This window comes from Jatropha curcas, chromosome 10, assembly GCF_041381405.1.
Source record: "Jatropha curcas cultivar XTBG-Jc1 chromosome 10, XTBG_Jcur_1.0, whole genome shotgun sequence".
NCBI classification, from domain to species: Eukaryota; Viridiplantae; Streptophyta; class Magnoliopsida; order Malpighiales; family Euphorbiaceae; genus Jatropha; species Jatropha curcas.
In genome coordinates, this window is record NC_143160.1 from 11475977 (window position 1) to 11620155 (window position 144179).

At 32.5% G+C, this 144179-nt stretch overlaps 9 protein-coding genes, 3 long non-coding RNA genes, 1 other non-coding gene and 2 pseudogenes across 14 annotated transcripts; 12 read left to right on the top strand and 3 right to left on the bottom strand.

The window, feature by feature from the left end:
- Positions 1 to 5662: 5662 nt before the first annotated feature.
- LOC149493089 (uncharacterized) lies at positions 5663 to 7237 on the top strand. Its single transcript, XR_016322902.1, has 3 exons — positions 5663 to 5772; positions 5856 to 5921; positions 7161 to 7237. It is a non-coding gene; the product is annotated as an uncharacterized LOC149493089 (long non-coding RNA).
- Positions 7238 to 12453: 5216 nt separating this feature from the next.
- Positions 12454 to 25172, top strand: LOC149493090 (uncharacterized). The gene is made up of 3 exons (XR_016322901.1): positions 12454 to 12563; positions 12647 to 12712; positions 25067 to 25172. It is a non-coding gene; the product is annotated as an uncharacterized LOC149493090 (long non-coding RNA).
- LOC149493091 (small nucleolar RNA R71) lies at positions 22547 to 22652 on the top strand. Its single transcript, XR_016318618.1, has one exon. It is a non-coding gene; the product is annotated as a small nucleolar RNA R71 (small nucleolar RNA).
- A 2233-nt stretch (positions 25173 to 27405) lies between the features above and the next one.
- LOC149493092 (berberine bridge enzyme-like 18) lies at positions 27406 to 29242 on the bottom strand. Its single transcript, XM_089715395.1, has one exon. It carries the CDS (start codon positions 29225 to 29227, stop codon positions 27617 to 27619), a length of 1611 nt encoding a protein of 536 aa, XP_089571521.1. The 5' UTR covers positions 29228 to 29242; the 3' UTR covers positions 27406 to 27616.
- Positions 29243 to 43055: 13813 nt separating this feature from the next.
- On the top strand, positions 43056 to 44505 carry LOC105635675 (precondylocarpine acetate synthase 2-like). The gene has a single exon (XM_089715397.1). The coding sequence runs from the start codon at positions 43074 to 43076 to the stop codon at positions 43866 to 43868; it is 795 nt and encodes a 264-aa protein (XP_089571523.1). The 5' UTR covers positions 43056 to 43073; the 3' UTR covers positions 43869 to 44505.
- On the top strand, positions 43890 to 44568 carry LOC149493093 (cannabidiolic acid synthase pseudogene; annotated as a pseudogene).
- A 1997-nt stretch (positions 44569 to 46565) lies between these two features.
- On the bottom strand, positions 46566 to 48403 carry LOC105636937 (berberine bridge enzyme-like 18). The gene has a single exon (XM_089715392.1). The coding sequence runs from the start codon at positions 48374 to 48376 to the stop codon at positions 46772 to 46774; it is 1605 nt and encodes a 534-aa protein (XP_089571518.1). The 5' UTR covers positions 48377 to 48403; the 3' UTR covers positions 46566 to 46771.
- A 10034-nt stretch (positions 48404 to 58437) lies between these two features.
- On the top strand, positions 58438 to 60496 carry LOC110009635 (uncharacterized). Of its 2 annotated transcripts, XR_002284517.3 has the most exons (4): positions 58438 to 58687; positions 58899 to 59021; positions 59569 to 59651; positions 60345 to 60496. It is a non-coding gene; the product is annotated as an uncharacterized LOC110009635 (long non-coding RNA). The 2 variants fall into 2 exon arrangements; XR_002284516.3 differs by lacking the exons at positions 59569 to 59651; positions 60345 to 60496 and having other exon boundaries at positions 58899 to 59109.
- A 5014-nt stretch (positions 60497 to 65510) lies between these two features.
- LOC105635673 (berberine bridge enzyme-like 8) lies at positions 65511 to 67297 on the top strand. Its single transcript, XM_020679928.3, has one exon. It carries the CDS (start codon positions 65537 to 65539, stop codon positions 67136 to 67138), a length of 1602 nt encoding a protein of 533 aa, XP_020535587.2. The 5' UTR covers positions 65511 to 65536; the 3' UTR covers positions 67139 to 67297.
- A 9989-nt stretch (positions 67298 to 77286) lies between these two features.
- Positions 77287 to 78581, bottom strand: LOC105635672 (two-component response regulator 24). The gene is made up of 3 exons (XM_089726873.1): positions 78449 to 78581; positions 78253 to 78350; positions 77287 to 77967 (listed from the first exon to the last, which is right to left on the bottom strand). The coding sequence occupies exons 1-3, from the start codon at positions 78579 to 78581 to the stop codon at positions 77731 to 77733; spliced, it is 468 nt and encodes a 155-aa protein (XP_089582999.1). The 3' UTR covers positions 77287 to 77730.
- A 3213-nt stretch (positions 78582 to 81794) lies between these two features.
- Positions 81795 to 83520, top strand: LOC105635671 (berberine bridge enzyme-like 9). Its single transcript, XM_012218745.4, has one exon. It carries the CDS (start codon positions 81824 to 81826, stop codon positions 83432 to 83434), a length of 1611 nt encoding a protein of 536 aa, XP_012074135.1. The 5' UTR covers positions 81795 to 81823; the 3' UTR covers positions 83435 to 83520.
- A 5130-nt stretch (positions 83521 to 88650) lies between these two features.
- On the top strand, positions 88651 to 90468 carry LOC149493094 (uncharacterized; annotated as a pseudogene).
- Positions 90469 to 92615: 2147 nt separating this feature from the next.
- Positions 92616 to 94462, top strand: LOC105635667 (berberine bridge enzyme-like 8). Its single transcript, XM_012218743.4, has one exon. It carries the CDS (start codon positions 92697 to 92699, stop codon positions 94332 to 94334), a length of 1638 nt encoding a protein of 545 aa, XP_012074133.1. The 5' UTR covers positions 92616 to 92696; the 3' UTR covers positions 94335 to 94462.
- A 4459-nt stretch (positions 94463 to 98921) lies between these two features.
- Positions 98922 to 100776, top strand: LOC105635666 (berberine bridge enzyme-like 21). The gene has a single exon (XM_089726582.1). The coding sequence runs from the start codon at positions 98977 to 98979 to the stop codon at positions 100597 to 100599; it is 1623 nt and encodes a 540-aa protein (XP_089582708.1). The 5' UTR covers positions 98922 to 98976; the 3' UTR covers positions 100600 to 100776.
- Positions 100777 to 127880: 27104 nt separating this feature from the next.
- LOC149493095 (berberine bridge enzyme-like 21) lies at positions 127881 to 129698 on the top strand. The gene has a single exon (XM_089715778.1). The coding sequence runs from the start codon at positions 127942 to 127944 to the stop codon at positions 129565 to 129567; it is 1626 nt and encodes a 541-aa protein (XP_089571904.1). The 5' UTR covers positions 127881 to 127941; the 3' UTR covers positions 129568 to 129698.
- Positions 129699 to 144179: the final 14481 nt, after the last annotated feature.

The window sequence follows — 144179 nt, forward strand, 5'->3', positions numbered from 1 at the left end:
TCGCCACCACGGTCAGACCGTAACGACTTGATATATTTTCCATGTCGTTTCTCCGTTTCTGCCTTGAACTCTTTGAATTTCTCAAAGCATTCAGACTTACGGCGCAACAGGTAAATGTGTCCATATCTTGAGTAATCATCTGTGAAAGTCACAAAATACTCAAAACCACCCCTAGCTTGGACACTCATTGGACCACACAAATCAGAATGAATTAATTCAAGTACATCATTAGTTCTATTACCCTTTATAGGAAAAGGCCTCTTAGTCATTTTACCTTCTAAACAAGATTCACAGGTTGGTAGTGCCTCCACTTTCAATGAACTCAATGGTCCATCCTTGACCAACCTAGAAATCCTATCTAAATTAATATGACCAAGCCTTAAATGCCACAAATAGGTATGACTAAATTCAATAGGACGTTTTCTTTTCAATGGAACAATGACATCAAAGTTATTAACTTCAGAATTAGGAATTTGCAGTTCAGGTGAAACTTTGAGAATAAAAAGATCATCAATCATTGAGCCAGAACATATCATTTGTTTTCTAAATTTAATAACGACAGAATCATCATAAAATTCATTAAAACAAACCGAATATCCATTCTTGCTCAAACTAGAAACTGAAATTAAATTCCTTCTAATTGAAGGTACATATAAAACATCCTTCAAAAACAAAGTTCTATTATTCTCAAAATTCAAAGAAACATTTCCTATAGCTAGAACTGCAACTTCTGTGCCATCTCCCAAAAAAATGCTTACATCTCCTTTATTTAGCTGACGAGTTACCTGAAACCCCTGCAATGAATTGCAGACATGATTAGTGGCTCCAGAATCTACACACCATTGGAGTGTAGTCAACATCGCTAAACAAGTTTCAACTATCAGCATATAAAACAGAGACATACCTTGCTTTTTCTTGGCTAACCAGGTTGGACATTGTGACTTCCAGTGCCCAGGTTGCTTGCAGTGAAAACACTTACCCTTAGGCTTTTTCACAGCAACACTTGCACTAGTAGATGCACCACTTGTTTTAGGCTTAGTCTTGTGAGCATTTTTCTTCTTCTTACCCTTGTTCTGGGCAGAAGAAGAACCTCGCTCAACATTAAGCACAACAGGTGCAGCTCCTTGCTTAATGATAGTCTCAGCAGCCACCAGCTCATTCAGCAACTTAGACAGAGTGAAATCCATCTTATTCATGTTATAGTTCAAACGAAACTGCTGAAAACTGGCTGGCAAAGTGTTCAAGATCATTTCTATCTGTGTAGCATTGTCAACCTCAGCACCAAGAACCTCCATGTCATTCAAAAGACTCATCATCTTCAAGACATGAGTTCTAACTGGAGTTCCCTCCTCCATTTTGGAAGTAAGAATCTCCCTCAGTGCATTTTGCCTTGCTGCACTAATTTGATCTCCAAACATCTCCTTGAGATTTTCGAGCATGTCCAAAGCTGTGTCCATCTTCTGATGCTGATGTTGCAAAACATTTGACACAGAAGCCAAAATGTAACATCGCGCCATCTCATCAGCTTTAACCCATTTCTGGTAAGCTCTGGTGACCTCCTCAGAGGCACCCTCACCGGGTTTTTCAGGACAAACTTCAGTAAGCACAAACTTATACTCCTCAGCAGTAAGCAAAATGTCCAAATTCCTCTTCCAGTCAACATAGTTTGGACCCTCAAGTTTGTTTTGGGTTAAGATGTTTGCAAGGGGACTGAATGATGCCATTTCTATTTCATGCATTAAACAAAAATAGCATATCAATAATAAACATTGAATAAATCAAATTGCAAATATACAACTTTGATATCACAATTCAAAAAAAAAAAAAAAAAAAAAAACACATTCACAACATTCATGAATAGCAACCTCGATGGGAGAATTCAACCAATCACATGTTTTGCATATTATAATTAGATAAGACCGGCACATACTACTCGATGGGAGATAACATGCCTCTTAAATTAACATTAATGTGTGAGAAAATATTACATCTGATTCATGTCACTAATTAATTTACTCAGATGGAGAGTTAAATCAATACAGACAAATTAGACTAGCTCAGTAATTATATTAAAACATGACATCTTCCGATGGGGAAGAAATGCAAATAATTACAACTAGAAAGTAATAAAAAACCACTCACAAATTAATTCATATAATTAAAATAAATTAATTATAATCAAAATTGCAAAATAATATATTTTTAAGACAATTTTGCAAATAAAATTAACATTTTTGGTTGAAAATGTTAAAAATTTAGTGTTCTGGTCTATTTATGCAAAAAAAAAAACATTCTGGGTTTATCTTGCAAAAACAAAAAAATTCTGGGCCATTTCGCAAGTTTCAGAACTTGTTTGGACTATTTTGCATAAAACAGAAACTATTGGGCCAAAATTGCAAAAACCGAAAATAGTCTAGGCAATTTTAATAAAATCAGAAACAATCAGGGTCACTTTATAATTTAAATAACTCCAGGGGCCAAAACGGAATAACTGATACTTTCTGGGTCAAAATATAAAAAATTAAAGTTCAAAGGTTAAAATATAATAAACAGAAGATCCGGGGTCAAAAAAATAAAAACTTAAAGATCAGGGGTCAAAATATAAAATTTAAAAAATTGAGGGACCAGATGGAAATTTTGGCAAGCAGCAGCTTCTTCTTCACGAAGAAGCCCTAGCCGCCGCCCCTTTTCCTTTCAACCTCCATTAACGCCGCTGCCCTTTTTTTTTTTTTTTTTTTCGTTGCCCCTCTACTGATCTTCAAAACAAAAACCAAATTTTGTTTTTTCTTGCCCCTCTCCTGTTCATCGAAACAAAACCCTATATATATATATATATATATATATATATATATATATATATATATATATATATTAATGCCCATTAAAAACCACAGTTTCAAAAAAAAGTTTGTATCAGTTACTGCACTTTTGTGCTACTATCCTTCAAAAACTCTTGAAGCTCTCTTAACCATGTACCAATCAAACAATCAAAACAGATTATAGATACACGATTGAAACATGACAAAATAGCCACCATCATACAGTTTCGTATGGCTCTGATACCAATTGATGGGAGCGGGTATAAAGCGGAAACAACCCTTAACGAAACCATATGAGGCAAACTAAAAACATTATCGAACAAATCAATAAACTGACCTCTTGAAGCGCAGAATCGCTCACCGGTCTTCTTTCTAGAGATCTTGGAGTCACCCACGATCTTCTGCAGTAATCCCTAACTATCTCTCTTTTGGAACTCTCTGAGTGGTAGAGAATAGAATAACGTCCGTCTCTTTATTCTTAGGGTTTTCTAATTTTATATTAAAAAAAAAACTCTCTTCGATAGGAAGATATTTTTTAATATAAAATAAATTAAATAAAAAATTATTTAATTAAAATAATATCAATTATTTTAAAACTAAATAATTTATCTATTATTTAATACACCCTTAACTTTTCAAATAATTAGGGCACTATAGGGACCGCAGGAATAAAATAAATCAGGCTACTAATTATAATAAGAACCTATGTAGACCAACATATTCTTATTATAATTAATCATGAATTATTCCACTAAAAACTCATGACTGAACTCCTTATTTATTTTACAATTCCACAACATAATAAAATAATGTTCCCCACGTTAAGATTACAGATGCTGTCATTTAAATAACTTACTGACAATTTATTTAAATCACAATATAACTTTAAGATTGTCGCTCAACTTATTTCATGTGTCGGATTCAATATCCACCTGCAGGGTTTACACTATGAAACCTTATAAGCTTACTTAAAGTGCATCATCAATCTCTAAACCGAGACATGGATTCTATCATTAATTAATATTTCACAAACACAAAATATCTTTGCCCAATTCACCGAGAATATTATTCCAATAATGAAACTCACCCTTTAATGAATCAAAGCACAAGACAATCAATGTTTGCTCATATTAAAATAAATCAAGATTAAGAACAATAAACATTATTTCTAATGTCCTAGAGAATATGTTTAACAGTCAGTACTAAACATCCATTCTCTACTTGGTCCAATTAAATACATACAAAATGTACTAATCACAATTATTGTTCATATGCTAATAACATTTATTTAATGCAAATTTCCAATTAAATACAAAGAAATAATTGTCAATAGAAAATCATTCATAGCTATACTATTACATATGCATGGTTAATAGTATATCTATATCACTAAGTTCCATGTGATCTTGGGGTTCCGTATCATTTGGTATCAGAGCATTGGTTTGCCAAGTAATAAATATAGTTTTTTTTTGCTGTTCTTTGTGTTCTTGAGCTATTCAAAACTAATTTGAATCCAAAAAACTCATATTTGGTTTAATTAGCTCATCTTACATAAATTTGCTTATCTCTTTGTTTTAGTTTGTATAATTTAGGGAAATTCATTCCTAAATTGTACAAACACATCTGCATTAGTATAATTATAAAAAAAGAAATTAAAATATATATATATATAATTCTGCTCATTTTACAGATTTGTGGTTCTAGGCAGATTGTGCATGTATAAAATTGAGTTGAGGTTGTTTTTTTTCACTTGATTATCATAAGATATCATCAAAAAGATAAAAGAACAACTGAAACAATAAGGAAAACCCGAGTTTTGGGGTTGTTGCTTCTTTAATTTCAATCTGATTGCTAGTGTTATTTGTGATTTTTGGGACTGTTTGGGTTCAATGCACTTCAATTGAGTTGGAATTCATTCAAAACCATATCTTTTCTGTTAATTGAGTGTTTTGTTTGATAATTTGAGATTCCATTTGAGAATTTCAAGTTTCTTTCATCAATTTTCAAATTTGTCATTTACTTGCATCCATTAATTTCCTTTTCTTGTATCTGCCATATTGCATCTAATTACATCATTAGGCATCAAATTTGATTCTTTGCAGCCTGTTTTGAACAAAAATCAAACATATGCTTCTTTTCCTTCAAGTACGTGTTGTTCGTTTGTTTGGTAGAGTTTCATTTGCTTCTAGTTTGAGTGCCTACCTTTGTTGTTAGGATTTTCTTGTAGATTCTAAATTGAAATTGAATGCATTTGGATATATTGATTGCTATTTGAACTAACCCTTTTGTATAAAGCCAAAAAGAGAGCTTGAGTGGCAAAGGGCAACAGTCTGTCTGCTTAAAAGAGGGTAAAAGCCAAGATTTTGAGTGAAACACGAGTGTCCATATTACAAGAGTAAATACGTAAGGGAGTGTTTTGTGAGGACTGAAAATCTGTTTTGTCCTTAAATTTCAAAAAAAAATAAATAAAAAAAAAATAAAAAAAAGAGAGATGAAAGAGAAAAGGAAGTCAAAAGAAGCAATATGGATTTCATGACAATCATGCTACAAGGATTTGAAAGCCTAAATGAGCAACTTGATGGTATCTGTGACATCCTACTGAGTCGAGTCAGTTCATAGAGTCGAGTTGAGTCAGGCCGAACCAAACCCGGTTGGGGTAGAATGGGTTTATAAGTGGATTTACTTGCACTAGAATATTAAGTTGAGGTATTAAAAGGTAACATGTAGAAAATGTAGGTCTTATTCGGTAATTGCACCATACAATTAAAGAGATGGTTGGGAAGTATACGAGCCTTCCATTTGACCTTGCGTTCTTCATTTTCTTCACCTTCATCTTCAACGTTTTCTTCATCTTCATCTTCCTCTTTATCTCCTTCATCTTTCTCTTCATCTCTTTCCCTTCTCCATCCATTTTCATGGTAGTTAAGCATTAAGGCAACCTCTAGTTCTCCAAGTAAGTAGAATTTCTTGAAGCTTATGCTATTCAACCTCTAATTGAGTTATATCGTAGATAAGTGATAAGAATTCTTATTATAGGTGAAGGAAGTTCAAAGGTAGTAGAAAAAGGAAACTAAAGAAGAGCTCAAGCTTTTTGGAGTAAAGGTTTGATATCTCTTTTCATTTACCATTTTTCTTGCATGAGAAATTGTGTGGTGTGTTGATAATGAGACCATATATTGCTTAGTGTTGAGTGAGAGGACTGGAAATGGTGAGAAAACAGGGGAATGTTGAAACAGGTTTTCTGGAAAAAGAACCAGTGACTTCATCTTGATTTTTACCCTAGTAAATGATGGAATTAGGAGGAGTCATAGAAGAGTTATTTGTTCCTCTATGTGTTAGCTTTACATGGGTTTTTGAATCACCCAAATCGGAGTTGTATATTGAGAGATATGACCAAAAGAGTGCAGCTCGCGCAGGCTGGAAGCACGTCGCGCAACCGCGTAGACTGGAAACACATCGCGCGCTCGCGACTTGCACTTGCGCGCTCGCGACTTTAGCCTGAAGCTCTCTGCCTCTCATTTTGCACATTACGCGCTCGCGACTTTCAAGTGCGCGCTCGCGACGTGTGCTCGATAACTCACTGACTCTCATTTTGCCCTTTACGCGCTCGCGACTTGCAAGTGCGCGCTCGCGACTTGCATTTCTGCAGCTCGCGCTCGCGACTTTGCAAGGCGCGCTCGGGACTTTGGTTTTCATGCATTTTTGGACTTCTTTTTCAATGCAATTGGATTCCTTTGCTCACCTTGTATGCCTCCAACCATTCTAAAACAAAAATATAACATTAGAACATGGATCAAACAACATGAAAGCATACAATGATGTGAAATTAAGTGAACATTATGATTTATGAAGTTATGAACATGAGTTATGAACTATTAACGTGATGTTATGTTATACTATTGCCATACCAACATTATGCTCCATTGAGGTTCGGTAGAAACCATGTAGATAAGACCATGTCGCGACATAGGATAGCAGATCTGCACCTCATACAGTTTGGTACTCCGGCTAAAGGCCGTTGAGTGGATATGATTATAAAGGCCATAGCAGCCAAGCATACAGTATTCATACAGTTTCATACAGTTTTTCTTATCACTTCGGTTTCGCTATAACCTTATGGAGCTATACAGATATCTTGACTTCACATTGCATGAATCATACAGTATATTAAACAAAAAGAAAGACCATCAAGGTAAAAGAATAGTATCATGATATGTATGCTTATATGTGCCATATGTGTTTACATGCTTATTTCTATACATGTATGTGTTTCATTGTTCTTTTTATGATGAGATATCCACTGAGCTCTTTTGCTCAGCGAGTTACCTGTTTAACTCGCAGGTTTTGAGACTGGTCAGTAGAGAGTCAGCTTACAACTGCTGCAGTTCATCTGTAGAAGACTCAGTCTTCAGGGTAGCTAATCATTTTCTTGTATATCTTTAGTCTACCCTTTTTATGGCATGTACAGGGCACACAGTTGGGCCCATTTCATTTTGTAAACAAACATCATGTCTTGTAAATATTCAGTACATTATTAATGTAAATAACATCAGCATGATATTATATTCAATATCCATTATGATTTCAGCATGTCAGGTCAGTTTGTCAACCAGTTTGTAACGTTTCGGCTCGGTTCATTTGGGTTTACGGGTGGACCGGGAAGGGATGTTACAAATTTTGTTATCAGAGCCCTAGGTTCAGTTTCCCCGGGCTTGCATTCATAAGTCAGTATAGTGTACATGCCATGACTACCCTGATGAACTAAGCAGTTGTTGTTCTTTTAGGAGGATGTCACAAGAAGGTACGAGTGAGTCACACGCCTCCAGAGCAGTGGAGGGTGAGGCTCCAGTAGCACCAGGTCAAGAGACGCTGTTAAAGCAACTTGCAGATACTTTCAGACAGATTGCAGGAGTGATACCTCAAGCACCAATAGTAGTAGAAAGGGAAAGAAAGCCCCCACTAGAGAAGCTCAGAAAGTATGGTGCAAAGGAATTCAGCGCTAACAAGGATGATAGTCCGGAAATAGCTGAGTATTGGCTAGATGGGACATCGAGAGTCCTGGAACAATTACAGTGTTCACCAGAGGATAAGTTGATTTGTGCTACATCATTGCTCATAGATGAAGCCTACACATGGTGGACTACTGTTCAGCAGCGAGTATCACCAGAGCAGCATACTTGGCAATTTTTCTTGGATGAATTCAAGAAAAAGTTCATCACAGAGGCTTATCTTGATGCGAGAAGGAAAGAATTTTTATACCTGAGACAGAACAGAATGTCCGTTTCAGAATATGAAAGAGAATTTACCCGGCTTAGCAGGTATGGTAAGGGGATAGTGGCTACAGAAGCCGAGAGGTGTAAGAAGTTTTAGGAAGGCCTTAATGATGAGATTCAGATGGGAGTGGTAGCTTCCAGATTCAGAGAGTTCTCAGCTTTGGTAGAGGCAGCTCAGGAGATAGAGCGCATTCAAGCCAGCCAGCGTACTAGACGCCAGCGGTCTCAGCAGAGGAGAGACCAGACTCAGAGTGCACCCAGTATATATCAGTCAGAGAGCAAGAGATTCAGAGGTGCTAGTAGTTCAGCTGGTCCTAGGCCATCCTTTAGCCAAGGCTCAGCTAGGGTTGCTAACGCCCCAGCGGTATCAGTGGCTAGTTCTGCCGGTGGTAGTCGAGGTTCAGGCAGAGGAATTGGTAGAGGCACCGGTAGAGGTGCAGAGTCAGCCGGTTATACTTTTCCACCTTGTGCGCATTATGGCAGACGACATGGTGGAGATTGTTGGTTAGTGACTGGCAAATGTTGGTTATGCGGAGCATCAGACCATCAGAAGAAAGACTGTCCTAAGAGGGCTACACAGTTCATAGCAGGCAGAGGGAGAGGTGAGAGCTCCGGAGGGCAGAGACAGCAATCAGAGACTGTGGACAGACCTGATACAAGAGGTCCAGCCAGGGTCTATGCTATGCGAACCAGGGAAGATGAGGAAGCTCCAGATGTAATAGTTGGTGAGTTTTCTTTATGTGATCATACAGTTTATGCTTTAATTGATCCTGGATCATCTCATTCATACATTAGCATACAGAAACCTTGGGTTAAAGGGTTAGAAGTTGCACATGTGAATCAGGGTATGTTGGTTACTAATCCATTAGGAGATGTAGTAGAAACCCATACAGTGGTTAAAAGCTGTTCAATTAATATACATGGAAAGGAGTTTCTAAGAGATCTCATGGAGTTGCCATTTAGAGAATTTGATGTGATTCTGGGTATGGATTGGTTATCTAGACACCAGGCTGTAGTTGATTGTGCAAAGAAAAGGGTGACATTATATACTACAGCAGGGGAAGAGATTATAGTAGTCGGGAAGCGGCGAGATTTTCTGGGTAATGTGATATCAGCCATGGCAGCAAAGAGATTAATTCAGAAGGGTTGTGAAGCATACTTGGTATATGCATTACAAGCAGAGAAAGAACAGTTAAAAGTACAAGATATACCAACGGTGTGTGATTATCCAGATGTATTTCCAGAAGAGTTACCAGGGTTACCACCAAGGAGGGAAGTAGAATTTACCATAGATGTCTATCCTGGAGCAGCACCAGTATCCATTGCACCTTACAGAATGGCACCAGCAGAGTTAAAAGAGTTAAAGATTCAGTTGCAGGAGTTATTGGACAAAGGCTTTATCAGACCCAGTGTATCACTTTGGGGAGCATCGGTATTATTTGTAAAGAAGAAAGATGGATCATTCAGATTGTGCATTGACTACAGACAACTGAACAAACTGACAATCAAGAATAAGTATCCATTGCCTTGAATCGATGATTTGTTTGATCAGCTAAAGGGTGCAGGTATGTTTTCTAAGATCGACCTTAGGTCGGGATACCATCAGTTGCAGATAAAGGAAGAAGATATCGCTAAGACTGCATTCAGGACCCGATATGGTCACTATGAATTTTTAGTCATGCCATTCGGTCTCACAAATGCACCAGCGGTTTTCATGGATCTCATGAACCGCGTGTTTCATTCATATCTGGATCAGTTTGTGGTGGTGTTTATAGATGACATTTTGGTCTACTCCAAAGATAAGGTTGACCATGATAAACATTTGCGGATTGTACTTCAGACACTGAGGGATAAACAGTTGTATGCCAAGCTCAGTAAGTGTGAGTTTTGGCTAGAAGAAGTTTCTTTCTTAGGACATGTGGTGTCATCGGAGGGTATCAGAGTGGATCTGCAGAAGATTGAAGCCATTGTTGATTGGAGACCACCCAGAAATGTCACAAAAGTTCGAAGTTTTCTGGGTTTAGCCGGTTATTACAGAAGGTTCGTAAAGGGATTCTCTATTATTGCATCACCTTTAACAAGATTATTGAAGAAAGCAGTTGTATTCCAATGGGATGATAGGTGTCAGCAGAGTTTTGACACTTTGAAGAAAAAGTTGACTGAAGCACCAGTGTTGACCCAGCCAGTGTCAGGTAAAGACTTTGAGATTTACAGTGATGCCTCTCATATTGGGTTAGGATGTGTACTCATGCAAGACAGGAAAGTGGTAGCTTATGTCTCCAGACAATTGAAGCCACATGAATTGAATTATCCAACCCATGATTTAGAATTGGCAGCCATTGTTTTAGCGTTCAAAGTATGGCGGCATTATCTGTACGGTGAAAAGTGTCACATCTATACAGATCATCAGAGTTTAAAGTATTTACCGACACAGAAAGATTTGAATTCAAGACAACGGAAGTGGATGCAGCTTCTGGCTAATTATGATTATGTCATTAATTACCATCCGGGCAAAGCTAATGTGGTAGCTGATGCCCTTAGCCGGAAATCATTGTTTGCTTTGAGAGCAATGAGGATTAGCATGGAGTTGCAACAACAGGGAGTTATTCTAGCACAGATGCAAGTACAGCCATCTTGGGTTCAGGAAGTTGCAGAAGCACAGAAGAAAGATGCACAAACAGCACTATGGGTGAAACAAGTACAGGAAGATCATGGTGGGAAATTCAGATTGGATGACAGTGGAGTCTTATTCTATGAAGACCGGGTTGTTGTACCACAAATAGGGGAGATCAGACAGAAGATTCTGCATGAAGCTCATAACAGTCCCTACACAATGCATCCAGGTAGTACCAAGATGTATCAGGATTTGAAGAAATGCTATTGGTGGCCGGGCATGAAGAACGATATTGTAAATGTTGTAACAAGATGTTTAACATGTCAACAAGTAAAAGCAGAACATCAACTGCCATCTGGGTTGCTTCATCCAATAACCGTGCCGACATGGAAATGGGATCAGATCACGATGGATTTTGTGACAGGCTTACCTCAGACGCAGCGGAAGCATGATGCAGTATGGGTGATTGTGGACAGATTAACTAAGTCCGCACACTTTCTACCAGTTAGGATGGACTATTCTCTAGACAAGTTGGCAGAAATTTATGTTAAAGAGATAGTTCGACTACATGGAGTTCCATCATCCATTATATCTGATCGTGATCCAAGGTTTACATCGAAGTTTTGGGGTAAACTGCAGGAAGCATTAGGGACGAAATTGTATTTCAGCACTGCATTTCATCCTCAAACAGATGGACAATCAGAGAGAGTCATTCAAATCCTGGAAGACATGATGAGGTCATGTGTTATAGAATTTGAAGGCAGTTGGGACAAATATGTACCTCTCATGGAATTTGCCTACAACAACAGCTACCAATCGAGCATTAAGATGGCACCATATGAAGCATTGTATGGCAGACAATGCAGGACACCTGTGTGTTGGACAGAACTTAGTGAGAAGAAGATTTTGGGCCCAGATTTGGTTAGAGAAACAGAAGAGAAAGTGGACATTATCAAGAAACGGCTGAAAGAAGCAAGTGATCGACAGAAGTCCTATGCTGATTTAAAGAGAAAGGATATTGAGTACTCGGTGGGTGATAAAGTATTTCTGAAAGTTTCACCATGGAAAAAGATCCTAAGGTTTGGACGAAAGGGTAAGCTTAGCCCTAGGTTTATTGGTCCATACGAGATTGTGGAACGTGTAGGACCATTAGCCTATCGCCTAGCATTACCTTCAACCTTAGATTGAATCCATAATGTTTTTCATGTATCCATGCTAAGGAGATACAGATCAGACCCATCACATGTGTTATCAGCAGAGGAGATTGAAATTCAGCTAGATCTCACTTATGAAGAAGAACCTGTTCAGATCCTAGCCAGAGAAATTAAAGAATTATGGAACAAGAGAATAGCATTCGTAAAAGTTCTTTGGAGGAATCATAAGACAGAAGAAGCAACTTGGGAATCTGAAGACATCATGCGACAACAGTATCCGCAATTGTTCACAACAGGTAAACTTCGGGACGAAGTTTTTATTTAGGAGGAGAGAATTGTGACATCCTACCGAGTCGAGTCAGTTCATAGAGTCGAGTTGAGTCAGGCCGAACCAAACCCGGTTGGGGTAGAATGGGTTTATAAGTGGATTTACTTGCACTAGAATATTAATTTGAGGTATTAAAAGGTAACATGTAGAAAATGTAGGTCTTATTCGGTAATTGCACCATACAATTAAAGAGATGGTTGGGAAGTATACGAGCCTTCCATTTGACCTTGCGTTCTTCATTTTCTTCACCTTCATCTTCAACGTTTTCTTCATCTTCATCTTCCTCTTTATCTCCTTCATCTTTCTCTTCATCTCTTTCCCTTCTCCATCCATTTTCATGGTAGTTAAGCATTAAGGCAACCTCTAGTTCTCCAAGTAAGTAGAATTTCTTGAAGCTTATGCTATTCAACCTCTAATTGAGTTATATCGTAGATAAGTGATAAGAATTCTTATTATAGGTGAAGGAAGTTCAAAGGTAGTAGAAAAAGGAAACTAAAGAAGAGCTCAAGCTTTTTGGAGTAAAGGTTTGATATCTCTTTTCATTTACCATTTTTCTTGCATGAGAAATTGTGTGGTGTGTTGATAATGAGACCATATATTGCTTAGTGTTGAGTGAGAGGACTGGAAATGGTGAGAAAACAGGGGAATGTTGAAACAGGTTTTCTGGAAAAAGAACCAGTGACTTCATCTTGATTTTTACCCTAGTAAATGATGGAATTAGGAGGAGTCATAGAAGAGTTATTTGTTCCTCTATGTGTTAGCTTTACATGGGTTTTTGAATCACCCAAATCGGAGTTGTATATTGAGAGATATGATCAAAAGAGTGCAGCTCGCGCAGGCTGGAAGCACGTCGCGCGACCGCGTAGACTGGAAACACGTCGCGCGCTCGCGACTTGCACTTGCGCGCTCGCGACTTTGGCCTGAAGCTCTCTGCCTCTCATTTTGCACATTACGCGCTCGCGACTTTCAAGTGCGCGCTCGCGACTTGTGCTCGATAACTCACTGACTCTCATTTTGCCCTTTACGCGCTCGCGACTTGCAAGTGCGCGCTCGCGACTTGCATTTCTGCAGCTCGCGCTCGCGACTTTGCAAGGCGCGCTCGGGACTTTGGTTTTCATGCATTTTTGGACTTCTTTTTCAATGCAATTGGATTCCTTTGCTCACCTTGTATGCCTCCAACCATTCTAAAACAAAAATATAACATTAGAACATGGATCAAACAACATGAAAGCATACAATGATGTGAAATTAAGTGAACATTATGATTTATGAAGTTATGAACATGAGTTATGAACTATTAACGTGATGTTATGTTATACTATTGCCATACCAACATTATGCTCCATTGAGGTTCGGTAGAAACCATGTAGATAGGACCATGTCGCGACATAGGATAGCAGATCTGCACCTCATACAGTTTGGTACTCCGGCTAAAGGCCGTTGAGTGGATATGATTATAAAGGCCATAGCAGCCAAGCATACAGTATTCATACAGTTTCATACAGTTTTTCTTATCACTTCGGTTTCGCTATAACCTTATGGAGCTATACAGATATCTTGACTTCACATTGCATGAATCATACAGTATATTAAACAAAAAGAAAGACCATCAAGGTAAAAGAATAGTATCATGATATGTATGCTTATATGTGCCATATGTGTTTACATGCTTATTTCTATACATGTATGTGTTTCATTGTTCTTTTTATGATGAGATATCCACTGAGCTCTTTTGCTCAGCGAGTTACCTATTTAATGACAGCGTTTTTCGCAAGTGTACGAAATCGCAACAAGTAGTATGGAGTAAGAAAGTATCGTATCCACAGGGATTGTTTATCAATTACCAAAATTATGTTAACCTATTATTATTTAGACGACGATAAAGGAGATTCGCTGTAAGGTAAATAAAATTTAAAGTAAAAATAGAAGAGATCAAACACAAAATTCAAGTGAAAAGAAATCAGAGGATTAAGCTACTAGGGAATTTGATTTCACTTAATTCTATCCAGCTTATTCTATTAGTTCATTAATCAATTTTAATTGTTCAAGTAGGAGAACAACCCTAAAGTCACTAACAAGCTCTCCCGATTTATTGTTAGTTATTCTAATCCAGTTCAATTACCTATCTTTAATAGTGAAATTAAACATAAATCAGATTATTAGGTTTTATGGTTGTTTTGTGAGTTCACAACTTAAAAATTTATTAACTTATGAAAACCTCCCTTGAGTCAAACCATATAGCTTCCGCATCAAGTTATTATTCTCAAGTAAATTATTATCTTTTTCATATCAATAACCCTTCTCCCGAATGTAATTATTGAAATAGTACAATCCAGGGGAAAACTTCTGCCTGGAAGCCTTAAGCACAATAATAAGTTATAACAAGAACAAAGAAGAATAAATCTAATATTATAAACTGGAATCAAATTAAGTTACATCAAATCCCTAGTATAAGAGTTTAGCTAGACATAGTAATTAAATTAAACTCAATCATACTTGAATCATTCATCATAATTAAAGACAGAAAATAAAGAAAGAAACAAGATGAAGAGTTTAGAATAAAAACTGTATCACAACTATGTTGATGGCTTCCTTGAATCTTAGCACAATTATTTGAAGCTTGAAATCTTTGAGAGAGAGAGAATTATGTAGAGAAATTGCATAAAAAACGAGCCCTCTGCTATGAATAGTTCTTCTCTTTATATAGAGCTCCTGAAGACAAGTTTGACTCCTTTTAGGAAATCGAATCCTTATTTAGTACAAAATCTTTTATAGGAGATCATGACTGTTTAGGTTCTTGATTTCTTCTTGATTAGGACTCCTTTTTCCCTAAGAATAGGTCCAGGTCTTGTTTAGTGTGTTTAGGAAACTCCCTGAAGTCGGCCCATGTGAGAAAGAGCTTGATTTGCGTATTAAATTCACGCTGGTTCCGCCTGGGCAGCACGGGCGTGCTTCATGGCACGAGCTGGGCGTGCTGTAGTCTGGAGGTCTGGCTAGTGAAGCACGGGGCGTGCTAGGTAGCACGGGCTAGTGAAGTCCTGAGGCACGGGCGTGCTACAGAGCACAGGCAGGGCGTGCTTCCTTCAGCCTCTCAAAGGTGCTTTCTCGCGCCCGCGTATATGAATGTCGCGCTCGCGACTTCAGCTCGCGCCCGCGTATACGAATGTCGCGCTCGCGACTTTTCTTTGCAAATCTTCTGACTCTCTTTTCTAATTGTCGCGCTCGCGCTTGTGAATGTCGCGCTCGCGACTTTGGGCGTGCTAGAAGTCAAGTGCCTTGTGATATAAAGCTCTTTTCTGCGCCAAATTCCTGTAATTTTCTCTTAGATCAAGCGGATTAAAAGTCAAGGAAGCTTTTGAACACAATTATACTAAAAGTGATTTAAAAATCAAATTAAAGCAATAAAAATTTGCTAAAATTCTAATAAAAACTATATTAAAACACTATAAAATTAACACCTATCAAAATTTCCCAAACTTAAACCATTGCTTGTCCTCAAGCAACAAAACTAAAAGAAAAAGATTTGACGACACTAGCTTACCATGTTTGGAGATGATCTCAATAACTTTTCAAGATATCATGATTAGTAAATAAGTGAATAGACTTAATTGTTCCCTATGCTATTCACATTTAAGCTTGACTCTTTATTTTGAAGAAAACACGTTCATTGAATAAAATACAAGTTTAAAGAGATTATCAACACTAATACTTATTCGAATTATGATAAACAGGACATGAATCATCTAAAGCATTTAAAAATAAGACAATTGATAGAGCAAAGGTGGCATTCCCATATGCAGAATTAGTCATCCTTTCTCCACGATTTAAATGCATACGATTAAAAGATCAGAAGGTCTTTATTTTGGGTTGTAACGGGGCTTTCTTGGTGTAAACTTTGCTTAATCAAAGAAAGGGATAAAATGTAGACAAAAAGTACAAAAGAATGTATAACTTTCAAGCTTCTATTTTAATTAAACTTTTTCCAGTTCTAGGGAGTGTCTTGTTTTGAAACTTTCTTACTAGCTAGAGGCATCTTGGACAAGGTCTTTTCTTAATATTTTGGCACTTTTCTTCCTTGCCTTTTTCTATTTTTTTCTTGAATTCTTTTGATTGCTTTTCATGTGCCTCTTTCTTGAATCTTTCTTCTTTTCTTTATTTGCTAGTATTATTTGATGAATTCTCCCTCTTTTGTTGCTACATTCTAATTAAAAATCGAATCTTTCAATCATACAATCCTTTGTACTTAGGGTAGGAAAATTGAATTTTGGTTTTAATGGCTTGGTTTATTGAGGGTGAAGAAGAAAAATTTACGGTTTTTAGGCTTCAAAGTTGGTTTCAAGAGTCATATTTTTAATTTAGGTGGTCTAGGCTAAATATAGGTTTCAACAAAAAATTGCCTAAATCATCTCTTTCAAAACGTAAACATTTAAATTTTTCGCCTCGAAGGGATTTCTAAGTTTTGTTCTAGGAATGCCGAGGTTTAAAATACTTTAGAGTGAAACACACCTATATATCATAACTCTCATAAAAATCAGTGTTTAAAACTCTAGAAACAAATAATTTAGATCAATGAACATATTTAAATCAAAATTTCAAATTCAAAACTTAAATATGCTAGAATTGAGAATCAATTATGTTTAACACTTATTACTAGATATGAGAATCTTCAAGCTTACTTGTAATCATTCTAACGATGTTAAGCAAAAACAACAAAAATTTTTAGCTAAAATTCCCTTTTCCCCCAATTCAATCAATCACATTGTCCCCAATGTGTATAAATTCCCCAAACTTATTGCGTTACTTGAAGGAAAGCAGTAAGAGAGAAGAAGAAAAACTTACCAACATTGTATTGAACAATACAATATAAAGGTGGTGGAAAGTGTCTTAGCTAAAGGAGCAACTAAACATTAAGAACAAAAACTACTAAGAGGTTATAAAGATCCACATAACAAATAAACAAGTTAAAAGGGAAAACAACCACGACAATGTATTAGAACAAAAGAAACAAAAACAAAAACAGAAAAGAAAAGAGAAATCCATCAATTTTCTGGTGGTGGAAAGTGTTTGATTTGAGAGAAAAGGGAGAAGAAAAGAGAAAGTTTGGGAGAAAAGAAGTGACGGCTAGGGCGTGCGGGATGGAAAAGAGACAGTTTGAAAGCGTGCTCTTTAAATAGGGGCGCCAATTAATAAGTTGGTCTGATCGTGGCACGGCCGTGCTGATGAGCACGGCCTGGGCGTGCTCTCCTCTGACCTGCAAAACAACAAAAGTGGCGTACCTGGCACGGGCGTGCTACATAGCACGGCTTGGGCGTGCTCTTCTCTGCCTCTCGAGTTCTTTTCCCGCGCCCGCGCATATGAATATCGCGCTCGCGTCTTCTCGCGTCTTCTGGTCCAATTGCTTCTGACACTCAGATCTGCTTGTCGCGCCCGCGTGTATGAATGTCGCGCTCGCGACTTCAGCTCGCGCCCGTGCTTGTGAATGTCGCGCTCGCGACTTGGGCGTGCCACTTAGCACGGCTAGGGCGTGCTCTCCTCTGACCTTCAAGTGTGTTAATCTCTTTTCTATGGCACGGGCGTGCTGATGGGCACGCCTGAGGCGTGCTGGCTTTACCTCTCATGGCACGGGCGTGCCACCCAGCACGGCTAGGGCGTGCTTGGTTCTGGATTTCCACTTTTTCCTACAAAAATTCTTAACTAAACAAAAGAACACTTATGGAGAAAATTTGGGATTTTGACAAATAAAATAGGGAATAAAAATAAATAAATGGACGAAAATTTAATAAAAATAGATGGGTTGTCTCCCATGAGCACTTTTGTTTAACGTCGTTAAGTTCGACGCACTTAGCTCTGGTTAGGCTAAGCAAGACCAATTGTACTCTTGATGGGTTCAAAGTTTTCATTATGATAGCTTCTCAAACGTTGAGCATTTACCTTGAAACTTCGATTTGACTTACCATCCACTATTTCAATTGCGCCATGAGGAAAGATTTCCTTGATTGTGAATGGTCCAGACCATCTAGAGCGCAACTTACCAGGAAATAACCGAAGTCTAGAGTTATAGAGCAACACCTGCTGGCCTACCTTTAGATCCCTCATGATAATGCGCTTATCGTGCCATTGTTTAGTGCGATCTTTATATATTTTAGCACTTTCATAAGCATGGAGGCGCAATTCATCCATCATGTTTAGCTGTAACAAGCGTTTTTGTCCCACTTCCTTGGCATTAAAGTTGAGAAATTGAATGGCCCAAAATGCCTTATGTTCTAATTCTACAGGAAGATGACAAGCCTTACCATACACCATGCGATATGGAGACATACCTATAGGTGTTTTGAATGCCGTTCTGTAGGCCCATAGAGCGTCGTCTAGCTTTTTGGACCAATCCTTTCTTGATTGTCCAACAGTGGTTTCGAGGATCTTTTTGATTTCTCTGTTAGTGACCTCTACTTGTCCACTTGTTTGAGGATGATATGGAGTACCTACACAATGAGTGACACCATATTTTGCAAGAAGGGAATCTAAATATTTATTGCAAAAATGCTTACCTCCGTCCGTGATTATCGCCCTGGGAGTACCATGCCTTGTAAAAATGTTTTTCTTGATGAAGCTCATCACACTTTTGGCATCGTTATTTGGAAGAGCAACAGCTTCTGCCCACTTTGACACGTAATCCACTGCCACTAGAATGTATTGATTAGAGTATGATGATGGAAAAGGTCCCATAAAGTCCAGACCCCAGACATCGAAGATTTCGACTTCAAGGATGCTGTTTAAGGGCATCTCATGTCTCTTCGAAATGTTACCTAACCTTTGACAACGATCACAAAGACGAACATAGTTATAAGCATCTTTAAAGAGATTAGGCCAATACAAACCACTTTCTAGTATACGCGCAGCTATTTTGCTTGCTCCAAAGTGACATCCACATTCCATTGAATGGCAGAATTTAAGGACACTTTCTATTTCAGTTTCCGGTATACATCTTCTGAAAAGCTGATCACTGCAATACTTGAACAAAAATGGCTCCTCCCAATAGTAAAATTTGATATCATGAAAAAAATTTTTTCTTTGTTGGTAAGAAAAATTGGGAGGAGGAATTTTGCAAACAAGATAATTAACTATGTCAGCGTACCAGGGGGTTTGAGCATTTGCTACTAGAAGAAGTTGCTCATGAGGAAAGCTTTCATTGATCTGTAGCTCGCTTGTATCTTCCTCCCCCAATTCAAGCCTGGAAAGATGGTCAGCAACAAGGTTCTCGGTCCCCTTTTTGTCGCGAATTTCTAGGTCAAACTCTTGCAATAGAAGTACCCAACGAATGAGTCTCGGCTTTGCATCTTTCTTCTCCAGCAAGTATTTGATAGCTGAGTGATCTGTGTAAACTATTGTTTTAGCTCCAATTAGATATGCCCGGAATTTGTCAAAAGCAAAAACAATAGCCAATAATTCCTTTTCCGTAGTTGCATAGTTTAGTTGCGCATCATTCAAGGTGCGATTGGCATAATAAATAACATGCAACTTCTTGTCTTTTCTTTGTCCAAGAACAGCTCCTATAGCATGATCACTAGCATCACACATAAGCTCAAAAGGTAAAGTCCAATCTGGTGTAGTGATGATCGGGGCTGAGATTAACTCCTTCTTCAATCTGTTAAAAGCATCTAAACATTCCTTGTCAAAATCAAATGGAACATCTTTAACTAACAAATTGCAAAGAGGTTTAGTGATTTTTGAGAAATCCTTTATGAATCTCCTGTAAAACCCTGCATGCCCAAGAAAACTTCTTATACCTTTCACTGTGTTAGGGGGAGGTAGTTTTTCAATTACCTCAATTTTTGCCTTGTCTACTTCAATCCCCTTTTGAAAGATTTTATGCCCTAGGACAATACCTTCACTAACCATGAAGTGACATTTTTCCCAATTTAACACAAGGTTAGTATCTTCACATCGTTGCATTACTAAAGATAAATTATGAAGGCATGCATCGAAGGAAGAACCAAATACAGAAAAATCATCCATGAATATTTCAATAAATTTTTCCACCATATCAGAAACGATGGACATCATGCACCTTTGAAAGGTTGCAGGGGCATTGCATAGCCCAAAAGGCATTCTCCTATAGGCAAAAGTGCCATAATGACAAGTGAAAGTAGTTTTCTCTTGGTCTTCAGGGGCTATAGGTATTTGGAAGTATCCTGAATAGCCATCTAAGAAACAATAAAAAGGATATCCTGCAAGTCTTTCAAGCATTTGATCAATAAAGGGAAGGGGAAAGTGATCTTTGCGTGTTGCCTTATTTAGTTTTCTATAATCTATACACACACGCCAACCTGTGACTGTTCTTGTGGGGATTAATTCATTGTTTTCATTAGAAATAACAGTCATACCTCCCTTCTTTGGAACAACTTGGACAGGACTCACCCAATTACTGTCTGAAATTGGATAAATGATTCCGGCATCTAAGAGTTTAATAATTTCAGCCTTGACTACCTCTTTCATGTTCGGGTTCAATCGCCTTTGATGTTCGATTGAAGGTTTGTAGTCTTCTTCCATCAAGATTTTATGCATACACACACTTGGGCTTATTCCTTGTAAATCCGAAATAGACCACCCTAAAGCTTTCTTGTGCCTACGTAAAACCTGCAACAACCTTTCCTCTTGATCAAGCGTTAAGTGAGAAGAAATAATAACAGGAAAAGAGTGGTCCTCACCTAAGAATGCATGTTTTAAATGAGGTGGAAGTTGTTTCAGTTCATGCTTAGGTGATTCCTTTTCTTTTTCATTCAAGACGCTTGATTTATTAATGTTATTTTCAACATGCAAAGTGGTTTCCACACATTCATCAACAACATCAATTCTGAAACAGTCACCATGATCCATAGGAAGTTTACAAGATTTAAGTACATCAAATACAATCTCTTCCTGTCCAACTCTTAGAGTCAACTTACCCTCATAAACATCAATTAATGCTCTTGCAGTTGCAAGAAAGGGCCTTCCCAGAATTAGAGATCCTTCCCTGTCCTCATCAATGTCAAGAATAACAAAATCAACAGGAAAGATGAATGTACCTACCTTTACAAGCACGTCTTCTACAATTCCTCTAGGATATTTAATTGAACGATCCGCTAATTGCAAAGACATCCTTGTTGGTTTGAGCTCTCCCATACCTAGCATCTTAAAAACTTCATAAGACATAAGATTAATACTAGCACCTAAATCTGCCAAAGCCTTTTCAAAGTCAAGATTACCAATGTTACAAGGGATAGAAAAACTTCCTGGATCTTTTAATTTTGGAGGCAGTTTGTTTTGGATAATTGCACTGCACTCCTCGGTTAACATTACCGTTCCTTGATCATCAATTTTTCGTTTCTTGCTCAGGATATCTTTTAGGAATTTAGCATAGCTAGGCATTTGAGCAAGAGCTTCAGCAAAAGGAATATTGATTTGGAGCTTCTTAAACACATCCAGGAACTTGAGGAAGCTCTTATCATCTTGTGCTTTCTTTAATCTTTGTGGAAAGGGTACAGGGGGAACATATGGTTTTACCTTTTCTTTTTCCTCTAAGTCAATGATAGGCACCTTTGGCTGTTCTTTTTCTTCCTTTTCTTTCCTTGGTGGTTCATCTAATTGTTTGCCGCTCCTCAAGGTAATAGCCTGCACTTGTTCTTTTGGATTCTTTTCAGTATTGCTAGGTAACGTACCTTGAGGTCGAGATGCCATCATGTTTGCGAACTGCCCTAACTGAATCTCCAAATTCCTGATTGCAGCTTGCTGGATTTTATGGTTTTCTCTAGTTTCATTCATGAACTCCATGTGTGATTTGGAAAGAGCAGTGAGGAGGTCGTCATGAGATTTCTTTTCCGGAGGATGGAAACCAGGTGGTACATTCAAGGCATTGTTAGGATTACCATAGGATAGGTTAGGATGGTTCCTTAACCTGTTGTCATATGAATTTGAATAAGGGTAATTCTTTCTTCCTTGATTCATCACATAGTTCACTTGTTCCAAAGTTTGTGGATTTAAAGAGTCCATGATACATTCTCCAATTCCATGTTGTCCATTGTTCCTATCACAAATTTGCATGACAGAATTTACAGGATTAGTAGTTAACATGTCCAATGTCCTTACCATGTTATCTACCTTGGCATTAAGTGCTGTAATGGCGTCTATTTCATAGACTCCTGCAGTTCTTCTCCTTTCGGTACTGTTTTGGTAATGGCTGTTGCTTGCCATTTCCTCTATCAACTCATATGCTTCATCAATACCTTTCTTTTCAAAGGACCCACCTGCAGCTGCATCTAAGGTAATTTTGATGTTAGGAGATAATGCATTATAGAAAGTTTGTACCTGTAACCACTTGGGCAAACTGTGATGGGGGCACTTTCTTAACAAGTCCTTGAATCTTTCCCAAGCTTCATACAAGCTCTCTTGATCATGATGAGCAAATGTCATTATCTCATTGCGCAACTTGGTGGTTTTGAAGGATGGAAAGAATTTAGCTAAGAATTTTTGAGCTAATTCATCCCATGTAGTAAAACTCCCAGCGGGACACGATTGTAACCATGATCTAGCTTTATCCCTAAGAGTAAAAGGAAAAAGCCTCAACTTGATTGCATCTTCAGAAACACCATTTTGTTTGAATGTGTCACAAATTTCCAAAAAATTGGTGATGTGAGCATTAGGATCTTCACTAGGCAAACCCCCATACTGGATCGAGGTAGAGAGCATTTGGATGATTGCTGGTTTAATTTCAAAGTTATTGGCTTCTACCCTAGGTCTAGTAATACTTGAGGTTGTCCCATTCAAATTAGGTGTGGTATAATCCCTTAAGGTACGGATCGGATGTTGAAGTGGTGGTCCAACTACGTTTTCGTTTCTGTTTTCGTTTTCGTTGGCCATGTCTGTTTGTTGTTCGAGTTTTATTTCTCTTGCTTTTCTTGCAGCGTTGTGCCTACGAAAGGTTCTTTCAATTTCTGGGTCAAAGACTAGAGGTTCAGTCGTCCTTGATCTTCTTTGCATAAAACACCTGGAATAATTCTTAGGAGAAAATTAAGTAAAAATAAAAAGAGTGTCTAAATTAACAACAGGGTAATTCGTATTGATATTGATATGTCAATCCCCGGCAACGGCGCCAAAAACTTGACAGCGTTTTTCGCAAGTGTACGAAATCGCAACAAGTAGTATAGAGTAAGAAAGTATCGTATCCACAGGGATTGTTTATCAATTACCAAAATTATGTTAACCTATTATTATTTAGACGACGATAAAGGAGATTCGCTGTAAGGTAAATAAAATTTAAAGTAAAAATAGAAGAGATCAAACACAAAATTCAAGTGAAAAGAAATCAGAGGATTAAGCTACTAGGGAATTTGATTTCACTTAATTCTATCCAGCTTATTCTATTAGTTCATTAATCAATTTTAATTGTTCAAGTAGGAGAACAACCCTAAAGTCACTAACAAGCTCTCCCGATTTATTGTTAGTTATTCTAATCCAGTTCAATTACCTATCTTTAATAGTGAAATTAAACATAAATCAGATTATTAGGTTTTATGGTTGTTTTGTGAGTTCACAACTTAAAAATTTATTAACTTATGAAAACCTCCCTTGAGTCAAACCATATAGCTTCCGCATCAAGTTATTATTCTCAAGTAAATTATTATCTTTTTCATATCAATAACCCTTCTCCCGAATGTAATTATTGAAATAGTACAATCCAGGGGAAAACTTCTGCCTGGAAGCCTTAAGCACAATAATAAGTTATAACAAGAACAAAGAAGAATAAATCTAATATTATAAACTGGAATCAAATTAAGTTACATCAAATCCCTAGTATAAGAGTTTAGCTAGACATAGTAATTAAATTAAACTCAATCATACTTGAATCATTCATCATAATTAAAGACAGAAAATAAAGAAAGAAACAAGATGAAGAGTTTAGAATAAAAACTGTATCACAACTATGTTGATGGCTTCCTTGAATCTTAGCACAATTATTTGAAGCTTGAAATCTTTGAGAGAGAGAGAATTATGTAGAGAAATTGCATAAAAAACGAGCCCTCTGCTATGAATAGTTCTTCTCTTTATATAGAGCTCCTGAAGGCAAGTTTGACTCCTTTTAGGAAATAGAATCCTTATTTAGTGCAAAATCTTTTATAGGAGATCATGACTGTTTAGGTTCTTGATTTCTTCTTGATTAGGACTCCTTTTTCCCTAAGAATAGGTCCAGGTCTTGTTTAGTGTGTTTAGGAAACTCCCTGAAGTCGGCCCATGTGAGAAAGAGCTTGATTTGCGTATTAAATTCACGCTGGTTCCGCCTGGGCAGCACGGGCGTGCTTCATGGCACGGGCTGGGCGTGCTGTAGTCTGGAGGTCTGGCTAGTGAAGCACGGGGCGTGCTAGGAGCACGGGCTAGTGAAGTCCTGAGGCACGGGCGTGCTACAGAGCACAGGCAGGGCGTGCTTCTTTCTGCCTCTCAAAGGTGCTTTCTCGCGCCCGCGTATATGAATGTCGCGCTCGCGTATTCAGCTCGCGCCCGCGTATACGAATGTCGCGCTCGCGACTTTTCTTTGCAAATCTTCTGACTCTCTCTTTTCTAATTATCGCGCTCGCGCTTGTGAATGTCGCGCTCGCGACTTTGGGCGTGCCACTTAGCACGGCTAGGGCGTGCTAGAAGTCAAGTGCCTTGTGATATAAAGCTCTTTTCTGCGCCAAATTCCTGTAATTTTCTCTTAGATCAAGCGGATTAAAATTCAAGGAAGCTTTTGAACACAATTATACTAAAAGTGATTTAAAAATCAAATTAAAGCAATAAAAATTTGCTAAAATTCTAATAAAAACTATATTAAAACACTATAAAATTAACACCTATCATTTAACTCGCAGGTTTTGAGACTGGTCAGTAGAGAGTCAGCTTACAACTGCTGCAGTTCATCTGTAGAAGACTCAGTCTTCAGGGTAGCTAATCATTTTCTTGTATATCTTTGGTCTACCCTTTTTATGGCATGTACAGGGCACACAGTTGGGCCCATTTCATTTTGTAAACAAACATCATGTCTTGTAAATATTCAGTACATTATTAATGTAAATAACATCAGCATGATATTATATTCAATATCCATTATGATTTCAGCATGTCAGGTCAGTTTGTCAACTAGTTTGTAACGTTTCGGCTCGGTTCATTCGAGTTTACGGGTGGACCGGGAAGGGATGTTACAGTATCAACAGCAAACTAGACAATCAGATTTTGCAAATCAGGAAGTTAAAAGGACAAGCTACTCACTAGGATACATTTGAAGATAATATCAAAGAAATCAAGAAATTTAATTCTAAATTTTCCATTTATTGTAATATGTATCTTGAAAATTCGCAAATAGTGGAATGTGAGTCGGGAGAGGGTGAGGAAATTGAAATCGCTACCGATAATGATGATTGTGCTACCACGGATAAATCATTTACCAAACCTCATGATTCGTGGATGAATCATATTGAAGGGGGAGAGAATGATACAATACAAGTTATGGAGGCAAAGCGAGTCAAAGCAGGAAAATTTTCGGATAAGGAAATTTATAGATTGTTTGGGCTTTTAATTAAAATATGGCCTAAAATACTTTCTAAATTATTTAAAATGCATTTGAGCTGATTTAGAGTTCATTTTGGGCATATATTTATACATTAGAGGTTTTATGCAGTGATGACATCATTAGGCCCGTTTTGACAATTTTGAAATTTTTGGGCTTTTAGCTCAAAACTCATTTTGGGCCCATATATTTAGGTTGGACAGCCCATTTGGGCTTATTTTAGATCACTAAAACTTGAAGAGACAAGAAGGTAGAAGATGAAGGGTCAAGGTAGTTATGGAAGTTGAAGAGCTATCCACTTTATGGTTTTAATTATTAAGTTTTTATTTATTCACTTTGTACACCCCACTCTATATAAAAGGATTAGCTTTCTTTGTTTTGGGAGATTGAATTTTGGATGATTTCAAATTAATGAAAGTGAGGTTTATGCCTGTTTTTTTTATTTATTTTTTATCTTTATGCCTTCTTTTATCTTTATGCATAAGATGTTGTTTGGATTATAATTGATTTGTTTAATTGCTATTCAAATTCAATCCCTATTTCTTATATTTTTAAACATCTAATTCAAATTGGGTTTAAAGGGAATATACTGAAATTTTCTCTTTTAAGTTCTTTTAAGTTCAGTTCTTAGGTATAAGAATAAATCAAAATCATGATTGCTTGGTGGTTAATTTTACTGCTTCAAATTGACGGAGAGTTCTAAGTTCCATGCTGATCTTCGGGTTCCATATCAATATAACACAATTCAATTAATATACTTACACTAATGAATATGTTATATATTTTCCTGCAAAAATTAATTCTAAAATAAAAGTTAATCCTGGATTTTACATGTTTTTTAGAAATTAATTAACTATAGTAAAGTGGATTAACTATATTATGAAGTTTCTAGTATCTTATAGCAGTAGTTAACTTGTAATCAAGAACATAGTTAATCAAGAACAAGTTGGTAGTTATATATTTAACTTGAAATCAAGAACATAGTTAACTTGTACGCTGGATCAGCTGCATTCAAACACTCAAATAGTGCATAGAATGATATGGATTTCTATGAATATGGATTTCTAAATGAATTTCACAAAGTCCGTGGAATTCATTTGTTCCAAACAATGGGATTAATATATAAAATAATGTGTATTTTACCGAGAAGAATAAAAGTTTGGGACATTTGCAGGTTTGCATTCACCAAAAATGGCTGAAGCTTTTAGCTTACATAACTATGTACAAGGTTCTTTTCAAGTTGAAGTTGATGCTCTGATGCTTTATAATGCTCTAGATGAAAATTATGATGATAATTCAGATTATGGTAATATTACTGCAAACTGTAATTTTTTTTTTTTTTTTGAACGAATAGACTGTAAATATTTTCTTAGTTCAGACAGTATTATTAGTGTGTCTTGTGTATGGAAACAAGCTAACATGGCAGCTTATGCCCTTACAAGAATTTTATATTCATATAATATCTTCTTTTCCAAAAAAAAACAAAAAAAGTTAATTAGCTCAATCAAATGGTTAATTTCTCTACAAGTAATTGAAGATGGAGATTAATTAGATACGAGTTCAACACTCAAAGTTTCTTTTAAAATATTAAACCAATAAAATATTATTATAAAATTAGAAATGAAAATATTACATAAATTGATGCTCACAAAGGAAACTTTTATTGTAAAAACTATTGAACTACATCTTGTAGAAGCACTTATTTATATTTATTTTTATTTTGACCATCAAATTTTATACACTATGCATGAAACTGAAACCTAACCATATCCCACACAATTAAAGAATTGTGACATGAACATAAATGTATGGATATTTCCAATCAAAGACAAACATCCTTAGCTTATCATAGTACTTAACTAATCTCTAACATCACTAAGAGGAGAGGAGGGATGCTTTGTTCATTTCTGAAGAAATTAGCAGGATCAACTTGAGTCTTGACATGAACCAATCTATCAAAATTAATCTTGAAATACTTAATTCCCCAAATACTTGCTTGCTCATAACTTGTATTTCCAATATTGTTAATTCCAATATCAAGATCCCTATAATTAATATAAGCTGATCTTGGATTTTTAGAAACATATGGAGCTAAGAAACTATAAAGCCTTCTTATCCAACTTATATGCCTTATTGATTCTTCAATTCCTTCATCATCCCAATACACTAAATGTTGAATGTTATATAAATTTCCTGCTCTGTGTGGAAATGGAATGCTAGATTCTGATATTTCACTCATTCTACCTCCATAAGGACTGAAAATCAATTGGCCTGAACCCACTTCCACTTCAAAAAGCCTTTCCCATATTCCTTTTAAAGCAACTTCCGGCATTGGTTGTTGAACATAATCAGATTTTGCTTTGAAATATCTTACGTTCTGTTGAGTTCTTTCAAGCAAAATCTCTAAAGATGAGTTTGAGAATCCGGCAAAATAAAGAACAGATTCGATCCAACTCATTTCAGTACAGTCTTCTTTAGTTAACCCTAGTTCAGGAAAACTTTCTTGCATTAATGGAAGTAGCCTGTCAACTCCGCCAAGAAAGAAAGAATTAAATGCGGCTCTTATCGTTGTGGTATTTCCGCTTGAATTAACTCTTTCGATAATAACCCTAATGAATAAATCTTCACTGAACTTATCAGCAACATATTGCCATTGATGAACAATCTCAGTCGCGTTTTGTTCAAGAGTTTTTTCTACTGTAAATACAGTTACAGTAGAAGGAACTTCAACTAAATTTATTTTCCAAGCAACAACCACTCCGTAAGTATTTCCACCGCCACCGCGAATAGCCCAAAAAAGATCCTCACCCATTGAAGCTCTATCAAGAATTCTTCCATCAACATCAATAAGTTGTGCATCAATAATATTATCTGCCGCGAGCCCATATTTTCTTAGTAACGTGCCGTATCCTCCTCCACTGAAGTGGCCGCCGATCCCTACAGTAGGGCAGACACTGGCCGGAAAAGCAAGATTTTGACTTTTCTCTGCAATACTATAATAAAGTTTGCCTATTGTTGCACCGACTTGAACCCATGCAGTTTTGTTGGTTGCATCAATGGTGATTGATTGAAGGTTAATTAGATCAAGAATGACAAATGGGATTGGAGAAACGTAGGAAAGACCTTCATAATCATGGCCACCGCTTCTGATTCTAATTTGCAGGTCATGTTTTTTAGAACACGTAATGGTAGCTTGAATATGGGAAAGGTTCAATGGGGTGACAATCACTTGAGGTTTCGGTGTGGTGCTTGTGTTGAATCTTTTGTTCCTTATGGTCAGCTGTAAGACTGCTAAATAAGAAGAGTTTATTGGAGTATAAATTACTTTGGAGATAGAGCTGGAGTCTTCAGATTGTAGCTCTAGGCATTCAAGAAAATCTTCATGGGTATGAGCTGAAGTTGTTACCCAAGAAAATGAGAAGAGAAACACAGCAAAAAGAAATGGCAACAATTTTGAAGAAATCATATTTTATGGTAAAGGTTATAGCTTTTGTGATTTGGATGTGATTTTGTTTAAGAATGTCTGTACCTTATTTATAGGGGAGAGAATAGGTTTCTTGAAATGAAATTAAATGGGCAAGTACAAAGTTCAGGTTGTTTGGTGAAAATCGATGTTTGACCATTTATATTTCTTCTACTGCTATATTTAATTTGAAAAAGATAGTTTTTGTTGTTGATAACACGTCAAGAGTTAATCTAGTGATAACTTTATGTTTTACTGTCTAGTTAAATTTAGTTAATTCAATTTCTTAATATTTTAAAAATTTTCTAAAATAAAATTTACATAAGGAATAGCATATAATTTTATAATAACAAGTTTATTGCATTCATTACTTCATATATTAATACGTTGAAGCCATTAAATTATATTTAAGGATAAATGATAAATTTTGAACTTTCAATTTTGTACAATAAAATAGGTGCATGTAGAATATGTACTTTGTACAATAAAAGTTTGCTGTGACCATCGATGTATATTAAATTTTTATTTTCATAATAAAAAATTATCTCATATGCATAGCCAATTGTTGATTCTCATTTTAAACAATTATTACTGTGTATTATTATTTTGTCTAATTCTTTTAGTAAAACAATTTCAACTTGTTCCTTTGTCTTCAAAATAAAAAGAACAAAGAAAAGCCAATTGAAACAGATCTTCAAATCTTTCCCCTTTTTACATGAAAAAAAAAAAAAAAAAGATCTTGATTTTGTTAATATAATTTTTTTTTCTTAATCCGAACATAGGTTATTTGTTTTTTTTTTTTTTTCTTTTTCATTATATAATCCAATTTTTTCAACGATTGATCTCAACCAGAGCTAATAGTTTTTGTACAAATAATTTCTACACTAATATCATTTCTCTCTCTTAGTTAACCCAAGGGTCTGACACGGGTCCCATTATATTAATTTTTATTCACAACCTTAACTCTATTATTGATTTGGGGTGCTAATATATCTAAATTTTAAAATGAAGGTATCCATGGTATTAATTCAAAGTGATTCTAAAACAAGCCCGATAATTTAGGGTATTTTTATAGTTTAGGCCCACAAATAATATGGTGATTTGTATTTAACACCTTTTTGTATTAATAATATGGATCAAAGATTATTTTTGCATAGAGTCTGTATACGATTAGAAGATTTCATTCCTAATTCACCATTAATTTGCGATAGATTGCCAATCATTCTAAAATAGTATTCAAATAGGTATCTAATAAGGATTCCAATTACGAGTCTCTATATAAAGAGAGGTATACAATATCAATTCATATTATTTAGTTATAATTGTTTATTATTTTCTTATTGACTTAACCATGTAAAACATAAGAACACTAAAAACTATTATTGTTAATATGGAATTTCTTATGCATTTTGTCAATCTCTTTTCCTCTCTCATGAAAAGTAGATTGAGGTTGAATCTTTAACCTAGGCCATATGCTTTTGGCTTTTCTGCTTTTTGTCATGTTTTCTTATGGCTCTTGTAAGATGGAGGTTTTTTTTTTTTTCTACACTCCAGATTTAGGTTCAATGGCTGTTAGGGGGAAAACCCGATGGTTTGGGTGTAATTGCTGGCGTTGTGGATTTTTTTCCTATCTTTTCTCTTAAATTTCACTAATAAAATCTTATTTTTCTTTGTTGTTCAAAAAATCATTATTTTTAACATGGAAAAGTATGTAATATCACCAAAATTGTAAATTCAAGTACATAATAAATCATTCACAAAAATTAGATTACCACATAAATAATATGAGCATTTATTACATCATAGTGATTGACTGTATATTAAATTATGAACTTAGAAAGGAAAAGAAGAAAGAGGATGTAAGAGGATCTGAAAGTAGTGCATTGAATAGAGATTTTTAAAATTCAATGTCTATAAATATATTTTCAGGTAGGGGTATCAAAACGGATTATATTTATAATAAATAAATATGTATATGATACAATACAGGTTATGGAGGCAAAACGAGTCAAAACAGGAAAATGCCTAGGTATGGAAATTTATAGACTGTTTGGGCTTTTAATTAAAATATGGACTAAAATACTTCTTAAATTATTTAAAATGCATTTGGGCTGATTTAGAGTTCATTTTGGGCCTATATTTACACATGGGAAGTTTTATGGAGTAATGACATCATTAGTTGCATTTTGGCAATTTTGAAGTTTTTGGGGTTTTAGCTCAAAACTCATTTTGGGTCCATATGTTTGGGTTGGACGGCCCATTTGGGCTTATTTTGGATCATTATAATTTGAAGAGACAAGAAGGTAGAAGATGAAGAGTCAAGGGAGTTATGGAAGTTGAAGAGCTATCTACTTTATGGCTTTAATTATTGTTTTAATTTTTATTTACTTACTTTGTACACCCCTACTCTATATAAAGGAATTAGCTTTCTTTGTTTTGGGAGATTGAATTTTGGACGATTTCAGATTAATGAAAGTGAGGTTTATGCCTTCTTTTATCTTTATGCATAAAGTGTTGTTTAGATTGTAATTGAATTATTCAATTGTTATTCAGATTCAATTCCTATTTCTTATATTTTTGAACATTTAATTTAAATTGGGTTTAAAGGGGATATACTGGGATTTTCTCTTTAAGTTCTTTTGAGTTAGTTCTTAGGTATAAGAACAAATCAAAAGCATGATTGCTTGGTGGTTAATTTTGCTGGTTCAAATTGATGGAGAGTTCTAAGTTCCATGTGATTTTGGGGTTCCGTATCGTTTGGTATCAAAGCATTGGTTTGTGAAACACCTCGAATTTTTTATTTTCAAAACTTTTGAATTTTTATTAAATCACAAATCAGAAATTTTGATCGTGTGGGCTGCAAATATGATACAGTTTTGATTCGAGCCCAAATTTGTGAGTTGGGCTCAAGCTCAAATATATTATCGGAATTTTCGATTTGAGAACATTTAAAAATTTTTTTAAGAATAATATAGAACTCCAGCTACTAATCTACTATAAATATATGTATATGTGTGTGACTACAATATAAATAAAATATCTTAAAATCAAATATCGTGATTATTATGATTATTACTGAACAAATCAAGGACATGTTCTAGAATCTAACAAAATAATTAAAAAAAATATAAATCAAACGGAACCCAGAAACCAACTTGATTCTTCAAAAACCAGTAAAGAATCCATAAACCAAGTGAAAATTGAGTCAAATCATTGAATCAGACCAAATTGGTTCAAATTAAACCGGAATGATCTATAAACCAACCTACCTCTTTCTTCTCTTTTTCTTCCTCTTCCTTGCGTCGGCGCCATTCGCCTCCTCGCATCCCACTTTCTAGCCATCTCGTGACGGAAACGAGATGGCGACAGGCCCCCTTTGCAATGGTGCTCTGGTTTCCGCCTCCCTTCTTGATGATTGGACCTTCAGAAGCACGAACGGGAGATTTTCTTTCCTTTCTTCTTCGACAGTATCAATCTACAGCGATATCAGGAGACTCCGATGATGTGGAGCTGCAAGGTAAGTCTCGATCGACTCAGCTTCTCCACGCGAATGTTTTCCATCAAAGAATCGACAGAAATGGTGGAGGGAATGGAAGCCACCACGAGCGGCGGCGTGGAGAGGGCTATGGCGGTCGATCCAGCCAAACAAGCCACTACCTCCTGAAAACGACACTATATTCGGCTTCCACAAATGATTTCGAGCATTTTGTTGTGAGAACTGCAAAATTCTGGATTGCTTGGGATTTTTCGGCCACCGTGCACGACGGCGGTGGCTATAAACCGGCGAGGCACCAAAAGACAGAATCTTCCTCTCCTCCCGTTGATCCTGGAATCGTCACCCGAATTTCGATTGGTATGCCCTAAGACCTATCTCCCGATTTGTGTTATAAACTCTGAATTTAAAACTATTAATTGATTAAATTGAATTCGAATAAATAATGGATCAAATATAATCTTTGCTAGGAATTAGTTAACTGGTATAATGTAGTTACAAATTAATTTTAAACATCGTCAAATAAACTACATGAATTATTATTATAATTAGGTGATTTGAGGAGGAAGCTAAATTAGAATTAGTTAATTAGTTGAATAGATGATCATTAGTCTAAAATTAGTTGGTTGTGCATAAGAAAAGTAAGACGAGTTTTAGTCGGTTAACAGTTAGATGCGAAATTTTGATAAATTAAGGTTTGGGAGGCCTAACCACTTTCAATATTGACTTAAAAATCAAATTTAAATAGGTAGTAATTATAATTAGTTATTCTTAAAGTAAGTTTTAACAGCTTAACAAATTAGTTACCCTAAAGCTATTAATTTAGTTAACTTATGATTTATTAAATAATTTTATATTGGAACTGGTGAAGATTAAGGAAGATGGATACTTAAATTTGATTGATTACCCAACGGATGGACTGTGTGAGTTGAGTACATAAGTAGGTGAATGAATAATTAGATTAATTCTTTATCTCTACTTATATTATTGTTATCATTATTATTCATTTATTTATTTAATTATTTTTCTATTTTCATCATTATTGTTTATTATTGTTATTATTTATTTTATTATTGTTGTTTATTGTTAATACTGTTTATTTATTTATTTGCATTTGAATATGGATGTCTAATTGTGCATTGCATTATGATGTTTAATTGATTAATATGTCTGCATTTAATTGCAATGCTTGATTAGTTGTGATGTGACAATGTTTTGCCATGTTTGAGTGGAGTTGGAATGAATTGGGTCACCATGGGTTTATGAGGGTGGTCTACAAGACCGTTGGCTAAAGATGGCCAAATTACGGTTTCGGGAACCGGAACCGTCGGTTCGAACCGGTTTCGAACTGTAACCGTAACTGGTGAGAACCGGAACCAGGCCGAACCGGAATCAGAACCGGGCCGAATCGGTTCGGTTCCAGTTCCAGATTTTCTGGAACCAAAACCGGCGGTTCCAGAAAATCGGCCAGAACCGGATTGGAACCGCCAGTTCGAATCAGCGGTTCTAGCCGTTATAACTGTCAGACCACTTTTTTTTTTTTTAATTTTGTTGTGAAATCTCTTAATTACCCCTCCCAACAGCCATAAACGGCTACATAATAGCTAGTTTCAAGGGTATTTTTAGAAAAATGATTTTTTTGGATTTATTATAAATACCTCATTTCATTTACAAATTCATTATAAAAAAATCTCAACTCTCTCTACTTACTCTCTCTACAATATACTACACTCTACTTACTCTCTCTACAATATACTACACTCTACTCTATATTATTCATTTATTCTTCTCTACTCTACAATCTCTCTTATTAAGTTATTATTCTCTCTAATTTTTTTTATTCAATTTTTCAAATTATATCTTATTATCATATAATGGCAAGTGGAGGAAACTCAAATTCGGGTAAAGGCAAGAGAAAGATTGGAGAAACACAATATTCATCTATCCCTACAAACGACATCTATGATCTCACTCCCAACCAATTTAATTTTGAGGGATATCCAAATGAAAATTTGGAAATTCCAACTCAAGAATCTGAATTTAATGAGCAATTACAAGAAGAGCAAGAGCAACGAGCACAAATTGTTGGAAGAGCAAGACAAAGTTCCGACATATTCGCCATTCATTTCACGAAAAAATTCAAAGGTGAGAAAATGTACGATGTAATTTGTAATTATTGTGGAAAATCTTATAAATTTAAACAAGCGGGCGGCTATGAATCATTTTGGAAGCATTTGGAGACAAAACATCCAACAAAAATAGGAGTTGATCGGTCTCAAACACAAATTTCCGGGTACGCATCTTCTAACCTTTCTTTATTTCAATATTCTGAAAAAATACAAAAAGAAGAATTAGCAAAAATGATTTCTATGGAACATTTAGCTTTTAGTTTTGGTGAAAAAGTAGGTTTTAATAATTATTGTCAAAAACCTTTAAATCCTTCTGCTAAAAGAGTGCCAAGAAATACTGTAAAACGAACTATTATTTCTTTATATAATAAAGGAAAAAAAGAGCTAGAGCTTTTATTTTCTCAAATGAAAATTCGTGTTTCAATTTGTTGTGATATTTGGAGTGATCATTGGCAAATGCATTCTTATATGGGTATTACATGTAATTGGATTCATGATGATTGGAAAATTCAAAAAAGAATTATTGCTTTTCATGTTTTTGATGATAAACATACTGCAAATAATATTTATAGAATAATTGTTTCAATTTTAGATGAATATAAGTTGACAAAAAAAAAATTTTTCAATTTCATTTGATAATGCTTCTGCTAATACTAAATCAATTATTGAACTTAAAAAAATTTGTGAACCAAAGTAAGAACTACGTGGGCTTTGATTCCTCTAAACCCCAAGGATATGTAGGCAACTTAATTTTTTTTAAAAAAAAAATTAAGTTCAAGCCCTTTTTTTTAAAAATTATGTTCAAACTTTTTTAAACAAAAAATAAATTCAGTTGAAAAATTTTTTTTAAAGAAAATAATCATGTTCAAGTCTTTAAAAAAATAAATTTAATTGAAGTATTTTTTTTATTTTTTAGGTGTATTTTTTAATTTTTTATGTTCAAGTTTTTTTTTTTTTTAAACCGGTTCTCATTTCATTTAAAATTTAAAATTATGCGATTCGCCGGAAAACCGATCGGAACCATCAGTTTGGTCACCGTACCGAAACCGGAACCGTTCGGTTCTAAACCAGAACCGGAACTTTTCAGTTTGGTTCCAGTTTCGATTCCAGTTTTTTTGGAACCGTGGCCAAGCCTACCGTTGGCCGTATGGGAGATTCGGTGCCCCCGTGTGCACCTGATATGATATGGATAATATGGATAAACCACAGGGTGGCCTCCTGTTGGTATGGAAAAGAAAAGAGAGAATGGAAAAATAATGAGAGGGCTGATCAAGTGAGGATTAGACCGGTTGGCCGGATATAGGGGATCGGCTCCCTGGTGCACACGTTATGAGAGGGTGAGCCATGTGTGAGGACGGCTCATTGGGGGTTTAGGTGCGCCACAGACCAATTTCCACGTGAGGTGATTATGTGGAGATGTTAATAATTGTGAGTGCTGGTGATATGACATTTGTGTGACTAGCTGCGAGATCATATAACTAGTCGGATGACTAGATTGATATGTTTACATATTTGTGTGAATGCGTGTGTTGTGTAATAATTATTACTCCTTAGAGAACTCACATGTCTTGTTTGACCTCTCAGGAAGTAATTTTCTCTTCAATTCGATTTAAGCTCAGTTTCTTCGCCGCAAGGCTAGAATGAAATTTTCCTAGTTCAATAATTATTTTACTATGTAACCATGTGTGTAAGAATCCATGTATATCTAACAGTTAGTGACTCCGCAGTTGTAAAATTTATATACTTTTAGTCGTGTATTAATATAGATGAAATAATTACGAGAGCCCATATTATAAATATGATGTATTGTAAATTGGATTCGATCTGTAAAATGTTTAAGATGTTAAATTTGGGCCGAGGTATAAAATAATTATGAGATTTATTTTGCATAGTAATATGGGCTGAATGTTTGAAACTTATATTGGAAAAGTGAAATTTTAGTGATTCAGGCTTACTACGGGCCTCGGGGGCCTTAAGTTTACCTGGGCCCTAGTGCCGGTCCGGCCATGGAAATGGATCGTGACAGTTTGCCAAGTAATTTTTCTATCCTTTGTCTACTATTAATATAGTTTTTTTGCTGTTCTTTGTGTTCTTGAGCTGTTCAAAACTAATTTGAATCCAAAAAACTCAGATGTGGTTTAATTAGCTTATCTTACATAAATTTGCTTATCTCTTCATTTTAGTTTGTATAATTTAGGGAAATCCATTTCAAATTTGTCATTTACATGCATCCATTAGTTTTCTTTTCTTGTATCTGCCATATTGCATCTAATTACATCATTAGGCATCAAATTTGATTCTTTGCAGCCTGTTTTAAACAAAAATCAAACATATGCTTCTTTTCCTTCAAGTACGTGTTGTTCGTTTGTTTGGTAGAGTTTTATTTGTGGTCCCGAATATGTATGGCACAACCCAAGAGGGGGGTGAATTGGGTTTTCTAAAAATAAAAATTTAACTTTAAAAACAAAATGTAGAATTCTATAGCAGCGGAAAAGTAATACACTTGTGAGAATAAGTTATTGATTAGAACTTCCTCACAATGCGTTATGCAGAAATAGAAAGACTTTGAAAAGTACAGTTATTGATTAGAACTTCTTCACAATATCTTATATAATATCAAAAACTGCTTTATGAAGGAACGCTATTAAGTTTAGAACTTCCTCATAAAGTTTAGAAAAATATAAAAAATAATGTGAAAGACAGTTATTGAAATTTGAACTGCTTCACAGAGCTTTAACCAAGATTAGAAACCCAAATAATGAAATATACTGAAAATAGAAGAACAGCTTAGAACTGGGTATATTCACTAAGCAGAAGTCCAGAGCTCTAATGTTTAGAAAAGATAAAATTTATTTCAGTTTTAGAACATCAAAACCATTAACAACTTCAGCATTTCTAAAATATAAACAAAAGTGTGAGTAAAATAGTATCAAGCAAAACTTCAGAAAATAAAAAGATCAACACAGTGATTTATAGTGGTTCGGCACTAACTCGCCTACATCCACTCCCCAGACTCATTTTGAGATCCTCAACTATGTTATCTCTTTTCAAGGGTAAGAGACAAACCAACAGTACAAGGCAATAGATCAACTCCTAGATCTACCCTTTGTCCCACTAGATTTTCCAAAGATTCTAGTTAACCTCAACCCTTTCTGTTTTTGACAGAGTACAGAAACTCAGTTCAAGACATTAGAATCTCTCTCACAGAGAAGGTTACTTGATAACCTATTTCACAATAGCTTTTCACCTAAGTTATTACACAAATGTTTATTAAATAAAACCTGTCTACTAAAGATTATAGAATCTAAATAGACAGACAGAAATGCAAGTATAAGCATAGGAAAAACAATATTTAAAATTAGAAAATCGTTTTATAATATAGAACTGTTTTTCAAAAGAAGTTGTTATAAAATTTCTTTTTACTTTAAAGATAAAACGTAAAGTATTAAGATGAAAAGAAATAAAGGGAGTTGAGAATAAGTTTTGAGAAATAAAAAATATGATCAATGGACGAACACTCTTAAAAACTTTTTTCTCTCACATCTTTTAAAGACGAAATATCTTTTTATAGAGAGAGATGAGAATCCAGTTTTTAGAGAGTAAAATCTCCTTTTCAAATCAGAATATTGACTTTTCATTTTTAGAAGATACGGAAATCTTTGTTACCAAATCTTTTGAGTCAATATTCTTTCTTTTTTTGGTAAGCGAATAAAAGAAAACCTAACTTTCCTTTAAAAACAAGATTTTTGAAAATAAAATGAATCTTTTTTGAAATAAATATTTACCAAAAACGATTTGAGATAGAATATATTTCGTTTAGGTAAGAAGATAAAATTAAGATTTTGGATCTCTTTAAAAATTTGTTTCCGAAAGTGAAGAGCATAAAAATCTTATTTGATTTATTCTTATTACCAAAATCGTTTGAGACAACGTCTCTTTAATTTAGGTAAGTGAATAAATTTCGAACCTTTATGAAGATAATTTTCGAAAAACTAAAACAAGCTTTTTCTAAGATATTTATTACCAAAAATGATTGAGACAAGATCTTTTCCATTTTAGGTAAGATAATCAAGGAACGAAAAAAGCTTTTGATTTTTGAAGAGTTATTTTCGAAAAGTCCTTTTGAGAAAGAGAGAAGAAATTAATTTTATTCTTATAAATGGATGTTCTCTCTATCCTACAAAGAATCCTAAAAATCAAACCACTAAGGTCTTCAATAGTCTTCATGATCCTTGAAATTGTAGGACTTGCCTTGTTTATTTATTACCTTCCATATATAATCTGCATAAAATTATTAGCATAAAAAAAATATAATTTAAATTTATTTGTTTTGTTTCAATCATCAAAATCTCAAGATAAATATTTGACCCTTGAGCCAATATTATTTGCTTCTGGTGTTTGAGTGCCTACCTTTGCTCTTAGGATTTTCTTATAGATTCTAAATTGAAATTGAATGCATTTGGATATATTGATTGCTATTTGAACTAACCCTTTTTGTATAAAGCCAAAAAGAGAGCTTGAGTGGCAAAAGGCAAGAGCGTGTCTGCTTAAAAAAGGATAAAAGCCAGGATTTCGAGTGAAACACGAGTATCCATATTACAAGAGCAAATACATAAGGGAGTATTTTGTGAGGACTGAAATCTGTTTTGTTGTTAAATTTCAAAAAAAAAAAAAAAAAAAAAAAAAAAAGACGAAAGAGAAAAGGAAGTCAAAAGAAACAATATGGATTTCATGACAATAATGCTACAAGGATTTGAAAGCCTAAACGAGCAACTTGATGGTATCAACAGCAAACTAGACAATCAGATTTTGCAAATCAGGAAGTTAAAAGGACAAGCTACTCACCAGGATACATTTGAAGATAATATCAAAGAAATCAAGAAATATAATTCTGAATTTTCCATTTATTGTAATATGTATCTTGAAAATTCGCAAATAGCGGAATGTGAGTCGGGAGAGGGTGAGGAAATTGAAATCACTACCGATAATGATGATTGTGCTACCACAGATAAATCATTTACCAAACCTCATGATTCGTGGACAAATCATATTGAAGGGGGAGGGAATGATACAATACAGGTTATGGAGGCAAAGCGAGTCAAAGCAGGAAAATTTTCGGATAAGGAAATTTATAGATTGTTTGGACTTTTAATTAAAATATGGCCTAAAATACTTTCTAAATTATTTAAAATGCGTTTGAGCTGATTTAGAGTTCATTTTAAGCCTATATTTATACGTTGGAGGTTTTATGCAGTAATGACATCATTAGAGCCATTTTGACAATTTTGAAGTTTTTGGGCTTTTAGCTCAAAACTCATTTTGAGCCCATATATTTAGGTTGGACAGCCCATTTGGGCTTATTTTGGATCACTAAAACTAAGAGACATGAAAGTAGAAGATGAAGAGTCAAGGTAGTTATGGAAGTTGAAGAGCTATCCACTTTATGGTTTTAATTATTGTTTTAGTTTTTATTTAGTCACTTTGTACACCCCTACTCTATATAAAGGGATTAGCTTTCTTTGTTTTGGGAGATTGAATTTTGGATGATTTCAGATTAGTAAAAGTGAGGTTTATGCCTTTTTTTTTTCTTATCTTTATGCCTTCTTTTATCTTTACGCATAAGATGTTGTTTGGATTGTAATTGATTTGTTCAATTGCTATTCAAATTCAATTCCTATTTCTTATATTTTTAAATATCTAATTCAAATTGGGTTTAAAGGGGATATACTGAAATTTTCTCTTTAAGTTCTTTTGAGTTGAGTTCTTAGGTATAAGAATAAATCAAAATCATGATTGCTTGGTGGTTAATTTTTCTGGTTCAAATTGATGGGGAGTTCTAAGTTCCATATTGATCTTGGGGTTCTATATCAATATAACACCATTCAATTAATATACTTACACCGATGAATATGTTATATTTTTTCTGAAAAAATTAATTCTAAAATAAAAGTTAATCCTGGATTTTACATGTTTTTTAGAATTAATTAACTATAGTAAAGTGGATTACTTATAGTATGAAGTTTCTAGTATCTTATAGTAGTAGTTAACTTGTAATCAAGAACATACTTAATCGAGAACAAGTTGGTAGTTATATATTTAACTTGGAATCAAGAACATAGTTAACTTGTACGCTGGATCAGCTGCATTCAAACACTCAAATAGTGCATAGAATGATATGGATTTCTATGAATATGGATTTCTAAATGAATTTCACAAAAGTTGGTGGAATTCACTTGTTCCAAACAATGTTATTAATATATAAAATAATGTGTATTTTACTGAGAAGAAACTTAAAAGTTTGGGACATTTGCAGGTTTGCATTCACCAAAAATGGCTGAAGCTTTTAGCTTACATAATTATGTACAAGGTTCTTTTCAAGTTGAAGTTGATGCTCTGATGCTTTATAATGCTCTAGATGAAAATTATGATGATAATTCAGATTATGGTAATACTATTGCAGACTGTAATTTTTTTTTTTTTTTTTGAATGAACAGACTGTAAAAATTTTCTTAGTTCAGACAGTATTATTAGTGTGTCTTGTGTATGGAAACAAGCTAACATGGCAGCTTATGCCCTTACAAGAATTTTATATTCATATAATATCTTCTTTTCCAAAAAAAAAAAAAAAAAAAAAAAAGTTAATTAGCTCAATCAAATGGTTAATTTCTCTACAAGTAATTGAAGATGGAGATCAATTAGATGCGAGTCCAACACTCAAAACTTCTTTTAAAATATTAAACCAATAAAATATTATTATAAAATTACAAATGAAAATATTACATAAATTGATGCTCACATAGCAAACATTTATTGTAAAAACTATTGAACTACATATTGTAGAAGCACTTATTTATATTTATTTTTATTTTGACCATCAAATTTTATACTCTATGCATGAAACTGAATTGTCAAAATTGAAAAAGATTGTTTTAAAAGTTGTGTAATCACACATCAAAATTAATATTATATATATAAAAATAACAAAATTCAAAAAAAAAAAAAAAAGTGTCACTGCTAGTATGCAGATGTATATAACGTTACCAAATGGAAAAACTTGTTTAGACCCGGTTCATAGCCCTACTCATGAACTAAATAAATGAAATTTAGAATTTTCTAAAAGATATTTCAATTTTATCTTTTTTTTTTAATTTATGATTAGAAATACACTCGTTTCAATAAAAATATTGAATTTTATTGGTTTGGTGCATAGGTGGGAACATGGACCCAATTTAAATAAGTTTTTCTCTTATCAAATTTCTATCTTTAAGGACATAACAGATTTTCCATGGAGTTTAAAGTCCCATAATTTTTTATTTTTATTAAGTATAAAGAGTGAATTTATATTTTTAGGCCCGCAATATAGTGCTGCAAGGAAATGGGTAAATGCTGATTTCTGCCGTGTAAGTAAGGTGAGGTAATGAAATTGGTACTTGATATTTCCTTGATGATGGAACTAGTTTTAAAATTATATGCATGCACTAACTAATGTTGATAAATTAAATTAACTTCCATTTGTTCCAAAATTAAAATATAACAGTTATCATTATATTGACGTAATTATTTTTGGATCAATGAAAATTGATACGAGTGAAAATGACTTGAGTTCCTGAAGCAAGAGACCGAATCATCAATCATTGTAAATAAAGAAAATTTCCGCTTATAGGACTAATACATTGCTTAGCCCAATAAGCTAGAGACACCTATAGTATAAACAAAAAATGATCGTTTTTTGTATAGCACTATTTTGTCTTTTTTTTTTTTTCTTTCTCAGTGGTCATAAATATTCTCATTTGAACCCAAATATTATTTATAATTAGTTTGATATGTAGGTAGATATATACACCGAGTGTAGATAAATCTTTTTCCATGGGATAATAATAACTATTCGCATATTATAATTTCAAATTAAATTAATGCAGTACGTAGAAGAAGAAGAAATATGAATAGTCAAACATCAATTTTCATCAAGTTGTTTCCATGAAAGTTTGTTTTTTATTTCTTGAAATTGAACTTTCTACGTACCCATCTAATTTCATCTCGAGAAACTCGATCTAGATGGGCTTGACATTGTCCTCTCTTCAAGAGGCAAGAAATTTTTGCAATCCTAATTCAAATTTTCAATTTTGCAAAACAAGAAAAGTTTTATTCTCTCCCCTATAAATATGGTGGAACCCTCTAAAACAGAACCACATCCAAAACAAAAAAGCAATACCCTATACCACAAAATATGATTTCTTCAAAATTGTTGCCGCTTCTTTTTTCTTTTTTTCTCTTCTCATCTTCTTGGGTAACAACAACTTCAGCTCAACCCATGAAACCTCAAGTGATCGTCACCCCATTGAACCTTTCCCATATTCAAGCTACCATTACGTGTTCTAAAAAACATGACATGCAAATTAGAATCAGAAGCGGTGGCCATGGTTATGAAGGTCTTTCCTACGTTTCTCCAATCCCATTTGTCATTCTTGATCCAATTAACCTTCAATCAATCACCATTGATGCAACCAACAAAACTGCATGGGTTCAAGTTGGTGCAACAATAGGCAAACTTTATTATAGTATTGCAGAGCAAAGTCGAAATCATGCTTTTCCGGCCGGTGTTTGCCCTACTGTAGGGATTGGCGGCCAATTTAGTGGAGGAGGATATGGCTTGTTACTAAGAAAATATGGGCTCGCCGCAGATAATATTATTGATGCTCAACTTGTTGATGTTAATGGAAGGATTCTTGATAGAGCTTCAATGGGTGAAGATCTTTTTTGGGCTATTCGCGGTGGCGGTGGAAATACTTTCGGAGTGGTTGTTGCTTGGAAAATAAATTTAGTTGAAGTTCCTTCTACTGTCACTGTATTTACAGTAGAAAAAACGCTAGAACAAAACGCGACTGAGATTGTTCATCAATGGCAATATGTTGCTGATAAGTTCAGTGAAGATTTATTCATTAGGGTTATCATCGAAAGAGTTAATTCCAGCGGAAATACCACAACGATAAGAGCCGCATTTAATTCTTTGTTTCTTGGCTGAGTTGACAGGCTACTTCCATTAATGCAAGAAAGTTTTCCTGAACTAGGGCTAGTTAAAGAAGACTATATTGAAATGAGTTGGATCGAATCTGTTCTCTATTTCGCCGGATTTTCAAACTCACCATTAGAGATTTTGCTTGACAGGACTCAACCGAACGTAAGATATTTCAAAGCTAAATCTGATTATGTTCAACAACCAATGCCTGAAGTTGCTTTAAAAGGAATATGGGAAAGGCTTTTTGAAGTGGAAGTGGGTTCAGGCCAATTGATTTTCAGTCCTTATGGAGGTAGAATGAGTGAAATATCAGAATCTAGCATTCCATTTCCACACAGAGCAGGAAATTTATATGAAATTCAACATTTAGTGTATTGGGATGATGAAGGAATTGAAGAATCAAAAAAGCATATAAGTTGGATAAGAAGGCTTTATAGTTTCTTGGCTCCATATGTTTCTAAAAATCCAAGATCAGCTTATATTAATTATAGGGATCTTGATATTGGAATTAACAATATTAGAAATACAAGTTATAAGTAAGCAAGTATTTGGGGAATTAAGTATTTCAAGATTAATTTTGATAGGTTGGTTCATGTCAAGACTCAAGTTGATCCTGCAAATTTCTTCAGAAATGAACAAAGCATCCCTTCTCTCTCCTCTTGGTGATCATAGAGATTGATTGAACAATATAATAATGATGTTTGACGTCTATGTATTGAACAATATAATAATGAAAATAAAAAAATAAAATAGGTGCATGTAGAATATGTATTTTGTACAATAAAAGTTTGCTGTGACCATCAATGGATATTAAATTTTTATTTTTATAATAAAATTTGATTGGTTTGATCAATATTTTTTTTTTTCCTTTAATAGTGTTTATTTTCATTCTCTTTTCAACGGAAGGTTTGAGTGTTGAACTCCATTTTCAATTACTTGTAGAGAATGAACCAATTGTTTTTATTATTTCATTAATTATTACTAAAAAATTATCTCGTATACATAGCCAATAGTTGATTCTCATTTTAAACAATTATTACTGTGTATTATTATTTTGTCTAATTCTTTTAGTAAAACAATTTCAACTTGTTCCTTTCTCTTCAAAATAAAAAGAACAAAGAAAAGCCAATTTCAACTTGAAACTTTTTTTCTTATATAATCCAATTTTTTGTACAAATTGCTTTTTTTTCAATTTGCTTTTTCGTTATGTGATCCAATTTTTTCGACCAGAGCTCATAGTTTTTGTACAAATAATTTCTAAAATAATATCATTTCTCTCTCTTATGTACACCATCATTGGTATGGTACCATCCATCTAAAAGCTAATTAATGAGTTTAGTTAACCCAAGGGTCTGACAAGGGTCCCATTACATTAATTTTTTATTCACAACCTTAATACTGTTATTGATCTGGAGTGCTAATATATCTAAATTTCAAAATGAAGGTGTCTATGGTATTAATTTAAAGTGATTCTGAAACAAGTCCGATAATTTAGATATTTTTATAGTTTAGGCCCACAAATAATCTAGTGATTTGCATTTAAGACCTTTATTGTATTAATAATATGGATCAAAGATTATTTTTGCATAGAGTATGGATATGATTAGAAGATTTCATTCCTAATCCTCCATTAATTTGCGATGGATTGTCAATCAATCCATATTATTTAGTTATAATTGTTTATTATTTTCTTATTGACTTAACCATGTAAAACATAAGAACACTAAAAGCTATTATTGTTAATATGGAATTTCTGCTGCATTTTGTCAAACTCTTTTCCTCTCTCATGAAAAGTAGATTGAGGTTGAATCTTTAACCTAGGCCACATGCTTTTGGCTTTTCTGCTTTTTGTCATGTTTTCTTATGGTTCTTGTAAGATGGAGGTTTTTTTTTTTTTTTTTTTTTTTTTTCTACATTCCAGATTTAGGTTCAATGGGTGTAAGGGGGAAAACCTGATGGTTTGGGTGTAATTGCTGGCGTTGTAGATTTTTTCCCTATCTTTTCTCTTAAATTTCACTAATAAAATCTTATTTTTCTTTGTTTGGGTTTTGGCAATTTTGAAGTTTTTGGGGTTTTAGCTCAAAACTCATTTTGGGTCCATATGTTTAGGTTGGACAGCCCATTTGGGCTTATTTTGGATCACTAGAATTTGAAGAGACAAGAAGATAGAAGATGAAGAGTTAAGGGAGTTATGGCTTTAATTATTGTTCTAATCCCTACTGTATATAAAGGGATTAGCATTCTTTGTTTTGGGAGATTGACTTTTGGATGATTTCATATTAATGAAAGTGAGGTTTATGCCTTCTTTTATCTTTATGCATAAGGTGTTGTTTAGATTGTAGTTGATTTATTCAATTGCTATTCAGATTCAATTCCTATTTAGGAATGAATTTCTCTAAATTATACAAACTAAAACGAAGAGTTAAGCAAATTTATGTAAGATGAGCTAATTAAACCAAATCTGAGTTTTTTGGATTCAAATTATTGGCCATGTATACGGGATAATTTTTTAGTAATAATTAATTAAATAATAAAAAGAATTGGTTCATTCTCTACAAGTTATTGAAAATGGAGTTCAACACTCAAACCTTCCTTTGAAAAGAGAATGAAAATAAAAACTATTAAAGGAAAAAAAAATAATATTGATCAAACCTATCAAATTTTATTATGAAAATAAAAATTGAATATACATTGATGGTCACAGCAAACTTTTATTGTACAAAATACATATTCTACATGCAGCTATTTTATTTTTTTTATTTTGACCATCAAATTTTATTACACTATACATGAAACTGAAATCTAAAACCGCACAATTAAAGAATTACAAAATAAATACAAAAGATAAATGAATGGATATTTCCAATACATAGAAGACAAACATCATTATTATATTGTTCAATCAATCTCTATGACCACCAATAGGGGAGAGAAGGGATGCTTTGTTCATTTCTGAAGAAATTTGCAGGATCAACTTGAGTCTTGACATGAACCAATCTATCAAAATTAATCTTGAAGTACTTAATTCCCCAAATACTTGCTTGCTCATAACTTGTATTTCCAATATTGTTAATTCCAATATCAAGATCCCTATAATTAATATAAGCTGATCTTGGATTTTTAGAAACATATGGAGCCAAGAAACTATAAAGCCTTCTTATCCAACTTATATGCGTTATTGATTCTTCAATTCCTTCATCATTCCAATACACTGAATGTTGAATTTTATATAAATTCCCTGCTCTATGTGGAAATGGAATGCTAGATTCTGATATTTCACTCATTCTACCTCCGTAAGGATTGAACATCAATTGGCCTGAACCCACTTCCACTTCGAAAAGCCTTTTCCATATTCCTTCTAGAGCAACTTCAGGCATTGGTTGTTGAACATAATCAGATTTTGCTTTGAAATATCTTACGTTCTGTTGAGTTCTTTCAAGCAAAATCTCTAAAGATGAGTTTGAGAATCCGGCAAAATAAAGAACAGATTCGATCCAACTCATTTCAGTACTGTCTTCCTTAGTTAACCCTAGTTCAGGAAAGCTTTCTTGCATTAATGTAAGCAGCCTGTCAACTCTTCCAAGAAACAAAGACTTAAATGCAGCTCTTATTGTTGTAGTATTTCCACTTGAATTAACTCTTTCAATAATAACCCTAATGAATAAATCTTCATTAAACTTATGAGCAACATATTGCCATTTATGCACAATCTCAGTCGCGTTTTGTTCCAGAGTTCTTTCTACTGTAAATACAGTTACAATTGAAGGAACTTCAACTAAATTTATTTTCCAAGCAACAACCACTCCAAAAGTATTTCCACCGCCACCGCGAATAGCCCAAAAAAGATCTTCACCCATTGAAGCTCTATCAAGAATTCTTCCATTAACATCAATAAGTTGTGCATCAATAATATTATCTGCCGCGAGCCCATATTTTCTTAGTAACGTGCCATATCCTCCTCCACTAAAGTGGCCGCCGATCCCTACAGTAGTGCAGACACTGGCCGGAAAAGCAAGATTTTGACTTTTCTCTGCAATACTATAATAAAGTTTGCCTGTTGTTGCACCAACTTGAACCCATGCAGTTTTGTTGGTTGCATCAACGGTGATTGATTGAAGGTTAATTAGATCAAGAATGACAAATGGGATTGGAGAAACGTAGGAAAGACCTTCATAATCATGGCCACCGCTTCTGATTCTAATTTGCAGGTCATGTTTTTTAGAACACGTAATGGTAGCTTCAATATGGGAAAGGTTCAATGGGGTGACGATCACTTGAGGTTTCGGTGTGGTGCTTGTGTTGAATCTTTCGTTGTTTATGCCCAGCTGTAAGACTGATAAATAAGAAGAGTTTATTGGAGTATAAATTACTTTGGAGATAGAGCTGGAGTCTTCAGATTGTAGCTTTAGGCATTCAAGAAAATCTTCATGGGTATGAGCTGAAGTTGTTGTTACCCAAGAAAATGAGAAGAGAAACACAGCAAAAAGAAATGGCAACAATTTTGAAGAAATCATATTTTATGGTAAAGGTTGTAGCTTTTGTGATTTGGATGTGATTTTGTTTAAGAATGTCTGTACCTTATTTATAGGGGAGAGAATAGGTTTCTTGAAATGAAATTAAATGGGGAAGTAGAAAGTTCAGGTTGTTTGGTGAAAATCGATGTTTGACCATTTATATTTCTTCTACTGCTACATTTAATTTGAAAAAAATAGTTTTTGTTGTTTATAACACGTCAAGAGTTAATTTATTCCAAAAACTATTATATTAATCTAGTGATAACTTTATGTTTTAAAGTTGAGTTAAATTTAGTTAATTCAATTTCTTAATATTTTAAAAAATTTCTAAAATAAAATTTACATAAGGAATAGAGTATAATTTTATAATAACAAGTTTATTGTATTAATACGTTGAATCCATCTCAATCGGTGCTCCCTGGGTTTATCCATCCATTAAATTATATTTAAGGATAAATGATAAATTTTGAACTTCAATTTTTTATCAATTTGATTTATAAACGAAATATGTTAGCAATTGGGTGGTTGAACTTTGAAAAAATAACAATTAGGTGTCTGCTTACAATTTGGCAGTCGGAATTCTCATTCAGCATGAGATGGAGTTCACAAATGTCCAGCCAGCATCCTATGTGGATATACATCACATTGCTGACTGAGATTAACACATTATCTGATGTGGCAAACAGTGGCGGAACCAGAAAAAATAATTAGAGGGTGCGATATCAGAAAAAATCACTATTTTATAAGTAAAAAGTAAAATTTTATATATTTTATAAGGTAAATTTCAAAAAAAATTAAAATTAGAGGGGCGGCCGCCTGATGGCAAATAGCTAGAAATTACTCATTATCCGCTACCTATCATATTAAATAGGTTTGATAATGAATACCACAATGTATGAATAGTAAAATTATAAGCAAGTCCGGTACCGAATATAAATATTTTTTTTAGTATTCTAGAGAGAATTCAAATTTAAATATATTATTAAGTCATATATATATTTATCATTAAGTTATGTCTTAATCTACGTTCATATACCAATACTTCAACATGTATTTAAATAGATTTAATTAGAACGGATAATGAATTGTAAACAAAATTCTAAACAGACTGAACTACAGATAGTTCAAATTTCATGGAGCCCGTCCCTACTCATACCATATCATGTAGCCATTCAGCATTGTTTCTTCCACTAGACAATTTTAATCTATAGCCTTTTGGGATCAATTAATGAATCTCTTTGTCTTTTTCAGCTGTGTTCGGAAACAACATTTTAAGTAATTTTTAGTATTTTGATTTTTCACAGTATTCGGTAACATAACATTTAAACTAAATTTTAGAGGTTAAGATAGCGTTTTATAAAAAGATTAAGACTCTGATGGGCAATTTTAGTAGTTCTAGTAGAAATTTAACTGTTGTAATAGTTGTCAACGATTTTACTAGTTACTAGAGGTTAGATATTAGTTGTTAATAGTTAGTTGTTTATATAATGGTTTGAAATAAAAGTGTTCGATAAAAATAAGTCTTTAATTAGCTGTTTAATATAGAATGGCAAAAAAAAGTAAGATCACATAAAACAAGGCAAGACAAGTGATGGGGATATGTGTCATAAAAAATTTAGGAAACGCTAAACATTAATGAGGATAACATTTCATGAAATACTGCCTCAAACTCTAAATGTTAAGATAAATGTGATATTATCAAACATATGATAATTAATTAAAACATTGTTAGCAAGACAAGTGATGGGGATATGTGTCATAAAAAATTTAGGAAACGCTAAACATTAATGAGGATAACATTTCATGAAACACTTCTTCAAACTCTAAACGTTAGGATAAATGTGATATTATCGAACATATGATAATTAATTGAAACAGTATTTTAACCTAGTTAAAATACTTAACACTACTCAAAACGCTCTAGCCGAATAGAGCCTAATTCCAGTAACATTTAGTTTTTAGCGTTTTATAAAAAGCTACTGGCTACTAGCTACTCAAACAGTTAAACGTTACTAAATATGTGTTTGGTAAGTTTTTTAATAACCGAACTTATAGGTGATAGAAGTTTCAATCATCTATTGTTTCTATAAACTACATTTAGGAACTTTTTCGTATCAGTTGGTAGCTGATTCATATTTATATTATTTTGGACTTTATTAACCTCATAAAAAACAATTATTAATAAAACTATTTTTTTTCAAAATAATATTTTTATGATAATTTTATTTATAATTATTAAATATTTTTTCTTAAATATTATTTTAAAAATATAATTAATATTTTTGATTTATGTAATACATTAAATAATAATATATTCACCTTATATATATACATTATACTTCATAATATATAAAAATAATTAAGCCCTTAATTGAACCGACCCGAAAAATTATTTTCAAAAATTTTTCATTTAAAAATATTTAAATATTAATTCTAACCAATCAAATTTTAAAATATTATTATATTTAAAAATAATAAAATTAATGTCTTGTGAATTTTTTAAACAAAAATCTAATAACAAATACTTTTATTGCTAAATCAAACCTAAAAAACCTATTAGAAAACTCATTACGATACAACGCTTCGTCTTTATTTGTTTATTTATTTATTTATTTATTTTTAAGTATCAATTTATTTTATTATTAGTGTTTAATACTCTTATATTTTTTATATTTTTATATGAAAGTCTATTTGTGCACTTCCATGATAATGTTTAATTATTTAATATGCTTGCATTTAAGTGCATTGTTTGACTATTTGTGTTGTGACATTGATTTGCCTTGTTTGCGTGGAATTGGAATAAAGTGGGTCACTATGGGATTTGTGAGGGCGGTCTTCAATACCGTCAGCCATGTATGGGGAGATCGGCGCATCCGTGTGCATCTAATGATATGGATTATATGGAAAACCACAGGGTGGCCTCCTGTTGGTAATGGAAAAAAAAAAAAAAGAGAGAAGATGAAAAAAAAATGAGAAGGCTAGTCAAGTGAGGATTAGACCAGTCGACCATGTATGGGAGATCGGCTCCCTGGCGCACACGTTTAAGAGGGCGGGCCATGTGTTAGGGTGGCTCGTCGAGGGTTCCGGTGATGGCATTGACCAATTTCCACTTGTTTGATTATTTGAAGGTGTAAATACTTGTGGGTGCTGATATTATGCCATATGCTTGACTGGTTGTATATTCATTTTAGTATTTTAGGAAGCATTTCATGTGAATGTCTGTGTTGCGCATTGATTATTATTCATTGTAAAACTCACTCTTCTTTTATTTAATTTTTTCAGAAAGTAGGTTCTTTATTGTCCCGACTAAAACTCTGTTTTCTTCACCACAGAGGTAGAAAAATAACCTTTAATGTCATAAGTCATTTAAATTATGTAGCTATATGTCCAAAAACTTATCTATATATATATTTATTAGTGAACTCTGCCGTTGTAGGATTAACATAATTCTTTTTATGTATGAGCATGAATATGCTAACTAATAGACTTGTGTGGATGTTTTTAGTATTATACAAGTGCTCGTATGAACCAGTTAGCCCATATTATAGAAATTATGTGTTATAAATAGGCTCGAGTTATGGAATATTTGGAATATTGGAATTAGGCAAGGATATGATTTGAATATGATATTGTTATGTACAGTAATATGGGCTTATTGCTCCTGAGATCCATTTTGATATGGTTAATGGTTCAGGCTTACTACGGGCTTCGGGAGCCTTACGCTTACCTGGGTCTTAATGCCGGTCCGACCATGGTTTTGGATCGTGACATTAATAGTCACTTTATATTTTAATAACAACTGCCATTAAAAATTACCAAGCACGAATAATAATCAGCTAACCGCTATTAGCCACCACCTATCAGCTATATGCTAATTTGAACCGTAGAACCAAATTGGTTCTAAAACAATTAACAGCTACCAAAACATCTAATTTTACCGAATAAACTCTTATTCTTTTATGGTATAATATTATTTGTCTGGTTAAAATATGAAAATAAATCGCATGATAGATCACCAACAAGTCATAGGCCTAAACCTTTCAAATACATTCAATTTTGTGGGTTGGTGAAATTCACATACTTGTGATATTTGTGTCAATTTTTAATTTTTTTTTTTTTTTTTTTTTTTTTTGCTGTAGTAGCACCAGAATTCAACATTTAGGTTTGAATTAACAATTAAGTCAAGCTATCTAGAAACCAAAACTTTTATAGGGGCATTTTTGGATGACAGACACAATATTAGCCCAATATTCAACTATGCATATGAATTCATAAGTGAGCTATGTTCAACAATGACTAAGTGAAGTTTAGTATTTTAATTATGGTTAAAATACTATCTCGTTTATTTATAATGTTTAGTAGTGTAACAAAAATTATACTGTTAGAGATTGAAAGAATGGATAAAAAAATATGAAGAATTTGTTCGACAAAATTAATCGTTTTAGTAGCTTGTAATTGTCTTAATAGTTATCGGCTGTTTAACTAGTATTTCATTAAATCTTAAAGAAAAAACGTTTTGTAATCTGCTCTCTCAAACTCTGAACACTAATATAAGCGTTATGGTATCAGACACTATAAATGGTAAATATAATATTTTGACTTAAAAACTACATGAAAAGTTGTTGCAAAATAAAACCTGAATTCTCTGATTACGTTGTACAGCTAACCAATCACTTAAACCAAGGCATCAAATGAAGACCACAACGACGCAGGAAGTACAACTTCCCCCATTCATCGTATATATACCTATCTAGGAGCCAAGTATTTCCAAAGAATATGGTTTTCTTTTTTTTTCCATTTTTGTGAAGTACTAATAATCTATATATGACTCATATTCTGTGCAGATAGGGAGTATTCGATATTGATATATCATCTTCTTTAATTGACACATGTTTATAGAAACCTATTAGAATAGGTTGCTCAACCTGTTACTCCATTTTTAAATATTTTTATGACTAAAAATACAATATAAATTATTTTTAAAAAAATGTAAAAGAATTTAAGATAACAATTGATTAGTTAAACTATAAATGTCAATCAAGTGGTGATCTGATTGGTCTTCTCACTTATGTAAGGAGTGGGAGATCTCGAGTTTGAATCCTTTCAATCACTGTTGCTTTTACCAATTTGCTGAGCCAAGAGGAGGGCTATCCCCTGTTGTGTAGCTCGCAGTGTTATTTTGACTCTTAAAAACCTCCAATGAATTTAAAAAAAAAATACAAATAGAAGTAATAAGGTACAATTTATATAGTTTAATTTATATATGATATTATAAAAGGGTAGAGATTTATAAGTCAAGGATTGGAATTATATAATTTAACTTTTTAATTAAAAAAATATTATATTAAAAAATAATGAGATGTCATGTATATATGATATAATTTAAATTATATGAACATGATAAATATTTTAACAATAAGAAAATAAAATTTTATAATTATTATTAAAACTTTAAATAATTTATTGTGAATAAATGAATTTAAAATATTAGACAATTGTTTAACTTTGAAGTTTTATGTTTTATAGAATTATAGTTGTGTTGAAAATAGTTTTTTTTTTTATTTTACTTAATTAAATAGTTTTTTATATTTTAATAATAAAGAACTAAATGTTCTATTGATAACTCATTCTATAGGTAGCAAGTCATTTGATCAATTTTAAATCTAATGGTTTATGTGTAACTAGTTTCAATCTAATGGTGAAAAAAAAAAGTGTATTAATATAGAAATTTTTAAGTATGTACTCTAGTTTTACCCTAAATAGATTATTCATAAGCACAATATTTGTAATATTGATGTTATAGATATTACTTTATATATCTTTGAAATGTTTAATTATTATATAATTTTTTATTTTAATAAATTTTACTGATTTTAATTTATATTATTTCACAAATATGATTTTTAACAAAATTAGTAATTTAAAATAATTTAAAATTAGTTTATCGAAAACTCTTTCTTTGATTTACCATGACTCAAACCCGAAACTTTCAACTCCTAATTTATCGAAAATAAAAAGACTGAGTAAATCATAAGAGAATGATCTTTATTAGTGTTTAGTGTTTTAATAATGTTTAAAAGTGTAGATAGTATATAATATTTAATGTTTTTGCTTAATTTAAGTCATTGCCTACTCAATACTTAATTTGAATAAGTTTCATCCTAAAATTTCATACTATTTTCCTTAGAAAGTGCTAAGTGGAATTGTTATGCAGTGCCATATAGAATTAGAAAAGTTGTAGTGCCAAGTAGGATTAGAAAAGTTAAGTTATGCTACATAGGATACTAAAATGCTTTAATTTATAAATAAATGCAAAACATAAATGCTAAGACATAATAATCAATAATATAGTAAGAAATAACAATCATTTAACTTAATAAAAGATTAAATAAATACTTAGCAAAAAATAGTCATTTCAAAATCATAAATTTTTATTTGACTATATAAATAAATAAAATTAAATAGAATATTTTATTTTCTAACATTATTATTATTATTATTATATATTTTTCAAAATCGGTTTATTATCATAATTACAATTCATAAAATTTTTAACTATATTTATTAAATTAAATTTAAACATTGCAAATTCTAAAGTTATTTATCTACAAATCAATTTAATAAAAATTGACATATAAAAATTCTAATTAAATATTAAAAATTAATATTTATTAAATTATCTATGCATATCACAAATATATAACCATAGAACCAAATAGGATTGCATCTCTTAATTTTCTATCAGTTGTAATTAATTTACATAAATAATTACCACAATCAGTATATATAAATGATTATTTATTATCAATATATTTATCATCATTTGAACATAATAAAACCAATAATAAAAATTTAATTAAACAAAGGACTAAATGTTTTGATTTCAATTCAAGTCATTTAAAATTAATTTAAATAAATATTTTGCACAATAAATGGCTTAGTAAATGTAATGAATGATATGATATACATAACAACATTTTAAATATAGTTTTTAAATAACTATAACTAGAATATATTTTTCACGATGAGAGTTTTATAATACATTTTATTTTATTTAAATTTTTAAATTGCAATTCACTAAATAGTTTTAAAGTTTTATGATATAGTTTAGATTAGTTGAATGTATTTGTATTTTCAACAAAGATTAGTTGAATTTAACTGTGATTTGAATAATATATAAAAAAATTTCAAATATAGCTTTGAAACAAATATAGTTGGAAAAAACTTGTCACAATTAGTGTTTTATACTAAAAATGCATCTAATATTTGTTTTAAATATACTTTAACGAGAAAGAAAAAAAAAGAAAAATACATATTCTAAACAAATAGAGCAATAAATTCAATAAAATTACACAATATATTACAATAATAAGAAATCATTAATAAAATCATAATTGAGAAAATTTAAAATTAATAAAAAAATTATATATTAAAACCATGCATAGCATAGGTATAACGTTAGTTTATAATTATGTCACTGTCATCCAAATTGAAAAGAATTTCAATAAATCACGTAAGATTCTTAACTTCAATTACTTAAATTGCTGTATATACGTATTTGTGAATATATAGTTAATTAGATGTTATTAATGGCATAACTAGGAACATTTTTTAATAATACATATGTTACACCCTGAAAAAGGAAGAAACAAAAAAAAAAAAAAAAAAAGAATACATCTCTCCTCTCCCATTCTTCTACGTGTTAGGATTAGGAATATAGTTTTTAAAAAAAAAAAATTTCACAACTTGATTTTAATCCTTTAAATTGCTTGAGGGGTATTTTTTTTTTTTTTTAGTATTAAGAAACGAGGGATTCAAATATAAATCTATTATCAGGTCATTTATTCATTTATCATTAAGCTATCGCTTGAGTGGTGCATACTTATATGCATTCTTGTAGTCTTACAACTGCATTCTTGTAGTCTTAAGTTGTAGGAACAATTGAGGACCATGATAAGCTAAAAGTCATTTTCATAAAAAATATATATATATATATATATATATATATATATATATATATATATAAAGAATAAGAATTTGGACTATAGAACTTGCAATGGGCCTCTGACAGCTCTCTCATGTTGTTGATCAAAATACCTCTTCCTTGTCCCAATGTGTAAGACTTAATTCTAAATTTTAATTTTAATAACCTTCCCCAAATTTAGGTAGGAAAGGATTTTCTTTTGCGTAGTAATCTAAATTTGAATTTCATTTCTAAATCATTTCTATATTTTTTTTTTTCATTTTGTTTAAACATATCATTAATCTCACCCCTACACGAAAAGTTTAAAAATTGTTATTCTTTTATGATATTTCAATAATAATATTATTATTACTTAATATAATGTATAAAAATGTAATTTATACAACAGAATTGAAAATATAATAATGTATAAAATATAATATCATGTACAAAAAAATAATATGTGATTTAATTTTCGAGGCCATAAGAAACTAAAAAACATTTATACATTAGCAAATAATTAATTGTTAGGTGAATTGTTAGGTGAAATAATAAAAAAAACAATCTCAACTTCGACAATTTTGTTTTAATTATAGCTAATATTTTTAATTTAATCAATGATATTTGTATTATATTTTTAATAATAATTTTGTCTTTAATACAACTGATTATGTGACTGTTAAAAGTAATTAATACGAGAGAAAATGCTTGTCTACACTTGATATGTTCATATACACCGAATAAATAATTACTTGCTATTTAAAAAAATGTCATAAATTAATATGGCTTTCAAAATTGGATCTAGTCAGTGACGGATGCTGACTTAGTGCGCTAATTGTTAACAATTGCTTTATAGTTCGGTGGTGTTGGCCTTTTATAACTAAATCATTTGGCTTAGGTTCAATATCTAATCCTCCTGACTAGTCTTTTTATAACATGAATCGTATATTGATAATGAGCTTGTATTTTTAGATATAACTAGTCTTTTTATGACATGTTTTATATGTTGATTATACACATTATCCGTACTCACTCAATTTTTTATATTTTTTATTTATATTTATATTCATTTTATTTTTTCATATTAAATATTAAAAAATAATTTTTATCTTATATTATTTAAATTTTTATAATGTTAAAATAAAATTCATATAAGATTAATGTAAAGATAATGATTAATGAATAAAATAGCGATGTGTATATAAACATACATTTGAGATTAATTTATATTTTTATTTATCTAAAATTCATTATAATTACAATATGACCTAATAAGTATATTTCACTATATATATATAATAAAATATTACATATATTTTTAAAATTAAAATTTTCAATTGTTCGTCATCCTACACATATATATGTCCATTTTATTTAAAAATAAATTTTAAAAGTAAAAATTTAAAATTTTTGAAAAGTTTAATTATGTATATTCTATTTGAAATTTTGTTATTATAAGAATAGACTTTTTTTTCTTTTTTTTATCTCTCTTTTACATAAAATATTTAAATTATAACAAAAATGGAATCAAATATTTTAAAAATAAATTTATAAAATAAAATATAAAATTTTCAAATGTCTCATTATTATATATATTTATTAAAAAACTAATATGTTCATACTGCTTTTCTTTTAAAAGAAAATGTCATGTGTTATATTAAATATCCAACCACGTTACATATTTGAGAAAATAAAATTATTTTGGTATTAAAAATTCTTAAATTATTGTTTTCATATTTTTCCCCTTATATATTTGAAATATTTACACTATTTTTGAAACGACCCGGAAAATTATTTTCAAAAAAAATTTTCATTTAAAAACTTAAATATAATTCTAACCAATTATATTATAAGACATATTATATTTAAAAATAATAAAGTTAATGTATCATGAATATATTTAACAAATATATTGCAAATATATTTTATATTTGCTAAACCAAATCCTAAATTAAACTAAACTCTTTTGAAAAACTTAGAAATCGATTGAAAAACCAAACTAAAATCATGATTTGAGCCAAACCAAACTCAAATTGACCCAAACCCCATCACGCAAAGAGAAAATTCTAGAAACCCAAAAAAAAAAAAAAAAAAAAAGAGAGAGAGAGAGAGACTTCTCTCGTTTCTCTCTGCATGTCGGGGACAACTTGTCCCCTCCCGCATTTTTTTTTCGTTCTCCAGCCACCGGCCACCAAATCCGGTGAATAAATACTCTAAAATCATCTACTTGTTGTAAGGAGTTTGATTCAAGCCTTGGTTTACGCGATTTGAGCCCAGATCGAGAGAAAACTCAACCGAAATGGTTTGGCACTGTCGCAGCAACTTTTCCTATGACTTGAGGCTTCAAGGTAAGTGTCAATCGATTCCTTTCTTCTCCCTATTTCATTTAATGGCCTTCCCGCTGACTGATATAGCCGGAATCGAAAAATCCAAGGCGGTGACCACCGAAATTTCTAGGTCGATTTTTGGCCAAACGGTTGACATCCATGTTAAATTAATCACATATTAGTGATCCTCTCATCATAATAAACAAATTGATGTATGGTTTGCAATTTTTAGGTGCAATTGGATTTTCCGAACACCGCGCACGGTGGTCGGTGGGGACGGTCGGTCACCGGCCGGCGACCCTCTGGCAAGGCTCTGGAGGCATAATCTTCTCCTCTTCATGTTGATGTCAAATATGTAATCCAATTTGTCATTGCTAAACCTTATAACCCAATTCTACATTTTCCTTTAGAAATTAATTTGAATTCATTTTCCTATTTTACAATTATTCTAATGATGACATAGCAGAGGATGGACTTTGATTAAGAATTTACCCGATGGATGGGTTGTGTGTTGATGTGCGCAATTTATAAAACTGGATTGTCTAGTTTATGGAGGAAATGCTGCAGGATTTTCGGCAAACACTTGTTAAAGAACTAAATTAGTTATATCTTATAGGTGGTAACGATTAAGGCTTTTAGTATTACTATTTCCATTATGATTATGATTATTACTATTATTATTATAAAACATTACTTACAAAATAACTAGAAACTTTATTAAAAGTTATAAATTAGAGTAAATAAATAAATAAAGAAACAGAGTATATATATATATAGATATATATATATAGTTAGTTCGATAAGTTAGATAAGCGATTAGTAACCAAAAAATTAATAAATGAATGCAAAATACATTTCTCAAATTAGAACTCTTATTTAGAATTTTCTTTTTTTATTTTTAGATGTTTATAAAGTTCCAAAATGTCAAGACAAGGCTGGAAGAGTGCAGTAATAAAGATAGCCCTTTTAAAGACTATGAAGAACTGTGAGTAGTAGTGTTAAATAATTCCCATTATCCACCTGCATTTGCATCCATGCATACACGACTAAATGCTAGACATACATTATTTAGTAATCTGTTGATTTGTGTTGCATTAATTGTTGCTAGTGAATATGGTTTGATTAATTGTGATGTACTTTATGGATGCTTTGCTTGTGTGGAATTGGGATGAAGTGGGTCACCGTTGGATTTGTGAGGGCGGTTTATGATACCGTCGATCATGTATGGGGAAATCGGCGCCCTTGTGTACATCTGATGAAATATGATATGAAAAATCATAGGGTGGCCTCCTGTTGATATGGAAAAGAAAAAAGAGTATAAAAAAAATGAAAGGGCTGGTCAAGTGAGGTTGAGACTGGTCGGCCATGTATGAGGGATCGGCTCCCTGGTACACACTTGATAAGAGGGCGGGCCACATGTGAGAACGGCTCGTCGGGGGTTTTGGTAACGCCACTGACCAATTTTCACGTGATGTGATTATGTGAATATGTTAATATTTGTGATTGCTGTTGTTTTATCATTTGTGTGATAAACTGCACGATCATATAACTAGTCGATTGACTAAATTGATTTATTTATGCATTTGTGTGATTGTGTGGGGTGAGAGGGTTATCTAATCCGACTCATTGAATTTGGCGCTCACCCCTGCCTCTTTATGTTTTTTTTTTTTTTTTTCAGATAGTAGGAGGAAAGAAGAACCCTATAGACCCATCCGAGTCGAAATACAGATATATTAAAATTATTAATAGTTGTATTAAGCATGTAAATGAAAAGGATTGTAATTTATGGAGTTCCGTAATTGTATTCCAAATGGATTATAATTGAATAATATGGGCATATATATTTATTATGTGAATTGTATTTTGATACGTCTATGGAATATAGTTTATGGGCCTGAAGCCATGACTATGAATAGAATATGGGTTTAACTAATATAGGCTTATTACGGGCCTCAGAGGCCTTAAGCCCACCCAGGTCTTAGTGCCGGTCCGGCCCTTGGAAACCGGTCATGACAGTTTTATATAATAATTTAGTTTACACAAATGTTAAAAGAAAAAGTTAGACTCCATATTGCAATAAAATAAATTATTACATGTACTATAGAAATCAAAATTTAAACGAATAGTCATGGATATTATTAAGGATAAATATGATTGTTGATTGATGTAGTAATTAATTTTTTGTGAAATTGAGAAATAATCGAATGTAAACTTTTTAAATTAATTAATTAATATAAATTATTAAAAAAACTCAATTGATTAATAATTTAATATCATAATTTATCAATTTTACAAACTCAAATTATCATCAATTATTCAAAAAGATATTTTAGGATTTCTAAAGTTTCACTAAGGTTATTACAGGAAATCTCATTATTCTTCCTCATTCTCACTTTTATATAGTATAGACTAATCTTTTTTATGACGTGGGTTGCACGTTGATTATATATATATATATATATTGTATTCTTTTAATTTGTTTCATCTATATAATATTAAAGCATAAGTTTTTGTTTAGATTAAAATAAATATAATTAGTTAATTGGTATTACACTTTGCCGTACAAGTTATATGTAATAGTATTTCTTATGCACTTAATATTATTTTTATATAATGAAGTGGTGTCAAACTGAATTGATAATGATAATCATTTTAACTACAGTAGCATTATTACTTACTCAATGTGTTAGAGAAAGGAATATATACACATATACACAAATTCTTAAAATCCAAAATAGCACTATATAGTTCTAATTTTTTTCAAGTTTCTGAAACACTATGTTCTTTCAAGTCGAACGGATTTAGGGTATAATAGAAAAAAAAATCAAGAAAATTAAAAACTTTTAATCCTTAATAGACCATTTATTTATTGGAAAGGAGATATAAATCTTTTATTAAATTAAAATTCAAATCAATTCTGTGGTACGCCTTTATTATATCAAATTTAAGAGCCACAATCTTATATCAACATTGATTTTTTATTCCTCATATCACGATTTCTGCATCTAGCCCAGCTTTGCAACTGAGAGACACATTCTGTTCTCCTATCCAAAAGAGATAAATTCGAGGAAGAGTTCCAGAATGAACGAACAAGATCAAAAAAACCATCATCCAAAAACTATGAATTATCAAACCTGAAAATATATTTTACATATTCAATCTGATCAGGCCGAGTATAAAAAAGAATACGGGACTGACCAAAGTAGTCACAATAGAATCAAGAAAACACTAAAGCCATCGGTCTGATGCTATACCCGGATCAAGTCTTTCTCTTGTAACAACAGAATTATTTCGACGCAATTCCCAAGTAAACAAAGATCCCATATACGGCAAATCATGGAGAGAGCAATCCGAAAGAGTTTTCCGAAATCCCGAAAGCAGATAATGTGGCTGAGGAACACCACTAAGTTTTTCATCCGCTGTTAACTTGTCATTAAAATCTTCCAGAAAAGCCCAAGGTCTAGAGTCAAAATGTGCCAAGGTACGAAGCATATTCCAAGAAGATCGACGACGATGTCGCTCAGGATACTCATAGAAACATGTTAAACGAACATCATGACTTTCACAAACTATGTTACATTACTCGAATATCTGACAACATGAAGTGGCAAATCATTATTGCAAAAAAACACATAACCCTCCACCCATGCCAATTCTATCCACAGTGAATGTATTATCAAAACCCAGCCAATACCGAACTTGATTAATTCGGGAACCTAGAGCCCTTGTTTCCATCAAAAAAGAAAAAAAAATGTGGCTTATAAGTCAGAGAAAGTTCTCTCATAGCAACGAACTGATCGAGGGTTGCCAATCCCCCGACAATCCCAGCTTAAAGCTCTCATAATGCCCGGCTGACCTGATGAAGAGGCTCAGCCGATATACAATTGTCATATGAAGCCGTAGGAGAATCCGTAGAAGAAGAAACTACAACAGCCTTTGATTTTATTTTCCTGGATGGTTTCTTTAAGTGAGCAATTTTTTCCAGACCCTCATTTTCCATAAGGCCCACAAATGAGTTAGAAAAGCCCATATGATCAGTGTGATCCACTTCCCATAAGCCTATATGAATAGTTGTTTGTTATCATCAGTTTATTGTGGATAGTTGTTTGTTTCTAATCAAATGTTTTTTTTAAATGAAATCTTAGATTCTAATTAAGTCTAATCTTATAATTAATAATATTAATTTTTTTTTTCATTTTATTATCCACAATTGTTTACTAAATATATTTGAATGTTTAACATCTGATCATATAAAAATTAATTTTAGAATAATGTTATTCACTTACGATAATATTTTTCTCAGATGAGAAAATCTGAGAAAAAGTGGAAAGGAAGAGAGATGCAAATCCAAAGAAATTTGAGAGATGAAAGGAATAGGATCTTTGAGATTCAGGAGATGAGAGGAAGAAAGAGATCATTGCTGCCATTTTTCTCCTCTGTTTCTTTTTTATTTTTTTTGAACTCCTGTCTATGACATAGCAAGTGACGTGGTGTATACGTGTCATTTTTTTAATCAAAAGTGACGAGTCAAAATATGCATTTTGCCTCTTTAAAATTATTGCTCATTATGTCAAATGACATCTTATTAAGTATGCACAAATATGTATATGCAGCAATTCAAATAATTATATTTGAAGATCCATTACGTGATTTATTGAATTGTTTCATTCTAGATGATGATAGTGACAAATTCTAAATAAAAATGATTATTAATTTTTGGGACAATGATTTAATGATATGAAACTTATTCAAATTAAATTTTAAGTAACTTAAATTAAATTAAGCCAAGACTCCAATAATTTTAATATTATATAAACATGTCACCTCAGCTTAGGTATGAATGGTTCAGAGAATATTTCAATCACCATTGAGACAATTATAATTAATAAACCAAAATTAAGAATTTATAAGGATAGCGTTGCGCCAGAGTACCATTTATGGGAACGCGTTTAATTTATTGATTCATACCTAATTAAGTATTCAGTAATCAACAGTTTATAGCTCATAGAAGTCTCAATCAGTTGTTGATTCATCAACTATATTTTAAAGATTTTTTTCATATTAATGGGTAGGTGATTGATATTCTATTTCGACTCTATTAATTTCGTAAAAATAATTATAAATATTTTTTTTTTCAAATTAATATTTTTTATCATTATGTTCATAATTATTAGAAATAATAATTTTCTATTAAATATATTATTTTTAAAAAATTTAACCAATATTTTTATTTATATAATATATTAAAATAAAAATAATATATTTACTATATAAAAATTATTACTATCTTCGTTCTATAATACTTGTCACATTTGAAAAAATAGTTTATTCTAAAATACTTGTCACATTTATGGTTTCAAGGAGTAATAAATATTTTTTTTCTATGTTTACCATTTGTACATGACCAATAAATACTACTTGAATTTAATGGTTTTCTTAAAGAATTAGTATTAAATTAAGAGTAATATAGTCAATTTACTCAATAATTCATTATAATTTGGACAGATTTAATAGTTTTATTAAGAAACGTGAAATTCCAAATGTGAGAAGTATTGTGGAACTGACGTAGTATCAAAATTTTATCAAACAACAACATTTATCAGCTAATTATTTTCAGCAATCTTTATCATCTATCAACTGGTATGAAATATTAGTCGAAACCCAATTTGTACGTAATGATTAAAGTAGTATATTGAATATTTTATCATATGTTTAATCAAACAAATATTAATTGGCCAAGAATCAATCTTTCTCTTTGCTTTCTCTCTCACTTCTTTTTATTACTAATTTATTATTTTGCCATTAAGAAATAGTGGTTTGGCTATTACCTTCGAATAATTATGCCTTTATAAAATGAAGCCTGAGATTGATTGAAGTATTTGGGTAGTTTACACGTGCAAGAATTAAATCCTAATCCATTATTAGTTGTTAAAAATTGAAATTCTTTACCACTCAAACAGCAGATTTCGTATAAAAATGGTCAAAGTAGAATAATAATATAATCACATGGTATTTTGACTTTCGTTTCATTTGTCAAAACATCCAGAAGTGAGCTTTTGTTACCAATTTGTTGACAATTGCATATTCGTCAAATACTTATCCACTTGCGGCCGTCTAATCTGCTGCTGGCTGCGTTGGATATATACAACAATTTGGGACTAAATAATCTCTTTCATAATGTCCCAATTTAAGCGATTCTAATCTTGAGCCGTGAAATGAAATAATAGAGATCACTTCTCTTTTAATTAAATATTTTGAATTTAAATATTGGATATAGAGTTTTTTTAAATATTCGGGACCAAATGGTTAATATAAAAAAAAAAAGGCAATTTCACCCGCTTTTTAAGATAAAACTTGCGCCGACAGATCTATAAGTTGAGCCATAATTAAATCAATTATAATAAATATTTTTTTAGTACTAAATAGCTAAAAAAATCAATACAATATACTTGCACGATCAAATTTATAAAAACTCTCATATGTTTATCATACACATAATCAATACAATGTCAAAATCAAACTTTTTGAATATGGTCAGCTTCTGCAATGCTACAGTGGAACAATATGTAATAATGTTTGAAAATGACGTATGCATGACACAATATATATATAAAATTTGTACTCATCAAATTTATTTATTTATAAATTGGAATGTCAAAGGCTCACCATGTTTCGTTATATATTTTACTTTGAATTTTTCTGGTCAAATTAATAATATTGGTAGGTCGCTTGCACATTAATTAATCCTCTTACTCTATCTTTCTTCATCATCATTAATTTCTAAGCCTAACCCATCACTATAAAGCCAGCTCATTATTTCCATCTACCAAAATCACAACACAGACCCATTTGTTATTTCATTTAAAGAAAATGACTTCATTATTGCTCTCATCATTTTTGCTCTTCCTTTCGTTGTGCATAATATCAACTTCAGCTTCATCATCTCCTGATGGGGAAACCATAATTGAATGCCTTTTGACGCATTCTCAATCTTCTAATCCAATCTCTAATGCTATTTACACTCCAAAAAATACTTCATACTCATCTGTCTTACAAACTTATATTCGAAATCTTCGATTCAATGAATCCACAACCCGTAAACCACTACTTATTGTCACTGCATTGCACGAATCACATGTGCAAGCGTCGATTATTTGTGCTAGAAAACATGGATTGCAAATGAAAATCCGAAGCGGAGGCCATGACTACGAGGGTATCTCTTATGTCTCGATTGTACCTTTTTTTATCCTCGACATGTTCAATCTTCGAAAGATTGAAGTTGATGTTGTTAGTGAGACTGCATGGGTTGAAGCTGGAGCTACCCTTGGTGAAGTTTACTATAATATTGGTAATAAAAGCAATATTCATGGCTTTCCGGCGGGTGTTTGTCCTACCGTTGGCGTTGGCGGTCATTTTGGTGGTGGTGGATATGGTAACATGATGAGAAAGTATGGACTTTCTGTCGATAATATCATCGATGCGAAACTAATCGATGTTAATGGAAGACTTCTTGATAGGAAATCTATGGGAGAAGATCTTTTTTGGGCTATAACAGGGGGAGGAGGCGCTAGCTATGGTGTAGTAATCGCTTACAAGATAAAAATTGTTCGAGTTCCTGAAATAGTAACTGTTTTTCGCGTTCAAAGAACTCAAGAACAGAATGTAACTGATATTGTTTATCAATGGCAACAAATTGCACCCAAGATTGACGATGATCTTTTCCTTAGGGTTACGTTTGATGTGATTAATAGTACTCAAGGTAGTGGAAAGACAATTAGGGCAACATTACGGGCTCTTTTTCTTGGAGATAGTACCAAACTTCTCTCGATTATAAACGCGAAGTTACCTCAATTAGGATTGATTCAATCAGAATGCATTGAAATGAGTTGGCTTGAATCTGTCTTGTTTTGGACTGATTTTTCTCTTGGAACACCAACTACTGCTTTGCTTAGTCGAACACCGCAAGTGCTTACCCATTTGAAAAGAAAATCGGATTACGTTCAAGAACCGATTCCAAGAAATGGGTTAGAGAGTATTTGGAAGAAGATGATTGAACTTCAAGTGCCTCAATTAACATTCAATCCTTACGGAGGAAAAATGGCAGAAATTCCTGCCGATGCAAAGCCATTTCCACACAGAGCTGGCAATTTATGGAAGATTCAGTATGCAACTAATTGGAATGAAGATGGAACAGAAGCAGCAAATCGCTATATAAATTTGACAAGGCAGCTTTATAATTTTATGACTCCTTTTGTTTCAAAGAATCCAAGAGCAGCATTCTTGAATTATAGAGATCTTGATCTGGGTATTAACCACAATGGTAAGAGAAGTTATTTGGAAGGAAGAGTTTATGGAATCAAGTATTTTAAAGATAATTTTAATAGGTTGGTGAAAATCAAGACTAAAGTTGATCCTGGTAATTTCTTTAGAAATGAACAGAGCATTCCAACTTTTCCATACTGGAAGAACTAGGTTGGCTTCAATTGCAAGATGATGTGTTCTGTGTGTTTCTTTTTTTTTTTTTCTTTTTTTTTTTAAAGAATTATTAGATTACAGTGATTGTTTGGACTTATACATCTGTATGTATTGTATTGTATATACGTTTGAAAATAAATTATTGATTTCTTTTTATGTAGCTAAAGAAAGAAAATGATCTACTGTGGTTGTTTGAACATTTCTACTTTTTTCTGCGTAATTATACATTTTAAAAATTATTTACCAACAAAACAATTTTCAATACTATAATATTTAAAGTTTAACATGTTTCATTATAAAAAGTTAAGTATTAAAATTTTAACATGTATATTTTAATTTTGAATAATTTGACAAATTAATAAGCTAATGATGTAAATTTTTGACTAATGACATTCGGATTCAAAAACTCGTTCATCAATTAATTAAATCCAAGTTATTGTTAAAAGTTAACTCAATTTGACTCATTTTTATCCCCAATTATAAAATGTTGGGGCTCAATGGGGTCCACAAGCCATTGCCACTTGCTTATATTTAATATATTCTAAATTTATATATTTTCTAAAATATTTTAAATATAGATCTTTTCAATAAAATCAAAATAAAGGATTATATGTTGGAAAAAAAATATAAAGAAAAATTCAATTTATTTTATTAATATTATTCGGAAAAAACTTAAAAGCTCCTAGAACTACATTCAAATCATCAAATATTCCCGGTACACCATGTCCTGACAGAAAGTTACTTTTGCACCAATACAAATATATAACAGACTTTTTTTTTTTTTTTTTTGGCTTCTTTCAACAGGTGATGATGATTGTTCCAGTATATTACTGTCTTGGCTCCCTCAAAAATTCACTTGATCAATCACGTCTGAATAGAAAGTTAGACTATTTCCATTATAATTTCTAGTTCTCACCCGTGAGAGTGGCCATTTCGCGGTTTTTAGAATCGGAATCAAAATTGGAATTGGTGATTTTTTTTAACTAGTTAGAACCAATGATTTTATCCAGTTTCAACTGTTTTTTTTTATTTTTTTAAATATTTTTTATGAAATCCTATAATTAACCCTCCTAATAATTATAAACAAATATATAACAGTTAGTTTTAAGGGTATTCGTAGAAAGTTGATTTTTTAAATTTACTATAAATACCCCTTTTCATTTATAATCCCCTCATGCAAAATTAAAAACAAATAAATTAAGTTTAAAACTCTTTTTTGAAAAAACAAATTTAGTTCAAGCTTTTTTTAAAAAAAATTAACTTCAAGCCTTTTTTTAAATTTTTTTGTTAAATTTTTTTAAAAAAATTATTTCATAAATTTTTAAATTCTAAATTTTCAGAAAACCAATGTTCTCTAATTTTTTTAGTTTATAATTATGCGATTTGCATGAAAATCGGCCAAAACCGTCTATTTTAAGACATTAAAAAATCGAAACTGTAAACTCAATTTTAAACTGTAATTAAAATCGTCAATTTTCAATTCGGTTTGAAACCGAAACCGTATCCATCCTATTCACCCAGAACCATTGTCCTATGCTTCCTGCCTACCCTACCGTACCCTATCACGGATTTATTTAGTGGCCAAATAAATAATTTGAATTCATTAATTTTTATTTTAATTCATCAAACACTTTTAATTTATAAAAATATGAAAAAATAATTATTTCATTCTTTGAGATTTTATAAAATTAATTAATTCATACTCATATTTTTACATATTAGGTATTTAATTTCTAAGATTTGTTTCCGTCACGTCTAAATGCACAGTGAAAGACTAAAATACCTTTTGAAAAGTCAAAAATTAAAGGCACTGTCCCTCTTCTTCTCCTTCATCTCCTCAAATCTCCATTTCTGCTGTTATACAAACTCAATAAATAAATAAATATATTAAACAATCATTAAAGTTATACTGTATCTCACTTTGACAGCATTACAAATCATAAAAAAAAAAAATCATTTCAAAAATCTGCCCTTCTTCTCCAACCACTTCTTCATTTTCCAGAACTAGTACTGTGTTTTTTTTTTTTGGGTGTATTTGTGAGGTGTGTGAAGTAGTTTTCTGCCATTCATTTCTCTAACAACTTGGACAATAATCGGCAGAATAAATACAAAGTAAAGCCCATAATAAACTGAAGAGGCAAGACCTCAAATTTGAAATTAGCTTTAGATATCAAAACACCTTTTTTTTTTTTCTTTTTCTTACATTAGCAGTATCATTTAATACCTTAAAATAAAGCTTTGGCCATAACTACAGCAAAATAAAATACAACATTAACACATACTGCCACGAGTATGTTCTAACGAAAGCAGGGCCACTTCGCAGTTACAGGAAAGCAGGCAAATCAAAATCTGTTACAGAGTAGTGGAATCTCCAAGCTTCTCCAGTCTTGTCCTCGAAATACAAAATTAGCAACACCTTTAGGTGGTGGACGGAGTAAATTTGGGCTGTGGTTGTGAGAGAAGAAAGACGACGGAGAAGAGGAAAATGGGTAAGGAAAACAAAATTTAAGGGTACCATTTGTGATTTTAAATAACTCTCTCTCTCTCCTTTCTTATTTAACAGAAAAAACCTATGATTTTGAACGGAAAGATCATGACCGAAGTAAATTTCAGACACTAAATATTTAATATACAAAAATACAAAATGAATTAATTAATTTTATGAAAGCTCATGATTTTTCCTAAAATTATTTTAAATGATACAAGAGTACAGGAATAACATGGAAAGTAATCTTTTCCATTGCTTCAAGGTCTTTATCGTTGAGAAGCAACCAAAAAATGACGGAGAAGGGAGGAGGGGGGCCGGCCAAATATATTTTTTTTAAATTACCATATAAATTATTGAAATTTTTTATATTACCCTTTAAAAAAGTAAATATTTTTAATTTTGCCTCATTAACTCTTGAATTAATTTTAAACCCGTAACTTTAATTTTTGACTCCGACACTGCAACCAGATAATCTTGTCTTCTATTTCTTAAACCCGCATGTGAGGATCTGTTCGATAATATTAAATTTAGAAGTTTTGAACTGCTCAAATCTAAATTTTTTTTTCTATTTCTTATAATTAAAAGGATTGATACTGAGAGTATTTCTTGGTTTCTTCTACCAAGTTACCTTTTATAAAAAGGTAATTATGTAGTCAAATCCTCTTTGTCTTGGATTTCTTAGAATGACAATTATTTTAAATTTAATCTTTTATGACTTGACGAACCATAACACTGGAGAATCTTGAAACGCAACATGACTTGACGAACCAGAAGACGAAGACAACGAAGGAGGAAACTCATAAAGATCACCAGGACTACTGCAGCTGAGAAGAGGATTCCGCGTATGCAGATCCTTCACACAAAAGCCAAAAGGATCAAATTCAACAGTACAATTATTATCACGAGTAAACTTTTAATAGAAATAAGATTACGAGCAACTGAAAGAACAACCAGAACATTTTTAAGACGAAAATTAGAGGAAGGAGTAGACAACATATAATTACCAACATGAGTAATTGGAAGTGAAGACCCATTACCAAACTTAACAGAATCATGACCTTGATAGGATTGAACATTATTAAGAATACCTGGATTGCCAGTCATATGAGAAGTAGCCCCAGTATCGGGTAACCATGGAGTTGGCACAGGTTCTTGAAGATTGAAAGCTGCATATGATTGATTATAACCAGATGGACCTGACTGAGACTGACGCAGAAAGAAGGGACAATCACAGGCTGAATGAGAAAATTCAGAACAGATTTGACACTGAACAGATTGATTCACTTGTTGAGGTATAGTGTGCGAAACTGGCGGTTGTGCTCCAAGAATTCCAGTGTTATAATGTGTTGTATAGTAAGGATTGGAAAATGATTGCTGTGGATAGGATTGTCCTCTTCTTCCTCTACCTCGCCTGCCACGTCCACGATTGTAAGAATCATAAGAATTCTGGTTTTGATTGTATCCTCGACCACCTCTTCCACGACTTGAATTGTTATTATTTGTTGGTGACCGATTGACAGCAACAAGAGCAGTTTGAGAAACAGACATTGCTGTAGACGAGGCCTGCCTTTTTGTTCGATTCTTTATCCTGAGCTCTTGCAAATATAAAGCAGTCCGAGTTTCAACAAAATTCGGAAGAGGTGTTTTGCTGGTGAGGCTTATAACCATATTCTCATATTTAGTTGGTAATCCTTCAAGAACCTGCATTACCAGATCATCTTCTCCAATTTGATACCCAATAGTACAGAGAGAATCATAAATACTTTTGAGTTTTTGCAAATACTCATCAATCGAAACAGTGTCCTTAGTAACACTGTAGAATTCTACCTTTAATTGAAGGAGTTTGGCATGTGCCTGATCTTTAAACAGAGTTTCAATAGAATCCCAGGCTTGCTTCGCTGTAAGTGTGACATTAGGTTTAATAAGACTTCTCAAAATTTCAGAATTAACCGTAGCTTGGATCCATGAGAGGACAAGAGAATCAACTTGCTTCCATGACACAAACTCTGGATTACGTATCGAAACACCATCCACAGTAATTTTCTCAGCAGGAGATTGTTCAGAACCATCAATATGACCATAGACATTGTACCCTTGAAGCACGGGTACCATAAGTGATCTCCACACCAGATAGTTTGTGAAAGACAGGGTTTCACTAACATAATTTCTGATATTTGAAACAGAAAAGGAAGGATGAGTCATAGAAGGAATAGCAGAAGAAGACGACACACCAGTATTCTGAGTAATGGAAGGAGGTGTTGAGGGAGGAGTGACCATTATGATAGAAAGACACAGAAATTTAGCCGGAAAAACGCAAAGAAAAGACGGAAGACAGAAAAAAAAAAAAAAAGAATTTGGAACCCTAAGGCTTTGATACCATGTAAGGCGGTTATGAATAATATTTCTCTAGTATGTCTTATTGATACAGAATACTCCTATTTATAATACATTGTAGAAAGAATTTAGGTGTTACAGATATAATACAATACAAACTATATTTATCTCTATTAACAGAATACAGCTGGAATAGTTATCCAATAGATGGCACAATAAAAGGCGTGCGGATTTTATTGGGAGTTGAAGAAACTTTATGGACGAGATGAGTTGTTTTTACAATCTCATTTGAAGGATTAATATCCTTTATATGTTGAATTTAATTCACATTAAGGAAAAAAAAGCATTGAAAATAGTATTATAGTTTTTAATAGATTTGATTGATTCGTCGGAACCTCTTAAATTTTCAATTTCAGCATGGTTTTAAAGAATAAAATTGTTTTGCGGATTCTTTAGTGAAGAAGGATATTGAAGTATCTAATGATTTTCTAGCTTGATTTTGATTTGATATATTGTTGTAATGTTGTGTTTTTGGAATTTTATTTGTCTTTTTATCTCAAAAAGAGATAAATCACATGTAAATTGAGATTTTTTAGGTTTTTTTTTTTTATTTAGCATTTTTGAGTTAGGTTGAGTATATTTGGACAACCTAATAATTTGGGTTTAGAAATTTGGAAATGCTAAGTTTTTAATGGATATAAATTAATAAAATAAAAATATACTGCTGATAAAAAAAATACATATTGAATATTAAATAGTTGAAGAATGTAAAAATTAAATTATAAAATTTATTAGAAATTTTAATAATTGTATCAGTTCATAAATTCAATTTAACAATTAGATTTTTAAAATTAAAATTCATTAACTAAATCTTTTTTTGGTTACAGGAGAGAAGCATGGGTCAAAAGAAGTTAAATACAATCTCTGAACCATGCAACCAATCACATTAACTAAAGCCCATGGGCCTAGGGAAATAATGAGTTGTATTTAGCTCATTGGCTAATGTAATGGATAAAACTATATACCGTAGCTTAAAATTTAATCCTTTTCAATGTACGCCTCACATTAATTTTTCCTTTGTTCAAGACTTTCCATTGGGCCCCCAACATTTTCAAATGCCCATCAAGTCCTAGCTTGTCGTGAGTATATCTTTTTTTTTTTATGATTTTTATTCATAATTATACGTTTTAAAATTATTTTACCAACAAAAAATAATTTTCAATAGTAGTATAATATTTAAAGTTTACACATTTAGTGTAAGAAAACTAAGTAACATATATATTTTAATTTTGAATAACTTGATGAATTATTAAATTTACCATGTAAATTCTTCCAAAAAAAAAAAAAAAAATTTACCACATAAATTGATTAGAAAAATTAAGCTTGCTCAATGCTTTACACGAGCCTAATGATATATTAATCTAAGGACTTATATTTGAATTGTGTTAATCTAAAGGTCAATATAAACTTCTGTATGATAAAGAAAATCTTCGTTTTTTACCGTAATTTCACCACCTCTTTATCTTTATTTGCAATTAAAGAAGAAATTGCAAATAAAAAAAATATGATGTATGATATGTAAAATTAAAATAATTAAGAATTTATTTATTTTTTTATTAAATAAATAAATTTGACTATATTATCAATTTAAAAATTACAACAATTAGATTTTTTTTTTAACCTTAAAATATACATAATATAAAACAAAACACGTAACTAAAAAATTATATTTCATGACTTTAATTTTTATGCAATACTTGAGTATTTTTCATAAAGTAATAGAAATTTATGTTATTAAATCATTAATGAGCGTATTTATATTAAAAAATAAAATTTAATACGCAATATTATTTATTTAGCCTAATGGAACTTTTCAACTTTTTTTTTTTTAAGTTTTTATCAAAGTCAGACGATAATTTAAAAGATGATGGAAATATTTTTTTTTATTTATAATTACATCATTAATTGCTTAATGGAAATGGAAGGAAAGATGCAATTTTCTCAATACTTAATGGATTTGAAATGCACTCATTTAAGCCAGAATCCATTGAGTTTTGCAGCTCAGCCTCCTCATTAATCACTTGAGATGACACCAACAAATGGCAGAGAATGAAGGAAAAAGACAGCATCAAAGTTGACAATTCAACATATAGTGTTTGTCTGTCGATAGGAATATCACATTCACACATACATAATAATAAAGAGAGCAAACTATATTTTTATATGAAAATAAAAGAATTTCAAAAACTACAATTATTTCTTTCTTTGCATACATTTGTATGGACTTTCTAATTGATCTATCTCGTTTGATTTCAGTAACTAGATTTGTTACCTTTTCGTTTCAAATTTAGGGTTATTTACTTTCGTCTATTCCTTAACTTAGGTTGACATGATTTTATCATCCTAAGACATCGATTTGTCACTTAAAACTCCATGAACTTCAATTTTATAACAATAAAGTCATTTGTACTATTCAGCTCATTACTAATATAGAGCATCAATTAGAGTTAAAAAAATAAAAATAAACTTAGATTTAAACTGAAAAAGTAACAAATTTCAGTTGCTTTTCGAAGCTTATATGAACCTTAAACATCTTAGTTTATGAAACAAGATTAGCAAGTATATGTAGAGATAAGTTTACTATTTCGAAATGTTTTTATTTTCATATAAATGATAATTTGCTCTCTTATTATTATGTATATGCAAATATGGTATCTCTATCCACAAAACAATGACTATATTATGATGTTGTTGGTTATTATTATTTCAACTTCATTCTAAAACCTAAACTTATATTTTTATAAATTAGCTAAATAGAAACAATAAAATTAGAAAAAGAAAATCATATTGAAATTCCTTAGAAATCATGCATTTTTTTTTCTGTGTAAACAACCGGTATCCAGACCCTATTACCAGTTTCTGCAGGTGTGTTTAGTGGAGATCAAAGTCGAGAGCTCTTTCCACATGTCCAGCCTGCGTTACCAACTCAACCACAAGTCATAGGTAATCTTTTACATTATTAATAAACACAAATGGATATATATAAACTTAAAAAAAAAAAAAATCAATGGACATAGTTAAACAACAGAAGGCAGCTTATTTCTTGAAGTGGATCTCCAAAAACATGAACAACCATACATAGGAAAAGTCCGTCCAAGATCAACCATCCAATCTGCATAAAAGTTATTTTCTTCTATAAATTTGATAAACCTGCATACATGTATAAGAAATTTATTTCAACAAATTAGAAAAAAAAAAAAAAAAGTAAAGTAGCACATATATATATAGACCAAGATTCAAAAACTTCATTTCAGTTATTTCTACCGCGATGAACTAGATAGATAATAAGTTGTCGTTGTTGCTAATGTCATGAAACATCCTCATCATAGTCAACAATACAGTCCCCATTGTAGTAGTCATTGCTTGATGGCGTCTGTGGAAAGCAATGCGGGAGTTAATGGTTCAGAAACGCAGTCGTCTAAGCTTGTTTCCACGAAGTTTCTCAGCTTAACCTCCTCATTACTTGAGATGACTCCAACAATGACGGTGTTAGTGTCCATGTTTCCTAGTTGATGACTTACGAGAAAAAAAAGTGGAAATGGTGACTGGAAAAGGAATTTACAATTTAAAAGCCTCATCATCAACAATCAACAAAGAAAATAACGGAAATGAGAAGAATGTCACTAATTATATGAATAAATACTAATTTCACTATACGTATCGTAGACGATGATGCTATTGCAAGAGCAATCCACAAACTGCTAGCTAAAATGTTGAAATGAAGATCAACATTAGTACTTTTATAATGAAGATCAACAACTTGTGAATTGCTCTCACAATAGTATCACCATCTACGACAAACACAGTGAAATTAATATTTATTCATATAATTAGTGACATTCTTCTTATTTCCATCATTTTCTTTGTTCACTCTTGATGATGAGGCTTTTCATCTGCAAATTCATTTTCCAATCACCATTTTCAACTTTTTCAACTAGGAGAGATGAACACTGACACTGTCTGTTGGCATCATATCAAGTAATGACGAGGCTAAGCTAAAAAAACTTCATGGAAGCAGGCTTAGACAACTGCATTTCTAAGCCATTAACTCTCGAGAAAATTGCTTCTTACCTTTCATTGCCCTCCACAAGTGCCACCAACGACAACAATGACTACTGCAATAGGGAATATGTCATTGACTACGATTAAAGTCGTAAATGAATCGAGCTGAGCTGAACTTTGACAACGATATATTTGAATTTGACAATACAAATATATTAATCAATGCTAAAAAAGACCTGCAAATAGAAAACCAAAAAACAAAAATAAAAACCTGTAAAAACTAAAAAGTGGAGAAACAAAACAAATACAGAATAATGCAGAAAATTACAAAGACATAAACCACAAGAAGAACAAGAAAAAAAAATTACTGGAAACAAGAAAAATGACAAAAAGCCGAAACCAATTATTATAAATAAGCTTCGGATATGTTAATGTGCACTAATGATAACTAATAGTAAGTTTAAGAAAAAAAAGCATTTCTAACTATTCAAATGCTGAAATTACCTTTCAATTTAGGTGTATTTGCTATCCATGCCTAAAAAGCTAAGATGTTTAGGGTTTATATAAGCCTTGAAAAGTAATTAGTTCGATTTGTAAATTGTGGCATAGTCTTAAGTTGGCATTACATTAAATACAAAATCTGATACTTTGATTTTTTTTCTACTTTTGAAATAAATTCGAGATGCTGAAAAATCTGAAAAAATCTAAATTATGTTTAAAAAAAGGTAAAATATTATAAATGATATCTACTACAATGTTTATGTAGATTTAGTAGTCTAAAAAAAAGTAAAATGTTGATTTAGTAGTCTAAAAAAAGTAAAATGTTATAAATGTCATTTACTATATTTGGTAGATTAGGGCTCGACTCAATTTGGTTCGGTTTGTACAGAGAATTAAATTAATTCAATTTTTTTCCAAATATTGGTGGAGAAGGCATTTGAATATGGATTTATTGTCAGATCACACATGTATTTACTATTAGACTATGCTTTAGTATGCTAAATTAATTCAATTTAATTTTTTTGAAATCTTAAAAGTAAGAACAAAATTGAAAAAAAATTAAATCGAACCAACAATATGAGATCTCAATTAAGTTCAATTTCTTTCAAAAAAACCAGCCAAACGCTCATTCTTGAAACTTGTAGATCTTACTTTTAAACCATCATCAGTATGCAGATCTTACTTTTACACCATTTTTGGAATGCCATATAAATTGTTGTATAAAATGTATTTTCAATTTAAAAATGCATCATTTCAACTGTTTTTTTGGTCTATAAAAATTGAGAAACTAGAGGTGGTACCATACATTTCCCTTAGGGAGGGTTGCGCCTTCACACACAACATAGGAACCATAAGCCATTTCCATAATCATGTGTACCAAGAAAGTCTAAGGTTATTTTAACAATATCACAAATTTATACAGACCAAAAGACCAACAAACTTTACCTACGGATTGTAGCTCAGTTAGCAATACAGGTTGGGTATGTGGAAAGTGCTCTCGGGCTCGATCCCCACTAAATGCATTTGCAGAGAAGGGTGAAAGAAGAGTTTTAACTGTGACTAAATCCCAAGTCGGATTTAGTCGGTCTTTTATAATAGGATCCAGATATGGGTGGTTTGCACAGAAAAAAAGGACCAATCGAAATTTGTTGAAGTGGATACAGAAAAATTGGTAAATATTCTCTCTGGAGAAATAGACATATGATTAGTTGCCATTGCTACTGGTGCTGCTTTGACGATCATCACCGTCATAGTCATCATCGCTTTCGCCAGTGGAAGCAGTGGATGGAAATGGAAGGAATGGAGCCAGTTTCTCAATGCTTAATGGCTTAGAAACGCAGCCGTCTAAGCCCGCTTCCATGAAATTTTCAGCCTCCTCATTTCTTGATACTACTCCAACAATAGCAGAGTAGACGCCCATGTCCCGTAGCTCCTTCGTAGCCTATTATTCATAAATGATTAGCACATAATTAAGCTGCCAATTAATATATATATTTCATTCCATTATCTATATGCAAAATGTAATTAAAAATTTATTATATTCATTAAAAAATTTTGATAATTCAATTTTTTCTTTTGTTTTTAAAACAATCACATCAATAAACAAAGTCAATTTTTTTATAAAACTGAAAATCAAAATTTCTCTTACAAAAATAAATGAATTTTCCTGGTTTACCTCGAAAATAATGCATGTGAACAAAAATAAAGATGGGTTATATTATACTACCTCATAGCCATGCATGACAGGCATTTCCATGTTCATAACAATCAGATTATATGAAAGACCAAGACAATGAAGGTCAACAGCTTCTTTTCCATTGACAGCTTGTGGATTGCTTTGTGAGCATCAATTTGTATCCGCATTCCAACGACTTCCATTCCATGCTCTGTGAGCATCAATTTGTGGATTGCTCTCATGATACTATCCGCATCCACAAGCAGCACTGTGAAATTACTATTAGTATCCTTATCATTGTTGAAATTAGTTCTGTTTCCATCAAATTCATTGCTTGCTGTTGACGATCTTTCTGAACTGCAAATGCTGTTCCCTGTCATCATTTCCCACTCTTTTCTTCTCTTCTGTAGACATGAAATTATTACTATCATCAAATTAAGTAATGTGCTATACTTGGAAAACATAGTAATTAACATTGTATGAGATAGAGATATCATACTCACATGCATAAAAAGAGAGAAAAATTATTTTCATATGAAAATCCAAGCATTTCTAACTAGTCAAATATTAAAATTACCTCTATCTTTGCACAAACTTGCTAACAGAAACTAAGATGTTTAGGTTTATATAAGCCCTAACTAGTATCTGAAATTTAAAAGATGTCATACAAATTAAATGAATTAAGACTAACCCCAGATTCTCAATGTGACGGATAGTCTTAAGTTGATATTACGTGTTATGCAGGGTTTAATGACTTTGATTTTTTTTACTTTTAAAGAAAATTTGAGATGCAGAAATCTGAGAAGATCTCCGTTTCCTGAAAAATGTAAAAATATTATTAATACTCTATAGTCTGTACATCAATACAATAATTACTTCAAGATGTTTATGTATATTCATAATCTACTACGTAGATATTACTTTTAAACAATTTTTGACATGCCGTATATCATATTGGAATAGAAACGAAATTTTTCGTTTCTAAATTACTACAGTCCGTTGCTAAACTGTTTTAGAAACGGATCAGAAACCAAAACAATACGTGTCAACTTGGAGCGTTTCTATGGCAGCTTAGCAACGATCTTTTTGTCTGTATGACAACGGATTTTTCCATTGCTACATTGCTATAACTCCGTTTGTCAATGTTGATCTCATTGGGAATGAATTCTTTCCCGATCCGTTCCCGTTCTGTCTCTAAATCCGTTTCTCATTTCGTTACTAAACCGTTACTAATCTGTTTTTCATTTCGTGGCTAAACCGTTGCTAGTTCGTTTCTATATATGCATCTAAACATTTATATCCGTTACTGATTTCTGTTTCTAACATCCATGAAAAAAGTAATCTGAATCGTTGCCATTTTTGTTTCCAAATCCGTTTCTAAGTTTATGATTGGCTTATAAAATCCATTTAAGTTTCTAAAATATTTCATATTTGTTAATATTCTATTTATGTTCTCAACTTTTATAATTTATATATTTCATAATAAAATTAATTTAAAATCAAATAAAGAAAATCAATAAAATGAATATAAATTTTAAATACATTGAAAATATAAAACAACAAAAATTGTCTCACAAGTAAAAAAAAAAAAAAAAGATCATGTCTCATAGATACTCATTAAACTTATATTTGTTAAATACAAAGCAACTCAAATCTACCTAAATAGTACCATCACCCAAACTATTTGTGTAAGTATCTGAAAAAGCCTGGATGCTCTAAACTCTGGTATTTTGCAATTTGCTGTTATAACCAGTTGCTCTAATATCTCATGAATCCGAGCACCAGTATTTTCACCAACTTGTTCTTGAAGGCGAGATTGTAGCGATAGAACTTGAGGCACGGGAATGACAAAAAAAAGGATATGCCTACAAACCAAGAATGTACAATCACATGACGAAATAAAAGCATAGCTAATATATTTTATTAAAAAAAGAAAAGAAAACAAAAGAAAGAAACAAGCAACATATATTACCAGAACACTTACTAATTCTAAAACTAACAACCACGCATCTATCTTCTGTATTTCACTTTGTCTTGTAAAATGTACCAATTCCGAAATTAAATATAAAATTAAACTTGAAAGTTGAACACCATTCTTAACTTTGCTCTATTTTTTCTATAACGACGAATTTTATTTATTGCTTTTATTCTAATTATGATTACCAGAGCCAGATATGGACAACTATGTTTTAATAACTACAGAATTTATTACATTGAATTAACTATTAAGGAAAATTTACTAATAATTCTAACATACAAGGTCTAAGGGTTAGAGGGTGGAAATAGTGGATTAATTAAAGTCTAATTTTTATTTAAGTTAATTAGAACCATTAAAAAAACTGTATGTAATTTTAATTCACCTTAGACCAGCTCTATGCATTCAGATGCAATATGGGCAGGCTTCCTTTTTGCTGCCCTGCCTCAAAATTAAATGGCCCTGCAAACAAATGAAAGATGGTGGAAATAATTTTGAACACTGATAATAATAATAATAATAAAAATCACAATATTAGTTTATAATACGTGAGTTATAATTCAAATTAAGTAATATTTGATAAAATAAAGGTCAATGTTATTGGAATTCATAACGTTAATTAAACAAATATAAATTTAAAGAACTTAAAAATACTTCAGCAACAATAGAAGAAAGCAAAGTATAAACAATAGAAATATACTTTATTTCTATTTGGTTAGTGAGAATAAAAAAACGTTAAGAGTAATTGTGTTTGATTTTCTCATTTACTTTTATTTATTTAAAAAATAATTTTAATAAATTATATTCAGTTATCTAACAAAATGTAATTTTTTAATTAGCTATGCCTAAGGTTATTATAGCATGTTCTAAATTTCACTAAATGTATTATCGAAAATCCCATTATTCTCCATCTAATTGTGTTTAGTTGTTTTATATCGAACACAAAATTTTAAATTTATAAATTAATTCTATAAAATTTTATGGAATTTATTTATTGTAAGGGTAGGGTAATGTTTTTGGAAGAAAAAGAATCTATAATTTACTGTTGTCATAAAACAAAATATAGTATTTGCTATTAATGGCACAGCTATTGTGGGGTCAAATGTTATTTTTGTGGACAAAGCGTTATTTTTGGTATTGTAGATCTGGAAAAATCTCAAAAGAAAAAAAAAAAAAAACATTTACTTGCCAAGAAAAGAAAAGAAAACAGGACGATTACAACTTAATTACATGGGTAAAATATAATCTAGCCCTTAAATTATATTTGAATTAACACTTAAATCTCTTTATATTTAATAAATAATTATAACTATCATAATTTATACTTCCGTCTCATTATTAAGTTCTTCAATCTAAAAAATGAGCTATTCGTCGTTAATTGGACACACTATTTAGATGTAATATGCTTTTTTTTTTTCATTGAAAGAATTTAATTTTTTCTTTTTTTACAAAAAGACCTAATAGTCAGATAAAGTATAAGTTAAGGATACTGTAGTTGTTTATTAAATGTAGAAGAATTTAAGTGTTCATTTGTACACATGTTAGGGATCCATTTATATTTTACCCATAATTACATTTCAACTAGCATGTGAATTTTTCCTCTATAAATAAACACCAAAATCTTTGATCAATATACCCATAAAGAAAATGAAGCTATCAGCTTTTTCTCTCTTTTCGATTCTTTTAATCTCAGTTTCTTCAGCAGATGAAGCTCCTAATGTTGAGAGTTTTACCCAATGCCTTAACGAGAATTCTAAAGAAAATCCAATCTCCGATGCCATTATAGGCCCCGATAATCCTTCCTTCAAATATACTTTCGAAAACTACATAAAGAATCTCATATTCGTATCTGCCCCAAAACCTATAATCATTGTTACACCAAAACATGAATCTCACGTTCAAGCAACTGTTATTTGTTGTAAAAAATTAGGGTTACAGATTAGAATCCGAAGTGGAGGCCATGATTACGATGGACTTTCGTATACATCAAAAGTTCCTTTTGTTCTTCTTGATATGTTCAATCTTCGTAGTATCAATGTTGATATACCAAGCAACACTGCTTCAGCTCAAGCAGGTGCAACTCTTGGCGAACTTTATTATGCTATTGCAAATAAAAGTAATGTTCATGCATTCCCTGCTGGAGTTTGCCTTACATTAGGCCTCGGAGGACATTTTTCAGGCGGTGGCTATGGTAATATGATGAGAAAATATGGTCTTTCTATTGATAATATTCTCGATGCACAAATAGTTAATGCAAAAGGTGAAATTCTTGATAGAAAGTCGATGGGGGAAGATTTATTTTGGGCTATCCGAGGCGGAGGCGGAGCGAATTTCGGAGTAATACTTTCTTGGAAAATTGCACTTGTTTGGGTACCGGAAAAAGTTACCTGTTTCCAAGTGGACAGATTTAAAGAAGGGGGTGCTATTGACATGCTTGTTAAATGGCAAGAAGTTGCAACTGATAAACTAGATCGAGATTTGTTTCTCCGAGCAATGTTAATGCCTGGGACTGGAGAGGATCAGAAAAAATTTGTTAAGGCAGTGTTTGTAGGTATGTTTTTAGGCGATAAGGCAAGATTGCTTACTTTATTGAGTGGTAGTTTTCCGGAATTAGGTTTAAAAGAAGAGGATTGTAATGAAATGAGATGGGTCGAGTCGACAATGATTTGGGTTGGAATGAAACCAGGTCTTCCTGTTGAAACATTACTTAACAGGACAAACAAAGCATCTGTTAGTTATATGGCCCGAAAATCGGATTTTGTTCAGGAACCAATTTCTAAAGAGGATTATGAAAACATCTGGAACATTATGATTGAAAATGGAGCAGTAGGAATGGCCTTCAATCCTTACGGAGGAAGAATGAGTGAAATTCCGGAAACCGATACTCCATTTCCACATAGAAAGGGGAATTTATACAAAATCCAATATTCTTGTAACTGGAAGGAAAAAGATGCAGCAACTGCAAGAAAATATATAAACTTGACAAGATCGCTTTATAAAGCTATGACTCCTTATGTATCGAAAAATCCAAGAGAGTCATTTCTAAATTATCGCGACTTCGATCTTGGAAGCATTGGTAGCAATGGGAATGGTTCATTTAAAGCAGCAGATACTTATGGACATAGTTATTTCAAGGAGAATTTTGAAAGGTTGATATCTATTAAAGCAGCAGTTGATCCTGAGAACTTTTTTAGGTTTGAACAAAGTATTCCTGTATGCAAAGAAGCTTCAGGAAAGAATGTGTGCAAATCAGTATAAACAAGTGGTCTTTTGTTATAATTTCCGATTCTTGATGATTTGATTTGAAAATCGAAGAAATAAAGTCATTTGCTTTAACTGTTTAATTTGATCGGATTTTAAGTATGAGTTGTTTCGAATTGATTAAAGTAAAATTCCCAACTTTTCCTTACTGTCTTAGCGACTGGTTCTATTTTGCCTGTTCTGGTAAATATTGCAACATTCTTTCTAAATCAAGGAAAAGAAATAATGCGGGTTCAACGGATTGGAATGGTCCTAGAGTAGGCTTTCTCACGTTTAATATAGATGGCTCATCAAAAGGAAAACCTGCAGGTATCTATGGAAATTTAAGGGATTCAAACGGAAACATCCTTTGCATTTTTTTCTAAAAGCACAGGTATTACAGATTCCAACGAAGCTGAGCTATTAGCAGTCTTATTTGCCCTTAAACTGTTTAGTACTTCGCAATTCAAATTAAATCCACTGATTATTGAATCTGATTCTAAAAGTGCAATTGCGTGGGCTTCAAACAGAACTGCCAGACCATGGCAATGGTGGCTTCATTTTAATCAAATAGATAATATACTTTCCTCACTCTCTCTGGTTTTCATTTTCCCTCATTCCCAGATCCAAAAACACTTTCGCAGATCATTTAGCTAAGGGAGGGGTCGATAAGGTGGTCCGTATTATAGCTTGGTTTTGAACGGCTCAGTTACTCTTTTGGTTTCCTTTTTTGCTGCAGCTACCACCTTGGTTATGGAAGAATTCTTTGTAGTCTTCTGGAAGGATTAATTGTATTAAATATCTTTGTTTTTTTAATGCTTGGAAGTTTAAATTCTCTTATCCGAAGAGACTCATTCTAAGAACCCTAGAAGAAAGATGTTAAATAATTACAATTTTTGGAGTTTTTTATTTTCTACTTATGTATGGTCAGGTTGTTCCAGGTTTTTTCACTTTGCATTCATAGGCTAGATTAGGGATTTTTGGTACGCCTAATGACTTGGGTTTAGTTGCTTTTAAATGTTAAGTTTTTCCTCCATATGTTAAAAATTAATAAAATATTTTGTTTGCTGACAAAAAACAATGTATGGTAAATCTTTGCCTGTGTGATAAACATTATATTTCAATTTGAGTACCATTTTTGCATTTTAATGTATTTTGTTGTTTTTATAGTTAATATATAATTTTTTTATTAATTAAATATATAACTAATTTTAAATTCCAGAATAATTATTTTTTTTAGATTGAGAATGTGTATTAGAGTTTTTTTTTTTATATAGAGAAATTTAGACTTGGAGTTATATTTTATTTATTATAAATTTTGGAATCAAAGAAAATGGTGTACGGAAGGACTCATCTATACCTGGTGTACAAGGACACCCTATTCACCAAATCAATCAAAAATAATATTTTAAACAAACCTGGATATTTCTTATCATATACTTAGAATAAAGATAAAAAAAAAAAATTTTTTTTTCAATTGACTTGGTATATGGGTGGTCCCACACACAAATTAATTGTTTAATTCAACTAATAATTAATAGGTTAAGCATATTAAGATATAGCCTAGTGGTAAGTACATATATGACCTAATAATATATTCAGATTTGAATTTTCTCATTTTCAATAATTAAATATTTTTAAAAATATTAATAGGTCAAGCTATTATGGGATTAGAAGTGCAAGGCCTACTTCTGTAATTTTCTCTTCATTCTTTCTGAATTTTTTTTTTTTTTTTTCACACCATATTGACATTCTATCTTCCACCCATTACAGGAAATATATAGCATGGGTTGAACTTTATATTTTCTTTCTTCTTATTTAATTAACCTGCTTTAGAAGAATTGAAACTAATATCTACATCTATCTACAATCTACCTATATTATATATAAAATTGAGAATAGATGGAGAATATTAGGATTGTCAAAAGCGCTCCTACTAAGTTTTTGAATTGATAAAAATATTATTAAAGATTTTAATTTGATTGATTGAATTATTTAATTTTGCTTGGTCTTCTATTTAAATCTAAAATTTTATTGAATAAAGTGAAGAATATGTTATAAGATTTATTGTTTGATATAAAATAGAAAATAAAACCCACTAGAAATATATAAAATATAAAATTATGATATATATATATATATATATATATATTAAAATTTTAAATTAATAAAAATATAAATATGAAGAAAAATTTCAAATGAACTTTACATTAATTATATGTTGCACAAGGTTAACTTAATTTATATTTTGCCAAAATCCTCTATTTTGTCCATAGATTGCTAATTAATTAGCCATACCTCAGCTAATACATCAATTTCAGAAATTTAAATCTTTATAATATTCCACGATTTTTCCTGTTAGGAATATATAATTTTGTCTTATTAGATTAGAAAAAGATATATTCTACAACAATAATAAAAAAAAAAAAACAACCTTCAATTTTTTAGGTTCCGTTAGTTCTTAAAAAGAATGTGCAACCTTTCTCCATTTTTTCTCTAGAAGCTGGTGTAAGCTCATCATGATCAATTCTGCTATTCTTATGGAGGTTTATATTGGCAGGCTGTTCACCCCTCTGCTTATTGTTGTTGACAAGATATATTTAGGTTGAATTTTTAGTAAAAAATTATTATTTTAGATTCTTTTAATCTACTTGGATTTATATACTGGACCAATAATTTGAAGAGCCTATTCAATGTCATTTTTGAAATATTCTCATTATTTTATATATATCGACTAAAATTCATCACTTGATAAAGAGTGAAATTTATTTTTTATGCATGAATTGTCACAACAATTAAACACTCAAACAATTTAACAATTCAATAGTTTCTGACAAATATATTTCATATTTTTTAACAATTAATTTACTCTAATATGTCAAAATTTTTCAAAGTAAAAAAAAATTATCAATTCTTAATTTAATAGTACTAATACAAATTTAAACCTAATTTTTCAATATATAGTTGAATAGAATAACGTATATAGAATGGGTAGGAAGTTGGAACATAATGTTTGTGTGATTTTAGAAAATTCATAATTTTCTCAACCTTTATACATTATTCATGTAAAATGGGATAAGGTTAATTGGAACCAATTGACGATGCGACTAGAAAAATAATTTAGGATAAGTGTATGAAAGCGAAGAGTTATATATATAAATATAGCAAATGAACTACTGCATTCTGCTTCTTTACCTGCATCCCTCTGGAAAGATCCAGGTTGTTCTTGCTACCACATAAACAATTGATCACACTGCTTTTACTATTTTGGAAAACGTTTCTTTACATATATTTTTTCATTATGCCAATCCAAATTATAGTCTTCTTAAATATTTTAGTTGTATTTTCTTTGTTCAATTGTATTTAAATGAGGAAACAAATGAAAACTAACCTGGGTCTCACATGCTTTTCTTTTGGGGGAATGGTATAGGAGAGAAAGGGTAAAGATAATGTGATTCTACTTTTAAGCATTTAAGAGTTTCTCATCAGGTTGTTTTTTTTTTTGGAAAGATATAATATTCATTCAAATATTCTAACATGGTGTTAGAGCTAGTCGATTCAACATTGTAGAGAGGATTTCGAGTTTCAAGTATTATGTGGCTCTTAGTTGCACGAGAGTTAGAATTCTGCACACGAAATATACGAGGGCATAAGGGACGAAGACACATATTAAAGAAAGGGGGCAATTGCCCCCTCCTTTTCTTAAAAAAAAAAAAAAAAAAAAAAATTACTGAAGTAAAAATAAATTACATTAGTTATTAAAAAAGACTTAATAAAATATTTTTACTTACCTAAGCTTATCCAAGAAGTTAAACATCAAAGGAAATCCAAAAGTCCAAATTTATTTAACATGAATAGACAAGTGTCACTGCTGACTCCAATTTGCAATTCAAGGATAAGGAATAGTTACCAACTCAGTTACTCATTCTTGAAGCTTGGAAGGATTTACTGGATTGTTGGAGACGTGGCGTGTTACTGTGTAGGAAAAAAAAGGTATGTTTATTTATTTTTAATTAGTATATTGTATTGCCTAGATTTTAGCTTTTTCTAAATGTAAAATTTGTTCTCATGTAATATATTTTTGCTCCTTTTTCAATTCATTCATCAATTCATGTCTGAATTTATTTAGAAGCTTTTGAATTTTTCTTCTTAGATGTTAATTGTGTATTTATTGTAATAATTTTAGTTAATTTTTTTTACATAGATTTGAAGATTTTAGGATTTAGAATCTATCTGTGTTTTTTGTTGAATTGTAATTATAATTTGAAATGTTGAATTGAAGGATGAAGATGATGATTTTGGACTTCTTGTTGAATGGAAAAACTCAACAAAGAATGAACTATGAATGGATGATGATGTATTGAGATGTTAGATATTAGATACTACTTCAACTTTGTCTTTCCTAGAATTTTTCCTTGAATCTCCAAAGGCAAAGCAAAAAAATTCAGCTATCTTAAATTCTTGAATGTTGGTATTAAATTTTTAATTGGTCATAAATTAATTGATTAATAATTATTTAGTAAACACTAGACTTGAATCGTATAAGTATAAATGTATAAGATTAATTGATTGCTTGTTTAATTCTTTTTTTTTTTTAAAAAAAAAAATCTATACTACTATAAGGCAAGTTTCTAATCATATATTACATTTTTACTCAATGTAGGAATATTATTTGATTATTATTAAGTCATGAAAAGATATTTCAAGCGAAAATCTATCTCTGAACCTGAATCAACTTAAGCACCTACTCATGAATAAAAAGATCATGATAGAGAATGTCAAAATTAAAAAAGGAGTAGCTTCGAGTTTGAAAGTGATAATCTTCCAGCAGATCCAGGATTACAAATACCAGTCATGGATTATCATCCTAATACTCAAGATGAAATTAGAAGAGCATATTTACAAAAAGGGCCTTGTCAACTTCGTTTTCATGATTTCAAACAAACTTTACAAGGTAACATCATGAGGCGATTTAATCCATCTTGGTTTGATGAAAAAATCCTACTTGGTTAGAATATAGTATTACAAAAGGAGCGGTTTATTGCTTGTGTTGTTACCTTTTTTAGATCGAATAGCAAAGAACATGGAGGCAGTGGTGATTCTTTTGTTGTGGAAAGGTTTACTAATTGGAAAAAGAAAAATTACAAGTGCATGTTGGTGGACCTAATAGTGCTCATAATAAAGCTTGGAATAATTGTCAAGTTTTGATGAATCAAAAATAACACCTTCAAACTATTGTGAATAAGCAAACAAGTCAAGCTCGAAGTGATTATCGAGTTCGTTTAAATGCATCTATTGATTGTGTTCGGTTTCTTTCAAGACAAGGCTTGCCTTTCCGTGGACGTGATGAATCATGTGATTTTTTAAATCGAGAAAATTTTTTGGAAACTTTAAAGTTTCTTGGCTAGCATAATGAAGATATCAGAAGGGTTACTGTTAATAAGTGTCCTGGAAATCTTAAATTGACATCTGCAAACATTCAAAAAGATATTGTCATTGCTTTTGCTATTGAAACCATCAATATCATCATTGAAGACCTTAGCGATGTTTTGTTTTTCTATTCTAGTGGATGAAGCTCATGAAATATCAACTAAATAGCAAATGAAAGTTGTTATACGTTATGTGAACAGGAAAGGGCAAGTGATTGAGTGCCTTTTAGGCATTGTGCATGTCACAAACACTACTGCTTTATCACTGAAAGGAGCAATTGAAGCATTATTTGCCAAACATAAGCTAAGCATTTCCAAAATACGCGGTCAAGGCTATGATGGGGCAAGTAATATGCAAGGTGAGTTTAACGGTCTTAAAAATTTAATTCTAAAAGAGAATGAAAGTGCATTTTATGTTCATTGCTTTGCTCACCAACTACAGTTAGCACTTATTGCTGTTGCAAAAAATCATATGTCTAGCATTTTTATTCACTTTGGTGACAAATGTTGTAAATATTGTTAAGGGCTTTTGCAAACGGCATGACATTCTTATAGAGTCTCAATTTATTAAAGTTTTAAAAGCACTTGAAAATGGTGAATTTGAGAGTGGACAAGGGAAAAATCAAGAATCTACTTTGAAACGGGCTAGGGATACAAGATGGGATTCACATTATCATACTTTGATTAGCTTAATAAAGATGTTTTCTTCTGTTATTGATGTTCTTGAAGTTGTCATGGAAAATGTAAAGTCAGCGCAAAGTGTTGAAGCTTGCACTTTATTAGATTTATTACAATCGTTTGACATTGCCTTTTGTCTTCATCTAATGTGAAACATATTAGGAATTGCTAATGAATTGTCACGAGCACTACAATGAAAGGATCAAGATATTGTGAATGCAATGACTTTGGTTAGAATAGCTAAGCAACAATTGCAAATTATGAGAGATGATGGATGAGACTTTTTGTTAAATGAAGTTTTCTTATTTTGTAATAAAAATAACTTGGATGTTCTTGACATGGATGATATGCATATCCTTTGAGGACGATCTCGACGCAATGCAGAAAAAATGACAAATATGCATCATTGCAAAGTGGAGCTATTTTATGTTGTGATAGATTTACAACTCCAAGAGCTCAATAGTCGTTTTAATGAAGTGAATACAGAGTTACTTATATGTGTTTCATGCTTGAATCCGATTGATCTATTCATTGCTTATGATAAGGAAAATTGATTTGTCTTGCTTAGTGTTATCCTATTGAGTTTTCATCAGTCCAACTTAATGTTCATATATCATTAATACGAAGTCCAATTCCGAGTTTTTAAATGTGATTGGAATTGGTGATCTTGCTGAGAAAATGGTAAAGGCAGAGAAACATATTTTGAATCCATTAGTTTACAAGCTTATAACGTTGGCTTTTGTCTTACCTATTGCATCTGCATATGTTGAAAGAGCATTTTCTGCCATGAAAATTGTGAAGAATCAATTACGTAATAGAATTGGAGATCAATGGATGGCTGATTGTTTGATCACTTATATTGAGAAAGATATTTTTGATAAAGTTGACAATGAAATGGTTATGCGACGTTGTCAAGGCAAGAAGACTCGTAAAGAACAATTGTAATTTTTTTTTTTATTTTGTAACTTTTATTAATGTAAATGTTGTTATAAATGTTTCATGTTAATTAGTAAATTTAACTATTGGAATTTTTTTTATGTTATAAATCATTTTATTTTTATGGAAAAAATGTTAAAATTTTTGCCACCTTAATTATAAATCGTGGCTTCGTCCCTCGGCATATAAGGGTGAAAAGTCAACTAACTACCTGCAACATTTTAACAATAGTTTTTCCAAATTTGATTAAACCTAAATTACTCGTCAATGGAATCTAACCTCCAGACGAGTAATTCACCTTTGCCTTACAAAAGGAGGATTCGAGTATCAAATATCACCTTGCTCTCGGTTGCACTTAAGAGGAGAGTTAAAGTTCGAATCCAATATTAATCAAATACCAAATATATAATGGCATATAAAGTTTTAAATCCAGCTACTTAATCGATTAGTTCTAACTTTATAGCCATGGTTCGAACCAAATAATATCAAATTAAGATTCAATAAATTGTAGCCTCTAGTCCAATAATTCACTTGTACCCTACAACTCAAATATTATTTAATAAATTATTATTTAAACCGAAAACAATTAAAATTTATTTAACTTCTTCGAAATGAAATAATGATAGATTAACACCAAAAGTGTTCATTGATAAAAAAAAAAAAAAAGGAATGACAAATTGGCAACGAGTTAACTTATGGATGAATAGGTGAATTAAAACTAATTTCCAAATATATATATATATACTAACAGAAAAGCGATGTAAACGTCCAACTTTTTAGTGTAATAAAAATTACAGCGACTTGTCAACACTTTCAAGGAAAATATTCATTAAAAAAAATATTAATTTGGTGATGGAAATGGAATAGGACGATGAAGAAAACAATAGACGTAAAAAGAATTTATTGATGAAATTTGAAAGATTTATTGCTAATGCATTGTATTTCCACCGACAAGACTTTTTCTGACAATTTTTATTGCTAATGCACATCATGCTTTGCCTTTGCGGCACTAGAACTTATAGATTTCGGCCATTTTATTTTTATTTAGTTTGCAATTTTTTATGTTTAATGGTTCTTTTTGTTTTCATGTTTTTTAAATTGCAATAATGTTAGTAATTCTTTTTAGAAAAAATAAAAATAATGTAAATAGATATCTTAATTATGTCTTATTTGATAAACATTAGAAGTAAAAAGAATAAATGTGAATTAGAAAGGAGGTTAGAACCCATGAGTTAAAAATATGCAATATCGGCTTATTTGGGTTTGGGTCAATTAATGCTAAAAATGAGATTCTTAACACTGTCACCCTTATATGTTGGGATTCTTAATATTCTCCTCAAATGCAACCGGAATTGAACTTCGGTTGACACTTGAAACATAAAATTCTCCCCGTGAAATTAAATTGGAACTTTTTGTCCTTAAAATTGGATGGATCTCGTTGGCACCGGTGAACTGAGGAATAACTGGAGCGAGTAAGATCTGCTCTGATACTATATTAAAAGTAGAAATAACTGGAGCGAGCAAAATCTGCTCTAATACTATATTAAAAGTAGAAAGGGTAAAGGTGTTTTGATACTATATTAGAATTAAAAAGGGTAGAGATGAATTAGGTAGGAGGTTAGAACCAACCAATGAACTGAAAATATATGATATGGGCTTACTTGAGTACTAAAAGATTAATATTAATTGATTAGCCAGCTAACTTATCACTTTTATTGCCATCTTTATATGTCTTTTATATGCTAGGATTCTTAACAATAAAAAGTGATCTAATTCTAGGAAAAAAAAAAGGATAACATGTTTCTAATTAAACAAAAACAAAAGGTGATCCACTAAACTAGACATAAAATGTGTATTCCATTTTGAAAGTATTAAGAGAAGTCCAAAATGTTTTAAAACAACCTCTTCTAATATTAGCTAGCTTAGCTTCTTTTTTTTTTTTTTTTTTTTTTTTTTTTGACATTACTAGCTTAGCTAATAATTGATGATAGGAATATGGCATTACAGAAACTTCTTTGCAATTACTAATTATGTTCTGTCAAATCAACATCAGAAAATTTGGAAATTTTCTATAGAAAATTGGAAAATATAAAATAAAATAAAATAAAAATAAAACTTTAACAACAGTCTCCAAAAATCCAATAAATAAGCAAACAACTGTCATTTAACAGCCACCAATCAAAACCTCTGTGCCGAAGTCAAGAAACAGCTAAGCTAACAAAACATCTTCATCATCAATGTCAAGAAAAGCTCTGCTTATTATATTTTCAATTCTTCAAACTTCTCTGTTTCATATTTCAATGGCAGCAACAGCAACAACAACAGCAACTTTAGATCCATCTGAGGAAGCTCTTCTCCAATGTCTCTCTACCCATTCTTTACCCTACCCACCAATTTCTCAAGTCACCTATTTCCCTTCAAATCCAAACTACAAATCTATCTTGCAATCTTACATAAGAAACCTTAGATTCAATTCTTCGTCAACCCCTAAACCTCTCTTCATTGTAACACCAACCCATGTTTCACATATTCAAGCATCTATCATTTGTTGCAGGTTTCATGGATTGGAGATGAGAATTAGAAGTGGAGGCCATGATTATGATGGTCTTTCTTATATTTCAAAAACGACATCATTTATGCTTCTTGACATGTTTAATATGAGATCTGTTAGTGTTAATATAGAAGAAGAAAGTGCTTGGGTTGAATCTGGTGCAACTCTTGGTGAAGTTTATTATTGGATTGCTACTAAGAGTAACATTCATGCATACCCAGCTGGAGTTTGCCCTACTGTTGGTGTTGGTGGCCATTTAAGTGGAGGTGGGTATGGTAATTTAATGAGGAAATTTGGATTATCTGTTGATAAGATTGTTGATGCTTTAATTATTGATTTTAATGGTAGGGTTTTGGATAGGGAAAAAATGGGGGAAGATCTTTTTTGGGCAATTAGAGGTGGTGGTGGTGCAAGTTTTGTTGTTATTGTTTCTTGGAAAATTAAATTAGTTCTTGTTCCTGAAATTGTTACTATTTTCAGAATTGAAAAAACATTAGAGGAAAATGGGCTGGATATTGTTTATAATTGGCAAAAAATTGCAGATAAGGTTGATGATGATTTGTTTATAAGAGTTGTTTTGAACCCAGTCGTTAGAAAGGGTAAAGAAACAGTTAAGGCTAAATTTAATGCTCTGTTTCTTGGAAAAGCAGAGAGACTAGTTGGTTTAATGGAGAAAGAACTTCCTCAATTGGGTTTATCAAGAAATGATTGTAAAGAAATGAGTTGGATTGAATCTGTTTTGTTTTGGTCTAATTACCCAATCGGTACCTCCATTGATGTTCTGCTTGAAAGACATTGTCAAACAGAGAGATTCTTGAAGAGGAAATCTGATTATGTCCAACAGGCTATCTCAAAGCAAGATCTTGCTCAAATATTCAAGAAAATTATTGAATTGAAAAAAGTTGTATTGACTCTAAATCCATATGGTGGCAAAATGGCAAAAATTTCAGAATTTGAAACTCCATTCCCACACAGAGAAGGGAATATGTATAAAATCCAATATGCAGTTAATTGGAAAGAAGAAGGTGTAGAAGCAGAGGAGAAAAATTTGGAACTTATAAGGAAGCTTTATGATTATATGACACCATTTGTGTCAAAATCACCAAGATGTTCTTATTTAAATTATAGAGATGTTGATCTGGGTACTAATGAAATTGGGAATGAAACTTATGAAGAAGCTAAAAAATGGGGGATTAAGTATTTTAAAGGCAATTTTGAGAGGTTAGTGGAAGTGAAGACAACAGTTGATCCATTTAATTTCTTTAGATATGAACAGAGCATTCCATCTCTTGAAGCAGCTTTGAAGAGTAGAATGGCGGAGTAGCTAGAGCTGCGCAGCACCCGGTGAATATTAGACAATCTTCTAAAAAAAATTTACATTTTTCAAGCCAATCATAAATAAATTTACTAGACATCAATTGCCTACTTCAATTTCAAAATTAAGTTTGGTCTTTTTTTTTTTCCTTTTCCTTTTTTTTTTTTTTTTTAAGAAAATTGGCTTTTATATGAAAGATTCTATCTATTAAGTGAATTGGCATGCTTGTTGATTCCTAATACTCGCACAATGGAGTTGATATTTTTATAAGAACATAAATTATTATACTTAGTTTAAATGCAGTTTTATTATCTTTATAAATGGATTGTATACAATGACGGAGCTAGGAGGTCGAAGGGTGGGTACCCAGTCTCTCTAAAAAATTTTTTTTATAACCCTCTACTTTAATTTCTGACTCAGTCACTGATTGTATAGAAGTAATTGAATAGATATTCTAGATTGCAAGATAATAAATTTTCAATTTCTTTTTCTTATTGAAATTGAAATTAACCGAATTTTTTATAAATTAAATTGAATTTAAACGATTTTACCGATTTCTGCTTAATCCTAAATATCACCAACCTCAGTGGAAAATTTATTGATAGCACATGAAAATTCCATATCCTGGGCTCCAATGGGCTGCAAAAGATGGACGAGCGACCAATTTCTGGGATGAATAATCAATCACATCGGCTTCCTCTTTGGCCCAACTCTACTATGAATGGCAAAAATGCATACTCAGTTTCAATTTGGATTGAATTATTTAGAAGGATTTAAAAAAAAAAAAAAAAAAGAAAAGTCAGATTTCACTGTTTGGCTTTTAAACTTATTTAAAAGAATTAAAAAGATCATTTTTGACCTTTTGAGTTAATTTAATTCTGAAATTTATTCTTATTTTTGCAAATCAATGAATTAATTCAATTCAATATTGACTTTTATCCTTTCTTGTTCTGTACCGAAAATATAAAAGCATTATTTCTTTCAACATAATAAATTTACAAAACATGCAATATAATTTTAATTTATTCAACATGAGAAAACATGAATTGCATATATAATAAACTCAATAATAAAAATCAATTTTAAAATATTCAAATTAATATATATTTACAAACTCGATATCGCGGATCAAAATAAAGGAAGATAACATGTACCATTTCCCTCTATTTCATATTTAATTAATTTTTATTAAATTGGTTTTCCAACATTGAAACAAAATTGTTTGATTTTTGGTCTTCTCTACTCATTCGTAATTCAAGGCATGATTTCTACATTAGGTGTAGAGATATATGAATTTGTCCTTTTTTTATATATATATATTTGTGTCTTAATTTTATGCTCTATAAATCAAGTGTTAGAATTTATTTCTTTTCAAATTTAGTCCATTTGCCCAGAATTTCTCGCTGAAAAATCAAAATAAACTATATTACTTCATTCATTCACTTAATTCATTTGTCCAGATTGTTACTTTGGTTTCTTATTTTTCCCTTTCTCTTTTTTTTTTTTTTTTAGAATAAAAGAAAAGTATACTTTTTTAAATAAGAAATATAAAATAATAAAAAATTGAAAAAAAGAGAAACGAATTGAACTGTAATGTTTGTGTTGGACATGGTTTATTTAATTTTAATCTCAATTTTTCAACATTAATAACTCATTTCATAAGATGAAAAATTTTATATATATATATTAAACATAATTGCTAGGAATTTAAAAACGAATTTTATCAATTTTGGAAATATTAGTTATAGGAAATAAATTATTTTCTCCGATTAATAAATAATAATTTTTTTTTGAGCATGGGAGATGGAAGATTCAAACTTGAATTTATTGTCAAAGTAGTGAAAGTAGCGTATGTACTACCACTAGGCTTGGTGTGCAAATTGGCAAATAAAATTGCTCCCACCTCTCTAGACCAAATCACAAGCAGATTTTTTTTTTCTTTGCAAATTTATTGGGCATAGATGGTTTGCTTTTAACATCTCAAAAATATGCAAAAATTGAATTCTGACACAGTCATTTAACAAAATAAAAATAAAAGAACAGAAAAAATATAATATAATAGTAAAAGAATTCATAATATTGCATCGAATTTGTTAATCCGATATATTAAATTAAGTGTAGTAAATATTATAAAATAACTAGCAATATACCCGTGCTATGTACGATAAAAAAAAGTAAAACAAAGTAAAATTGAGAGAATATATATAGAATTTATTAATTTTTGAATAAGATTTCTTTTATTATGCTATTAAAAAATATTATAAAGATATATCAATAAAAAAATATAGCATGATTTTTTATTATTAAAGTAAAAATTAGTAGATAGGCATGTGTTCAGGAATATGGATTAAATTAAAAATATTAAAATTTATAGAGATAAACTAAAAAAAGTAAAATAAAAGGTGGTAAAATTCATTATTTTGATTTATTTTGAAATAATTTATTTTAAATATAAATCTTCAACTCATCATATTATTAATACTATAATTAATCAATTATATTTAACATAATTTAATTTAATACAAAAATTTTAAATTTTTTAATATAAAATAATAATTGCCTATATCATTAAAATTTATAAATTATGTAATTTATTTATATCATTAAAAGTTATATAAATTGTTACTTAACACACTATTAATTCTCTAACTTTATATTAATCAATTACGTTTAAGACGGTCTAATTCAATTATAAATTAATTTATTTCAAATAAATATAAAAATAAACAATTAAATTATACACATATCATTAATTTAGAATCCTACGTGGCAATACTAAGAAAAATTCTGTCTGATATATATATATTGATTTGATTGTTTACGGTTATAAAAACATGTTAAATAATATTTAAAAAAGGAGAAAAAAAAGTTTGAGTAAGAACTACTAACCACATTAGTGAAAATAGTTTAAATGTAAAAAATTCTGAATTTTTTAAAAATACGAATAATATATTTCAAAGTAGGAACCAATATATATTTGCTAAAAATACAAAAAAATAAATGGAAACATTTAAATCGGAAATATTAAAGATACATTAACGGTTGGTAAAGGAAATGTTTGTTACTTCACAAATTTGAGGGTAAAGATTTGTTACAAAGCAATACATTAATACATTAATCGAATAATTCATTGTTATTAAATTTTATCATTTTTTAAAAACTAATAAGTAATAATAATTATTTAAAGCCATTAATACATTAAATAACCAAATCAAAAACACTAATTCAAAATAAATTCAAACTAAACGAATGCATTAATACATTAAATAATCAAATCAAACCAAATCAAAAACACTAACTCAAAATAAATATAAACTAAACTAATACATTAATACATTGAATAATCAAATTCAATCAAACCAAAAATACTAATTCAAAATAAATCGAAATCAAACCAAACCAAGCCAATATATTAATATATTAAATAATCAAATCAAACCATGCCTGAGTCTAATTGGAAGAATATGCCACATGTCAAATTAAACTGCCAAGTGATATGTCACTTGTCAATTTTCTAGGAAAAAAATGCTTGCTTTATATATATATTGATGATAACCGGTAAAAAAAAAAAATTAAATGGCCATTAATTAAAAGTTAATGAATTGAGATTCATTTTGAACGTGTAACTGCCCATTTTCAGAACATTTTGATTTTAATTTTTATAGAAAATATTAATAATTGATTTTCTATTTAATGCTGATCAAATATATTACGGAGAAGATACATTGCAAAAATATGAAAGTATCCAAATCCAAAAAATGTATTATATATTACCATATAACAATTATAACCATTTTAATAGTAATAATTTGTTAAAAGAACAGAAAAACAGAAAATAAACTTGAAAATAGAAAACAAAAAATCTGAGTAAAAAAGAAAAATAAAAAATATATAAAGATATTGTTTCTTTATTGTATGGGCCATCCGCCACTATCGGCCACTGGCTATCGGCCACTATCGACTATTACTACCGGTCACGGTGATTTATCTTTTTTTATACAATTTTTTCTTATTTAAGAATAAAATTTTGAAATACCACATTTCTATAATTAGAAATAACTTTATGTAGTGTTATGAGTTAAAAATTTTTAATATTTTATAATTAATTTTCAATTTTAAAATCAAATAATGAAAAATGAGTTATTAATTCGGAAAATACTTTTTTAGAAAATATTTTGTAAAAATAAATTACTTTCTAAAAATAAGGATTGCTTTAAACAAATTTCCATATATTCTCCATCATTTCCGATTAGAGCATGTTTTGAAAAAGACTTTTAGTTAAAAGATTATGCTTACCCAGGTAGACCATGGCCATATCCATAAACCAAACCAATAAAAATTATTTTATCTTTTTTTTTTCCATATATAGTCAGAAATACCGTTTTTTCAATATTATCTTCATTAGCTTGATTACGAGGAAAAAAAAAAGTTTAAAAGATTATATAACTATATTATAATTTTTATAATTTATCATGCGCATATTATTTTAAAAATAGATTTTAATTATTTTTAAACAATATTTAAATATATATATATATTCCAAACCATATTTAAACAGCCATAATGCAGAAGAAACCATACCCTATATCCATAAATCTTATATATATATCTTCATTCTTCCATTACGTCTGCTAAGCCAAGGAAAAAAAAAATGCCCAAAGCAACGACATATCTGTTACCTTTCGTCTTTATTCTTGTCTTCAACCTTTCTTCTTCATTTACAGTTGCAGCCGCTACAGATGATGCAGTCTATGCATCTTTCCTTCAATGCCTAAAAAACAATACAAACCCAAATGACCAAATCGCAAATCTTGTTTACACAAAAAGCAACAAAGGCTACACTTCAGTTCTTCGATCCTACATTAGGAACGCTAGATTAAACAAATCAACAACTCCAAAACCCTCAATCATTTTAACTCCAAAACAAGTATCCCATGTCCAATCATTTGTAATCTGCACCAAAAAAGTTGGTTATCAACTTAAAATCCGTAGTGGAGGCCATGATTATGAGGGAATTTCTTATTATTCAGATGAACCTTTTTTTATTCTTGATATGTTTAACCTTAGATCAATTAATGTTGATGTAACGAATAACTCTGCTTGGGTCGAATCCGGTGCTACACTTGGTGAATTATATTACAGAATTTGGGAAAAGAGTAAAGTTCATGGCTTTCCTGCTGGGGTTTGTCCCACTGTTGGAGTTGGCGGCCATATTAGTGGAGGTGGGTATGGTAATATGTTGAGAAAATATGGGTTAGCTGTTGATAATGTTATTGATGCTGTGATTGTTGATGTTAATGGTAAGGTTTTGGATAGGAAACAAATGGGTGAGGATTTATTCTGGGCAATTAGAGGTGGTGGTGGTGGAAGTTTTGGGGTTATTGTTTCTTATAAAATTCAACTTGTTTCTGTTCCTGAAACAGTTACAGTTTTTAGGGTTGAAAAATATATTGATGAAGATAATAGTACTATTGATCTTGTTTATAAGTATCAATCAGTTGCTCCGACAATTGACAATGGTCTTTTTATGAGGATGTTAGTGCAGCCAGTGAGTTCAAAGATCAACAAAGGTCAAAAAACAATTAGGATTACTATTGTGGCATTATATTTAGGAAATGCAGATAGTGTTGTGAGTTCATTGAGTAAAGAATTGCCTGAATTAGGGTTAAAGAAAGAGAAGTGCAGTGAAATGAGTTGGATTGATTCTGTTGTTTGGTGGGCTATTGATAATGCTACTTCTCCTAATGCTCTTCTGGACAGAGATCTCAATTCTGCAGAGTTCTTGAAAAGAAAATCAGATTATGTGCAAAACCCAATTTCAAAAACTGGGCTTAGTTCGATTTTTACAAAAATGATTGAGTTGGGCAAAACTGGGTTGGTTTTCAATCCTTATGGAGGCAAAATGGCTGAAATTCCAGCCTCTGATGCCCCTTTCCCTCACCGTGCCGGAAATTTGTATAAAATTCAGTATTCAATGAGTTGGCAAGATGAAGGAAATGCTGCAGAGAGTGAATATTTGGGTCAAATAAGGGAATTATATAATTTTACGACACCATTTGTGTCGAAGAATCCAAGAAGTGCATTTTTGAATTATAGAGATCTTGATATTGGTATTATGGAGCCTGGTAAAAATAGTTATCAAGCTGGTAGTGTTTATGGGTTTAAGTATTTTAATGGAAACTATGATAGATTAGTTAAAGTGAAGACTGCTGTTGATCCAGAGAATTTCTTCAGGAATGAGCAAAGCATCCCTACTCTTTCAAGGAAGACATAGATACAGAAAATAATTTACTGGTGGTACTTTTATTACTAGTAAAATAAACATGATTGTTGGCTGTAATAGACATTTTATTTTGCTGAAACCTTGTGAAAAATATTTGTCTAAACCGGGCTTATGGCCTCGCCTTGAGACCAAACTAATAAAAAAGAAAAAAAGACAATCTTTTTAATATTTCAATTTCTTAAATTTTTCAATTACACTCTTAGGATCCTTATAGATAGGGAAAGGGGAAAAAAAAAAAACGCCTCCCTAAATTATAGCCATAGTAACACATACCTCCTTCAAGGTTTTGGAGGTGACTTTAGCATCCTTATATTATACTTCCATTACATAAATGCATGTTTTTGTGGATTTTGTATATCTTCCGTCGAGCTGATATTGAAATGACCAAACTAACCCCCTTATAATAAAATGAAAAAAAAAACTTTTTCATTGGAGGGAAAGTGAATAATCATATCGAGAAAGTGGAGAAGGGTGAGAAGAAATTGCCAAAATTGTGAGGAGAGAAAATTGAAGGAAATGAAATCATTGGAGGTTTTGAATCGATTGAGTGGAAAAAACACTCAATCGATCGTTCTATATGCTTCGAAAGTGAAATCTCTCAGGTAAAATTTCGTTTTTGCTTTTGTTCAAGTTTTTGTTTGGTGTATTGAGTATGAAGTCGTGCAGACACTGTTTTTTTACATAGAAATAGTTGCCTTACAGTGTTTATTTGATTTGTAACTTAGAAATTAGCTTTAAATTTTGTTCATTTTGTTTTAGGGTTTATAGAAAACAAGCTGGTGTATCAAGTTCGATACGAACCCACGTAAACATGACATGATTAAAGCCAATAGGAACACAACTAATTTAATAATCGTGTTAAATATTTAAATATCAACACAATAGAAAATTTAAACGGGTGAGATGAACACGATACACATAACCAGCTTAATTAAATGGGTCATAAATGGATTAAAATGCAACCACTTTAATTAAATAGATTGTATAGGTTAGAAAATTTGACACGTATAATACGTATACCCGTGTGTGTGTATACATGAGAAGAAAATACATGTAATTGGTGATTCCAAATGACAATAATAATTTTAATAATAATAATAATAATAATAATAATAATATATTTATTTCTAAATAGTTTTATTTGAACAATAATTTAACACAGTTCTCAAATCACATGCTTATCAAATAAAATTCCTTTCTAATAAGTTTAAAGTCAATCACACTTTTTTTTTAATCTGTATGTGACATCCTACCGAGTCGAGTCTTAGAATAGAGTCGACTAGTCGAGTTGAGTCGAGTTGAACCAAACCCGGTTGGGGTAAAATGGGTGTATAAGTGGAGTTACTTGAGTGAGAGAAAAAGATCAAAGTATAAGGGTTAGGATTTATTTGCACTAAAACATACAGCTTGGGTGTTAAGTTGTAACCTTCTTACAATTGAGGTACCATTTAGAACTTTTACACACAAAGTCATGGATCTTTTAGAGCCTACCCGTGCATACCCATTTCACTTTCCCATTTTTCATCTTTATCTTCATCTTCTTCATTTTCTTCCTTTCCTCTTCCACCTTCCTTTCAATTTTAATGGTAGTTAAGCTTTAACTTCAATTCTTCTTCTATCCAAGTAAGTAAACCTTTTTGAAGTTCATAATTGAATCATTTGGTGCTATTATTTTAGAATTCATAAGAATTCTTATTTATAGGTGAAGGGAGTTCAAAGAGTGTAGAAAAAAGAAGTTAAAGAAGAGAAGCTCAAGCTTTTGGAGTAAAGGTTTGATATCTCTTTTCCTTTCCCATTTTCTTTGTATGAGATTTGTGTGGTGTGTTGCTATGAGACCATATTGCTTTATGTGAGTGGGAGGACTGGTAATGGTGAGAAAACAGGGGAAAACAGGAGAAGTATTGAATAAATGAAGTGAATATTGAGTTTATGTTGAAACAGGTTTTGTTGGAAATTTTACCAGTAATTTCATCTTGATTTTGACCCCATTTAATGATGGAATTAGGAAGTGTCATAGAAGAGTTATTTGTTCCTCTATGTGTTAGCTTTACATGGGTTCTTGAATCATCCAAATTGGAGTTGTATATGGAGAGATATGACCAAAAGAGTACAGACTGTGCAGGCTGGAACACGCGAAGCGCGCGCGCGAATCGCATGACGAGCTCGCGTTGCCTTCTCGCGCTCGCGATTTTCAAATGCGCGCTCGCGACTTTCACCTGAAACTCTCTGACTCTTATTTGGCACATCTCGCGCTCGCGACTTTCAAGTGCGCGCTCGCGACTTGTGCTCGTAAACTCTCTGACTCTCATTTGGCACTTCTCGCGCTCGCGACTTTGAAGTACGCGCTCGCGTACTTGGCCCTTGGCCTGTAAGCGCTCGCGACCTTCATCGCGCGCTCGCGAATTTGGCCTAGGAACTCACTGTCTCTCATTTGGCACTTCTCGCGCTCGCGACTTTCAAGTACGCGCTCGCGACTTGTGCCCGATAACTCACTGTCTCTCAGTTGGTGCTTTACGCGCTCGCGACCTTGCAAGGCGCGCTCGCGACTTGTGTTTTCATGCATTTTTGGACTTCATTTTCAATGCAATTGTATTCCTTTGCTTCACTTATATGCCTCCAATCATTTTAACATCAAATTCAACATTAGAACATGTATCAAAACAACACGCAAGCATGCAAATGATGTGAAATCAAATAAACATTATGAATTATGAAGTTATGAGCTATGAAATGATGTTGTGTTATATTATTGACATACCAACATTATGCTCCATTGAGGTTAGGTAGAAACCATGTAGATAAGGCTATGTCGCGACATAGGATAGCAGATCTGCACCCCATACAGTTTGATACTCCGGCTACAGGCCGTTGAGTGAATATGATTATATGGGCCATAGCAGCCAAGCATACAGTATTCATCCAGTTTCATACAGTTTTTCTTATCACTTCAGTTTCACTATAACCTTATGGAGCCATACAGATATCTTGACATAACATTCCATGAATCATACATTATTACAAATAGTACAAAAGATAATCAACGTATAATGAAGGATCATGCTATATGTGCTTATATGTTTAATTATCCACATGCATTTACATGCTTATTTCTATCTATGGATGTGTTTAATTGTTTCTTTATCTGTTGAGATATCCACTGAGCTTTATTTGCTCAGCGAGTTGCCTGTTTAACTCGCAGGTTTTGAGATTGGCCAGTAGAGAGTCAGCTTACAACTGCTGCAGTTCATCTGTAGAAGACTCAGTCTTCAGGGTAGCAACTCATTTTAATATGTATCTTTTGTCTACCCTTTTTATGGCATGTACAGGGCACTCAGTTGGGCCCATTTCATTTTGACACTAGTATCATGTTTTGTAAATATAAATTACATTATTATTGTAAACAACATCAGCATAATATTATATTCAATATACATTATGACTTCAGCATGTTAGGCCATACAGTCAACCAGTTTGTAACGTCTCGGTCCGATTCATTCGGGTTTACGGGTGGATCGGGAAGGGGTGTTACAAATTTTGGTATCAGAGCCCTAGGTTTAGTTTCCCCGGGCTTGCATTCATAAATCAGTATAGTGTACATGCCATGACTACCCTGATGAACTAAGCAGTTGTTGTTCTTTTAGGAGGATGTCACAGGAAGGTGAGAGCGAGTCACACGCCTCCAGGCCAGTGGAGGGTGAGGCTCCAATAGCACCAGGTCAAGAGGTGTTGTTAAAGCAACTTGCAGATACTTTTAGACAGATTGCAGGAGCGATACCTCAAGCACCAATAGTAGTAGTGTTGAAAGAATATTTCAAATTTCTTTTTTTTATTGTGTGTTATATTTTCAATCTCTACATCACTATATATATACACAAGATTGTTCCAATATAGGAAGAGATCTAAATAGGAATAAACCTAAATTAGGAAAGACAATAAACCTAAACTAGGAAAGACAATATTGATATTAATTACAAAGCTTTCAACACTCCCCCTCAAGTTGGTGCATAGATATTACTCATGCCCAACTTGCAAACCAAAGAATGAAACAGTTTGCTATTCAAACCCTTCGTGAAAACATCGGCTAGTTGCTCTTTTGAAGCTATATAGGAGACCTTTATAAGGCCTTCAACTATCTTCTCTTTTATAAAGTGACGATCAATCTCTATGTGCTTAGTTCGATCATGCTGGACTTGATTATTCATAATACTGATGGCTGCTTTACTATCACAAAACAAGGATATATTTGTTGTTTCAACCAACTTTAACTCTTCCATTAATCTGCGCAACCATAGGAGTTCACATATTCCTTGTGCCATAGCTCTATATTCTGCTTCTGCACTGGACCTTGCAACAACAGCCTGCTTCTTGCTTCTCCATGTGACAAGGTTTCCTCCAACAAAAACACAATATCCTGAGGTTGATCTCCTATCATCAAGAGAACCAGCCCAATCCGCATCTGTATAGCCTGTTATTGTCAAATGGCCATGTTTAGAAAATAAAAGTCCTCTACCAGGAGCTGATTTTAAATATCTTAGAATCCGATGCACAGCTTCTAAGTGAGACTCCCGAGGGTCATGCATATACTGACTCACTAAACTTACAGCATAGGCAATATCTGGTCTAGTATGGGCAAGGTAAATCAACCTCCCGACCAATCTCTGATACCTGCCAACATCAACTGAACTTCCCACTCCAGCTTGAAGCTTATGATTGGCTTCAATAGGTGATTCTACGGGTTTACATCCCAACATACCAGTTTCTTTAAGGAGATCAAGGATGTACTTTCTTTGAGAAATAAAAATCCCTTTTTCTGATCTAGCAACTTCTATCCCAAGGAAATATCTCAACTTTCCCAAATCCTTAATCTCAAACTCCCTAGCTAACAAATTTCTCAAGTGAGTCATTTCTTCTTCATTATTTCCAGTCATCACTATATCATCAACATAAACAATAAGCAAGGTGATCTTACCTTTATGATGTTTGATGAACAAAGTATGATCAGCATCGCTCTGCATGTACCCAAAAGAAAGCATAGCTTTACTAAACCTTTCAAACCATGCCCTTGGTGATTGCTTCAGCCCATATAATGACTTCTTCAGCTTGCAAACTTTTCCTCTGGTCTTGTCATCATCAAATCCAGGAGGAATCTCCATATACACCTCTTCTTTCAAATCACCATGTAGAAAAGCGTTTTTAACATCAAACTGATGTAATTCCCAGTCAAGATTGGCTGCACAAGACAGTAAAATTCTAATTGTATTCATTTTGGCTACAGGGGCAAAAGTTTCCTGGTAATCAACTCCATAGGTCTGACTGAACCCTCTAGCTACCAATCTGGCCTTGTACCTCTCAATGGAACCATCTGCCTTATGTTTAACTGTGAACACCCATTTACATCCAACTGGCTTCTTTCCTGATGGAGGAGTTACAAGATCCCATGTCTCGTTTTTTGCCAAAGCTCTCATCTCCTCAACCATTGCAGCCTTCCATTTTGAGTCCTGTAATGCCTCTTGCCAATCCTACGGTATAGAAACAGAAGAAACAGACAAAACAAAGGCTCTATAGGAAGGGGACAGAGCATTATAAGAGATGAAATGGGAGATAGGATGTTTAGTGCATGTTCTAACTCCTTTTCTAAGAGCAATAGGAATATCAAGGTCATTGTCAGAAGGGCTGGAATCAAGATTAGGATCAGAATCATCAGGAATTAAAGAAGACTCACCAAGTTCTTGTTCGGCTGTATTTTCAGAGCCTGAAATTGGAGAAGACGGTTGATCAGAGGTCTCATGCTCCATGGTTGTATCTGTATTAGTCCGTCGTGTGTAGGTTTTCAAATCAGGTCTATTCAATCTTTCTAGAGGTTTGGGTTGTTCTCTCCTACTATCTATGTCTACAGGAAACTCCCCCTGGAAAGGAACGTCATTCATCACCTCTTCCATCTGATATTTCTCCCCCTGAAGAGGTGATTGGGAAGGAAAATAAGACTCAAATTCCCGAAAGGTAACATCCATACTTACAAAATATTTTCTAGAAGGAGGATGATAACACTTGTATCCTTTTTGAGTAGCAGAGTAACCAACAAACACACACTTCAAGGCTCTAGGATCTAATTTGCTTAGACCATTCTGATGAACAAAACAAACACAACCAAAGACTTTAGGAGGTACAATATAAGAGTTTTTTCCTTGAAGAACCTCTAATGGAGTTTTAAAATTTAAAGTACGAAGAGGCATACGATTGATAAGGTAAGCAGCAGTCAAAATAGCATCCCCCCAATATGGTTTGGGAAGATTCATAGTGAACATAAGAGACCTAGCTACTTCCAGTAAATGCCTATTTTTTCTTTCCGCAACTCCATTTTGAGCACTAGTATTGACACAACTAGTTTGATGTATAACACCATTAGAATCTAAATAGGTACGAAAAACTGCATTCATGTATTCAGTACCATTATCAGTTCTTAGGATTTTAACATGCGCATCAAACTGAGTACAAATCATTCTATAGAAATTCTGAAAACACGAAAAAACTTCATTTTTTGTTTTCATCAAATAAACCCAAGTTAATCTAGTACAACAATCAATAAAGGTCACAAACCACCTATAACCAGAAAGAGAGAAAGTTTTAGTAGGACCCCATACATCAGAATGAATAGTAGCAAAAGGAATCAAGCTTTTATTATTAATTTGAGAATAAGAATGCCTGGTGTGTTTGGCAAGTTCACAAGCATCACATACTAATGAATCGAAATCACACTTAGCAAATAAAGTGGGAAATGAACGTCCTAAAACGGAAAAAGAGGGATGTCCTAACCTCCTATGCCATTGAATAACTTCATGGGAAGGATTTCTAGAAGTTCCTAACAAAGCTTGACCGGTACCCGACTTTGAAAAACGACAAACGTCATCCAACAGATACAGTCCATCGCGCAAGCTACCACTGCCAATCGTTCTCCCCGTGTTCAGTTCCTGAAATATACAATGAGTAGGGTAAAAGGTTACTTTGCAATTAAGCGCTTTTATGATTAAGCTAACAGATAATAGATTAATAGGGAATCTAGGGACATGAAGAACAGAGGAGAGTTTAATATTGGAAGTACGGTTAATAGAACCTGTGCCAGCAATGGGTACTAAGGAGCCATCCGCAATGCGAATTTTTTCTGTGCCTTGATACTTAGAATATGTAAGGAAATGTTTTATAGAGCCTGTTGTATGTTTATTTGCTCCTGAATCTATAACCCAAGAGGGTTTTGCAATTTTTGCAAGAAAGGTAAGAAAAGCATTACCTGAATTAACAAAATTAGAAGCTGCAGTCTGAGTTAAGGAAGAATCAAGCTGTGACAACAATCGTTTCAGGGACTGAATTTCCTTATCAGAAAAGCTACCAGTAGTAGATGTTTCCTCACATAAAGCTCCACCATCAGATATGTGTGCCTGCAGTCTAGAAGAACTGACCCACTTTCCTCCACGCCCTTTAGTTGGGCGTCCATGTAATTTCCAGAAGAACTCCTTCGTGTGCCTGTTCTTACCACAATAGTCACAAAATAATTGATCTCTGTTTGAAGAACCGTTCTTGGCAGCCTGTATATGTTCACTTGCAGAATTAGCAATCAACCCTGCTTTATCAATTGTAGATCTGTGAACCATTGCATTCCTCCGAGTCTCCTCTTGCTGTACAAAAGAATATGCTTGTCGTAAGGATGGAAAAGGATCTCATCCAAGAACTTGGACTCGAATTTGATCATACTCGTTGTTTAGGCCAGCTAGAAAATCATACACACGTTCTACTTCAATCAACTTCTGAACTTGAGTCGCATCATCAGTACATTTGGCTTGAAAGTCTTGGTAATAATCCAGTTCTTGCCATAACCCACTAAGTTCAGCAAAATACTGAGCGATAGTCAGATCTCCCTGTTTGGTTTCATGAACTTTCTGTCGCAATTCATACCTCTGAGCATAGTTTCCAGTTTGCGAATACGTCTATGAAGCGGCATCCCATATCTTCTTAGCTGTATCAAGAAGCAAATAGCCTCGGGAAATAGTTGGCTGCATGGAATTTATTAACCAAGACATAATAAGAGAATTCTCGGATTTCCATTTGTTAAAGCCTGGATCTGTCGAACCTGGTTTAGTTGCGCCACCATCAAGGTATCCCTGCAAACCTCTTGCTTCAATGAATAATAAGCAAGATCGAGACCAAGCCAGGTAGTTTGTTCCATCTAACTTCACCGGACTAATCTGAAGAGAGGGGCTCTCTGAGTGAAAACCCATATCCACCTTTTTTTCCGTCAGCCATATTGTCAGAAAAAAAATTTTTAAGCTGCAGTGGCGAAGAACTGGCAGCGGCAGAAATCAACCAAAAAAAGGAAAAAATTGCAAAAAGCAAAACTGGTGCTGAAGAACCAGCAAGGGAAGAACGCCACAACAAATCAAGGCTGTCGAAATAAAAAACGTCGACGGATCTCGCCGGAAACAGCCTCACGCGCCGGCGCGTGAAGAACGGCCGAAAACTTCTGGCAGCGCGTGTGCACACGCGCGTGGTCGGACAGCGACGCGGCTTGGATGGAGGGCCGATCGGCAGTCCCTCTTCCTTCTGAGCTGGGCGGTGACGGCCAACACCTAACTCCGGCGGCACTGTGTATATCTCAGCCCTGTTTCAAATCGAAACCGTCGCCGAAAAAATTCACGGCAATGGCTCTGATACCATGTTGAAAGAATATTTCAAATTTCTTTTTTTTATTGTGTGTTATATTTTCAATCTCTACATCACTATATATATACACAAGATTGTTCCAATATAGGAAGAGATCTAAATAGGAATAAACCTAAATTAGGAAAGACAATAAACCTAAACTAGGAAAGACAATATTGATTTTAATTACAAAGCTTTCAACAAGTAGAAAGAGAAAGAAAGCCCCCACTAGAGAAGCTTCGGAAATATGGGGCGAAAGAATTCAGTGCTAACAAGGATGATAGTCCAGAAAGAGCTGAGTATTGGTTAGATGGGACATCGAGAGTTCTGGAACAATTACAATGTACACCAGAGGACAAGTTGGTTTGTGCCACATCATTGCTCATAGATGAGGCATATACCTGGTGGACTACTGTTCAGCAGCGGGTATCAGCAGAGCAGCGTACATGGCAATTCTTCTTGGATGAATTCAAGAAAAAGTTCATTACAGAGGCTTACTTAGATGCGAGAAGGAAAGAATTCTTATACCTGAGGCAGAACAGAATGTCAGTTGCCGAATATGAGCGAGAATTTACCAGACTCAGCAGGTATGGTAAGGGGATAGTGGCTACAGAAGCCGAGAGGTGTAAAAAGTTTCAGGAAGGCCTGAACGATGAGATTCAAATGGGAGTGGTAGCTTCCAGATTCAGAGAGTTCTCAGCTTTGGTAGAGGCAGCTCAGGAGATAGAGCGAATTCAGGCCAGTCAGTGTACCAGACGCCAGCGGTCTCAGCAGAGGAGAGACCAGACTCAGAGTGCACCCAGTACCTATCAGTCAGAAAGCAAGAGATTCAGAGGTGCTAGTAGTTCAGCTAGTTATAGACCTTCCTTTAGCCAAGGCGCAGCTAGGGGTGCTAACGTGCCAGCGGTATCAGTTGTGGCTAGTTCTGTCGGTGGTAGTCGAGGTTCAGGCAAAGGAACTGGTAGAGGCACCGGTAGAGGTGCAGAGTCAGCCGGTTATACTTTTCCACCTTGTGAGCATTATGGCAGACGGCATGGTGGAGATTGTTGGTTGGTGACTGGTAAATGTTGGATATGCGGAGCATCAGACCATCAGAAGAAGGATTGTCCGAAGAGGGCAAGAGTTCTTACACAGTTCATAGCAGGCAGAGGAAGAGGTGAGAGCTCCGGAGGGCAGAGACAGCAGTCAGAGACTGTGGACAGACCCGATACAAGAGGTCCAGCCAGGGTTTATGCTATGCGAGCCAGAGAAGATGAGGAAGCTCCATATGTAATAGTTGGTGAGTTTTCCTTATGTGATCATACAGTTTATGCTTTAATTGATCCTGGCTCATCTCATTCATACATTAGTGTACCTAAACCTTGGGTTAAAGGGTTAGAAGTTGCATATGTGAGTCAGGGTATGTTAGTTACTAATCCATTAGGAGATGTAGTACAGACTCATACAGTGGTCGAAGGATGTCCAATTGTTATTCATGGAAGAGAGTTTCCAGGAGATCTGATGGAGTTGCCATTTAGAGAATTTGATGTTATTCTGGGTATGGATTGGCTATCCAGACATCAGGCTATAGTTGATTGTGCAAAGAAAAGGGTGACATTATATACAACAGCAGGGGAAGAGATTACAGTAGTCGGGAAGCGGCGAGATTTTCTGGGTAATGTGATATCAGCCATCGCAGCAAAGAGATTAATTCAGAAGGGTTGTGAAGCATACTTGATATGTGCATTACAAGCAGAGAAAGAACAGTCAGAAGTGCAAGATATACCAACAGTGTGTGATTATCCAAACGTATTTCCAGAACAGTTACCAGGGTTACCACCGAGGAGGGAAGTGGAGTTTACTATAGATGTCTATCCTGGAGCAGCACCAGTATCAATTGCACCTTACAGAATGGCACCAGCAGAGCTAAAAGAGTTAAAGATTCAGCTACAGGAGTTATTGGATAAAGGCTTTATCAGACCCAGTGTATCACCTTGGGGAGCACCGGTTTTATTTGTAAAGAAGAAAGATGGATCATTCAGATTGTGCATTGACTACAGACAACTGAACAAACTGACAATCAAGAATAAGTATCCATTGCCTCGAATCGATGATTTGTTTGATCAGTGAAAAGGTGCAGGTATGTTTTCTAAGATCGACCTTAGGTCGGGATACCATCAGTTGCGGATAAAGGAAGAAGATATTGCTAAGACTGCATTCAGGACCCGATATGGTCACTATGAATTTTTAGTCATGCCATTCGGTCTCACAAATGCACCAGCGGTTTTCATGGATCTCATGAACCGCGTGTTTCATTCATATCTGGAGCAGTTTGTGGTGGTGTTTATAGATGACATTTTGGTCTACTCTAAAGATAAGGTCGAACATGATAAACATTTGCGGATTGTACTTCAGACACTGAGGGATAAACAGCTGTATGCCAAGCTCAGTAAGTGTGAGTTTTGGCTGGAAGAAGTTTCTTTCTTAGGACATGTGGTGTCATCGGAGGGTATGAGAGTGGATCCTCATAAGATTGAAGCTATTGTTGATTGGAGACCACCCAGAAACGTCACAGAAGTTCGCAGTTTTCTGGGTTTAGCCGGTTATTACAGAAGGTTCGTAAAGGGATTCTCCATCATTGCATCACCTTTAACAAGATTGTTGAAGAAAGAGGTTGTATTCCAATGGGATGATAGATGTCAGCAGAGTTTTGACACTTTGAAGAAAAAGTTGACTGAAGCACCAGTGTTGACTCAGCCAGTGTCAGGTAAAGACTTTGAGATTTACAGTGATGCCTCGCATATTGGGTTAGGATGTGTACTCATGCAAGATAGAAAAGTGGTAGCTTATGTCTCCAGACAGTTGAAGCCACATGAATTGAATTATCCAACCCATGATTTAGAATTGGCAGCCATTGTCCTAGCATTCAAAGTATGGCGGCATTATCTATATGGTGAAAAGTGTTACATTTACACAGATCATCAGAGTTTAAAGTATTTGCCGACACAGAAGGACTTGAATTCAAGACAACGGAAGTGGATGCAGATTCTGGCTCATTATGAGTATGTCATTAATTACCATCCGGGCAAAGCTAACGTGGTAGCTGATGCCCTTAGCCGGAAATCATTGTTTGCTTTGAGAGCAATGAGAATTAGCATAGAGTTACAACAGCATGGAGTTATTCTAGCACAGATGCAAGTACAGCCATCTTGGGTTCAGGAAGTTGCAGAGGCACAGAAGAAAGATGCACAAACAGCACTATGGGTAAAACAAGTACAGGAAGATCATGGTGGGAAATTCAGATTGGATAACAGTGGAGTCTTATTCTATGAAGACAGAGTTGTTGTACCATAGATAGGGGAGCTTAGACAAAAGATTCTGCATGAAGCTCATAATAGTCCATATACAATGCATCCATGTAGTACCAAGATGTATCAAGATTTGAAGAAAGGTTATTGGTGGCTGGGCATGAAGAAAGATATCGGACATGTTGTAACAAGATGTTTAACATGTCAACAAGTAAAAGCAGAACATCAACTGCCAGCTGGGTTACTTCATCCAATAACAGTGCCAACATGGAAGTGGGATCAGATCATGATGGATTTTGTTACTGGATTACCTCAGACGCAGCGGAAGCATGATGCAGTATGGGTGATCGTGGACAGATTAACTAAGTCCGCACACTTTCTACCAGTTAGGATGGACTATTCTCTGGACAAGTTAGCAGACATTTATGTTAGAGAAATAGTTCGACTACATGGAGTTCCATCATCCATTATCTCTGATCGTGATCCAAGGTTTACATCGAAGTTTTGGGGTAAACTGCAGGAAGCATTAGGAACGAAATTGCATTTCAGCACTGCATTTCATCCTCAAACAGATGGCCAATCAGAAAGAGTAATTCAGATCCTAGAAGACATGATGAGATCATGTGGTATAGAATTTGAAGGCAGTTGGGATAGATATGTACCTCTCATGGAGTTTGCCTACAACAACAGCTACCAATCGAGCATTAAGATGGCACCATATGAAGCATTGTATGGTAGACCATGTAGGACACCTGTGTGTTGGACAGAACTGAGTGAGAAGAAGATTTTGGGTCCAGATTTGGTTAGAGAAACAGAATAGAAAGTGGAAATCATCAGAAAATGGCTGAAAGAAGCAAGTGATCGACAGAAGTCTTATGTTGATTTAAAGAGAAAGGATATGGAGTACTCGGTCGGTGATAAGGTATTTCTGAAAGTTTCACCATGGAAAAAGATCCTAAGGTTTGGACGGAAGGGTAAGCTTAGCCCTAGGTTCATTGGTCCATACGAGATTGTTGAACGTGTAGGCCCATTAGCCTATCGCCTAGCGTTACCTTCAACCTTAGATCGAATTCATAATGTCTTTCACGTATCCATGTTAAGGAGATACAGATCAAACCCATCGCACGTGTTATCCGCAGAAGAGATTGAAATTCAGCCGGATCTCACCTATGAAGAAGAACCAGTTCAGATCTTAGCCAGAGAAAATAAGGAATTGCGGAACAAGAAAATAGCATTGGTAAAAGTTCTTTGGAGGAATCATAAGACAGAAGAAGCAACTTGGGAATCTGAAGACACCATGCGACAAGAGTATCCGCAGTTGTTCACAACAGGTAAACTTCGGGACGAAGTTTTTATTTAGGAGGGGAGAATTGTGACATCCTACCGAGTCGAGTCTTAGCATAGAGTCGAGTAGTCGAGTTGAGTCGAGTTGAACTAAACCCGGTTGGGGTAAAATGGGTGTATAAGTGGAGTTACTTGAGTGAGAGAAAAAGATCAAAGTATAAGGGTTAGGATTTATTTGCACTAAAACATACAGCTTGGGTGTTAAGTTGTAACCTTCTTACAATTGAGGTACCATTTAGAACTTTTACACACAAAGTCATGGATCTTTTAGAGCCTACCCGTGCATACCCATTTCACTTTCCCATTTTTCATCTTTATCTTCATCTTCTTCATTTTCTTCCTTTCCTCTTCCACCTTCCTTTCAATTTTAATGGTAGTTAAGCTTTAACTTCAATTCTTCTTCTATCCAAGTAAGTAAACCTTCTTGAAGTTCATAATTGAATCATTTGGTGCTATTATTTTAGAATTCATAAGAATTCTTATTTATAGGTGAAGGGAGTTCAAAGAGTGTAGAAAAAAGAAGTTAAAGAAGAGAAGCTCAAGCTTTTGGAGTAAAGGTTTGATATCTCTTTTCCTTTCCCATTTTCTTTGTATGAGATTTGTGTGGTGTGTTGCTATGAGACCATATTGCTTTATGTGAGTGGGAGGACTGGTAATGGTGAGAAAACAGGGGAAAACAGGGGAAGTATTGAATAAATGAAGTGAATATTGAGTTTATGTTGAAACAGGTTTTGTTGGAAATTTTACCAGTAACTTCATCTTGATTTTGACCCCATTTAATGATGGAATTAGGAAGTGTCATAGAAGAGTTATTTGTTCCTCTATGTGTTAGCTTTACATGGGTTTTTGAATCATCCAAATTGGAGTTGTATATGGAGAGATATGACCAAAAGAGTACAGACTGTGCAGGCTGGAACACGCGAAGCGCGCGCGCGAATCGCATGACGAGCTCGCGTTGCCTTCTCGCGCTCGCGATTTTCAAATGCGCGCTCGCGACTTTCACCTGAAACTCTCTGACTCTTATTTGGCACATCTCGCGCTCGCGACTTTCAAGTGCGCGCTCGCGACTTGTGCTCGCAAACTCTCTAACTCTCATTTGGCACTTCTCGCGCTCGCGACTTTGAAGTACGCGCTCGCGTACTTGGCCCTTGGCCTGTAAGCGCTCGCGACCTTCATCGCGCGCTGGCGAATTTGGCCTGGGAACTCACTGTCTCTCATTTGGCACTTCTCGCGCTCGCGACTTTCAAGTACGCGCTCGCGACTTGTGCCCGATAACTCACTGTCTCTCAGTTGGTGCTTTACGCGCTCGCGACCTTGCAAGGCGCGCTCGCGACTTGTGTTTTCATGCATTTTTGGACTTCATTTTCAATGCAATTGTATTCCTTTGCTTCACTTATATGCCTCCAATCATTTTAACATCAAATTCAACATTAGAACATGTATCAAAACAACATGCAAGCATGCAAATGATGTGAAATCAAATAAACATTATGAATTATGAGGTTATGAGCTATGAAATGATGTTGTGTTATATTATTGACATACCAACATTATGCTCCATTGAGGTTAGGTAGAAACCATGTAGATAAGGCTATGTCGCGACATAGGATAGCAGATCTGCACCCCATACAGTTTGATACTCCGGCTACAGGCCGTTGAGTGAATATGATTATATGGGCCATAGCAGCCAAGCATACAGTATTCATCCAGTTTCATACAGTTTTTCTTATCACTTCGGTTTCACTATAACCTTATGGAGCCATACAGATATCTTGACATAACATTCCATGAATCATACATTATTACAAACAGTACAAAAGATAAGCAACGTATAATGAAGGATCATGCTATATGTGCTTATATGTTTAATTATCCACATGCATTTACATGCTTATTTCTATCTATGGATGTGTTTAATTGTTTCTTTATCTGTTGAGATATCCACTGAGCTTTATTTGCTCAGTGAGTTACCTGTTTAACTCGCAGGTTTTGAGATTGGCCAGTAGAGAGTCAGCTTACAACTGCTGCAGTTCATCTGTAGAAGACTCAGTCTTCAGGGTAGCTACTCATTTTAATATGTATCTTTTGTCTACCCTTTTTATGGCATGTACAGGGCACTCAGTTGGGCCCATTTCATTTTGACACTAGTATCATGTTTTGTAAATATAAATTACATTATTATTGTAAACAACATTAGCATAATATTATATTCAATATACATTATGACTTCAGCATGTCAGGCCATACAGTCAACCAGTTTGTAACGTCTCGGTCCGGTTCATTCAGGATTACGGGTGGACCGGGAAGGGGTGTTACACTGTACATTTCAATATTAATTTTCAGATACTGTATTTAAGGATTAAACTTCTAGCAACATATGAGAAATAAATTCATTTATCAATTATTTCTATTTGAATATTGAGAAGAGATATTATATAATAATATGATGTTTTTTTTTTTTATTGAGGGCGTCTAACAAACTTTGCAAGCAACAAGATACTACTCCCTTCATTTTACTTTAATAGCAACAAATAGACATTTTATCTTGTTCCACTTTAAGTATTTATCTAGAATTTTGAAAGTATATTAATTATTTTTTTTCAGTTTTACCCATATGTATAGGTGTTTTGTAACAAAATTAGATAGGGAGCTTTTAATTTTAAGAAGGGCAATTTAAACCTTCCACCATATTTTTTTAGAAAATCAATATTTTTCAATCATTTTCTTAATCCTTATAAAAAGATCAAATGTTGTTATTAAAGTAGAACGAGGGGAATAACATCCTAAGAGAACTGGAACTTGAGATATCATGTTGTCCATATTTTTATAGAAAGTGAGAAGATCCCATGACATATATACCTGATTGATAATAAAAGTTAATATTTTGATTTAAGTTAAAACCTTGGATATTTATCAATTTAATTAACTATCAAAATTATTGAAATTTCATATTTAATTTACTAGTGTTACATATTATTATTATTACTTCCTAATGAACTCGCCATTACTACGAAAAAACAAAATAATTTCAAGTAAAATTTGACTATTTGATTGTTGAGAATGACAGTGTTGAGATGGTGAACCTAAAGCAAGAATGGAACTAGATTTTAGAAAGGGAGGAGATCCGGATTCGGCAACAAGCAAAAAGCATTCTGGCTTCAATACGATGATCGGAATTCAAAATATTTTCATGCAATTTTAAAGGGTAGGAGGGCAACGAACCGGACTCAAAGGATTAAAAATAATGCAGGTGTTTGAGTCGATGGGAGGTTGGATATGCAGGCCACTTTCGCCATTATTTTGAGTCTCTTTATGAAGGACAGGAAGCGGATAGTGCTAGAATTATCGGGCTTGAGAAACGAAAGGTAACCTAGGAGGATAACTTGGTATTGGCTCCTTTTTAGGATGAGGAGTTTAAGGAATCAGTTGCACCAAGATAAATCCCCTAGCCCAGACAGATTGAATGCAACATTTTTTCAAAAATTTTGGCATATTTTTGGGAGGGATGTGATTACTGGCTGTAGAAATTGGCTTCAGAGAGGTATTTTCCCTGATTCTTTAAATGATACTCTTATTATTCTCATTCCTAAAACGAATAGTCTGGAAATGGTTAAAGAATTTAGGCCAATTGCTTTTTGCAATGTTTTATATAAAATATTGTCGAAAGATAGACTTAAGCATATTTTGGGTAAACTTATTTCACAAAGCTAAATACTTTCTTTAAAGCTAAATACTTTCTGAACGGGGACTTTCTTTCAGCTTCTTTAAGAAGCAATATTAGTTTTACTTGGAGCAGTGTTTTGCATGCTCAGGATGTGTTAAAACAAAGCTACCGTTAAAGAGTGGAGGATGTATTAGTATAATCTTATCCTTAAATTCCAAAAGAAGGTAATTTTTATGTGGAGGATGGAAGGGACTTTATAACAAGGGATTTACGAGTTGTTGATCTTATAAACAAGGATAGGGCTAATCGGGTGATAAAACTCTTTAGCACTAGAGATATAAGGGCTATTTTGAATATTCCTTTAGGGGTGAGACAAAGGGAAGATTGTGTTATATGGCATTTTGAGAGGAAAGGGGTTTATACGGTGCATTCGAGCTATTATCTTAGTCTGCAAAGTCTAGGAAGGGGAGGCAAGCGGCTTGAGGGAGATATATGGAGGAAAATCTAGTGTTTGTGCACGAGTTCATTTGGAAAGTGTTGAGGGGATCATTCCTACTAAAGTTAAGTTAGTTGAGAGAGGTATGAGAATTGAAAAACAGTGTTGTTTGTGTGGGGATGATGAAGACATAAACCATATGTTTTTTAGGTGTGCCAAGGTGAAGGAGGTTTGGAGGCTTGGTGGTCTAACTTTAGCACCAGAAAATTTTTCGTTTAACCAGTTTTTTACATAGGTAATGAAAGAGCTAGATGTCACTCAAGTAGCACAAGTCGCAGCTATTATTTGGAAAATCTAGCCGGCTCGAAATGGTGTTATGTGGAGGCAAGAAGAGTGGAATTCTCGATCAATTATCTAGCATGCTACAACTATTGTTCATGAATGGGCGGAAAGTAACGGCAGACCTCGATATCAGGGGTCGTCCCGATCTCAAGCTGGTGTTGTTAGTTCAACTAGTCTGTAAGACCGACTTGGATTGTGTACAACGCAACGAAACCTGACCCAACCTGTCCCACAATCGCTGGTTGGCCCCAGTTGGCAGGCATTCACGGATGGTGCAATCTTCTTGGAATTGCATAGTGGAGGCTATGGAATAATTTTTGAGAATGAGGAAGGTGAATTTTTACAGTCATTAAGCAATATTTAGAACCGCTTTTAATTGAAGCTTTGGCTGTGAGACAATCTCTCTTGTGGTTACAAAACAATTTTTTTATCTCCAGGGTGTATTTTTATGGACTCTCAGAGCTTAATTTCACTTATTCAATCTTCAAATTTAGATTTATCAGAGATTAGGGTAGTTATTAGTGATTGTAGAATGCTTTTAAGTCAAAGATGTAATGTTTCTATTAGATGGATTAGATGACAAGCCAATATAGGGGCTCACTTGTTAGCTCGAGCTTCCTATAATTATTCTAGGTCTCATGTCTGGAATAATGTTCCTACATATTTGTTGTCTGTTTATCATTTAGTTTAATAATATTTGGAGGTTTCTTTTCCAAAAAATAAAACAGTCATAATTTATTAATTATTTCATATGTGAGCCAAATGCATAAATTACTCCCTATACTTGGCAAAAAAAACCTTGTAGCCCCCAAACTTCGCAATTGACCTATTATATCCTTAAACTCTTTCAATTTTGTAACTATTATATCTCTGACTACACTAGCCATCAAGTGCGCGCTTTCAATTGCTTAATAAGAGAGTATACCAATTAAACAGAACCACGTGTTAAAGAAACACTTTAACCCCCAACTACTAAATCTTCTATTTCTCTCGTTTACATCTTATCGTTCCACCATGGCTGTTTCTTTAAGAGGTCCAACTATAACAACTTTTTTGAATCTACAATAACAACTTAAATTAGAACTAATATTTCTTTGTCAGTGTCAAGAAATATGAAAAACTAAGGGCTTGAAGCCATTGGTGAGTAACTACATGTAAACACTCTAAGAGATATTTAATCAAACACTTAGAACGCAATGAGAAAAACAATATAAAGCAACACCCAAAGCACCAAAATCAATCCTAACAGTATCACTATCACTATGCAGCATAAAACAACAGAAAGAAAAAAATAAAATGAAAAATAAAAAATGAAAAATGAAAAAAAACTGGAATTTAATTTTAGAGGATCACAAGATTTTTTTTTGCTAAGTACAGATATTAATTTATGCATTTGACCTTTTCTATGGTATTAAAATAAGATATAATTTGTGGTAGATAGAATCGAGCTAACATTTTCAGAAAATAAAGGCCTTTTAAGTAGAAAAGTAGAACAAGAATACTACTCCTGATGGTCATTTTCATTGACCATTTAAAAATCTGAAATATCAGTATTTTATTACTTGGAATATTCTTGGACCAGATTCATCCATATTGGTGAATGGTGACCACCACAGCACAACTATCAACCAATCACCACTTGTTCAACTCCATTATAATCACTATTACCACTTCAAGCCGGCATCCCCGTTTGCCATCTTTATGGGTAGTTGGCAATAGATTTTAAAATTGCTTTTAACCTTTTATTTCGTAAAAACGCTAAATATTATTTAAAATATTATTTTAAATAACATTAGATTTGGATTAATTTTTAGAAGTTATGATAATATTTTATAAAAAATTAATTTATGTAAAATTTAACTTTTTGCGTTCCATGAAAAATTACTCAAACAGCCAATAGCTAAACCCTACTAAAACAATTAACGGCTGTCAAAACAATTAATTTTGCTAAACATATCCTATGTGCCCAATCTTTTATTTTTCTAAATAAGAACACCTTAATTATTTTTTATAGTAGAGTTTATAACGACAAATGTCTGGTTGTTCTTCTCACCCATATAAAGAGTGGAAGGTTTTGAGTTCGAGTCATTTTATCAATTTGGTGAGTTAATTGAGGGCTACCTTCTATTATGCAGTCGACAGTGTTAACTCTACTCATTGGATCTCCATATGAATAAAAAATATATATTTATTTTATTAATCACGTTTTAAAATAAATAAAATAAACATTTTTTAAATTTTAGTGAATAGATAAAATGAATCCACTCATAACATGTGACAACTTTGTCGTACATAACATATTGTCAAAGAAGACAATGATCAGTAAAATTTGAATTGTTGAGAATGAGTTACCTATATTTAATATATAAAAAGCTTATCTATATCCAAGTCAATTGCATAAATTTAGTTGGTATACACGAGAGTACTACTATCTTTTGCTTTGAGAAAAAAAAAGGAAAAATAAATTAACAAAAAATTATTATATTTTCTTAAATCGGATAAGAAGACCTTCAACTTCGACCAATTCTATCATACCTAAATCCAATCATTTCATTATTCCTTAACAACGAGAAACCTTTTCTGAAGCATTTTGAAACTTGATCACATCCATCGATCAGACTCATTAATTTGTGAAATGATAATTGGTCTGCTCCTGACTTGGTCCTATTTTCTATTACAAATTGGATAACTTTAATTTTAAATATAAAATTTAAATTTTTAGTGCATAAATTAAATGGAGAATAGTTAAAATATAAATATATATTAAGGTTATAGGTTCAAATCTTAGAATATGAAAATCACAATCTTTTTTTTTTTTGGAAAAACTGATATATATATATATATATATATATATATATATAATTGTCCAAAAACTATAAATAAATAGCTCTAACTTCACATTCTTTAATACCAATCCTATTATAAAAAATAGCTCTGACTCTAAATCCAATCATTTCATTGTTACTTAATCGAGAGAACCTTTTTGCAGCATTTTGAAGACGTTATTACATTGATCAATCAGGCTGATTAATTTGCAAAATGATTATCAGTATGCTTCGATTTGATTCAATTTCTTATTGCAAATTCAACGACTTTAATTTTAAACATAAAATTTTTTCACTAGAAAAATTAGTCCAAATCTTTAATTTTATCCCGAACTTTTCAAATAAGTACAATTTTTGTATCTTAAATATCCTGAATTTATCACTCTACTTATAATTATACCTTAATTTGCTCTAAGAATGTAATTGCATTCTAAAAGTGAATTACAATACCCTGAACTTGTTAATTTATTGCAATTGCATCGTAAAAGTAAACTAAGATTGGAATTTTGATTAAAACAATGTAAAAGAATGAACTTCATACCCAAGTATTTAAATAATAAATAATACAATTAAATTCAAGTATTCATATAATAAATAAATAAATCAAGATTGAGTATTTGATTTTAAATTTGAATCAATTTTAAGATGCAAAAATAATGAGTTGGATAATAATTCAAATTAGAGTGTAATTGTAACTAGTTGATAAGTTTAAGATGCCCAACATATAAAAGTCCATTTAGAATGAAATTACAATTATTCAAAAAGTTTAGGTGAAATTGAAGATTAAACAGAGAAAATGGTTAAAATATAAATATATATTAAGGTTATGGTCAAATCTTCGAATATGGAAGCCATAATCTTTTTCTTCAAAAACCTGATATCTTGAAGTCCACCGTTTTTTTAAAAAAATTATAATAAATAACAAATCCAAAAATTATGAATAAATAGTTTAAATTTTTCTTAAAAATCAACTTTAATATGGTGTAATAAATTTTAAAAAATTTATTTATAATTAATAATTTTTATTTTTCTATTTTTTTACTAATAAAATAATAAATAATTTAATTAATTTTAAAAATCAAAATAAATTGTACTACATAAATATTTTTATATTTTATATAAATAACAAATAATTTAAATATTAGTTTAACTTGTTATTATTATATTGAATATATAAGTTAGTTTGGATAATAAATAATATAAAACCAATAGTTGTAAATTGATATTTGATAATGAATGGTCTGAAATTTAATTATAAACTTGTAATTGTATTATTATTTTTTCACTATAAAATTATTTATTTCTATACTGTATTGATTTTTACAAATAATTATGACGAATTTTGTTGAATCAAACGGTGTAGCTTTCTCTTTCCTTCTCTCAAAATCTAAAACCTAAAAGCTCTCATTCCTTCTTCCACGAACGGCCACCGATGAGCTCTAACCGGTAGTCACCCATTTTTCTTTTCTTTATTTTTTTTTTACAAATAATCCTTAGATCTATAGTCGCTTAAATTTTGAGATTTATATTTATTGTTGGCTATATTTTGAAATTTTATTCTCAAATCTAGTTTTGAATTATTCATATCTAGTTCTGAGTTGTTCATATCACCATTATAGTAACTTTGTCTAGCGTCTTTTATTATTTGGATAGTTATGCAAAGAAGTGCAAATATCCACTCCAACAGAAGAAAGAAATTTGAAGGTAATCAGATCGAATTTATAGAAAGACCATAGAGTCGAACAGTGATTATGAATAGTTACCAAGTGGAGTAAGCGATCGCAATGACACAAATATTATGCTCTCTTAACTCGATCAAATACTTCAAATTAAAATTATGTTTTTTTTATTATTTATATAAATGATTTATTATTAGACTTTTTATATAAAAATATGTAAATACATTTATCTGTATCTCATGTCTATATACACTTTTCACTTAATTAAATTTCTAGTTTGATTATTTTAAAGAAAAGGAATTTTGTTGAGTGGAATCGATTCAGTCTATTCTTGATTCAATCATCAAATCAGTGGGGCAACTAAAAAATATTGCTCTTTGATGAATTTTTTTTTATTAGAATTAAAAAGAGAAATTTCACATGGGTGAGCCAAATTAGTAGTGTAGTGGTGGCCCCTCGCTTGTTTGGAAAGTCGGCAGTTTAGAGGTATTTGACCTGGTCAACCTCACACGTTTTCCCCCTCTTACACGCACGTCCGAGCATATTTGTTCTCTCAAACGGCTGTTTGACCAATTGTCTTGTCTGTTTGTTTTTATTAGGTTATTAATTATAAATATTAGTTTATGGATGTTTAACTGTATTATTAATTGAAATCAGAAAACAAAGTATTATTTAGAAGAATCCGATACAATTAAAAAAAATAGAAACAAGTTTTAACTGCTAAGCTGATACAATTTTCGGTAATCAGATAAAAATAGAAGAATCCAACACATTATTCTTATTACCATTAATCGGAGTTCAGCTCTTATTCACAATAATGTGAGGTAATTAATAATATAATTATACCTTACTTTCAATCCATATAATTTTAGTTAGGCTGCACATGGGTGGGATTAGATCGGATCAGATTCATCTATTTACATTACCTAATTCGTGTGTACTTATTAATTATTTTTTGACCCAATTTAACCTATTAAATATGTGAATTGGCGGGTTTTAAATGGACTGGATACGAATTTATATAAACCCGCAGATCAAATAAATAATAAACAATATAAATAATTTTAAATAGAATAACAAAATTAAATACATTTAGAAATATAATTATATAATAGTTTTTATAAACTATAATATATTTCAATAATAAAATTTCAAAATAAGTTTTTTTAAAAAATAATAATAATAAGCAACAAACACTGAAAACTAAATTTCTCAATAAAAAATACAACCAACAAAGTTAAAAATACTTAATAACATAGTTATATAATAAATTTTAAACTACGGTATTATTAAAATAACAATATTTCAAAATAAGTTTCTATTAAAGAAAATAGCACCAATTTAAAAGGTAAGTCCTACTAAATTTATAAATGATTTAGTATTTATATTTAAAATGATAAATTAAATTAAATTAATTCAAATAATTTATAACTATATATATAATATTTATATTGGTGGGATCGATTTGCATGTTTACACAGTGGATATGAGATACAATCCAATCCATAAATAATAAAAATGATTCATTCAATTCAATTCATTATATGTATAACTTGGATATTACTTTGATAACAAATATAATTTTATCAATATGTTTTTTTTTTTTTTTTTTTTTACTTTTTGCAAGAGTATAAATTTTCTTTTTTGAAAAGAAAGAGTATAAAATTTTTAAAGAGTGATTCCGTATGCCTAACTATTTTTTTTTTTAATTTTCTATTATTAATTTACTATCATAGATCATAAACGAAAGTCAAAATCGGCAAAGAGACATAATGCGCGGTCTCTTTATCGCCACATCACATGCATCATTAGTTCACTACCCACATTTCGCCAAATAGCTTATTATGGGTGGACCTTTTATTCAAATGTACGAGTTATTTAATAATCTGCTATCTCAAATTTAAAATATTATCTCTATTATTGATATTGTAGAATGTAAATTCGTGTTTATATTAATATTTACTATTTAGAGATTTGAAGAAACAGATTATGAAATCTCACTCATTTTATCGTTTATTTAAACGTTACCTTTTTTTTTTGAGTTTTTAAATGGAAAATGTTACTTAAATAGCTTATAGCAGTTAAAACAACTATTAATTAATAAAAAAAAGTTAATTTAAAAAGAAAGTTCTTAATGACAAAAAATTAAAGATAAAATCTTTTTACTTCCTTCGGCCCAAAAAAAGTCTATCTTTCATTTTTGGTTTATTCCAAAATATAATCCACTTTCTTTTTTGTATTATAGTTAATCTTTAAATTATCTATTATACCTTTATTAAATTTTATCTTATTTTCAATAATTCTCATTAATTTTTACTTATTATTCAAAAATAATAATTGCTCATGTGTTATTTAAGATGGACATAATATGAAAGTTATATGACTAAAATTGTCCTTCAACCATATGTCTTTATCTGCGTGAAAAAAAAAAGAATTATCTTTTTAGGACAAAGAGAGATTACCATTTCAAAATTTGAATAATTGATTTTGCAAGTAAAATTTCCTTAAAATCCAGTTTTCTTTCACTTATTCAATTACTTAATACTATGTTTTTTTATACTCATCGTTCCATTTTATTTGCTTATTATTTCTTTTTGGATATGTCAAAAACGTTTGCAAGATTTTTAAATTTATGTATTTAAACAATTATTTTTTTACATAATAATTTTTATGATTATTCAATAAATGAATAAATTTTATTAATATCTTAATGAATTAAGAGTAAAAAAATAATTATTATTGACTGAATTTGTAATATGCATATTTTATCAAATTAAAAAAATAAAATAAAATAGAAGGAATATTAATTTTTTAAGAAAATACATTGTGCATAGTTAAGATAAGGTATAAGTGTATTTAAACAAAGAAAACGAAAAGATGGGGCATCAAATGGTTTCACACACGCTTTGTTTGATTTTTGTACACTTATAATTGGAATGGTACAACTCTGCTGGCGCTGACTCTATCAAAGCCTGCATCCCTATTTCCTATTTTCCTATTATTTTACCATTTGAAAATTCAAAACACTTTGTAGTTTTGTCGGTGATGAAAAATAATACACTTTCATACCCATTAATATTATCAATATCACCCTCTTCATTTTCTAGAAGAAAAAGAAATAATTCTTTGAATTTTCTCCACTAATTTCTTTTTTATCAATAGAAATTTAAAAGTCAAATAATTAAAAATACAAAGAATAAGTTTTAATTTATCTTTGAACTTGGGAGCAATATATAATTTATTAAAAAATTAATTTTTTATATAATTTACCTGTTAAATTAACATTAAAAGAAAAAAGAAAACCAAACTTTTACCCAAAAGAAAATAAACATTTGAGTTAAATTATAATATAGTTAAAAAATAATTAAGTATTTAGTTTACATCAAATATAATTAAGAAATAAATATTTTCTAACTAAATATTTAGTTGTATTCTATTTAAGAAATAATTATATAACTAAATATTCATATGATCAAATATTTTCTAACTCTATATTTTTTAAATCACATATTTTGTTTGATTATTTTATAAATCAAAGAGAAAACGTTGTAATTTTTTATAATTATTATCATATTTTTTGAATGATTTTTCTTTCCTAATTTTAAAATTTTAAATAATTTTTATCATTTTAAAATATTGAAATTTATTTTTTTTATAAAAATTGGATATTTGATTATGCAAGTTTAGGGGAATAAATTATATAAAAAATTAATTTTTGGACAATTCCGTATATTTCTCTCAAGTTTGGGAGCAAATTGAGCTTTTACTTCAAAATACAACATTGCATAAGATTTTGTTAATCCACTATATTAAATTAAGTGTAATATATTATACAAGAACAATAGCAAATCAAGAAAAAAATAATTGAAAAATAACCATAATCGGTCACGTTTACAAAATCCTAGTCATTGATTTTAAAATCAATGGTTGAGATTTATATACTTTGAAGATACAACTACCCACTTTCAGAATTTTAAATTTTAATTTCTATTAAAAATATTTGCAATTGATTTTTCATTTAAAGGTGAATATATTAAAAACAAGATAGATTATTATATGTATAAAGTGCCACTAAGCTATCATAATTTATTTTTCCTGTTTAGTGCCATATAAAGGTAATAGAATTTAACCATGAATCAGGTAACTCAGTTGCAAAAAACACGTTCAGGTTGATCACAATGACTTAGATCATGAGTTTTATCTTCCACAATGCGATTCCCCCGGGTTAGTTCCTTTGTCTCTGAGGATGAATGGGAGCGGAAATTAATCAGATTTACAGATCGCGTGCAAATATCAAAAGGTAATAGTACTTTTAAATTTTTAATTTCTTTTTGAGTACTATATTTAATTAAATCTATAAAATGTACGAGACTATTATGAATAATTTCAGAGGATTCAAATATGATTTTGTTTATTTCACGTATTAAATTAAATATAATAATTTTTTATTACCACAAGTATCTTTATACTTTTTTTATAAGAGATTAGGAAATTACTTGCCTAATGACAGTAACAATTTTTCAAAAAGTGTTTTGACTTTATCATTTTTTTCTCAGTGTATGGTCAGAAATACTCTCATTTCAATAAGAAACTTTATTCTCACTAATTTAGTCTATGAGTGGAGCCATGAGTATGGTCTAAGTAAAATATTTCCAAGAGACCATTCTAATTTTGTAATTTATAACTGCTCCTTCTTATTAGTACTTTTGACATGAATCAAATCCCTTACTTTGTAGTAATAATAACAATAATAATTGTAACCAAAAAAAAAAAAACAATAATAAATAGCTAAGCAAAAAAAAATCTAAAAAGTAACCATTTAGTTGTAATTTGTAGAAAGAACGAAAAATTAGAAGATAAAGCTAACAATAGAAAACAAAAAACATAATCTCCATAGTTTCTAATTAAAGTCAATTTTATATTTTAGTTGAATTAAAAAAAAAAAAAAAAAAAAGAAGGACAAGTCTTTATAAATCCTCGCACATAACACAATGCAAATACACAATCATTCCCTATCTCTCTCTCTCTCTCTCTCTCTCTCTCTCTCTCTCTGCGAAGAAAAAAAATGCCAAAATCTACAAAATGTATATCGCCCTTCCTCTTCGTTCTTGTCTTCAACCTTTCTTCCTTATTTACATTTGCAGCTACTACAGATGATACAGTTTATGAATCTTTCCTTCAATGCCTAAAGAACAACACAAATCCAAATGACCAAATTACAAATCTTGTTTACACAAAAACCAGCGATTCCTACACTTCAGTTCTTCAATCTTACATCAGAAACGCTAGATTAAACAAATCAACAACTCCAAAACCCTTAATCATTTTAACTCCAAAACAAATATCCCACGTCCAATCCTTCGTAATCTGCACTAAAAAAGTTGGTTATCAGCTTAAAATCCGCAGTGGAGGCCATGATTACGAGGGAATTTCTTATATTTCAGATTCACCCTTTTTTATTCTTGATATGTTTAATCTTAGATCGATTAACGTTGATATAAAGAATAACTCTGCTTGGGTTGAATCGGGTGCTACACTTGGTGAATTATATTACAGAATTTGGGAACAGAGTAAAGTTCATGGCTTTCCTGCTGGGGTTTGTCCCACTGTTGGAGTTGGTGGCCATATTAGTGGAGGTGGGTATGGTAATATGTTGAGAAAATATGGGTTAACTGTTGATAATCTTATTGATGCTGTAATTGTTGATGTTAATGGTAAGGTTTTGGATAGGAAATCGATGGGTGAGGATTTATTTTGGGCAATTAGTGGTGGTGGTGGTGGAAGTTTTGGGGTTATTATTTCTTATAAAGTTAAGCTTGTTCCAGTTCCAGAAACAGTAACAGTTTCTAGAGTTCAAAAATATATTGATGAAGATAATAGTATTATTGATCTAGTTTATAAGTATCAATTAGTTGCTCCAACAATTGATAATGATCTTTTTATGAGGATGTTAGTGCAGCCTGTGAGTTCACGAATCAACAAAGGTGAAAAAACAATTAGGATTTCTATTGTGACATTATATTTGGGAAATGCAGATACTGTTGTGAGCTTACTGAGTAAAGAATTGCCTGAATTAAGGTTAAAGAAAGAGAATTGCAGTGAAATGAGTTGGATTGATTCTGTTCTTTGGTGGGCTAATTTTGACAATGGTACTTCTCCTACTGCTCTTCTTGACAGAGATCTCAATTCTGCAAATTTCCTGAAAAGAAAATCAGATTATGTGCAGAAACCAATTTCAAAAAATGGTTTTAATTTGATTTGTAAGAAAATGATTGAATTGGGTAAAACTGGATTGGTTTTCAATCCTTACGGAGGCAAAATGGCTGAAATTCCAGCCACTGATGCTCCTTTCCCTCACCGGGCCGGAAATTTGTTTAAAATTCAGTATTCAGTGAATTGGGAAGAAGCTGGAGATGCAGCAGAGAGCGAGTATTTGAGTGAAATAAGGAAACTGTACAGTTATATGACTCCATTTGTGTCAAAGAATCCAAGAAGTGCATTTTTGAATTACAGAGATCTTGACATTGGTGTTATGGAGCCTGGTAAGAATAGTTATGAAGAAGGTAGTGTTTATGGGCATAAGTATTTTAATGGAAACTTTGATAGATTGGTTAAAGTGAAGACTGTTGTTGATCCACAGAATTTCTTCAGGAATGAACAGAGCATCCCTACTCTTCCAAGCAAAGCTTAATAATTTACTGCTGATTTTTTAAGTACTAGAAAAATATAATGATTGTTCATTGTAATAGAAATAATATGTTGTGATATTTATAAATATATATAATTTATTATTACCAATTGAAAAAAAGAAATTCAAATTAATTTTTTTTCCTCTTTTATTTAATTTTGTTAGTCTAGCAACTAGCATAATATTATGCTTATATGATCATTTATGTTTCTCCTTTTTTCTAAATGGAAATTGCAAATTTTTGATACGCAATTAGTAGTGATGTGCAAATAGTTCAGTTAGCCGAAAATTGAATTAAGGTGATTCTATTTCAATAACTTCAATTCGATTTTTAAATAATTTGGTCCAATTTAATTTTAGTTTTTTTGTTGAATATTTCGATTCAATTTGATTTTGACAAAAAGAAAAATAATTAAATTGTGTATATTTATCTTACTAAAATTTAAGTAAATATTTACTTTCCAATGTAGAAAATTAAAATTTTAAATCCTAAAGTTCCTTTAAATATTTTTAATGCATAAAAATTAAAAAGAAAAGAAATCTAGTTGAGAATAGAAACTACTAACTAGGCTTGGCATGAGTAAAATACTAATCATTAAATTGTCAAAGCTAAGGAACTTTTCAAGCACTTTGACTTTTCTTCGAAAAGAATAATTAGTAAAAATAATAAGAATTGCTTATTTTCTATGTAATACTTGGACGTCAAATGATTGGAATTCGTACGAAGTAGTTATATATGATGGGATGATTATATATATATATATAAAGGAGACTTATTTATATGCTGTGATTTAGTTTGTAATGTAAATTAAATATGTGAAAAAATTTTTAAGTTGATCCCACTAATTATATTTTATTTTGCAACGCAAACTAGATATGTGTAAAGAAATCTCAAATCGGTTTCACTAATCGTACCTGTAAAAAAGATAAAACGCTTTAACTATGACTAAATCACATTAGTCAATTCCTAATATAAGTGGTTTAAAAAAAAAAAAAAAAAAGATAGACTTTATCTTCTTATAAGAAAAAGAAAGAGTACATGGACCACCTGCATTCACCCTCCGTATCCATACGTCAAAAGCCACGTGGCCAGAAAGAGATTGCACCTTCCGACTTTCCATCACAAATAAGTTGGACTTAGGCTAAGATTTTTAAGCACATCCTCGGAATTTGATACGTTTTTTAATTAGTATTTAATAATGGCTCTCAGGAATTAAATTTATATTTTTATTTTTATAGAAATTAAAATTATTTATTATCTCAATTAATATCTTGTTGGTTTTATATTTAAATTTTATTAATGTTATAAAAACAATTATCAATTATATTATTTTTCATATTAAATATCTTTTATAATCATTTTGTTCATAATTTTTATTAAATATTGTGTTAAAGAATTTAATAAATATTTTTTATTTATATAATACATTAAAATAAAAAATAATATATTCACCTCAAAAATTTTAAAGATATAAACAACTAAATCAAATAGACCCTTCGACCATAATGGAATAAAGTTTCTCGTCAGTTTTTCAGGACCAGCATTTGAACTTGGTCCATGAATCGAATGAATTGAGTTTAATCTAACGAGTTTACTTTATGTCTGCTCATTGAAATCGTTTAATAAATTAGCTGGTTTAGATTTGAGTTTAAACTTATGAAAGAGTTTTCCTGTTAAACTATAAATTACAAACGAGTCAAATTAAAATATATTTCTCAAACTATATTTCCTTTGCAAATAATCCCCAGATTTACATATAAATTTGAGTTATTGTCGCGCAAATATTGAAATTTATTATTATCCATATATTGAGATTTTATTCTCAAATCTAATTATGGGTTATTGTTATCACCGTTATCATAATTTTATCTAGCGTCTTTTATTATTTGGATAGTTATGCAAAAAAAAAAAAAAAAATTTAAGATTTCCTCTCTAATAGAAGGAGAAATTTGAAAATGATCAGATCGGACTTATAGAAAAACCACGGACTCGAACAATGGTTATGAATGATCACCAAGTAGAGCTAGCAATTACCTATCACACAAATATTATGTTCTGTCAATTTGATCAAATACTTCAAATTGATATATGTTTTTTTTTATTCTTTGTATAAGTGGTTTATTATTAACATTTTTATAGAAAAATATAAAAACCTATTGATCTGTATCTCATATCTATATACAGTTTCCTTCTAATGAAATTTCTAGTTTGATTTCTTATAAAAAAGAAAGTCCTAAGTTGTAATCATCTATTTAATTTCTTAAAAAAAAAAGTAGAAATTTCATTAAAAAGAAACAAATACAATATATATATATATATATATATATATATATATATATATATATATATATATATATTTATTTATTTATTTATTTGATGAAGATGAGGGATTTCTTTACTTGGGCATGAAGATGCTAATTATAAATCACTTAGAAAAAAAAAAAAAACTTTAGCTTGATTTATAGATTCAATCCAGACAATAGAAAGGGGTTTATGTCATCAACGATCAGCATGCTTTAGTTTATCGCAATTTACGACCATTATTTAACTCTATGATCTCTTAACAAATTTGATTTGATGCTCTTTAAAATTGTTCGATCTATATTAAAGGTGATCTGCATCTCCATTTGAAACCAAAATAACACGAATAAACATTGCAATAGTAACAACAATAACATCAAAAAGAGATGAATAAAAAATTCAAGATCTATCAAAACAAATGGATCTTATTTGAGAGCATATACCTAAAATCTATTGAAAATATACACATATGAAAATATATACTCAAAATTTATATTAAAGAGCAATTTAAAGATTATTTAAGAAAACACAAAAAAATAAAATAAAAAAACTAAAAAGACGGGTAAAAAGAGAGGGTGATCATTGGCAGTGATCACCTAGAAATGAAAAGACGAAAATAGGGTGAACATTCGGCCAATTCGGTTAGTTTGAGTATCATTTTTAACTGAAGTAAATTAATCGAATTTTTTTTTACTTAACTAAATTTAATCAAAATAATTTTTTAAATGAACTTAACTGAATCGTTTTAACCGAATTCATTTTGATTATTAACCACGTCGAATTAAGAAAATGAAAAATTAATTAATTCATCGAACTTAACTGAAACAACCCGAATTTTTATTTTCAAAACATTTTCTAATTAATTTATTGAACTGACAGCCTGGAAATTCATATTAATATTTTAGTGCGAGCACTATGAGAGACCGAACCGAAAATCGATTGAAAAACCGTAAAACCCAAATAAAAATCGAAGATTTGGGCCGAATCGAACCGGTTCGACCCAAACCATCTAGAATTTTCTTTTTCCTCTATTTTTAGCGCACATCTCACTCCCCCTTCCCCATTCCTGCGCTTCCCGACCACCGGCGATACCATCTCCACCATCTTCTTCTTCTTCTTCTTCTTTCTTTCCTTTTTCTTTCTTTCTTTCCCTTTCTTCTTCCCTGCACCTACATTCGCATCACTGTCCAGCAGGTCCAGCAGCTCCAGTTGAGCGCCACCGCTGTTCTCACTGCCGCTCGTCACCGGAGCAGCTCTGTCGTTTGTCCCGCCTCGTCCTAACTCACGCAGCGCCACCAGATCACGCAGTCAGGCCCTCTGTCAGGTCTGTCGCGCCTACAGCAGCAGCACCAGCTTCAAGCCTCACTGCCAGCCGTCTCTCCGCCTCTCTCCGCCACTGTTAGTTGGATCCGGCCACAGGCAGTTACTGCCCTTCGATCCGACACGCGTAAAAACTCCCACTCTAGTAAAAATTCGACAATAATTATATTTTGGGGTAAAGTTAATTTTAATAATTTTAGTTACTTGAATTAATGTTATTATTGTAGTAGATTAATTTTATTATTGTAGTTATTTAATTTAGTTAATTTAATTTAGTAATTGTGAGTAGTTAATAATATTAGTGTTGATTAAATTAAGGAACCTTGATAATGATATATTAATGGAATTAAAGTGTGGATTAAGGTAGTTTAGGTATAATATTATTGTATATTGTAATTTTGGTTGTGTGGTGATGTTGAGATTGAAGGAGGATGGGAAATTTTATTTAACTAATTGCCCGACGGATGGGCCGTGTAGATTGAGTTGAATATTTGATAAATTGTTGATACTTTAGCAGGTGGATAGTCCAATTTTTAGGGGAGATGCTGCCGAAATTTCGGTAGAAAATAAACAAAATAGAGTTAGGTAGAAAAATAAAAATTTAGAATATTAAATAAAATTCTTAGAGTGGTAAAGAAATATTTTGTCTGATAGAATTATTTTCTTTTGTGTCGTTCTTACTTTGCTTAGATCGCCCGGGTCCATCTAGTGCTCCTCCAGGACAGAATCAAAGCTAGAACTTCGCTCTCCAGCACTGTGAGTAATAATAAATAATGCAGATCAACATGCATTTGCATAGCATTTAATTACAAACCTTATATATATATATTTTTTTATATTAAACTCATATTTATTTTATATTGAATAGTTGTATATTTTGATGGATTTGGTGTAATACGTTGAAAGAATTGTTTGATTAATTGTGCTGTGCATATACTGTGCTTTGTTTGTGTGGAATTGGGATGAAGTGGGTCACCATGGGACTGTGAGACCGTACCGTTATATGGATCCAATATGATTACCGTTAGCCGGGTAAATGGGAGATCGGCGCCCCCGTGTGCACCTACCGTTACCGTTACCGTTAACCACGGGTTGGCTTCTCGTCGTTGCGCACCGGACAGTCTAGATTTGATCGCAGCCCGCAGGGTGGCCTCCTGTTGTGAGCGCTTGATGATCTAGATTGGATGGAGACCACCGGGTTGCCTCCTGTTGGTATGAAAAAGAAAAGAGAGGATAGAAAAACAATGAGAGGACTGGTCAAGTGAGGATTAGACCGGTCGGCCAGTATGGGGGATCGGCTCCCTGGTGCACATGTGAGAGGATGAGCTATGTGGGAGGACGGCTCATCGGGGGTTCGGTGACTCCACTGACTAATTTCCACGTGATGTGATTATTTGAAGGTGACATTGTTTGTGGGTGCTGATGTTATGCCATATGATTGACTGTTGTGTGTTCATTCAGTACATTAGGGCGCATTTCGCGTGACTGTATGTGGTGTGTATTATTTATTATTATTCACTGAGTTGCAAAACTCACCCCCCCCTTCTCTCCAAACTTCTCAGGTAGTAGGAAGCTGCTGATCCAACGGAAGCTCTGCAATCTTCTCCGCAGAGTTATAAATATAAACTTTATATTTCTGTTATTTAATTTTGGATGTATAAATTATTCTATTATCGGCTTGTTATTGAACTCCGCAGTTATAGGGTTGTGTATTAATATTGGACTTATTGTTAGTACTACGCTATAAATTAAATATTACGTAATTAGCTGCAGGTGAACCAGTAAGTCCACCATGTGATTATAATTTATTGTAAATAGGCCCTGGTTATATATTATGTGTTATTTGAGTTTGGGCCAGATGTTTGTATATGGGCCTACTGTTTGATGATAATTGGGAAGGATACATAGATAGATTGGATAATTTAGGCTTACTACGGGCCTCGGGGGCCTTAAGCTTACCTGGGCCCGAGTGCCGGTCCGACTCACGGAAACGGGTCGTGACAAAGGTGGTATCAGAGCCTAAGTTTAGAAGTCTAGAGATAACTGCGGAGTTATTTCTGTCACGTCTTGATATAGTTTTCTCTTGCCTCTTAAGTTTCAGCGTGATCACCGTATGAGTCCTATTTTCAGTTAGGCTAATAATGTAATTGATATGAATAGGATAGGAATTGTTATATTCTAATAAATTCTACTTTATGCTTTGAATTTCAGCATGGTGAAGAATAGGGGAAGAGCACTCGACGACGTGGGGCAAGATGCTCCTGATGACAACGTGGAGCAAAATGTTCCTGATGAAGTCTCTTCTGGGCATTCAGTTATTCCTAGACGACGAAGACGACGAAAGAGTAAATCTGCTAGGAATGTAAATAATCAGAATGAAGGTGTCCAAGAAGTTAGGAATGAGGAAAATATGGCGGGAACTCCAATTGAAATGAACACATTATTGACCGGGCTACAACAGGCTATAACAGCAGCAATGAATAATGTGTTAGTGCAGCAACAACAATTCTTCCAAGCTCAGCAACAGCAGCAGCAACAGCAACAGATGCATTCACCTATGCTCGATCCAGCAGGACAACCAGTTCAACTGGCCCCACCTCCTACTGTTCCAAGGGCTGCTAATGATAACCTGTATGACAGATTCATTCGTTATAAACCACCCAAGTTTACAGGCACTGAAGATGCTCATTCCTTTTTGGCTAGAATCAGAGAGTTTTGCATTGAGCTAGGCTGTGATGATGAAAGGTCTATTGTGTTTGCGGGTCGTAGAATGGAAGGAATAGCAGAGACATGGTTTCGGGATTATATTCAGCCTTCTTCCACTGGGATGTCCTGGGAACAGTTTACTACACTCTTTATGAACCATTTTGTGCCGGAAGGAACTAGAAGAGCCAAAATGAGAGAATTCGAATCCTTAGTTCAAGGGGATATGTCGGTGGATGAGTATGCCACCAAGTTCATCGAATTGAGTAGATATGCTCCGGGGTCCATACCTGATGAAGGCACTAAAGTATACAGATTTATTAGCGGGCTAAATGCAATATATGCCACTTTATTTCAGCAAAGGGAGCAAGACTTTAGTGCCATTGTTGACTCAGCCCGGCAGATGGAAAATAAATACATTTCTGATGGGTTTATTTCAGGCAGAAGAGGTAACAGAACAGCAGCTCAGTCAGGGAATCCGAGTGTGCCAGGTATGAGCGGATCTTTTCTTATGGGTACACAATCTTCGAGCTCTCTCTTCCAAGGCAAGGGAAGTATCAGTAGAAGGAAAGACAAGAAGAAATTTTGGCCGAGAAGGAGTGCTTATTCAGGTGGTTCTAGTAGTGGGCACAGTTCAGGTAGCAGCAGACCGAGTGTAACTGTCTGTCACAGGTGTGGCAAGACTCATAAAGGAGAGTGTGACCTTGATTCTAACACCTGCTTTAGGTGTCACCAGACGGGACACTATGCTAGAGACTGCCCATTTCCTCCGTCGCGATATATGCCACCCCAGTCTTCCATGGGTAGTGTGTCCAGACCTCCTTTCTCTACACCGTCGGCATCTGGTACTAGATTTATGGGCCAGCAGGGCCGTGGTTCTGTTGGTAGGGGCCGAGGCCAGAGTTTGGGACAGAATTTGTACGCTGCTGGAGCACAACCCCGACTCTTCCACTTGACTCAGGGAGATGCTCAGGCATCTAATGCCGTGGTGGCAGGTACTTTTATTATTTGTTCTTTGGAAGCACGAGTATTATTTGACCCTGGTGCCACCCATTCATTTGCATCTCCTAGGTTTGCTGTGAAAATAGACAGAATGCCCAATCAGTTAGACATTCCCTTGCTGATATCGACGCCTTTAAGTGAACCTATTTATACTGATTCAGTCATTTTAAACTGTCCTATTGTTCTTGAAGGCGTAGACTTACCTGCAGATTTAATTATCTTAGATGTGATAGATTTTGATGTGATCTTGGGAATGGATTGGTTAGCAAAGTATGATGCAGAGGTCCATTGTAAAAGGAAAGAAATTGTTTTTAATCTACCAGATGGCAAGAAACTTATTTATAGGGTGGATAAGAATATAGCTCCTTATAATCTAATTTCTGCAATCAGCGCTAGAAAACTGTTGAGGAAAGGCTGTCAAGGGTACTTAGCGTTGGTAAAGGACACCACGACAGAAACTCGTAAAGTTGAAAGTATGCCGATCGTGAATGAGTTCATCGATGTGTTTCCGGAAGAATTACCCGGTCTTCCTCCAGACAGGGAAATTGAATTCTGTATTGATCTGATTCCTGGCACAGAACCTATTTCCATGCCACCGTATCGAATGGCACCAGCGGAATTAAAAGAGTTGAAAGAACAGTTGCAGGAACTGTTGGATAAGGGTTTCATCAGACCAAGCGCTTCGCCTTGGGGTGCTCCAGTCCTGTTTGTGAAGAAAAAGGATGGTTCGCTTCGCCTATGCATTGATTATAGGCAATTGAATAAGGTGACTGTGAAGAACAAATACCCACTTCCTAGAATTGATGACCTGTTCGATCAATTGCAAGGGGCTACATGTTTCTCAAAGATTGACCTTAGATCTGGTTACCATCAGCTCAAAATCAGAGAACAAGACATTCCTAAAACGGCTTTCAGAACCAGATATGGTCATTATGAATTCCTTGTCATGTCCTTCGGACTCACTAATGCCCCAACAGCTTTCATGGATCTGATGAACCGTGTCTTCAAGCCATACTTGGACCGGTTTGTGATCGTGTTCATAGATGACATTCTAGTTTATTCCAGAACTGAAACAGATCATATACACCATCTGAGAATTGTGCTACAAACTTTGAGGGAGCATCAGTTATATGCCAAGTTTTCTAAATGTGAATTCTGGCTGGAAAGTGTAAATTTCTTGGGTCATGTGGTATCTAAGGATGGAATCATGGTTGATCCTAAGAAGATTGAGGCAATCATCGATTGGCCGAGACCGACCACTGTCACTGAAATTCGCAGCTTTCTGGGTTTGGCTGGCTATTATCGCCGTTTTGTGCAAGACTTTTCTCGAATAGCAGCACCATTAACTAAATTGACCCAGAAGAATGCTAAATTTGTGTGGTCCGATTCTTGTGAAGCGAGTTTTCAGAAGCTGAAGGAGTGCTTGACCACCGCTCCGGTATTAGCCTTACCCTCAGGCAATGAAGGATACGTAGTGTTTTGTGATGCGTCCAGAGTGGGGTTGGGATGTGTCCTGATGCAGCATGGTCGAGTTATTGCATATGCTTCCAGACAGTTGAAGAAGCATGAACAGAATTATCCCACCCATGATTTGGAAATGGCCGCGATCATTTTTGCATTGAAGATATGGAGGCATTACTTGTACGGTGTATCCTGTGAGATATTCACTGATCATAAGAGTCTAAAATACATTTTTGATCAGAGAGATCTGAATTTGAGACAGCGACGCTGGATGGAATTTCTTAAAGATTATGATTGTACCATTCAGTATCATGCTGGGAAGGCTAATGTAGTAGCAGACGCTCTAAGTCGAAAATCTTTGGGAAGCTTAGCTCACATTTCGGTTGAAAAAAAAGGCCGTTAATTCGAGAATTGAATGGCATGCTTGATGAAGGCCTTGACTTGGAAATTCCTGCTTCAAATTGTTTGTTGGCTCATTTCAGAATAAGACCGATGCTGTTTGACAGAATTAAAGCTGCACAAGATAGAGACCCGCAAATGCAAAGAATTGTGCAAGAGGTAATTCCTGGTGGGTCAGGAGACTTTTTGATAGACAATGATGGTGTACTCAGGAAGGGTACTCGTGTTTGTGTACCTGATGTTGATAATCTTAGAAAGGAGATCTTAGATGAAGCCCACTATGCTGCCTATAATGTGCATCCGGGTACTACTAAAATGTATCGAGATTTGAAGAGGAATTATTGGTGGACTGGAATGAAGAAGGATGTAGCAGAATTTGTGTCTAGATGTCTCGCTTGTCAGCAAGTAAAAGCAGAGCATCAAAGACCTTCTGGATTAATGCAACAGTTACCGATACCAGAATGGAAATGGGAAAGGATTACGATGGACTTTGTGGTCGGACTACCAAGAACGCCAGGAGGCTATGATTCAATTTGGGTGATAGTGGATCGACTTACCAAGACAGCTCATTTCTTACCAGTGAGATCCTCTTATAGTGCTGACAGGTTGGCAAGGTTGTACGTTAAAGAGATAGTGCGCCTTCATGGGGTTCCGGTATCTATCATCTCTGACAGGGGAACGCAGTTCACTTCGAGATTCTGGCAGTCGTTGCAGAAAGCTTTGGGAACCCGGCTTGACTTTAGTACAGCTTTCCATCCGCAGACTGACGGGCAATCTGAGAGGACTATTCAAACTCTGGAAGATATGCTACGGATGTGCGTATTAGATTTTGGAGGATTTTGGGACATGCACTTACCATTAATCGAGTTTGCCTATAATAACAGTTACCAAGCAAGTATCGGCATGGCTCCTTATGAGGCCTTGTATGGCAGGAAGTGCAGATCTCCTATCTGTTGGGAAGAAGTAGGAGAAAGACAATTGGTGGGACCCGAGTTGATTCAAATCACCTCTGAAAAGGTTCCTATCATTCGGAACAGGATTAAAACGGCGTTTGATCGGCAGAGAAGTTACGCGGATCCTAAGCATAGAGAAGTGACATTTCAAGAGGGTGATTTAGTCTTCCTGAAGGTATCTCCTATGAAAGGTGTCCTACGTTTTGGCAAGAAAGGGAAACTAGCTCCAAGATACATTGGACCGTATCCTATAGTTGCAAGAATTGGAGAAGTAGCTTATCAGTTGGATATGCCTAACGAGTTTTCTCATGTACACCCAGTGTTTCACGTGTCCATGCTACGGAAGTACATTCCTGATCCGTCTCATGTGTTAGAGTCGCAAGAGATTCAGGTGGGTGAAGATTTGACATATGAAGAAATACCGATTAGCATCCTCGATTTCCAGATTCGTAAACTTCGATCTAAGGAGATTCCTATGGTCAAAGTCTTATGGAGAAATCATTCGATGGAGGAATGCACATGGGAAATGGCAGCTGATATGCAAAGAAATTATCCTCATCTTTTTCCTTCCATGTAAAACGTTCTGTACTAACAGTGATCGACTGTAAATGGATTCTCTTTTGTTGAGTACGATCCTTCTTTGTTCCTCATATATACTGTGATCTTACCTTGCTTGTTTCAAAAATTCGAGGACGAATTTTTTTAAGGGGGGAAGACTGAAACAACCCGAATTTTTATTTTCAAAACATTTTCTAATTAATTTATTAAACTGACAGCCTGGAAATTCATATTAATATTTTAGTGCGAGCACTATGAGAGACCGAACCGAAAATCGATTGAAAAACCGTAAAACCCAAATAAAAATCGAAGATTTGGGCCGAATCGAACCGGTTCGACCCAAACCATCTAGAATTTTCTTTTTCCTCTATTTTTAGCGCACATCTCACTCCCCCTTCCCCATTCCTGCGCTTCCCGACCACCGGCGATACCATCTCCACCATCTTCTTCTTCTTCTTCTTCTTTCTTTCCTTTTTCTTTCTTTCTTTCCCTTTCTTCTTCCCTGCACCTACATTCGCATCACTGTCCAGCAGGTCCAGCAGCTCCAGTTGAGCGCCACCGCTGTTCTCACTGCCGCTCGTCACCGGAGCAGCTCTGTCGTTTGTCCCGCCTCGTCCTAACTCACGCAGCGCCACCAGATCACGCAGTCAGGCCCTCTGTCAGGTCTGTCGCGCCTACAGCAGCAGCACCAGCTTCAAGCCTCACTGCCAGCCGTCTCTCCGCCTCTCTCCGCCACTGTTAGTTGGATCCGGCCACAGGCAGTTACTGCCCTTCGATCCGACACGCGTAAAAACTCCCACTCTAGTAAAAATTCGACAATAATTATATTTTGGGGTAAAGTTAATTTTAATAATTTTAGTTACTTGAATTAATGTTATTATTGTAGTAGATTAATTTTATTATTGTAGTTATTTAATTTAGTTAATTTAATTTAGTAATTGTGAGTAGTTAATAATATTAGTGTTGATTAAATTAAGGAACCTTGATAATGATATATTAATGGAATTAAAGTGTGGATTAAGGTAGTTTAGGTATAATATTATTGTATATTGTAATTTTGGTTGTGTGGTGATGTTGAGATTGAAGGAGGATGGGAAATTTTATTTAACTAATTGCCCGACGGATGGGCCGTGTAGATTGAGTTGAATATTTGATAAATTGTTGATACTTTAGCAGGTGGATAGTCCAATTTTTAGGGGAGATGCTGCCGAAATTTCGGTAGAAAATAAACAAAATAGAGTTAGGTAGAAAAATAAAAATTTAGAATATTAAATAAAATTCTTAGAGTGGTAAAGAAATATTTTGTCTGATAGAATTATTTTCTTTTGTGTCGTTCTTACTTTGCTTAGATCGCCCGGGTCCATCTAGTGCTCCTCCAGGACAGAATCAAAGCTAGAACTTCGCTCTCCAGCACTGTGAGTAATAATAAATAATGCAGATCAACATGCATTTGCATAGCATTTAATTACAAACCTTATATATATATATTTTTTTATATTAAACTCATATTTATTTTATATTGAATAGTTGTATATTTTGATGGATTTGGTGTAATACGTTGAAAGAATTGTTTGATTAATTGTGCTGTGCATATACTGTGCTTTGTTTGTGTGGAATTGGGATGAAGTGGGTCACCATGGGACTGTGAGACCGTACCGTTATATGGATCCAATATGATTACCGTTAGCCGGGTAAATGGGAGATCGGCGCCCCCGTGTGCACCTACCGTTACCGTTACCGTTAACCACGGGTTGGCTTCTCGTCGTTGCGCACCGGACAGTCTAGATTTGATCGCAGCCCGCAGGGTGGCCTCCTGTTGTGAGCGCTTGATGATCTAGATTGGATGGAGACCACCGGGTTGCCTCCTGTTGGTATGAAAAAGAAAAGAGAGGATAGAAAAACAATGAGAGGACTGGTCAAGTGAGGATTAGACCGGTCGGCCAGTATGGGGGATCGGCTCCCTGGTGCACATGTGAGAGGATGAGCTATGTGGGAGGACGGCTCATCGGGGGTTCGGTGACTCCACTGACTAATTTCCACGTGATGTGATTATTTGAAGGTGACATTGTTTGTGGGTGCTGATGTTATGCCATATGATTGACTGTTGTGTGTTCATTCAGTACATTAGGGCGCATTTCGCGTGACTGTATGTGGTGTGTATTATTTATTATTATTCACTGAGTTGCAAAACTCACCCCCCCCTTCTCTCCAAACTTCTCAGGTAGTAGGAAGCTGCTGATCCAACGGAAGCTCTGCAATCTTCTCCGCAGAGTTATAAATGTAAACTTTATATTTCTGTTATTTAATTTTGGATGTATAAATTATTCTATTATCGGCTTGTTATTGAACTCCGCAGTTATAGGGTTGTGTATTAATATTGGACTTATTGTTAGTACTACGCTATAAATTAAATATTACGTAATTAGCTGCAGGTGAACCAGTAAGTCCACCATGTGATTATAATTTATTGTAAATAGGCCCTGGTTATATATTATGTGTTATTTGAGTTTGGGCCAGATGTTTGTATATGGGCCTACTGTTTGATGATAATTGGGAAGGATACATAGATAGATTGGATAATTTAGGCTTACTACGGGCCTCGGGGGCCTTAAGCTTACCTGGGCCCTAGTGCCGGTCCGACTCACGGAAACGGGTCGTGACATTAACTGAAATTTATGATTATTAGACTTGAATCAAAAAGTATTTCATTATTTAATCAAAATAAAAATTAAAATATTTTTAATTTTATTATATACTTAACCAAACTACGTAGGTTTGAGAGTCAGTTTATTTGATTAAATTAACTTTTAACTGATCACCGAAAATGTAATTTTTTCTAACCGAACATTTATTTATCTATTCGAATTGGTCGAACAAAATGCTCACCCCTGGATGAAAGAAAGTTAAAAAGAAGCTACGAGGAAGAGAGAAGATAGTTATCTACTTATTTTAAAACCATTTTTAAACAATTTAAAAATTATATTATCTTAATCTATACTATATATAAATGTGGAAATAATGTGAATAATGTGATTTTCGATAGCGCTCTTAATAAACTTAAATTATTATCTACTATCCAAAATGATATTATAGCGAATCCCATATGCAAACCACCATGCAAGAAGCACGAAATAACTACTGGTTAAAAAGTGTTTCTCCAAACAGCTAAATCATTAAAAAATAACCCCAAATAACTTTATTCTCCTAGTACATTGAATTCGAACTTTAGTTATAGTAGCATCTAAATTTTCAAATTGTATTTAATTTAATGAATAAAATATTATTTTTATGGAATTCACATTATTCTTGACGGCGAGGTTAACCAAACACTCATCTTTTAACACCCTAATTTAACCTTGTCCTCCAAATCAGGCTCCTTTCCTACCATCATCGCTACTTATAAATAAAAAATATTAAAATAAAAATAATATATTCATCATAAAAATAAAATACTTTTTATTTATTTATATAATATTTACGACAGGCAGTGATTCTCTCTAAATAAAATTACATCATAATGAATAAAAACTATTTTTATAAGAGAATTAACTTAAGTATAATTTCAATAAACCCTAACTAAAATTTTATGCTTAAAAAATGACATAACAAAAACCTAAACTCATATTCTATGCCTATAAATAACTAAAATTTACTATTTTACTAGACTTTTTATGAATTTAAATTCTTAATGAGTATTAGTTAGAGTGTTGTTAAACGATGGGTTTTTAAAAATTTTTATTTAAAAAAATTGTCTTTAAGTTTTTTCTTTTATGTTTAAAACTTGGAACTTTTATAATATATTCCATCAGCCCCACTTTGTTTGCAAGTTTTCTAAATTTGTATATTTAAACAATTATTTTTTTCATAATAACTTTTATGATTGTTTATTAAATGAATGACTTTTATTAATATCTTAA

What these genes read in the sequence shown, in the direction of transcription:
- LOC149493092 (XM_089715395.1), bottom strand. Translation starts at nt 29,227, where the DNA reads ATGATTTCTTCAAAATTGTTGCCATTTCTTTTTGCTGTGTTTCTCTTC.
- LOC105635675 (XM_089715397.1), top strand. Translation starts at nt 43,074, where the DNA reads ATGATTTCTTCAAAATTGTTGCCGCTTCTTTTTTCTTTTTTTCTCTTC.
- LOC105636937 (XM_089715392.1), bottom strand. Translation starts at nt 48,376, where the DNA reads ATGATTTCTTCAAAATTGTTGCCATTTCTTTTTGCTGTGTTTCTCTTC.
- LOC105635673 (XM_020679928.3), top strand. Translation starts at nt 65,537, where the DNA reads ATGACTTCATTATTGCTCTCATCATTTTTGCTCTTCCTTTCGTTGTGC.
- LOC105635672 (XM_089726873.1), bottom strand. Translation starts at nt 78,581, where the DNA reads ATGACAGGGAACAGCATTTGCAGTTCAGAAAGATCGTCAACAGCAAGC. An exon ending in GCTGCTTGTGGATGCGGATA is followed by an intron (nt 78,351 to 78,448) that starts GTATCATGAGAG and finishes GCAATCCACAAG; the next exon opens with CTGTCAATGGAAAAGAAGCT. An exon ending in CTGTCATGCATGGCTATGAG is followed by an intron (nt 77,968 to 78,252) that starts GTAGTATAATAT and finishes TATGAATAATAG; the next exon opens with GCTACGAAGGAGCTACGGGA.
- LOC105635671 (XM_012218745.4), top strand. Translation starts at nt 81,824, where the DNA reads ATGAAGCTATCAGCTTTTTCTCTCTTTTCGATTCTTTTAATCTCAGTT.
- LOC105635667 (XM_012218743.4), top strand. Translation starts at nt 92,697, where the DNA reads ATGTCAAGAAAAGCTCTGCTTATTATATTTTCAATTCTTCAAACTTCT.
- LOC105635666 (XM_089726582.1), top strand. Translation starts at nt 98,977, where the DNA reads ATGCCCAAAGCAACGACATATCTGTTACCTTTCGTCTTTATTCTTGTC.
- LOC149493095 (XM_089715778.1), top strand. Translation starts at nt 127,942, where the DNA reads ATGCCAAAATCTACAAAATGTATATCGCCCTTCCTCTTCGTTCTTGTC.